This window comes from Antechinus flavipes, chromosome 1 (assembly GCF_016432865.1).
Source record: "Antechinus flavipes isolate AdamAnt ecotype Samford, QLD, Australia chromosome 1, AdamAnt_v2, whole genome shotgun sequence".
Lineage (NCBI taxonomy): Eukaryota > Metazoa > Chordata > Mammalia > Dasyuromorphia > Dasyuridae > Antechinus > Antechinus flavipes.
In genome coordinates this window covers 674,128,203-674,263,321 of record NC_067398.1, presented here as the reverse complement: position 1 = coordinate 674,263,321, position 135,119 = coordinate 674,128,203, and the positions used below count along the sequence as shown (strand labels likewise).

Below are 135,119 nucleotides of genomic sequence, written 5' to 3'. Positions count from 1 at the left end.
ATACAGAAATATCAATTGCTCTTAAGTAAGCCAAGCCAACAAGAAAAGTAGCAATACTACTTAAGTGATTTTACTTCTTCAGTGCCATATCAATCAAACTATCACAGAATTAATTTGTAGAGCAGGAAAAAAAACAAAACAGAATTCACATGGAGAAATAAAATGTCAAGACTATCAAAGGAATCAATAAAAATGAAGCAAGGGGTCCTGTCCAACTACATTCAGAGTCTATTAGTTCTTTATCTTTATATGGATAGTATAAGATGAATAGTTTTGATTATATTAAATTAATGTGATATGATACTACATAACAAAGTATTTTATAAAGTGATTTCCTTAGAATGATTCATATTAAATAAGAAATGGAGTGGTTGATCAAAAGATTAGATTAGGCATACGATATATATCTATACGATATATAGATTAGGCATATACGATATTATAAAATGCAAGGAGCACAACTAAATGCTTGATAAATCCAAAGATCCCAGCTACTAGGGCAAGAATGCACTAATTGATAAAAACTGCTGGAAAAACTGGAAAGTGAGGTATCAGAAACTAGGCATATACCAACATTTCACACTGTATATCAAGACAAGATCAAAAAGGGCCCATTTTTTAGGCAAAATAAATTAGGGACATAGAAAAAAATTACCTATTAGATTTATGGATAAGGAAGAGTTAATGACCAAGCAAGAGAAAGAAAGAAAGGTTCATGTCAGGTAAAATGGATATATATTTTTAAAATGATATTGGTATTTTTCTCAGTTATATGTAAAGACCATTTTTAGCATCCATTTTTAAAAGATTTTGATTTCCAAGTTTTTCTTCCTCCCTTTCTCTGCTTCCCTCTTCTTAAAATGGTATGCAATTTGATATAGGTTATACATAGATATAATCATGTAAAACATATTTCCATAGTAATCACAGTTGTGAAAGAAGAAACAAATCAAAAGGAAAAAAACAAAAAAAAAAAATAAAGTGCAAAAAGTATGCTTTGATCTACAGAGTCCATTAGTTCTTTATCTTTATATGGACAGCATAAGATGGATAGTTTTGATTTTATTAAATTAAATTGTTTTGATTACATTAACTTTTAACAATTAAATTAAAAAGGAATACAGTCAAAATTAGAAGAAAAGCAGGAAATTGGAAAGAAAATTTACAGCAAATTTTTCTGCTAAGGGTCTTATTTCTCAAATATATTGAGAACTGAGACAAATTTATAAAAATAGGAGCCATTATTCCACAATGAATAAATGGTTAAAGTTATAAACAGAATTTTTTTGTTAGTAAGGGGAGAATCCTCTGCCTATCTTCTCTTTGCTTCCTTGTAGGTTTTTTTTTCCTTTCTTTACTTATATTTTTTACTTTATTTTCCCCTTCTTTTCTTCCAACCCCACCCTAAAGAAGGTTACAATTAAACACAGACATATATTTCCATTTATGTGTGTTGTATGTGAATGCAAATATATATTGTCAACTGGATCAGAATCAGCCTCTAACCTGTGGGTGGCTGGAGCCAAAACAAAGCAGATTAGGGGCAGGTGAGTCACACAAATATAAGTTTAGTTAGTTCCAGAGTGAGGAAGATAACACCTGCAGCCCACCTCTTAAGGAAGAGGGTTTGATCTTCCTAAGGCTGGGACTACTTATATACATGAAAGGAGGTGGTCCACAACACAGTCACTCCTAGGTCTTGAGACAGTTCTCATGATTGGCATTTCCTGGGATAAGAGAGGCATTCTGGTTCCCATGGGAATAGCCATTGTTTCAATTCTTGGGAATCAGGACCACCCTGCCAGGTACAAAACCATAGTTGTGTCAGGGTCAGGAGTACAATACCTGTCAGTGACAAGGAACAGGGAGTATGAGCGTGTGAGGCACGACTCTGGGAAATGGGGGGAGCAGAATCCCTTAGTGAATAGTTGGTGCTGGCCCAAGCAATACACTTTGCACAGGGTGATATCATCCCCAGTGCAAAAGGATTAATGTTATGCTAAGCTCAGAGCCCAGCCTACTTGTGGGACCTTAGCTCTAGAAAACAGGATATTTTACTACCTTAGCCCTCATCTGCGTAGAAATCCATTGAATTTGTTATTTAATACATTTTGATAAGAAAAAAATTTCACTGGAATAAAAGGTGCTCAGCAGAAGGAGTAGGACCTGCAATGGTGGGAGTCAGGTGGTGGAAGTACTGGAGGCCTCCTGGCAGTCCCAGGCCCTGACCAGAGTCCTAGGCATCTGAGAAGGGCATGAGACCATAGCTTCTGTTTCTACATCCAGCCTCCTCAACTTCTCCCCCCCAAAAAAATGTCAAACAGGGAGAAGTCTAAGTGGGCTGAACTAGGCTGGCTTGTTTCTCTGCAGTTGAAAGGCCCACTTGGCTCTTGGGAAAGGGAAGTATGGTTAGGCTGCCTTCTGGAACCAATTAATAATGAGTACCAAGATATTATTGTATCTCCAAAATATTTTTACACATAGATATCTATAAATATACACATATATCCTCCTTACATATATATATGTATATATATATATATATATATATATATATATATATAAAACCATACTATGCTTATTTCTCCTTGTACTCTGTTTCTCTGAAGATAGATTGCATCTTCCTTCATAAGTCAAGTCTTTCAACATTTTGCTAAATGAACTGGCTCATCATTTCCTATACCAGAGCAATATTCCAATTCAATCACATCCTATCTCAGACTATCTATGGAAAATTTCCCCAAAATTTCTGCATTCCTTCTATTTTTGGTTGCATAAATTTTATTTATATGAAAAAATTTTAATTTAAAGTAATTAAAAAGATACATTTTAACTTCAACAATGCTTTCACCTTTTAACGTAGTTTAAGGTCTGATACTACTGAATCTGTTTCCTTTACTTTTTTTCCCTTCCTATCTCCCTGCCCCATTTCTGCAAAATCCTTGAATTTTTGTTCTTCCAAATGAACTTTGTTTTAGATTAAAAAAAAAATTTAATTGGGATAGCATTAAATAAAAGTTAGGTAAAAGTGTCTTTTTTTATGGCTTTACTTATCCATGAACAATAAATATTACTTCAATTATTTAGATCTGACTTTATTTGTATGTGTTTTTATGTTTATGTTATTCCTGTGTCTGTATTGGCAGGTATATAATCAGGTATTTAATACTGTCTGGTTATTTTAAATTGTCTAAAACTATACTGAATAATATTGCTGACAGTGCAGTTTTCCTATTTTTTCCTCTCTTGAGTAAATCTATTTTAGCTTTAACTTTGCCTAAGATCATGATTTCTACCCCTGCTTTTTTTTTTAACATATTAAATTTAAACTCCTGACCTTTATCTTTGTGTGTACCTCTCACTTTTATTGTGTTTCCTGAAAGCAATATATTGTTGAAGTCAAATTTTTATTCTATAAACCTTGAGTTCTCCTTTCCACTCCTAAACCTTGGCAAGGGTCTTGCAAACGATCTTGCTCCCTGTGATCTCTTAAGTGGTTGCTAACTACAGCTATCCTTTCTGCCCTGGAACTGAAACTAGGGACTCTGCTCTCCTGAAAGTGCCCACTGCCAGCAAGGTCCCCATCCTTCTGCCATTGCATTCACCAGGTGGGTGCTACTCCTTCTCCCCAACAGCTGCAGCCTATCCCAGGACTCCTCTGGTCAACACAGCTGTGCTTGGCATCCCTCAAAAAAAAATCCCTTCAATCTTCTACTCAGCTATCAGACCTTCCCCTCCCCAAGAAATGAAAGTTTTTAAGCCTGCCTCCTGAGCTTGTTGTTTTTTGATTCCACAGAGTTGATCAGGAGATGTCTGCCTTTCATTCAGGCTGAAATTCCACTCCTGGGAGATCCCATCTCTCCTTGGATTTTCTCAAGTAGTTTTAGGAGGACAACTGCTTTATTCAGACTTTTTGTTTAGTTCCTCTGTTCTATATTCCCTCTGAAGTTATATTCTGTCTTTTTTTTTTTTGGGGGGGGGAGACCTGGAAAACCAAAGGTTTTCTGACTTATTTTGCCATCTTTCCCAAATTTTCCACCCCCACTCCCCCAGCCCCAGACATTAGCTTCACACTAACACTTCATGCCATATACCAGGTTAAGTTCCATATTGATTCATGACATAGAATAAAAGGTCACATCATAAACAAATTAGAAAAATAAAGAACAAATTAACTTTTGGAACTATGGAGAAAAGTTCATGACTAAACAAGTGATAAAAAGGATTACACAAGATAAAGTGAACAGTAACTTTAAAGTTTGGCACAAATGTGATAAAGTAAAAATTAAAAGAGAAGTAAATTGAGAAAAATATTTGCACAAATTTATCTGATATAGGTCTCACATCTAAGATAATAAGGAACTGATTCAAATTTATAAAACTAAGAGCCATTTCCCAATAGATCAATAGTCAAAGGGCATAAATAAGTAAATGGACAATTTTTGAAGGAAAGAATCCAAGCTATTACTAATCACATAAAAAAATCTCCTAACTCGCTAACAGAGAAACTCAAAATACTTTAAAACTTTGATCAATGCAATGATAAACCAAGAATCCAAAAGAATAAAGATAAAACACATGGTTTACCTCCTGCCAGAGACATGATGAACTTAGAATACAAAGAGAAACATATATTTTTGACATGGCTAATGTGGAAATTTGTTGAACTATGAAGCTATGCACTCAACAGATTTTTTTTTAAGATTAAAAAAAATATGCTCAATGTAGGGGTGGCGTTAGGAGGAGGAAAAGAAAATTCAAAAAGTTTTTGAATTAAAAAAAGGGGAGTCCTTTACCCAATAGTTGATATCTTTAGATTTATTGAATATGTTGTGCTATATTGAGGCTGCTGGGTTACTTAGTGAATAGAATGATGACCTGGGATCAGCAAGATCTGAGTTTGACTCCAGCTTCAGACACTTAATACTGTGTGATCTATGCAACTTAATCTCTTGCCTGACTCAGTTTCTTAATCTAAAAAATTGGGATAATAATATCTTTCATCTCCTAGGGTTGTGAGGACAAAATAGATATTTGTAAAGTGGTTTTGCAAATCTTAAAGCACTATGTAAAAATTAAGTACTATATTATTAATGTTCAATTACTTCTGGTTCTTGTTATATAATCTGTTGTACTAAACAACTTTTCATTGACCATACCAAATCATTTTGATGGCTATTGCTTTATAATTTAGTTTGAGAACTGACTCTTGCAAGGCCTTTTCACTCTTGCTTTTCTTTTCTTTTTCTTTCTTTTTTTGTTGTTGAGGTAATTGGGGTTAAATGACTTGCCCAGGGCCACTTAGCCAGGAAGTGTTAAGTGTCTAAGGCCACATTTGAACTCAGGTCCTCCTGACTTCTGGGCTAGGGCTGTAATCCACTACACCAGCAAGCTGCTTCTCTTGCTTTTATTTTCAATATTTCCTTGAATATCTTGATCCATTTGTTCTTCCACATGAAATTTGTTTGTTATTTTGTCTAAAAAGCAATTCCTAGTGGTTGGTATGGCATTAAAATCTATAAATTAAATCTGGATAGGATCATTTTTATTAGGTTATTATGGTCCATCCATAAACCATCAATTCCCTCCCTCAAACTATCCTTCATAAACTATGTTTTAACTAAGCGGGCCTTCTTAGTATTCCTGAAATTGTACCCAAACACCCAACCTGTGCTTTGCACAGGCTGCATTACATGCCTAGAACATGCTCCCTCTTTATCTATGTCTCTTAGAATTCATAGCTTCTTCACAGCTTGACTCAGGTGCCACCTCCTACGGGAAACGTTTCTAATCTTCCTGGTAGTTAGTGCCTTCTTCTTCAAAGTAATTTTGTACTTCCTTTTCTGTGGTAACTGTTTGATCAATCAGCCTTTATTAAGTTTCAGGCATTAGGAAAGATGCTGAGAGAATACAAAAGTGAAGACAGTGCCTGCCCTCAAGGAGCTTACATTCTAGCCAAGAGAGACAACATGTGCAAATATTGGTAAATACAAAATAAGTATCCAGGGTGATGTTGAGAGAAACTGCAAAAAGAAGAGAAGGGATCCAAGAAGGAATTAGATTACACCTATGTTAGGGGATGAGTTCTAAATGATGGTCTAGCCAAGGAGCTGGCAGAGAGGTAAGAGAATGAAGAAAATGCCATAAAATTCCAAAGGGAAAAGAGTATTCAGAAGTGTGGAGGGTCACACCGGGTGAGGTATAAGGCCTTTTAGTCCAGTGATACTCTGCTGACATATCTGCTTTGGCTCCCCATCCCTCCCTAGAGGTGGCTTGACCTTCCTGAGAAGTCAGGGGGCATGACAACCTGTGTTGTAATTAAAGCAGAGTTATATTAAAGTGGCAAGAAGACATCTGCACACAATAGCAGGTTGTTTTTGTGGTCCCGCATGCATAGTATCCTAGTTAGTGCACACATTGTGTACTATAGTTATGTAAGTGTATTAAGGTATATAAGGCTGAGAAAAATTGAATAAACAGACTCCTGCCTGACCATCTTTGTGAGTTCTGTCCCTTCACTCTTCACCCATGATCAGGATTTGGGCAGGTAATCAAATCCTCTAGTGAGCAGATCCAGACACAGAAGAGAAGATGTTCATTTTAAACTATATCAGATTGCTTGCTGTCATGGAGAGGGAGGAAGGGATGGGAGAGGGAGAAAAATTTGAAATACATGATTTTACAAAGGTAAATCTTGAAAATTATCTTTGCATTTTTTTGAATAATAAAATACTATTGGGAGAAAGGAGGAAGAAGAAAAGGAGGAGGAGGAAAAAGAAGAAGAATGAGAAAAAGAGTTAGAAGAAGAAGGAAGGAAGGAAGAAGATGAAGATGAAGAAGAAGATGGAGAAGAAGAAGATGAAGACAAAGAAGAAGATGAAGGAGAAGAAGACGGAGGAGAAGGAAAAGGAGTTCAAACAATGGCAAAGGCTTGAGAGAAGTCAAGAAGGTTGAGGACAGAAGAGGCCATGACCTAGATCACAGGTAATCTTGGAAAGCATGGTATCAGTTAGGTGAAGAGCTTTGAATAAGCTGGTTGATGAGTGAGCAAAGGGGGATAAGACAAAACACAAATGAAAACACTACACAATATAACAGGATGTGTATACTGTAGAGTTGTGGGAGATTTGAAAGGCAAAATTTAAGGGAGATAAGGGAAGGCGTCCTGGAGGAGGAGGAGGAGACGCATCTGAGTAAGGCCTTTAAAGAGAAGAAAGAATGCAACTGACCCTAATTCCAGGCAGATAGGGACATGAGATTGCAATACACATAGAATCTGGGGAAAGAAGGGAGTCACGTCTTCTGGCTACATCAGAGGGAGTGATAAGAAAGATGAGACTGAGAAGTGTATGAGGATAGGGAGGGAGGGGGTGGGGGGAGGGGAGGGCAGAGTTGGTGGTTGGGGAGAGCCTTAAATGCAAGGCAGGTGTTTGAACTTTAGGCATAGGGAGAAACCTAAGACTTAGATTTTGGTGTTAGACCTGAAGAGCAGAACTTGTGCCATTTGTCATGATTAGTTTTCATCATGTTACTGGATTCAGCCCATTGTAGAATTAATTGGTTAGAGCCTGCCTAAAACAAGGTCTGAAAACTGGAAAAAACAAGAGCAGATGTCCTAATGTGACTAACATGGGAGAGAAATGGGGAGGATCCTGTTCTGATGAAATAAATTTAGATTAGGTTGGGAGGCAGAAGACTAAGAGAAGTAGTTCTGCTACTAACTTGCTGGATGACTTCAGGCAACTTATTTAACTTCTCTGGGACTAAGATTCTCATTTCTACAATAAAGAGATTTAGGGAGTGGACAAAATAGCCTCCTTGTTCTAAGGATATCTCCTGTATTGCCGTTCTGTGTGCTAAGGGCCTCTCAGAAGATTCTAGATTTGGAGCTAGAAGGAACCCAGGAAGCCACTGAGTCTAACTCCTTTTTACACAGGTGAAAACTGAGATAGAAAAAGGTTATATAACACACCCGGAGTCACACAATTTTAAGGATCTGAAACAAAATTCAAACTCAGCCTTCCCTATTCCAGGTCCAGCTCTATCCACTATGCTAGCCCTGATAATCCTGGTCCCAGCTCTGACATCTGTGTTCCAAGAGCCCTTCTAGCTCTGACACTGATGTTTCCATTTCAGAGATGAAATTCATTCCATGTTAGAGATGAGGAAACTGAACCTATAGAAGATGAAGTATTTGTCCAGCTCATATAGATGAGTGAGTGGGTAGTAGTTTTTGGAAATGAAATCCTTAATGTCTCAGCTCTGACATTTTATAGGCTATCTGAGTCTGAGGCTCCTTCTAGCTTTATATTGATGATCAAAGGTAGTAAATAAAAGATAAGAAATTTTCCCTTAGTTGACAAAAGGAGGGACTTCCTGAACCAAAAAGAGAGAGAGAGAGAGAGAGAGAGAGAGAGAGAGAGAGAGAGAGAGAGAGAGAGAGAGAGAGAGAGAGAGAAAGAGAGAGAGAGAGGAGGGAGGAGAAAGAGAGAGAGAGGATCCTTCTCAAGAATTTATTTCAAAGACTGCAACAAGGGGAGATGAACCACCCCTTCCCAGCACCTCCTTTGCTTTTACTTCCCCAGCAGCAGGCACTCTAGGGCACCACTCAATCAAGATCTGTTTTGAATAGTGTGAATATCAAGCCTTGGCATTGGCAGGAATAGGCAAACTGAAGCCCAAGCCAGAGGAGAAAAGGAAGGCAACAGGCTGCTCCTGACCTTTCCCTTAGTTGGCAACCTCCCTGGGAGCCTCCCTGAGCCCTGCCAGAATCCTTCTGCTTTCCTGATGAGGTTTTGGCTAAAAAGGTAAGGCAGCCTCCTTTAATGGTGGTAGTAATAAGATCAGAATCAAATCACTGTATGACTGGAATGTCTCTTTATCTAGCAGAGACTTAGTTGCCTTATCTAAGAAACCCAACTGTAAAGTACCTCATAAACAAAAGACTTTGTAAATTATAAAGTTTGGTGTGAATCTCAGGGTTTACAATATAGCCAAAGCCATACATAAAGCTATTGGGGACCCTAAAGATAGCCAGAAGTTCTTAAACTGGGATTCCATAGGATTTGATGGATTTCTGAGGCCTATGAATTTAAATGGAAAAAATTAAATCTTTATTTCTACCAACTGAATTTTTTCTAACTGAAATTTAGCATCTCCTTACATCATGTATTTTAAAAAATTCACATTATGCTGAAAAAGCATCAGTAGTCTTCATTAGCCTGATGTTTCCATTTCAGAGATGAAATTCATTCCGTTTTAGAGATGAGGAAACTGAACCTATAGAAGATGAAGTATTTGTCCAGCTCATACAGATGAGTGAGTGGGTAGTAGTTTTTGAAAATGAAATCCTTAATCCAAATCTCCACTAGACTTGGCTGCCCCATTTTTTGTTCCTTTGAGTAATTCAGTTTGCCAAATTGAAATATTCACAGAGTATCTATTATATGCCAGGTTCTGTGCTGGGTTCTCCTAGTTCAAGGTCTGAATTTGAATTCTGCCATATTATCTGAGGAAGGAGAATAGGACTGAGAAGCAGAAGATGCTAAGTGTGCCAGGACTGTTGGAGTTCTGTGCTGGTTCCTTCCCTGGAGCTAAGAAAGGAGGGGAGATGGAATAGAAAGACATATGGCTCTTGTTTAGATTCTCAGGCAAAACACTTAGCAAGGTGCTACAAGAGATATAAAACTGCTATTAAAAAATAAATAAATAAATTTTATTGTGCCATTGAAATCTAAAAAAAAGAGAGAGAGAGAGAGAGAGAGAGAGAGAGAAAATTGTGGTGAGATATTTCGCTCCCTTATAGAACTTAAATTCTAGTGGAAAGAAAAATCAGAGGTAACTATAATAAAAAAATATTATACTTCAGTGAACTGGCGAGGTTCAATATGCTATAAGGAAGAAGATCAATACTGTACACTGTGTTCTAGGCACAAGTCTTCCAGAAATGATTTTCATTAATTTATCATTATTCTGATAAATGATAGCCAGAGACAGACCAGACATAGAGACACAAAGAGGGACAGACAGACACAGAGAAACAGAGACAGGCAGAGAGAGGGACAGAGACCCAAAACACAAGGAGACAGAGACAGAGATAGACATTCCCTCACATCCCCATACACACACAGAGAGAAAGACAGAGAACTATCTGAGTCCCCTCATGCCTTCAGACAGGTATCTACCCTGTTACTGAACAAAAGCAACTTTCATAATTAGGCAATTTAGGGTTAACATTTTACATCCTTTAATAAAACAATAGACATTTAAAATTTTATGAATGTCCCAGAGAACCATCCTTCTAAAACTACTACGTACCTCTTTGACCACTTCCCTACTGGAAATATGCATCAGATAGAGCACTGAGTCTGAAGCCCTGAGTTCACTCAAGTAGTCACTTACCAGCTGGGTGACTTTGGGCAAGTCACTTAACCCTATTTGCCTCATCTGGATAAAGGAAATGATGAATCACTTCAGTATCTTTGTCGAGAAAACCCCAAATAGGTCACAGAAGCAAGCACGACTGAAATGACTGCACAATTTCTGGGTCTCTAGAGATATGTTGGCTTGAGCCCCCACTGGTATTCTTCTCTCAAAAAATTATCAGTTGAGAATGTAGCTTTTAGAAAAAGGGTATTTATTAAGACAGCCTAAGAAGAGCCTCAGCCTCAACTTCTTCCCCCTTGGACATTTTCTTCTCCCTAGAACACTATGCTTACTCCAACTTCTGCAATTCCATTTCTTCTCAACTCACTTGATAATGTATAATGAACCACGGGCCTAATTGGACATGATTCTTTTGCAAAGTCATCCTAATAGGAATGCACACTTAGTCTAGGATCCTTGGACTGACTAATTGTTCTCATCTAAAACTAAAGATGGGGTGCGGTGGTTTTCCAACCTTGGACCCAAATCTAGGTGAATCTTGTCCTTCCCTGATCACTTCCTTTATTTACTTCAGGGAGTACTTCTTCCTATCAGTGAGCTATTTTGAAGAGAGGGGAGTGAAGCACTGCTAGTTAAAGAACAACTGATAAGGTTTTCTCACCAAGGCTTCTGACTAGTCTCTTAATGCCAGGCTCTTCCCACAGTTGTTTATCTCTCAAGTATCCCTGTCTACATCTTATTTCTAGAGTTGTTTGCACGTTGTCTCTTCCTTTGTATCCCCAAGACTTAGACCAATGCCTGGCTTAGAACAAATTGAAAATACCTTCTTAATATTTCTAAAAGCCAAATTGGTTGCTTGCAGGGGACACAGGATCATCATAGATCTAGAGGTAGGTGGTATCTCAGAGGGCATCTAATCCAAACTCCTCATTTCTCAGAGAAGGACACTGAGGTTCAATAAGCTTTACTGGCAGGTCCACAATTACAATTGTGGCAATGGCAATGGCAAAGCTGTTATCTGAACCTGGGTTGTCTGGCTCAGCTCCAAATTCAGCTCTTTCCACTTAGCTGTGAGCTATGTGCACAACAACTATTCCCAATTAGCTGGAATATGTAGGCTCAGTGGAAGGGAGGAAGACCAGATAAGGCTGGAAAGGTTGAGTGTCAATAGGTTGTGGAGGGAATTAATCCATGCAACAAAGTTTTCATGTTTCAAGAAAGTTAAAAGGGAGTCATTGATAATTTTTGAACAGAAGAATGATGAATGATGTGACTTGATCAATTCATAAGAAAGATATTAGAAGGCCTGGAAAGGGAGACAGAGGAAAGATAAAAGAAAATCCTGACAAGGGCATATATTTCATGGGGGCAGTGATATTAGAGAACAATAATAATTATAATAATTGAATAAAGGCTTTTGAGAGATTTTCAGAGAGGTGGAAATGAAAGAACTTGGTAACTGAAGAATGAATGAAAAATATATACTCATCTCCTGCTATGTGAGGAGGATACAAATGTAAAATCAAGACCATCCCTATCTAGAGAGGGGTCAACTGTCATGTTATTTCCAACAGCAATGATAACAGGGCTTTGATTACTATTCCCAGAGGGAAAAGTCAGATGGAAGGGGGGTCAAGAGATATGGACTAGAGACAAGTAGCTAGATTTTCAAAATGAGGGTCTGCCCTAGTTGGCAGATTGGCAAATGAAGGAATGGGCCATCAAACAGTTGGTTTTCTTGCTGTGGTAAGAATGACAACAACAAAAACCCGCAACCCCAAAAGTCACCTGTTTCACTGGAGTCTCCCAGAAGAAAAATGGAAAGTGAGGCTAACCAGAGACTTCGCTGGCTGGAGGGACTCCTGGAAAGTCCTGCGAATTCTTCCAGCTGAATATTATGTCTCACAAAAAAAAAAAAAAAATACTCACTCGGTGTGAGTAGCTCATCTATGATCTAAGAGGTCAGATTTAGAGCAAGAATGGGCCTTGGTGATGTCCTAATTCTGTGCTTCTTAAACTTTTTCTACTCATGACTCACTTTTCACTGGAGAAAAGTTTACGTGACCCTGGGAATAGTTATATAAAACAGGCAGACAAATCAAATATTTACTAATAATAAATCATAATTTTGAGGCCCCCACCCTCAGTTACACGAACCTACATGGGGACGAGAACCCGAGTTTAAGAAACTCTGTTCTAGTTTGGTCTCCCCATTTTACTGATGAACCCCGAGAATTTGAGTGATCTGCAGGTCACACTGGGAGATGAGTGGCACAGGCCGGGGTCCCAAAAGTTTTGCTGCATTTTTAAGACTTTTGTAACACTCTGGTCAGAGCAAGAGAAAGGGGAAGGAAACAAGCAATTTATTAAACACCTACTATTCTTGGGCGCTGTCAAGTGCTTTACTCATTTCACCTCATTGGCTCCTCATAAAAACCGTAGGAAGTAGTTCTATCACCTCCACTTAGTATAGACGGGGAAACTGAGGCTGTCAGCGGTTAAGCTGCTTGCCCAGGATCCCCCAGCTATCAGCTCTCCCGAAGTCCGAGTCTAGCCCTCGAAGCGCCGAAGCACGCTGTTTTACACATATCTGCGTTCGCAGATCTGCGTAGTTACTTATCTGTCCCAGCTGTTCGCCGCTCGTAGAATGGAGGCGCTTGGAGGCCAAGGGCTGTTTCACTGGGGTCTCCACCATCTCAGAGCTTGGTGCGATGCAGGAACTGAATCAAAACCGCTCTCCGCCGGAGAAGAGGGACGCGATCCCCGGCGGGAGCGCAGAACGCGCAAAGAACCCGCACACGTGCGCCGCCCGGTACTACCTGCGGCCCCGCTAACCTTTTCCCCACTACCCCAGGCCCGCTCTGCTAGTAGCCCCGCCCGCGGCACGGCGATTGGTTAACGGCCTGCTGCTCGTCTGCACTTCTCTCACCAATGACTGCCCTCTTCCCCTGTGCCCGCCCCCGCAACCTAGGCGCTGCCGCCTCGAGCCCCACCTCGACACCCCACCCCGCGGATGCGGCATTCTCATTGGTTCATAGGTAGATTCGGCTGGGAAAGCCAACAAATAGGAAGGCCCGGCGGTGCGGCCCTTCCCCCTCTTCTTCCACCACTGCCCCCGGCGCAGGGTGCGTGAGGCGGGGCCGGGCTGGGCTGGGCTGGATGGCTGTGGCGGCGCGTCCCGGCCAGTGAGGCGGAGGGAGCGTCGGGCGACCTGAGGTGGGTGACAGGCCCAGCAGAGTCGAGGGGGCGGCGGGAGCAACGGCCACGGGGTGAGTGTGAGGGGCTGCGACGGGCCTGGGCCTCAGGCGGGAGGTGGGAGCCGCGGCGTCTCCTCTCCCTTCCGCCCCCGAGGCAGGTGGCGCGCGGCGCGTCCTCCTTGACAGGAGCGCGCGCTCCTCCCTCGGCGCGGGCCCGAGACGCCCCCCTTCCCCTCTTCTTCCTTGGAGCCAGCCCTGGGGAAGACCTCGGAGGGCAGTGACCCCTCCCTCCGCTCCACCCCTTCAATAATTAAGCCCGAACAGATGTCTGCACTCTCCGCCCCTTAATCTAGCTTCTTAGCCCCTCGTGCCCCTCCATCCAGATGTTGCCTCTTCACCGCCACTGCCTCCCGCAAACCCACGTCTCTCCTCTCCCTCCTTCCCCTAATTTTCGGATCTGTGGCCATATTCTCCTTTGGTTCCTCCAACTATGATTAACGTCAGCCCCACTTTCCTTCCTCCCCAACTTCTAGACCTTTTGTCTCCCATTGCCCCCCAAAATATCCACGTTTGTTATGCCTCACCCCACCCCCGATTTCTAGATTTGTCGCCTCTCACCACCCTCAAACCTCTCCTTCCCTATTAGGAAGGAAAGAAGCATTTTTAAAACACCTCTTATATGCCTGGCACTGTGCTAAGAGAGCAGGCTCCTCTCCCCCTATTCCTTAGCCCTTCCAAAAATGTCCTGGAAGTGAAGACAGCACTCTACATTCTCTATCTCCCTCTTCCCCCTGCCCTTGCACTCTAACCCATGCACTTTGCCAGTCATTCAGTAAAAGAGATTGGGCCAAACTACTAACGGCCACTGATAAAATCCCGGGGTGGGGGGCAGGGAGGAAAGCTTCAAAAATGATAGTGGGGGGGGGGGGCGCTAGGAGAGGAAAGAGATCATTTCACTGCTGCTGATTACAAGATTTGAATTTTGAAGGTGGGCTGGACTTTGTCGTTGTGACTCAAGGAAAGATAGGTGAGGGACATTTGTATTCCCAACCTTGATCTTTCAACTTTGCTTAACTGCTTTCCTGCTCCAAACTTGGGGTTTTGGTTCTTGGATCCCCGAATGCCAGTTGTGTTTCTCTAGCTAGCCGGCTTTTTCCCCTCTTGACTTTTCTTTTCCAGACTGCCTTTAACTTGCAGGTGCATATCGTTGAGGGTTCAGCAACATTTTCTGCAATTCCTTTTTTTTTTTTTTTTTTTTTTTTTTTTTAAAAAGCAAGAAGTGATTAAGTTTCTTTTCTTATACGGTGAAAGAAAGCCATTCCTTTTAATCTTTTTTTGGTCCCTTAAATAGTGTGGTGTAAGGGTATTCCTTTAGATCATGTCAGTGACTTTTCTGTCCAGCTGTGCGTCACATCACCTTGAAATATTTCCCCACTCACACTTTTTTCTTTTGATCTATCCTTCAAATTTATCGAAAAATTCAGTTATTAAATCGGCTTTTTTGCTTGCTCTGCCTTGTTTGCTGAGTTATACTTGTAAAGATTTGACTAAAGAACTTTTGCTGAGTTCTTTTAACTAGTACAAGAAGTACTGGGACAGAAATGAGGAAATTTCCTTTGTGCCATGAAGAAAAGCCCTTATGTTTTCCTCTCTAGACAATGTGGGTAATACTGTTTGCCCTACCTAATTCACCAAGTTATTCTGAGAACTCAAAGAGAAGTTTAGAGACAGACATTTCTAAAAATACTACACCAAGGTGAGGTCTTAGAAGCTAAAGGTGTAACATTCAGAATCATTAAGTAAATTGTGTTTTTAGATGTCTAGATTTTTTGAGGTTCACTTACTGTCAGGAGGTAAAGAAGACAAGTTCAAATCTCCTTTCTACTTTTTATTACCTGTATGATTTTGGCAAGTCATTTAATCTCTCCAACTCTAAATATGATTGGGTCATTATGTGATTTAGAGCTGAAAGAGACTTCAGAAATCATCTGGCCTAAATATTTCATTTTCTTTTGAGGAAACTGAGGCCCAGAGAAGGTGATTTGCCTAAGTACCTCTAATTAACAGAGCTAAGATTTGAACCTAGATTCTCTGGGCTTTAAACCTAAAGTCATTGTTCTTTCTACAATATTTCAAGAGTAGTCATCTTACATCCCGTTTTTCTTTTTCCTTAGTTTAATAAGGCAAGATTATCATACATTTATTAAGCAATTAGACCAGTTCAACTGCCCTCATACACTTCTTTGCTGTGTGACTCTGTACAAGCCACCTACTCCTATTTTCCTCAGTTTGCTCACCTATAAAATGAGCATAGTACTTCAGTATATTTGCTAGACAAACCCCAAATAGGTCATAAAGAGTTGGATACAACTAAACTGTATTTTTGGTTTTTTTGCACAATAACTGTAATAGGGACTCATTGAAACTACTCTGCAATCTTAAGTTTCCTAGGGTGCTGAGAGGTTAATTGTTTTGCTTATGGCCATATTTTAAGTTTTTTTTTATCAACCTGAAATTAATATTAATACCAAGTGAAATGGGAATTTCCATATACATAATGGGGAAAAAAGGAGGTGGGTTGTGCAAGACACTTTAGATCTCTGCTATGTATGGTTTTTCATCTAAAATACACAATAAATTCAACATGTAACTTTCAAAGATTTCCTACTGGTCTGATTCTTTCTGGTTTCTTCTGTTCTCTTCTGTGCATTAAAATATTATCTAATCTGTTACAGAGACTGGACCTATACCAATGTAGAGGAAAAAGAGGAATTATCTTAAAAAACCAACAAAAATGTGCACAGAACTTTCCAACTAATATAGATTTTTAACAATGTATATTCAGAAGGTAGAGCAAAAGCAGGTAATGGAAAGTGACTATAAAATTGTAGCTTCATATTGTAATGTCAAGATTGCTTTAGTTTATGATTATTACTGGATGTTGAAGAAAGCTGAGAGAAGAATATTTTTTTAAAAGCTGTATTAGGGAAAAGGAGAATCAAAGAAAGAATCAGATCACTGCTAGAGTTGGCTAGGAGGACAGCTGATAATAGAAAGTTGAGCTACTCAAGTTATTATTTTACTTCTGTTGACTTGCCTAAGAGAATAACCTTTGAACTGGAAAAACAGAACAAAAGATGTCTAATAGGGAGTTGACAACTAACATAAGTAAGGATATAATAGTAAAAGAGTTGTCCTTGATGAATTCAGGTCTCTTGTGCCAGATGAACAACATCCTTAGGAACTGAAAGAACTGGCTTCAGATATGCTGGTTTCCCAGTTCATTAACTTTTTCAACTTCCATGAATTGTACCTTTACTCTACCTCACCCACATCTGACACCTGATCTTATCACCCAAAAATGCTCCACCTCTAAAACTCAGTACTCTGACATTTCTTCCCTTTCTTCTTTTTGCTCATCCTTCAAACCTGTTTTTTGTCCTTACTACAGCTTCTGATCATCTTGTCTCCCTGCTTTTCTAGCCTGGCTTTGGCTTTCCTTTTCTCTATTTAACGTATTGGTGCTATCAATCTCAGCTTCTTAAACTATGGATTGTGACTCCATAGCAGGTCTTGTAACTGAATGTGGGTATCATGAAATTATGATTTATTATAGTAAATGTTTGATATGTATATCTTTTTTATATACCCAGGGTCATGTAAAAGTTTCTCTGGCGAAAAGGGGTCATAAGTGGAAAAAATTTAAGCCCTGCTATAAGAGGACCATTCCAACTTTACTCATCTTCCACCTTAAAGTCTCTCCTTATCATCAGTCCGGTCATTCAGTTCTTTCCAAATCCCATTCTGAAATTATTCCACTCACCATCCACCTTTGTTTCTACTGATATACTGCTGAATAATGTTGTAGAAAGTCATAGAATCATGCTACATTCAGTACAAAGTGATCTCATCTCAGCTGATCCCTCACCACTGCACGTTGCTCCTTTTACCTTTCCATGATTGTAACACACTCCCCAGATCAATTTTTCTAAACTTCTTTTTTTGCTCAAGCCACTTACCATATCTTTTCCACTCTTCATTCAGCAAAGGACCTTATTATATACTCTACCAAGAAAATCAAAGCCTCCTCTTGTGAATTCCTCTCTAGTTATCTGCCCAATGTCCCCATAGTATCATCTCCTATTCTCTTCTGGTTTAGTCCAGTATTGGGGGAAGAAGATAGCCCTTTCTTCCTCCTGCTTATTTCCTTGATCCTATTCCTTCCCATTTCCTTTGGGATCTTACCCTTTTAATCATCCACTTTCTGTTTTTAATCTTCAATCTTTCTTTATCCTGGTTTATTTCCTGCTTCCTACAAACATATCCAGGTCTCTTTCACCCTTAATAAACCTTCACTAGACTCTACCATTTCCTTAAGCCAAATTCCTAGAAAAAGCTAACTACATTCACAGATTGGAGTCCTTTTATCACATTTCTCAACCCTAGTCATTCCAGCATGGAGTGTTCTTTTTGGTTGAAACTGTTCTTTACAAGGTTGCCAGTGATTTCTTAATTAATAAATTCTATGGCTTTTATTAGTTTACCTCCTTGACATTTTTACAGCATTTGATACTATTAATCACCCCCTCCTAAATAATAACTCATCTGTGGGTTTTTGTGGCATTGCTCTCTCCTGAGCATAATTCTCCACTTTTTCCCACAATTCTCATTAATCCTCCTCAATCTTCTTTCTGACCAATCATCCTAAACATCTTTTACTAGATTTCTGTCTTTGTCCTTCCCTTATTGGTTGTTCCCTAATATTCTCTGTCCAGTGTCCTATATTTTTACCTTGGAAAGGTACACAGTGGGCCATCTAATTGACCTTTAACCTGAACAGGAACCCTTACCATAATATATTCAACAAGCAGTCATCTAGTATCTTTTCCCTTCTACTAAGCTTGAAAACTGTGTGAAAGAAAGTTCTATACTCTTGTTTTAGGTAGAAGCCTGCCAGAAAATTCTTATTAATTCAGATTATTCTAATCCAGGCATTTCTGCTTATGAGAGAGAACAGAGATGGAAAGAACTTGATTCTAAAAATCTCGTTCCCTCTTAGCCATTGCTGAGTGAACAGTTAGAGCATTCTTACACAATAGAAAAATGTCCAAATAAGATAAAACAGTTACAAAATTCAAAGAGAGTTTCAGTTTACATTTTGCTTCATCAAACAAAGCGTTAATCACTTAACTTTTAGGATACCCTTGGAGAATCATTTTTCTAAAATCGGCCTTTGAACATACTCTAGTTTTTCTTTTCAGGTGGCCAAAGGTGAAACTTCTTTTTTTCCTGATTCTATTAAAAATTAATATTTTATTTTTCTCAGTAGCATGTAAAACAATTTTCATATTTTTTTTTAAAGTTTTGAGTTCCTCAGAAGGTTTTGCAAGGGTCAATGTTGAAAAATTACCCATGTATATATTCTGTAAATAAAAAGCTTTGATAAATTTAAAAAATTTTTTTTGAGTTTCAGATTCTCTCCTTTCCTTCCATCTCTCCTCTTTGAGAAGGCAAGCAATTTGACGTAGGTTATACATGTGTGGTTATGTAAAACATATTTCCATGTAAGTTATTTTGTAAAAGAAAACACAGACAAAAAAACCACACAAAAATAAAGAAAACAAAAAATATTTTTGATTTGCATTCAGGTTCTTCCAGTTCTTTCTCTGGAAACGACAACACCTTTTACCATAAATCTTATAGATTTGTTGTGAATCATTGTTTTGCTGAGAATAGCTAAGTTATTCATGAGTAGGTCATCATATAACTTTGCAATTACTGTGTACCATATTCTCCTGATCCTGCTCATTTCACTTTGCATCATTTCATGTAAGCTTTTCCATATTTTTCTGAAAGTATCCTGCTCACCATTTTCTCTTTTTTTAGTTTACTTATTTTTAATACACATTGTTTTAATGAATTATGTTGCGAGAGAGAAATCAGAGCAAACAGAGAAAACCATGGGAATGATTTAAAAAAAAAAAGAATTGAACATAGCATATGTTGATTTACGTTCAGTCTCCTTAGTTCTTTCTCTCATTGCAGATGGCATTTTCTGTTCAAAGTCTGTTGGGATTCTTTTGGATCACTGAACTACTGAGAAGAACCAAGCCTTTCATAATTGATCATCGCACATTCTTGCTATTTTTGTGTATAGTGTATTCCTAGTTTTCTTGTTTCGGTCAGCATCAGTTCATGTAAATCTTTACAGGCCTTTCTATAATCAGCTTGTTCATCATTTTTTATATAACAATAATATTCCTTTACCTTCATGTACAACTTGGTCAGCCATTCCTCAACTGATTGTCATCCATTCCTTTTCCAGTTCTTTGCTACCACAAAAAGAGCTGCTATAAACATTTTTGCAAATATTTTGTCCTTTATAATTTCCTTGAGATACAGAAGCTCACCATTTCTTAAAGCATAATGGTATTCCATCACAATCATATGCAACAATTTGTTCAGCCATTCCCCAATTGATGGACATTCCCTCACTTTCCAATTTTTTGCTATCACTAAAAAAGCTACTATAAATATTTTTTGTGCACATTGGTCCTTTTCCTTTTTATTTTTTATTTCTTAGGAATACAGACATAGTGGTATTGTTGGCCAAAGGATACAATGATTTATAGCCCATTGGGCATAGTTTAAAATTATTCTCTAGAATGGTTGAATCAGCTACACCAATAGTGCCTTAGTGTTTTAATTTTCACGTTTTACAGGTAGTAACTCAAAGCTGTTTTAATTCTCATTTCTCTCATTAATAGAGATTTAGAATATTTTTCATAGGGTGCTCTAAATCACTATAGATCAAAGAAATGCAAATTAAGACAACTCTGAGGTACCACTACATACCTTTCAGATTAGCTAAGATGACAGGAAAAGATATGTCAGAGGGGATGTGGGAAAACTGGGACACTTAAGACATTGCTGATAAAGTTGTGAACTGATCCAACCATTCTAGAGAGCAATTTGGAACTATGACCAAAGGGCTATCAAACTGTGCATATCCTTTGACCCATAAGTGTTTCTATTGGGTTTATATCCCAAAAAAATCTTAAAGGAGGGAAAGGGATCCACATGTGCAAAAATGTTTGTAGCAGCCCTTTTCGTAGTGGCAAGAAACTGGAAACTGAATAGATGCCTATCAATTGGAGAATGGCTAAATAAGTTATGGTATATGAATATTATGCAATATTATTGTTTTATAAGAAACGATCAGGAGGATGATTTCAGAGAGGTCTGACAAGATTTACATGAACTGATGCTGAGTGAAATGAGCAGAGCCAGGAGATAATTGTATATGGCAACAATTATTGAATGATCAATTCTGATGTATGTGACCCTTTCCAACAATGAGGTGATTGATGCCAGTTCCAATGAGCTTGTGATGAAGAGAGCCGTCTACACTCAGAGAGAGGACTATGGGAACTGAATGTGGATCACTATATAACTTTCTCACTCTTTTTATTGTTGTTTGCTTGCATTTTGTTTTCTTACTCATTTTCTTTCATTTTTGATCTGATTTTTCTTATGTAGCAAGATTATTGTATAAATATGTTTATACAAATTGGATTTAACACATATAACATATATTGGATTGCTTGCCATCTAGGGTAGAAGATGGGAAGAAGGAAGGGAAAATCTGAAAGACAAGGCTATGCAAGGGTCAATGTTGAAAAATTATGTATATGTTTTGGAAATAAAAAGCTTAAAAAAGAATATTTTTATATGATTACAGATAGTTTTGATTATTTTATCTGAAAACTGCCTGTTCATATCATTTGGTCATTTATCAATTGAGGAATAGCTCTTTTTTCTATAAATTTGAGTTGGGTTTCTATCAGAGTTTTATCAGAGAAAGTTAATATCGATTTTTTTTTTCACAGTATAAATACCAACTTTGTATTTTCCTCCATCCTATACACCCATCCACCCCTTTATCCTGGTCTTTCTCTCCTTTTACCCTGTCCATTTTCAAAAATGTTTTGTTTCTGACTTTTACTTCCTCCAAACTGCCTCCCTTCTATCAGTTCTCTTTCCTCTTTCTCTTATTCCCTTCCCTTCCCACTTTCTTGTATGGTAAGATAGATTTCTATACCTGAGTGTGTACATTTTCCCTCTTTGAGCCAATTCCAATGAGAGTAATGTTAATATGTTCCTCCATTGTCAAATCTCTTTTAAGCCTCTTTTATGTCAAATAATTTATCCCCTTCTTCTACTTCTTCCTTTCCCTTTCTCCCAGGGCATTTTTTTTCATACTCTAATTTTATTTTTTTAGATAACCATACCTTCACATTCAATTCACACTTCAGCTTTCTATCTACTCCTTATATACTGCCCTAATAATGGGAAAGTTTTTAGGAGTCATAAATATCATTTTCCATGTAGGAATATAAATGGTTTATCAAATTTCTTATGATTTCTCTTTCCTGTTTTCCTTTTTAATGCTGCTTTTGAGTCTTGTATTTAGAATCAGATTTTCTATTCAGCTCTGGTTTTTTCATCAGGAATGCTTGAAAGTGCTCTATTTCACTGAATATTTATTTTTCCCTTTGAAAGATTGTATTCCTTTTTGCTGGGTAGGTGATTCTTGGTTACTGGTTAATTACTTGGTTACTTGGTTAATCATCCTAGCTCTTTGCTCTCTGGGGTATCATATTCCAAGCTCTCTGATTGTTTAATGTAAAAGCTGCTAAAAAATTGTTTGTTAATCCAACTGCAGCTCCACTATATTTGAATTGTTTTTTTTCTGGCCACTTGCAGTATTTTCTCCTTACCTGTGAAGTTCTGAAATTTGGCTTTAATATTCCTGAGAGTTTTCATTTGGAGAGCTCTTTTGGGAGATGACAGGTAAATTCTTTCAATTTCTTTTTTACCCTCTGCTTCTAGGATATTGGGACACTTTCCCTTGATCATTTCTTGAAAGAAGATGTTAGGCTCTTTCAGGAAGTCCAATAATTCTTAAATTAACTCTTCTGGATCTGTTTTCCAAGTCAGTTGTTTTTCCAATGAAATATTTTACATATTCTATTTTTTAAATTTTTAAATTGTTTCTTGATGTTCATAAAGACATTAATTTCCAATTGCTCAATTCTAACTTTTCAGAATTTATTTTCTTCAGTGAGCTTTTGTACTTCCTTTTCCATTTGGCCAGTTCTACTTTTTAAGGAGTTATTCTTTTTATTGAATTTTTGTGTATCTTTTTCCATTTGACCAGTTCTGCTTTTCACAGTAGTCTTTTCATTGTATTTTTGTGCCTTTTTTTCTATTTGGCCTATTCTGTTTTTTAAGGTGATATTTTCTTCAGTATTTTTTGTGTCTTCTTTACCAATCTTTTGACTCCCTTTTTTTCATGATTTTCTTCTATCACTCTCATTTCTCTTCCCATTTTTTCCTCTACCTCTCTTACTTGATTTAAAAAAAATCCTTTTTGACTTCCTCCATGGCCTGTGACCAACTCATTTTTTTTTTTTTTTTTTTTTTTTTGAGATTTTGGATGCAGGAATTTTGACTTTGTTGTCTTCTAAGTATGTGTGTTTTATAAACCATAACAACTTTATGTAATCAAAATTTTTTTCTGTTTGCCAATTTTCCAGAATGTTTTTTAACTTTTAACTTTATGCTAAAATGGGCCTCTTGTTTCCCAAGTGGAGGGGGTATTGACCCAAGCATTGGGTTTTTTGTGCAGTATTTTCAGAAGTAACCTATAAGTTTTTGACTCTTCCAAGGTGGTATGATCTAGGGGGAAGTGTGTTTATTACTTTTTTGTGTGGTGCGCTAGTTTGTAAGAGAAGACCATAAGCACTCTTTTCAACCCTGGAAATTCAACCATGCTCCTCTTCAGCTGCAAGCTTTGCTTTGATAGTTCTCCTTCTCATGCTGGGACAAAGATACAGGATCCAAGCATAGGCAATGCTGGTGCCAGCAAAGGAACCTCTATAAATTTCCTTCTGACCCATTTTCCAACCCTTGGACTGTCTGTGAGTTGGCTAAGAGATCTTAAAACCACTACTGCTGCCACTAGCAGTCACCACTGATTTAGTCAACCTGAGGCCTGCTCCTGGTTTTCTAGACCTGGACTATGCTCCTCTCTCACCCTGATGTAACAGACCTTTCCTTGCTGACCTTCTAAATTGTCTTAAGCCTAGGAAATTGTTTCACTCCATCTTTGTGGGTTCTGCCATTTTACAGCTTGTTTAGCGTCATTGGTTAAATGGATCTGGAGGGCTTTGGGGAAGAGCTAAGAAGAGTCCCTATCTTTACCCTGCCAACTTGGCTCTGCCTCCTACGTATGAGGAAGTATCTGACACTTCGTTATGATGATCATTACCTTAATCTGGTCTAGATGAATCATTCTAGGAATGCCCTTCTTTGGTTACTGCCTTAATTGTTTTTTGGGGGGTTTTGTTTGTGTGTTTTTGCCTTGTTTCATAGAAGAATCCCTTTTTGGCTGTTCTGGAAAGAAGAGAATAAAATATTGTTCTGAATTTGTAGAGAATTATAATTTTCTCTTTCAGACTTGGATAATTTTAAAATGCCTTCTTAATATTTCTAAGGAGGTGAGATAAATCTGCTTCTTTCATGGGAGATATTTTTAACTAATCACTGCAACTCTCCCTTTAATACAGTATTTGTGCACCATAGGTTTTTAATAAATGTTTGCTATCTGAGTAAATGAATGAATTTCCCCCACCTCTTACCTATCTATAGTCATTTATGGCCAGCCAATCAGCTGTTGCTTTTCCTCAGGCCAACCACTCCTTCTCACCCAGTAATCTCATAAATGGTATTCCCCAGGTTTTGCTGGCACTACTGTCTAGGCAGTATTTACCTCCAGTTCTAGAGGTACCTCTTATATAATTCTGTTTATTTAGAATAAAAGAAACCTGCTTGTTTAGAATAAAAAGAAACACAAATTGATTCAGAGTATCAACACACAGGCTGTTGTTGAATGAATGAATGAAAATGCCTAGTCCAGGCCCTCTTATTTCACTGATGTGGAACTTAAGGTTTCTAGAGAAAGGTATATGGCAAATGTCATACTGACAATTAATGGCAAAATCAGGACTAGAAGCCAGAGTTGCAGCCTCAGGGAAGAGTTTTAGCTGCTAAATTAGGAAGATTAGGAGCCACTACTAGTTTCTAAAGGAAGGAATGAGAGAATCAAATGGTTCAGAATGGATTAAAGGGAGAGGGACTACCATCTGGAGCTCATATTAGGAAGTGATTTTAATGATAACTGATATTTACTTAGCACTTTAAAATTTACAAAGCACTTTATAGACACAGTCTCAATTGAGTCTGGCAAGGAATATAAGTATTATCTCTTTTATAGATGAAGAATTATTAAACTCAGGGAGATTAATAGTAATTCATGTCATGATCATACAGTATCAGTTTGGAGAGAACGCACATCTTCATGGCCAGTACTTTTTCTATTTTCCTTTTTAATAAACAATTTCAAGCATTTTCCAGGTATTAAGGGCCCAGACTAGAGAGTTGCCAGTGAGATTCAATTAATAGAAAAGGATGGTAATTTTGTTATGAAAAAATAATTCGCATTGGTTTTTTAAAATATTTCTGTACATTTAGGGAGTGTAGAGGCTACTTTACCATTTATCAGATCAGAAAGTGAACCTTAAACATCCTTCGAACATTTGGTTCATGACTTCTTACCAAGATGATTTATATATAAAAGAGTAATAAGAAATGAGATTCAGACTAGTTAACATGTCACACAGATGCATAATAAATACTTGCTATTTGATAAGGTTAAGAAATCATGCTATGTGGATCCATAGTCTCCAGATTTTAAAATTAAAATATTTACCATTCATACTCAAAATATGTAGATGTCCTCATAAGTTAAATATGTACTGCTGTACTAAGAATTATGTATATTATAAAATGTAGACAAAGAAGGAAGAGATAAAAATGAAATAATAGCAAGCCACTAGAGAGCACAATAATTTAGGTGAAAGGTGATGAAGGCCTGAATTAGAGTGATAACTATGGGGATAAGGAGAGGGGAACAGATTTGAAAATGTGTAGGTAAAAATAATACCTGCAAATGAAATTTGACCATTGATTGGTTATGTGAAACGAGCGAAAGTAAGAAATAGAGGATAATATGGTTTTGAACCTGGATAATTGGAAAAAATAAAGGTGCTTTTGACAGAAATAGGGCCATATGGAAAAGATGTTTGTTTGTTTTTTAATTAAAGCTTTTTATTGTTCAAAACATGATAATTCTTCAACATTAACCCTTGAAAAACCTTGTGTTTCAATTTTTCCCTTCCTTCCCCCACCTCCTCTCTTAGATGACAAGTAGTCCAATATGTGTTAAACATGGCAGAAATATATGTTAAATCCAATATATGCTTATATATTTATACAGTTATCTTGCACGAGAAAAATCAAATCTAACTGGAAAAAATGAGAAACAAAATAAAATGCAAGCAAACAATAAAAAAGAGTGAAAATACTATGTTGTGAACCATACTCAATTCCCACAGTTCTCTCTCTAGGGTATAAATGGCTCTGTTCATCACAAGATCATTGGAACTGGTCTGAATCATGTCATTGTTGAGAAGAACCCCATCCATCAGAATTGATCATCATATAATTTTCTTGTTGCTGTACAATCATCAGTTCATGTAAGTCTCTCCAGGCCTCTCTGAAATTATGCTGTTGGTCATTTCTTACAGAACAATAATATTCCATAATATTCATATTACTATAACTTATTCAGCCCTTTTCCAACTGAAATTTTACCCCAGTCTTAATGCAAAATTATGAAGTTGGTGCTATTGTTATTCCATTCTACATAAGCAATATTGGGATATAGACCAGGGTAAAGTAGCATTACTAGGTTATGAGTTTCAAGATAGTTCTTGGAATGCCTGGTTTTCTTAAAGACTCACCTCAGAGGCTGCCTTCTTCACAGAGCCATAGATCCAGTATCCAGTGTACAATGTTCTTCTGGTTCTTCTCACTTCACTCAGCATCAGTTCATGTAAATCTTTCTAGGTATTTCTGAAATCTATCTGCTCATCATTTCTTATAGAACAATAGTACTCTATTACATTCATCTGCCACAATTTGTTCAGCCATTCCCTAATTAATGGACATTAGAGCTGCCACATATAATAGTATTCAGATAACATATATAGGACTGCTTGCCATCTGGGGGGAGGGAGGAGTGGAGGGAGGGAGGGAAAAAAAAAACAAAACATAAGCGAGTGCAAGGGATAATGTTGTAAAAAATTACCCTGGCATGGATTCTGTCAATACAAAGTTATTATTAAATAAAATTAAATTAAAATTAAAAAAAAAGATTAAATAAAATAAAAAAATAGTATTCAGAACTTTAAAAATCTATAGTTTTATTGATTATGGGTGCCAGTTTCCCTGAAGCTAGCTGCAAGTCATATATAGCTAAAAAAAGAAGTTTCATTGCTGCAATTGAAAAAAATTCATCACTTGATGACCAATGATCTGAACATAAACCTCTTTGAATTTAGGTAGAATTCTCTCTTGGGTGTCAAACAATTGCAAGTACTATGTAACTGACATTCTCCTGATAACATGGCCTTTCAAAGCTATATTAGTAGAGCATTATATCTAATTGGGTCCTACCTCTTGAAAATCCACACATTAAAATAAGCTACACATTTAGCTAGGGAAAATTTTTCTTAGTTCTTGAACCAGAAAGATTTGAATGAAGTATATTTTAACATGTATTGGAATACCTGCCATTTAGGGAATGGGGTGAGGGGAAGGAGGAGAAAATCTGGAACAAAAGATTTTGCAAGGGTCAGTGCTATAATAAAAAAGAATGATATTATAATTTGCTAAAATTAGAAAAACATAGGATAGTTTACCTCTCAGATCTGTGGAGGAGGAAGGAATTTGTGACCAAAAAAGAATTGGAGGTCATTATTTATCATAAAATAGATAATTTTTATTATATGAAATTAAAAAGGTTTTGTACAAACAAAATTAATGCAGACAAGATTAGAAGGGAAGCAATAAATTGGGAAAAGAAACATTTTTACATAAGATTTAAATGAAGACATTTGAGTATTTTGAATTTCTGAGTTTTGTTCCTAAAAAAAAAAAAAAAGAAAGAAAGAAAGAAAGAAAGAAATTATCAAAGAGAAAAGATATGAATTAGCTTCCTTTTATAGAATGGTTTCTGGATCAGTTTTACCACCAATCTATAAACCCTATCAACTATGAAATTGCTTTCCTGGTTCTAGAAACAGTTTTCTCTTTATTTTTTGTAAGTAGGAATGTTGATAGTGATAAGAGGCATTTGGATTTGAATTCTAGTTTTTGTTTACTAGTTCTGTGGCCTTGGGCAGGTCATTTATTCTAAAGTGAAAATAAGTTTTCTTATCTTTAGGTGATCATAACAATAAACACTACCTACTTCTTAGTGTCCTGAGGAAATAACTTTGTAAACTATAAAACTCCATATAAAATAACTGCTATCATATTCTGATGTACCTCCATAAGCATCATTCATATAACAGAGGCATGGTATTTCAGATAACCTGGCTTCCTGTACTTCTTGAGGAAACTGGAGATTTGTATGTACTGTGACATTGAATCCTTCAGCTTTTTGTTTGTAGTGTGTTTAGTTCAGATTGGTGTTGTTTTATTTGGGTAAGTTTTAAATTTTTATTCTTCTTTGATCTTTTCCCTAACAAGTTGATAGTCTGACTTTACCTAGATAGCTAATTTGGAAATAATTTGTAGCTAATTATTTCTTCCCTGATATTTTGTGTATATTACTACTTCATGCTTGCCATGTCTAGTGCCTTAAATTCTTTTTGAATATTTGTTACATGATAGTGTGAGGATTTCTTGCATAGTTTTAAAGCTTTTGGTCATTCTCATTTCTAAGTCTTAAATTGTATTTTCTAATGTATTTTGTACCATCCTTTTCTATCTTTGCATTGAAATTGCTAAATATTAAAATACATGTTGATTTAATAGGATTTTGCAAAGTTCTTTGGAGGCTTTCTCTACTTCATCCTCCACAACACATGTTGACATATAATTATTTCCATAGTGGTCTTTTTGCAAATGTTTATCATGAACACAAGAGGACCAGATGTCTTGTGAAATATTCTTTGGTGCTTTTGGACACATAATGGAAATCTTTTGTGTGTGTGTGTGTGTGTGTGTGTGTGTGTGTGTGTGTGTGTGTTGAAAGATCAGATTCTTACTTTCTTCTATTGAGAAAACAAGAATGACCAAAAAATGACAAAATGTGTAGTCAAGCAAAAAAGTCTTAATCTATTCTCTGAATCAATCATTTCCCTCTCAGGAGATACACAGCATGTTTCATCATGAGCCCTTTGGAATTCTGATCGGTCATTATGCTGCTAATGTTCAGCACAGTAGTATTCCATCACTTTTATATGCCATAATTTGTTCATGTGTTCCCTAATCAATAGACAATCTCTCAGATTCCCATTCTTTGTTACCTCAAAAAGAACTATAAATATTTTTGTACCGTCTTAGAACTTGTTTTCCTTAGGACTAATCCCTCCTTTTATCTACTCTCCAATTCCCAGTCCCTCTTCCTTTTTCCCTTCTATTTCACTGTATGAAATGTTCTTCTGTATCCAACTGTGTGTGTATATATATTCTTTTTTTGACCAGTTAAAAGAAGTAAGGTTTAAGTGTCAGCCATTCCCCTCACTCCTTGTTGGTATAAGTGTTTACTTGTGAACCCTTTTTATGCAAGATTATTTTCCTTAGTCTTCCTTCCCCCTCTTATTCACACCTTCCATTTTTCATCTCCTCTCTTTTAATTTTTATCATTATCAAACCAGGCCTTGTCTGATTGGACTTATCTATAACTCCTGATGATTCGGAAGGATACAGGTGTCATTTTCTCACATAATGTCTCTTTATCATTGTTCTTTTATGATTACCTTTTTTGTTGTTGTTGTTCTTTTCTTCATTCCTGTATTTGTACTTGAGTTTCTTCACAGTTCTACTCTTTTAATCAGAAATTCATGGAAGTCCTCTATAATTATTAAAGGTGAATTCTTTTCTCTATTCTTCCCCTTCTCATTCTTTCTCTTTTCAGGCAGGGTCTGTCTATAAGCGAGTCTTCTATCTAATTGCAATCTCATTTTAATTTATAGCATGAATAACAACATTTCACACGTATACCAAGATGAGGTCAAAATGGGCAGATGATTTAGAAATTATTTCATAAGCAAATTTGGAGAGTTCCTGTTACATCTATGAGTAAGGAAAAGAGCAAATTTTAAAAACCCCAATCAAATACTAAACTTGAAATTCTAAAAATAAAGGAGAGATTAATAAAATTGAAAATAAAAAAACTATTGAATTAATAAATAAAACTAATAGTTGGTTTTATGAAAAAACCAACAAAATAGATAAACCCTTAGTTAATTTGATTAGAAAAGGAAAGAGGAAAATCAAATTGAAGTCTCAAAAATGAAAAGGGAGAAGTTTCCACCAATGAAGAGGAAATTAGAGCAATAATTAGGAATTACTTTGCCCAACTTTCTGCCAATGAATTTGGTAAACTAAGTGAAATGAAGGAATATGTACAAAAATATAGATTGCCCAGATTAACAGAAGAAGAAATAAATTACTTAAATAGTCCCATTTTAGAAAAAGAATTAGAACAAGCTATTAATCAACTCCCTAAGGAAAAAATCCCAGGGTCAGATGGATTTACATATGAATTCTACCAAATATTTAAAGAACAATTAACTCCAGTAATATATAAACTATTTGGAAAAATAGGGAATGAAGAACTCCTATCAAATTCCTTTTATGACATAGACATGGTACTGATACCTAAACCAGCTAGGACGAAAACAGAGAAAGAAAATTATAGACCAATCTCCATAATGAATATTGATGCAAAAATCTTAAATAAAATATTAGCAAAGAGATTACAGAAAATCATCCCCCGGATAATACACCATGACCAAGTAGGATTTATACCAGGAATGCAAGGCTGGTCCAATATTAGGAAAACTATTGGCCTAATTGACTATATCAATAACCAAATTAACAAAAAAAATATGATTATCTCTATAGATGCAGAAAAAAGATTTGATAAAATCCAACATCCATTCCTATTAAAAACACTAGAGAGTATAGGAATAAATGGACTTTTCCTTAAAATAGTCAGTAGCATCTATTTAAAACCATTTAAAACCAACTATCATATGTAATGGGGATAAACTGGAACTATTCCCGTAAAATCAGGAATGAAACAAGGTTGCCCACTATCACCATTACTATTCAATATTGTATTAGAAATGCTAGCTTTGGCAATAAGAGAAGAAAAAGAGATTAAAGGAATTAGAGTAGATAATGAGAAAACCAAATCATCATTCTTTACAAATATGATAGTATACTTGGAGAACTCTAGAGAAGCAACCAGAAAGAAAACTATTAGAAATAATCCACAATTTTAGCAAAGTTTTAGGATACAAAATAAATCCACATAAATCATCAGCATTTTTGTACATCACTAACAAATTCAGCAGCAAGTATAAAATATTTGGTAATCTGTCTGCCAAGGGAAAGTCAGGAACTATCTGAGCAAAACTACAAACCATTTTACTCACAAAAAAAGTCAGATCTAAACAATTGGAAAAATATCAAGTACTCTTGGATAGGTCGAGCAAACATAATAAAGGTGACAATACTACCTAAACTAATCTATTTATTTAATGCTATATCAACCAGACTGCCAAAAAACTATTTTACTGACCTAGAAAAAATAACAACAAAATTCATCTGGAAGAACAAAAGGTCAAGAATTTCAAGGGAATTAATAAAAAGCAAAACAAATGAAGGTGGCCTAGCTATACCAGGTTTAAAACTGTATTATAAAGCAGCGGCCATCAAAACCATTTGATACTGGCTAAGAAATAGACTAGTTGATCAGTGGAATAAGTTAGATGTACAGGACAAAATAGTCAATAGCCATAGCAATCTAGTGTTTGACAAACCCAAAGACTCCAGCTTTTGGGATAAGAACTCGCTATTTGAGAAAAACTGCTGGGAAAATTGCTTACAAGTATGGCAGAAACTAGGCATTAATCCACACTTAACACTGTACACCAAGATAAGGTCAAAATGGGTTCATGACCTAGGCATAAAGAATGAGATTATAAATAAATTAGAAGAACATAGGATAGTTTACCTCTCAGACCTGTGGAAGAGGAAGGAATTTATGACCAAAGAAGAAATAGAAATCAAAGGTCAAACTGGGTTCATGATCTAGACATAAAGAATGATATTATAAACAGATTAGAAGAACATAAGATAATTTACCTCTCAGATCTGTAGAGGAAGAAGGAATTTGTGACCAAAGAAGAACTAGAGATCATTATAGATCACAAAATAGATAACTTTGATTATATTAAGTTAAAAAGTTTTTGTACAAACAAAACTAATGCAGACAAGATTAGAAAGAGAAGCAATAAACTGGGGAAACATTTTTACATTCAAAAGTTCTGATAAAGGTCTTATTTCTAAAATATATAGAGAATTGATTCAAATTTATAAGAAATCAAGCCATTCTCCAACTGATAAATGGTCAAAGGATATGAACAGACAATTTTCAGAAAAAGAATTTGAAACTATTTCTAGTCATATGAAAAGGTGGTCCAAATCACTATTGATCAGAGAAATGCAAATTAAGATAACTTTGAGATATCATGCTCAAAAAATTATCAAACTGTGCATTCTCTTTGATCCAGCAGTGTTTCTACTGAGCTTATATCCCAAAAAGATCTTAAAGGAGGGAAAGGGCCCCACATGTGCAAAAATGTTTGTAGCAGCCCTTTTTTTGTAGTGGCAAGAAACTGGAAACTGAATGGAAGCCCATCATTTGGAGAATGGCTGAATAAATTATGGTATATGAATGTTATTGAATATTATTCTGTAAAAAATGACCAACAGGATGATTTCAGAGAGGCCTGGAGAGACTTACATGAACTGATTGATGCTAAGTGAAATGAACAGAACCAGGAGATCATTATATACGACAACAACAAGACTATACAATGATCAATTCTGATGGACATGGCTCTCTTTTGATCTAGTCATATCAATACTACATCTGTATCCAAAAGAGGTACAATAATATTTATAGCAGCTCTTTTTATATAGTGGCAAAGAATTGGAAATTGAAGAGATGCACATTAGTTGGGGAATAGCTAAACAAATTGTGTTATGTGATTGTAATGGAATACTATTGTACTATAAGAAATGGTGAGCAAGATGGTTTCAGAAAAACTCGGAAAGATTTATATGAAGTCATGTAAATTGAAGAGAGTTGTGCCTGGAAAACATTGTACATAGTAACAGCAATATTATACAATGATCAACTATGCTATGAGTCATTTAGATATTCTCAACAACATAATGATCCAAGACAGTTCCAAAAGACTTAAGATGAAAAACATTATTGACCTCCAAAGAAAGAACTGGTGGGAATCTAAATGCAGATCCAAGAATATTTTTCTTACTTTATTTTGGTCTGTGTCTCTTTTGCAACATGGCTTATATGGAAAAATATTTTGCATGACCCCATACATATAATCTATATCAAAATGTTTACTTTCTCAAAAAATATGGTGAAAAAGAGGAACAGGAATTTGGAATTAAAAAATTATAGAAAAGAGTGATGAAAATGGACTTGTAATTGAAAAAATTAAAAACCACTGGACAGGGATTTCATGTTTAGGATAACAATAGCTAAGATAATGTTTACAGATTTTCTGAAAACTGCATGATTCTTTAAAATTCTGTTTACCTTTTCTGCTTGTACAGAAGCATAAGGAGACTTTTAGAAATTGAAGGATAGGGGTTGTCTTAGTTGAAGAATTCATCATCAAATAAAGTTTGGGCCTCCTGGTAATCTTCTTTTCAGTCTTTTTTTTTTTCCTTATAGGAAATAATGGTTAAAAAAGCTTGACTTATTAAAAAGTAGTTTTGTATTCTTTGTTAATGTAAATCCTGTTTGAATGTAAAATCAAAGTATTTTGCTAGGTTTTCCTTTTATTAAATATTTACTGACTACAGATTTCTAGTCATATCATCAATTCAACAAGTATTGGCTGAACATTTTTAGGACACTCACACTCTCTCAGCACCTATCTTAGTCACTGAAGGGAATGTCAAAGAAGTACAGGACATGCCTTTAGTGAACTAAAATCTTTTTGGAAAAACATGTGACATTTTTAGAATAACAAGAATCCATTTAATCAAGTGCTAAAATTGAAATTAATAAGTGTACAAAGTAGTATAATATCAGAAGGAAGGAAACAAGCCTTATTAAGTCCATATTATGTTCTAGGCACTATGCTAAGCACTTTATAAATTATAGATAGATAGATAGAATAATACTGGAAGGAAGGAAACAAGCCTTATTAAGTCCATACTATGTTCTGGGCACTATGCTAAGCACTCTATAAATATTATCTCATTTGAGCATTGCAACAGTCCTGGGATATAGGTGCTGTTATTATCCCCATTTTACATTGGGGAAACTGAAGCAGACATCAGTTATCTGATTTTACCAGAGTCATACAACTACAAAGTGTCTGAGGCTACATTTGAATTTGGGTTTTCTGACTCTTTGCCCAGCTCTTTGTTTAATTATATGTACTGTCTAATTATAGTATTACAGGTGTTTATAAAGACAAATATGATCACTTTGAGCTGGAACTATGTGGGGAAAAACTTTAAAAAGGCTCCTTAAATACCAAATTGCAGAGTTTCGTTTTTATTTAGTAATGGTAGTAATAATAATAGTAATGGCATTTATGTAATACTTTAAGGTTTGCAAATATCTCATTTATCAACCACACTTGAAGGTAAGCAATATCATCCCTGTTTTACAGATGAGAAAACCAAAATAGACAGCAGTTCAAGTGATTTGCCCAGGGTCACACAGTCAGTCAACCAGCATTTACTAAATATTATGTATCCGGCTCCATGCTAAACAAGGGCAGTATGTAGAAAGACAGACAAAAACCAGATCCTATTTAAAAGAAGTTCAGTCTAATAAGGGAGACAACTTGCAAACAACTATGTACAAGCAAGATAAATACAGAATAAATCTGGGATAGCCTCAGAGGAAAGGCCCTATATTTGAGGAGGAGGAGAAAAGGCTTTTTTGCAGAAGTTAAGAATTAAGCTAAGACTTGAAGATGAAGGGAGATGAAGAAACTGCCAGGCATGAGGAACAGCCAAAAATACCTGCAATGGTGCAGTGGAATGGCAAGCACAAAGAGTATTTGGGAATCCCCAGTCACTGGAGAGTAGTGTTGGAACAAAAGGGGTCAGATAATGAAGGGCTTTAAAAGTTAGCTAGGATTTGATATTTATCCCAGAGGTAATAACCACTAGAGGTAATTTGCTCAGACTTAGGCTTTTTCGGAAGATTAATTTGACAGTTGAGAATGGATTGGAGTGGGGAGAATTTCAAGGCAAGGAGAACAACCAGCAGATCGTGATCATGTTTGAACTCAGCTCTTTGTGACTCCCAAGTTCAACGCTCTGCCTACTACACCACCTAGCTGCACCTATGAAGCAATGGACTGCCAGTTAAGATTTTTTGAATGGGAAACAGACATAATGAAAGTAATGTTTTAAGAAGATTGATTTCCAGGAACTGGGCAGGATGGAAGTACAAGTGACAGGAGGCAAGCATTTGGTCAACAAAAATCCAGAAATTAGTAAGTGCCTCCTCTGTGTCAGGCAGGCATTGTGCTAAGCTCAGGGACACTAATTAGGAAGTAGAATGATGAGAGATAGAGATGGGAGGCTGGATTGGGGAAGTGGCTCAGGGAGAGACTCATAAGAAAGAATGCAGAGAAGTATTGACACAATCTGATAACAAGTTAGATGTTAGAGCTGAGAGGAAGCAATCACTGAGAAACTAAGTCACATTTAAGAAAATTTTTCCAGTTCAGGAATCTTTGAGGTAACAGGATTGTCATACATTTGTCATTCTTGTGTCCTGTCTTATTTGTGGCTTCATACTTTGAAAAGTCACTTTGGGGAATGTCAAGAGATTTTGTCTCATCTCAAAACAAGCCTGATAACTTTTCTTTCACCTCACTGCTAGAATGACTGTGATAGGCCACTATTTAGTCTACACTCTTTCTTCAGTGCAATTGACTGCCCAACATTCTAGTAGTTTCTTTCCTTTGTTCTTTACTTATATGATAAGGGGGAAAGAGCAGCCAATCAACAAGCATTTGTTAAGCTCTTACTAGGTGTCAGGCATTGCTAAGCACTGAGGATACTAAGAAAAGTGAAAGGTAGCCTCTGTCCTCAAGCAGCTCATATTTTAATGAGAGAGATAACACAACCATGTGATATACAAGGGAGTCATTTTTTTTATTAAAACTTTTTATTTTCAAAACATATGCATGGATAATTCTTCAACATTAACCCTTGTAAAATGCTATGTTCCAATTTTATCCCCTTTCCCCATTTCCTCCCCTAGATGACAAGTAATCCAATATTTGTTAAACATGGTAATATTTATATGTGTGTGTGTGTGTGTATAGTGTGTGTATATATATATATAAAACAGGCATACATATTTATACAATTATCTTACTGCACAAGAAAAATGTGATCAAAAAGGAAGAGAAATGAGAAGGAAAATAAAAATCAAAAAAACAACAACAAAGGAAGTGAAAATGTTATGTTGTGAATCACACTCAGTTCCCACGGACTTCTCTCTAGGTATAGATGGCTCTCATCATCACAAGATTGTTGGAACTGGCCTGAATCACCTTATTGTTGAAAAGAGCCACATTCGGGGCAGCTAGGTGGCACAGTGGATAGAGCACCAGCTCTGAAGTCAGGAGGATCTGAATTCAAATCTGGTTTCAGACACTTAACATTTCCTAGCTGTGTGACCCTGGGCAAGTCACTTAACCCCAATTGCTTCAGCAAAACAAAAAACAAACAAAAAAGAAACGAGACATATGCAAATATAATAAATATCAGGAGAAGAGCCATGTCCATCAGAATTGATCATCATATGATTTTGATGTTGCCATGTACAATGATCTTCTGGTTCCGTTCATTTCACTTTTTACTTACAATTAGTCTCTCCAGGCCTCTCTGAAATCATCCTGCTAATCGTTTCTTTTTTTTTTTTTTTTTTTAAATTTTTTATTTAATAATTACATTATGTTGACACTCATTTCTGTTCCGATTTTTTTTTCCCCTCCCTCCCTCCACCCCCTCCCCTAGATGGCAAGCAGTCCTTTATATGTTGGATATGTTGCAGTATATCCTAGATACAATATATGTTTGCAGAACCGAACAGTTCTCTTGTTGCGTAGGGAGAATTGGATTCAGAAGGTATACATAATCCGGGAAGAAAAACAAAAATGCAGATAGTTCACATTCGTTTCCCAGTGTTCTTTCTTTGGGTGTAGCTGCTTTTGTCCGTCATTTATCAATTGAAACTCAGGTCTCTTTGTCAAAGAAATCCACTTCCATCAAAATATGTCCTCATACAATATCGTTGTCGAAGTGTATAATGATCTCCTGGTTCTGCTCATTTCACTTAGCATCAGTTCATGTAGGTCTCTCCAAGCCTCTCTGTATTCATCCTGCTGGTCATTTCTTACAGAACAATAATATTCCATAACATTCATATACCACAATTTACCCAGCCATTCTCCAATTGATGGGCATCCATTCATTTTCCAGTTTCTAGCCACTACAAACAGGGCTGCTACAAACATTTTGGCGCATACAGGTCCCTTTCCCTTCTTTAGTATTTCTTTGGGATATAAGCCCAATAGAAACACTGCTGGATCAAAGGATATGCACATTTTGATAATTTTTTGGGCATAATTCCAGATTGCTCTCCAGAATGGTTGGATTCGTTCACAACTCCACCAACAATGCATTAGTGTCCCAGTTTTCCCGCATCCCCTCCAACATTCATCATTATTTTTTCCTGTCATCTTAGCCAATCTGACAGGTGTGTAGTGGTATCTCAGAGTTGTCTTAATTTGCATTTCTCTGATCAATAATGATTTGGAACACTCTTTCGTATGAGTGGTAATAGTTTCAATCTCATCCTCTGAAAATTGTCTGTTCATATCCTTTGACCATTTATCAATTGGAGAATGGCTTGATTTCTTATAAATTTGAGTCAGTTCTCTATATGTTTTGGAAATGAGGCCTTTATCAGAACCTTTAACTGTGAAAATGTTTTCCCAGTTTGTTGCTTCCCTTCTAATCTTGTTTGCATTAGTTTTATTTGTACAAAGGCTTTTTAATTTGATGTAATCGAAATTTTCTATTCTGTGATCAGTAATAGTCTCTAGTTCATCTTTGGTCACAAATTTCTTTCTCCTCCACAAGTCTGAGAGATAAACTATTCTATGTTCTCTAATTTATTTATAGTCTCGTTCTTTATGCCTAGGTCATAGACCCATTTTGATCTTATCTTGGTATATGGTGTTAAGTGTGGGTCCGTGCCTAATTTCTGCCATACTAATTTCCAATTATCCCAGCAGTTTTTATCAAATAATGAATTCTTTTCCCAGAAGTTAGGGGCTTTGGGTTTGTCAAACACTAGATTGCTATAATTGACTATTCTGTCTTGTGAGCCTAGCCTTTTCCACTGATCCACTAATCTATTTCTTCTGCTAATCGTTTCTTAGAGAACAATAACATTCCATAACATTCATATGCCATAACTTATTCAGCCATCCTCCAACTGATGTATCTTCAAAATCTTAATGCAGTTTTTAGCCTTAATAGTTTAAGAGACACTTTGTATATCTTGTTTTCATATAGCTATCTGCATGTTTTCTCTCCCCTTAGATTGTGAATGCCTTGAGAGTAGGGGCTGCCTTTTTCCTTTCTTTATACCCTAGCATTAAGCACCCAGGTTCTGCATAATAAATGCTAGTTTACTGACTGACTTTAGGAAGATCACTAGCCACTGAGTGGAAAAGATAGATTGGAAACAGAAGACATTTAAGAAGATTTGGCAACTGATTAGTTATAAGAAAGACTGCAGAGCTGAAGGTAACATCAAGATTGTGAACTTAGGTGATTTTAAAGATGGGACTTTAAGGGGCAAGTAGGTGAATAGAGCACCAGCCCTGAAGTCAGGAGGACCTGAGTTCAAATGTGACTTAACACTTCCTAGCTGTGTGACCCTGGGCAAGTCACTTAACCCCAATTGCCTCAGCAGCCAAAAAAAAAATGGGGACTCTTGACATGATTGGGGAAGTTCAAAAGAGGATGAGGGTGGGGGAGGAGAGAGGAGGAGTTATTGAGTACTTCCTTGGACCAAAGGCAGTTGGAAACATGAAGTTGAATGCAGGAAGACAAGTAAAGAGAAGACAGTTACTATGAGATTGAGAATTTGAGGTTTCTTAGGCTGGGACATTTGTCATAGCCAATATATTATCAATAGTTATACATATATATTCTTATGTTTATTATTGTTTCCATCTATTTGTAAATTGCCCAAATTCTCTCATTTTATATTTAAACATAGAGAAATAAGGATAAGGCTTTTTTCCCCCAGTTCATTAAATTGCTAATATTTATTGAACTAAAATAGGAGTTTGTACTGATTCATGCTAATGAGATTAGAAATTTATTCACAAGAAATAAAATATCTAAGCATAGAGAATGAGTCAAATAATAAGATGAGGTTAGGTTACCTACAAGTGGATGTGGGCGGACCCCCATCTAATGTTGCTACAGATGAAAAGGGCATGTCTTTTTGTACTTGCTGCATGTTTTATCAGTCTTCTGCAAGCAGATTATTGTACACAATTACACACATATAATTATTAGAATAGAGTGTGATAAATGCATCAGAGAGGTCAAACATGGAAGGAAAAGGAAAGAGGCAGGTATTGCTTCTAACTGAAGACATCAGGAAAGGCTTTGATAAGGAAGTGGTAGGGCTAGGCCTTGATCAAGAAGAATTTCAGTTGCTGAAATGAGAAGAGTATGTGCTAGGCGTGGGGGAAATAATATACTAATGCATGGGAGCAGGAGGCTATAAGACAAGCTCAAGGAACAAGGAGTCCCAATACAATGTTCAAGAAGGAACATTATGAAATGATAAACAGGTAGTTTGGAATAAGGTAGAAGAGAACTATTATCAACAAAAGCAAGAGTTTTATATTTTATATTGTGGACTGTGAGGAGCTTCTAAGCGTCTTTTAACTAGTGAATAATGTGATCAGACCTAGTTCTAGTATTAGGAAATAATCATAAATATATTTTGTTGGTGGTAATTTAAAAGTGATTTGACAGTGTTATATTTAAGAATTGAAGAATCCGAGATTGAACTATAAGATGCCTTTGCTTTGATTATGTAAGGAGTTATTAGATGATATCTACATATTTTTATTTCAGTTATATTAACAAAGATAAAGAGAGGTAGATAGAATTTTCATTTGATATGTTAACAAGGAACAAGTATGCTAACAAGGAATTTAGTCAAAACTTTTTCTCTCAGAGAATATAGGTAAAATATAAAAAACTAACTGGCTTAAGCAGTTTGAGGTTAGGACCCATGAACACACAATTGAGGAGAAATAGTGTCTGTTACAGGAGCTAAGGAATTCTAAGAGTATAGAGCAGAGAGGAGCTGCCCAAGAAGATGTCCAGAAATGAAGGCTGTCTAAATGGAGAGCCTAAAAGGATTCAGATGGTTGTAGTAAGGATGTGCTTATGACAGGTGACTTTATTTATACATATGTAGAAAGATATAGTTTATATAATACAAATACTACATTTACAATTTATTATTAATTTGTACAGAAAATCCACTATTACAAATTAATCTCTGTCAGTTCAATTTGATTTTATAAAACTTTTTCCAGTCATTGTTGAACATTGATCTGGGAATGCCATGATCAGTGGCACAGTTTGTACTCTGCTTTATTTTTTTTTTTACTTTTTATTTTTTTTAATAACTTTTTATTGATAGAACCCATGGCAGGGTAATTTTTTACAGCATTATTCCTTGCACTCACTTCTGTTCCAGTTTTTCCCCTCCCTCCCTCCACCCCCTTCCCCAGATGGCAAACAGTCCTTTACATGTTGAATAGGTTACAGTATATCCTAGATACAATATATGTGTGTAAAACCGAACAGTTCTCTTGTTGCACAGGGAGAATTGGATTCAGAAGGTATAAATAACCCGGGAAGAAAAACAAAAATGCAAGCAGTTTATATTCATTTCCCAGTGTTCTTTCTTTGGGTGTAGTTGCTTCTGTCCATCCTTGATCAATTGAAACTGAATTAGCTCTCTTTAACAAAGAGATCCACTTCCATCAGAATACATCCTCAAACGGTATCGTTGTTGAGTGTACTCTGCTATATTAAAAACTTGTGAATTTATCTTTGTTGAAGAAATTAATGATGTGAAGAAATAAATACAACTTTTGTTTTGGTCTTTTATTTTTTAAGCTTCAGGAAATATGTGGAAATGAAATGTAAGTCATTTGCATTTTTAACAATGGTACTTTGAAATTCATTTTGGGAAGTGCTTTAGGATTTTAAAACACACAAAAAAAGGAAAACATAGAGTATTATAAATTTGTAAGGCGTTAAGGGGGAGGTGCATGATAATATGAAAGTTAGAGACCTTTCAACAAATTGCTTTGATATTTTCCAAAGGACTTTTTGTTCAGAGGAAAAAGTTGCCATTGACTAATTTATCCCACTTAATAACTTATCCATGTGACTTTTTTTTTAACTTTTTTTTTTAATTTTTATTTAATGATTACTTTATATTGACAACATTATCCCTTGCACTCGTTTCTTTTCCGATTTTTTTTCCCCTCCCTCCCTCCACCTCCTCCCCTAGATGGCAAGCAGTCCTTTATATGTTGTTATCCATGTGACTTTGAAAGTGAGGGGAAATTTTAACACAAAAGTATAGGTTGGTAAACAAATGAAGTAGTTATTATAAAGTCTACCTACTTGGGCTTTGACATCCTAACAGATGATCAAGAAACAAGTAAACTAAAATAACTGATATAAACTGTGCTTGTCATATATATTATTTTGGAAAGGTGGATCATAGCACTAGAACACATGCAAGAAAGTACCTAAACTGCTGAGCCATGTTTATGAGACAGTAACTAGGGAAATGGATCAGTATTTGGTTAACTTGTTTTCGTTGGCTGGCCTCTGTAACACTTGTCAGGTGGCTTGTAAAAGGCATGTGGGAAAGGGCCAAACTTTGATGGTATGAATGAAGCACGCAGATTTCTAGTAGCTCTTATGGGTTATATAAATTACTTCAGTAAATTCATTTTAGGAAACATTGGTTAAGCACCTTGTAAATTCAGGGCATTGTAAGAAATGTAAGATAAAAGTGCTAACCGTAGATTTTATAGTAGATAATAAAGAACAATAGAAATAGATGTCATACAGAGTAATCATAGGTATCCAAGACAGGGACATGGTGTTATATCTGAGGAAAAAGAAGTTTGGAGGGTCCCCAAGATCATACCATTTAATATTGTGTGAAGGGTTTTAAGTATGTTTCAACTAGAGAAAAAAAAAAAAAGGAGTGTGGGAGGTTAAGAAAGGCCAATATCACATGCTATGACTGGCTTGTTTTGGGATGGGAAGCAATTAAAAGTAGATGGAAAAAATGTTTCCATCTACATTCTGAAGCCATCAGTCTCATTTTAGAGATGGATAACACGTTTCTTCATCAGCCCTCCGGAATTGTGATGAATTATTTTGTTGATCAGTGTTATTAAATCATTCCTAGTTGATTATCTTTACAATATTACTATTACTGTGTAGATTATTCTCCTGGTTTTAATCACTTCACTTTGTATCAGATCATGTAAGTTTTCTATAGGCAAACCTTTCTGAGCTTTATTTCATAATATCCACAGTACTTTCCTCACAGGCTTAAAAACATACTTAGAAAGCATTTTATAAATTTTATAGTGTTGTATAAATGTCAGCAATTACTCAGTGTGGTTTGTATTGGATGACCTTCAAGGTCTCTTCCAGCTTGGATTCTCTGATTTCCGTAATTAGTAAGAGATAACCAGAAAAAGACCTATGAGATAGGAGACCTTTGAGTTGCATTATAAAGAATGGGTAATTTATTGTTATTTTATAGGATAGAATGATAAATGATTCAGGAGAATATGCCATTGAACAAACCTTTCCTTCTTAGATGAAGCCACCAAAAACCCCACTAAATCCACAGTCCAATTAATTAGCTATATATCTATTACCTCAGATTCCAGAATACTAGGGGTATAGATAAAGCAGGCTAGACCATTATCTTTCTGTTAAATGATTTTGCATCCCAAAGGAGTACTGAATAAAAAAAATGCTGATGGTACCATTATGACTTCTTCCTGGCGAGTCATGAGCAAGGCACCTGGGGCTAAGTGAAGACATTAAGCTAAGATAATACTGACTTATTTCTTGGAACCGGACTGTGGAAGCCAAAAGAACGTATTCCTGGTAAACAGAAACTTAAATAGACTAAATTTAGAGCAAGCGTAAGTATAAGCTTTAAGACAGCTAGGTGGCATTGTAGATAGAACATTGAACTTGGAGAAAGGAAGATCTGAGTTCAAATCCCACCTCAGAAACATTTGTCTGTTTCAGTTCCCCCATCTATAAAAAGGGGATAATTGCATCTACCTCCTAGGGTTATTGTGAAGTTCAAATGAGATAATATTTGCTTGAGGTTTTGGGGAGGCTATTTTCTTTATTTGGAGAGTAGGAGTTTAGCTCCACAAAACAATTAGAATTGAGAAATCTGAGTATGAAAACTTCCTTCACTATACAATAAAAATTTTTTGCTTCAACTTAAAAAAAAAAAAACCTGTTAAATCTTTTTTACATGTGTAATCATGTTAAACATATTGCCATATTATATTTTGAAAGAAAAATCAGAACAAAAGAGAAAAACCATGAGAAAGAAAAAAAATAAAAATAATATGCTTCAGTCTTTCAGTCTCCATAGTTCTCTTTCTGCATGTGGATGACATTTTCCATCCCAAGTCTACTTCAACTGTCTTGGATCACTGTATTGCTAAGTCTGTCATAAACTGATCATCACATAATCTTGCTCTTACAATGTTCTCCTGGTTCTGCTCACTTCACTCAATATCAGTTCATGTAACTCTTTCCAAGTTTTTCTGAAATCTACCTGCTCATTTTTAATAGAACAATATTTTCCATTATATTCATATACAACAACTTGTTCAGCCATTCCCCAGTCGATGGACATCCTCTCAATTTCCAATTCTTTGCCATCACAAAAAGAACTGCTACAAATGTTTTTGTACATGTGGGACCTTTTCCCTTTTTTATGATAAGATAATATTTGTAAAGTAAAGCTTTAAAGTGCTTTATAAATGCTAGCTTTGAAAGCCATTATTCTTATTATATTATTAAGTTTTTTATTAAATTATCATGTAGGTATTTATATATAACTCTTGTTCTCTATACAATTTTTATATAAAATCTGAATAGGATGGGATATCATATTCAAGGATAAGTATTCTTAGCCTTGCCTAAAACATTTATTCCCTGTAAAAATATTTGCCCCAAAGTAGTCATGCAGTCCCTGATTGAAGACTTCCAGAGAAGGGAAACTCACTACCTACTTTTTTCCTTGCCATCACTAATTTAGGACCTCACTACTTTTCTTTTTAAAAATTGTTTTATTGCCTGTTGTTTTTATACTATAATCTTAGCTTTTTATTCTTACCCTCTGCCTCATTTCTTGTTAATATGAAAATAGCAAAATTCAGCTAAAGCTAGTAGGACAGAATATTCTTTTGTAGACTCTAAATTATATATTCATAGCTTCCAACGCACTACTAAGAAGAAGATAGATCTTAGTAAGAAATTCTCTAAAATTTTAGATTATTCATTATAATTTTACTGATTCTATACATTGTAGTTATAATTTGATTGCTTTTCATACATTGTTGAAGTCAAGTAAATTTTTTTTTGTTTTGCTTTCTTCACACTATGTCATTTTGTATAAGTTCTCCCAGGTTTCTGTGTATTATTCATTCATTATTACAGTATAATACTATTCCATTATATTCTTATTCAGTGGATTTAGATATTTAATTTAACATACATTCAGTAAGCATTTGTTAAGTAAAAAAGTTTTTTAAAAGTATAGCAGCCCTTTTTGTAGTAGCAAAGAACTGGAAACAAAGGAGATGCCCATTGATTTGTGAATTGTTAAGTACATTATGGTACAGAAATGTAATATCCTCTAGGAAGCCACATGGCACAATGGAAAGAGTCTTGGCTCCAAAGTCAGAGGATCTGGCTTCTGACACTTTGTATCTGTGTAACTGGGCTAAGTCATAAAACTGCCTTGCACCTTAGTTTCCTCATTTGTAAACTGAGGAAATTGGACCAGGTGGCTTCTGAGTTTTCTTTCAGCTCTATATCTGTATTACTCTGGTAACTGTGCTGCAGGAAATTATGTAGGAGATAAATGCTGTTCATCTTTCATTTTGAAGAGGACCAATGACATCATGAGGTGATGTCTTGACTCATATATAAATTAGATTTATGTGAAGCACAGTTGCACAAAGTTGTCAACTTCACTTTGTCTTCCATTATCATTAAAGTTCAGTGGCAAAATAAGAGAAAGAACAGCTGGCAATGACCTTGTAACCAGTGGATCAGTGACCAGTGACTGACCTTGGAGTTTTTGATGTCTTCTTGACTATTGGAATAATTTGTTCTCATTCACCCATTCCTCCGGAGAAATTCTTCATATACTATTGGTAGAAAGCCCCCTAAGTCAGCAACAGATTTGAGGCCTGTGAGTTACCCTCAACCTACTCTAACCCTTCTGCTGAGATGGTTTTACCTAGGTTGTGATTGCTTTGTACACTATAGCTTAGCATTACATGGTAAATGCAGAGAATATCCAGAGCCATCCCCAGTCCTCCTGATCTATATCTGGTCACTGGACCCAGATGGCTCTGAAGAGGAAAGTGAAGCAGGTGACCTTACACTGCTCTCCCTCACTCAAATCCAATTCCCTTGCAAGCCACGGCTTCATTTTACTGATGTCTTGGTCCTTTCTGAGAACAAAGGACAAAGAACAAAAAGCAACAATAACAAATGTAGAGAAACACAGGAAGATTTAGATGAAACCTGAAATAGTTAAGTGAAAAAGAAGGGAAAATCCAGCAAAGTAATTGAAAAAGAATGTTATGGGATCATAATGGCTGTGTTTGAACCTGAGAAAAGATGAGAATGTTCTTCCTTGCTTTATTTACAGAGGAAAGAAATCATTGCTGTAGAGCACATGAGAGGTATTAAAAACTAATTTTTCTGGCACAAAGTTCCTTGTTAAGATGGTGGACTAGATTCCCTTCAAACTTCCTCCCAATCTCGTGTTAATAATTCTTTGATTTAATTTATTTCTATTATGAATTTGATAGACTAAAACATAAAACATTTCAATATACAAAGAACTGGGGGGAAAAAAGAGTTGCATATGTAACTAACTATATATGTAAGGTTTTGTTTTTTTAATAAAAGTATAGATTAAACTTAACATGATAGTAACTCAAACTCTGCCCTATTTGTACAACTTCATCCCTCCTGAATTTCCTTTTGCTTTCTTATGTGTATTTTGAAATGTCTCATGAATTTTTTTTTCTTCATCACTGTCATCTCTCATCAACTCCTGCCATCCTTTGTAATAAATATAGACAAGCAAAAAATTCACATATAGGCTTTGTCTGTCTCCTTTCTGTCAGAAGGAAAATTTTCTCATTTAGGAGTTTCTCATACCCACAAAATTACTAGTGTAGTCCTCATCCCCTTCATTCACATACCACATTCATATTCTTATGTCTCCATTTATTTACCATCATTTGTTCAGCTATTCCCTAACTGATTGGTACCCACTTTGTTTCTCTTTTTTTTTACTGCTATAAAAATTTTGGTGCATATGAATTCTTTCTGCCTATCTTTGATCTCCTTGAAGTGTATAGTATATAATTTAGAAATGATAATAACTTAGGTTAAAGTCACAAACTTAGCGACACTGTAATTATAGTTCCAAATTACTTTCCAGAAGGCAATTAGACCAGTTCATAATTCCATCAACAATATTTTACTGTGCCTTTCCATAGCCCCTGGAACAGCCACCATTTTCCTTTTGTAACATTTTTGCCAAGTTGTTTTCATTTATATTTTTCTTATTCGTGATTTTGGAGCATTTTTTCCATCTGGTTGGTAACTTCATTATGATTTCTATAGGGTATTAAGAGTTTACAAATTATTTATAGAAATCTTGTGAAGTGAAAAGTTATTTTTATTGTGATTTTATTGATAAGGAAACTGAAACAAAAAGAAGTTCAATAATTTGCTTACAGTCTCCTTTGGTAAGTAGCAGTGCTAGTACTTGTCCCTTGGGTTCCTGATCTGAAGTCCTAGGCTCTTGTCACAGCACCACTCTACCTTAGAAGAATTCCTGTTGTCCATTTGAGATGGAAAAGGCCATCCTTTAGTCTGCTTTGATTTCAGCCTTGGGATCATAGAACTGAAAGTGATCCTAAGAAATTATACTTCCATACTTTTCCTTGAGGTAGATGAGTTCTGTGTTTCTTATTAAACATTTTTGTTTTAACCTAGGAATACCATCTTCTTTTATCAACAAGACTGGTATGGGTAATGGTGTGAAAGAAGCTTCTGTGGGTATAAAAGAGAAGGATGTGAAGACCATTCTACCGGTTACTGGTGGGGTAAGTACAACAAATGCTTTCTTTCCTGGTGACCTTATTTAATTTGTAGATCTGTTCGGGAAAATATGCTTTTCCTCAAAGATACTTCTATGAAGAAATGATATAGTAATTGGAAACAGCGTGTACTTTCCATGGTTGTCAGTACAGATGTGTGTGTATGATGCATATATATACACACACATATGTGTGTGTATAGTATATATAAATGTAATTATGTATATATATGTATACACATGTATGTATATATACCTCTGGGCATGTGTATGTATTGGTTTGCTTATCTGTTTTTGTTTAGGTTAATAGGGCTTATTTTAATAATAATACTTCAAAGGTCAATGATTTGGTTGGTGTGGGTCTTTCCTCCACCAGTACTGATAACAGCCTCTTTTATAACGGTTCAGTAGCTTGTGTTAAAGAACTGGTTTAATTGAAAAATTCATACTCTTCTGACCAAGTTGGTGATTAACCTTTTTCTGGTTGTTTCTTGGCCAGCAGACATAATTTCCATCATCAGGCCTTTTATCTAAGCTTTTCCTGATATAACATGCAAGAATTTACTCTTCCCTGGGACAGCTTTCAAGTACTAAGGATTACTTCTAGGCCATGATGAGGCCATGTTTTTAGAGAAGAACATTAGCAGATGTTTAATAATAATAATACACCTTATATTTTACTTAATGATATAATTTTTATTTGCTTTATTTACTTTACTGAAAAGCATAAGAGAATCTGTTTTTATATATATAGTGTTTTGTGCACATTTGTCTCATTTGGGCTTACCAGAACACCAAGGGAAAGTGGAAAAAAATTTTGCAAATTAGGTAATAACCAAAACAAGGCTGAACCTTGGTCTTTTGGTGCTAAGATCAGTGTCTTTCCCCTTTAAGTAAATGCTTTATTGTTGTTTTGGGAGGTTTGTATCATTTCTTAAAACACCTGTGCCAAAGAAAAACAGATCAGCACATTCACTATGTGGGGTAGTCTAGGTGTGGCCATCCACACTGCCCATTTGTCATTTTTTTCTATTCCAAAAGTAAAGAAGTATGTTTCTACTCCTCTGAAATTAAGGTTCATCATTATTGATCTGAATTTTAATGTTTCTTAGAGCTGTTTTCTTTTACTTTGGTGTCACCATTTTGTATCATGGTTCTGCCTTCACTATCTATTAGTTTGTTCAAGTCTCCCAATGTTTTTCTAAAATACTCATATTTATCATTTCTTATGGTTCAAAAAACATTCTGGTACATTAATTCCCGTATTCTGCCCTTTGTATATTCTGTCAGTTCCCCATCATTTGGGTATATATTGTTTCCTGTTTTTCTGCTACCACTAGGCCACTAGGGGGTGCCATAGTGCACCGAGTCCCGGGACTGAAGACTAGAAGACCTGAATTTGAATCCCACCTCAGGATCCCTGAGCAGGTCACTTCACAATTCTGTCTGCCCAGTTTCCTTATCCATAAAACAGGGAAAATGCTAACACCCACCCACCCCAGGATTGTTGTGGGAGTGAGAGGAGATCATATTTGTAAACAGCTTTGCCCGCTTTTAAGATATCAGTGCTCCTGTTTTAGCCTTCTTGGGCCAACTCATTGCAGTGCTCTCCTTTTACATCACAGCATAAAGCCTCTTAGCCTTTTGGTTAATGATTATTGGAAACAACCCACCTGAATAGTGGAGGAAGACATTTTAGCCACTAGAAACAGACCAAAAGGGAAAAAAACCACAAAAAGAAAAGAAAATGAAAATAGTATGCTTTGATCTGCGTTCAGACTCCATAGTTCTTTCTCTGGATGAGTTCTTTGGATTGTCTTAGATCATTGTATTACTGAGTTTTAAGACAAATTATAGAATAGTCGATAGTTATCATTAGTCTAGTGTCTAAACAAACCAAATCCTTTAACCCATAGATCTTGCAAGAATCTTCCAAATAAAGATATATATATATATACACACACACATGTCATTGCAGCATTTGTATAATTGTGAAAAACTAAAAACAGAAGTAGGTAATCATCTGAGAAAAAGCTAAGCTAATTGTAATCAGTGACTATAATGGAGAAATCATGTGGCCAATGATATATGTGAAAAGTTCAGAGAAGACTAAAGAAGACTTATGTCGTAAAATTATGGATTGAGAGAGAGAAGGGACTTTTGAAGGCATTTAGTCCAACACTTTCATTTTAAACTTAAGGACAATGAAGTTTAAAATGATAAAGTAACTTGTTCAAGATAGTAAGGTACTAAGTCTAGGCATGTCCTAAGTATGATTAAGGTCACATAGGTACTAAGTGACAGTCAGGAAGTGAAGCCAGGTGTTCTGGCTTCATAAACAGAGAACAGAGGGAGGTTAGCAAAATCAGCAAAGTAATATGCACAATGACTCCAACAATGTAAAATGGAAGAACAGGGACTAAGATTGGCCCCTGAGAAAGATTAAAGAAAATGAGCTCTTCTTTATTTCCAATGTGGGAGACTATGTTTATGAAATACAGTGCATACTGTCCAACTGAGTCAATGTGTTGCTTTATTTTGCTGAACTGTGTTTTGTTTTTGTTTCTCAGTCTTTAGCACAAGGGAAGGCTTCTTGGGAAAAGGAGGAAAGAAAGTTATAATTGAAAAATCAATGTGATACAATAAAAAGGTTTCAACCTTTTTATTTAAAAATGAAGGTTTAGCCTTGATCTCTGAGGCCTTTCCAACACCAAAAGTCTGTGAATCTACTTTTGGAAGTTTCCAAATGTGCTTCCATTTAATATTTTAGTTCCTGTCCCTTTTTTTTTTTTTAACCTAGGATGTACTCATTGAGTTGTTTTTCTACCTGCTCTAATGTATGACATCCCAGTTTTAGAATCATTTTTGAACTTTTGAGTTTTTTTTATTTTATTGATACTACACACATACCTTGACCAACATTGTTTTATATAACATCATACTACATTATAACCAAAATGTTTCAAAATTCTACTGTGATTGTTATTTCATGTCAGTGGAGAAGCATGATGCTCAGAGATAATCTAAGCCTAGTGGCATTAACTGCTCTGATTTTGAGTAATGATCCATTGTATTGGTATAACTGACAGCTCACTGTTGCTGATTATTCTTTAGTTTTCCCAGAGCCGTTAACCACTGTAGGTTGAATATGTGTATTTTTGCTAGTGTATTAATGATATTTGAGAACTATTTACAGTATAGCATGTTTTGAGAGTTCAGTCATTTCAGAAGTGGTGATGGATTTTTGCTTTCAAATGAACTTTTTGTGCCAAAGGCTGTCTATAGATAAAGATGCAAACTGTAGCCATTGAACAGTAAGAAGGCTAACTGGGCCTTATAAAAAGAAAACTTGTGGCCAAAGGTAGAAACATGATGATGATAGTGGTAGTGGTGAACTCTGTGTGCGGGGAAGAGGGGAGGTGTGGGTGGTGAAAAAATTAAAAGAAAGAAGATTCTTTGTTTTGTCTTTTAAGCATTTGGTTCAAAATAATTTTTAAATAGAAAGGGTCAAGGTTTACTTCTTTATTTAGTATGAGTGAGTCAAAAAAAAAAAAAGACTAGGGCCTTGTCTGTTCACAAGTCAGTGATCTGAGAACTTTGTACCTCATAGGTCTAGTCATCTCTGTTTTGCAGGGTCTTGCCAGATACTTTCTTCCTTTTATTAGGACAATTGAGGTAATTAATGTTGCCCAGAAAAACTTTGAGTTTAATTTCACTTGACCTTAATTGGTAGTAGGCCAATAGAAGTTATAGAATCTAAGTTTAATGTCTAGAAACTTCTAGTCTAGGAGTTCTTAATCTTTTTTGTGTCTGAAATATTATAATGTTTCTCAGGATATTATATTTAAAAAAATAAAGTATATGGGATTAAAAAGAAAATTATTTTGAAATTATCTTATAATTTTTCCTCTCCAAATTCATAGACCTTCTGAAATCTATCCACAGATTTATGTTAAGACCCCCAACCTGTTTATTTTATAGCAAAAGAAACTGAAACCTAGAGAAGTTACTTAATTGAAATTGTATAGTTATTGAAGCTATGGTTGAAACAAATTGGTAGAATTCAACCGATTTTTACATGATTATTTGAAAATAAAAGGTTTTGCATCTCAACTTATTGGATAATTTTATTTGATTGTGGCAAAATAAACTTCTTTTGTTACTGATTGTTCAGTGTTTGTCTTTTTTTTTTTTTTTTTGTAGGATGATAAAAAAAAAGTTCTCAATTCTCTATTATCCGGGGCATTGGCAGGAGCTCTTGCTAAAACTGCAGTAGCTCCCTTGGACAGAACCAAAATCATCTTTCAAGGTAATTGTTCTTGGCCATTAGTGTGGGGGGAATGTTTAACTTAATGAAGAAAAAAATTTAGGGAGAACATATTCCTCATCTTCAAGTATTTGAAGGGCTGTCATATGGAAGAGAGATTACTCTGGTTCTGCTTAACCCCAGAGGCAGAACTGAAGGAAATAGAAGGAAATCACAGTGGGACAGATTTCACCTGGATGACAAGGAAAACAAACAATTGGAATTCTGAAAATGGAGTTTGTGTTTTTAGGAAGTAGTTGATTCTCCCTTACCAGATGTGTCCAGGGAGTAACTCCCTTAGGAATATTTTAGAGAAGATTCCTTTTTAGTTTCTGGGTGGATCTCTGAGGCCCTTCCAAGCTCTAAAATTTTCTAGGAAAAAGAAACAACTCTTTCCTCAACCACTTTCTTTCCTATCCCTGTCCCAAAGGGGAAAGACAAGATCTAAAAGAAAATGGATAAAGTTTCCCTCTTGAGGGTGTTCCTCTCTTAGAAATGAGATTTTTCTCACAAAAACCTCACTCGAAATTATCCTGCATAGTCCTTAACAGAATAATTTAATCATGATTATATAAAGAGTTATGGTTTTCTAGTAAGAAATGATGGTTCAGATAGACAAATACTGTTTCACTTTTTATCTTTGTTTTCTTTGATTACATCGCTGGAGTGACAGAACTGTCTTGTGCAGAACAGTTTTATTAATTTTAATTTTTTGGAATGATTAGAGCAAACTGACCACCAACGCAGATGTGCCTGACCGTGTTCTTCTCTTTATGAAAAGAGAGCTCAGCAGCTTTGGTGGACCTCACTTCGGAGACGTGAGGAAGTAGCACCATAGATAGGAAAGAGAACTAGTTATTCTTGTAGACTCCTCAGAGTTTGAATCACTTTTTTTTTTTTTTTTTGGCCAATGGCTTATTCAATACTCTGCTTGTAGGCATCCCTAGAGAGCACATATAATGTTTATCTTGAATTATTTCTGGTTTCTTTTTTACATGACTTTTTTTTTGTTTGTTTGCTAAGGCAATTGGGGTTAAATGACTTGCCCAGGATCACACAGCTAGGAAGGGCTTTTTTTTTTTTTACTGTAACAAAAACATAGTACAATTTTTATGATCTTGATCTTTCCTTCTTGCCTTTGCAAAAGGCCAGAAGAGAAACATTCGCAACTTTTACAAACTTGAAACACAATTTAGAAATATTATGACTTTTTTGAACAAATCCAGCAACCAAAACTATGTCACTTTCCTCAATAAAATTCAGACAGCCAATATTGGGAACAAAGGCAGTGATTTTTTTTTTTTTTGTCATTCTTAATCAGCTAGACCAGTGGTCCTCAAATTTTTATTCTCAATATCTTTATCCTATTAAAAATGATTGAGGATCTGTCCAAAGAGTTTTTGTTTATGTGGTTTATAGTTATAGATATTGATCACATTAAAAATAAAAACTGATTATGAATTTGTAGACTCTCTGAAAGGATTTCAGAGATTCCCAGGATGCTCTGGACCAGACTTTGAGAACCACTGAGCTAGATTCTCATATACTTCCTGATGGCAGAATTGGGCTGCTTGGCTTCCACACCAACTCTTTCTAAGACAATCCCTTTCGTATGAGATGCTTCTCCACATAGGTTGACTTTCAAGACAGTACCTGCATGAGCTTTCTTCTATCATTTATTATGCTACTTTTGGTCTCTTCTGTGGCTTTGGAGTGTTTTAGCTATATAAAAACCATGACATTTGCCCATACTGCCACTATCTAGGCTGAAAGGAAAGAGAGAAGAAAAGGATTTCCCAATTTTTTTCTGTGGTTCAGTTCTCTCTTACTCACCAAATTTGCTGCTCAAAGTCTTTTCATGTGAGCTTATCTTCTGAAAGTTCTAGTTTCCTATCAAAATTTTTTCTTCTTCCTATCAAAATTTATGTTCCCTTAATTTTCCCGAGATAAGAATAGATTATTGTTATTAATTATAATTAAGCAATTCATATTAAGGTATGTAATGACTGATTTCTCTTTTAACCCTCCCAAAAGATGTCAGTATTTTAAAAGAATTATTGACCAAATTAGATGTCAAATATTTTTGAATCTCTTGCCAAATCTGGCTACTTTTGCTTCAGTCACCTTTTTTCCCCTGCCTACTCATTCTATATATGCCTCATCCCACATATGCCCCTTTTTGTTTCCTTAATTCTCCAAAAAAAAAAAAGTTCATTTTCAAAAGTACTTTGCTGGAATTAAGGAGGAAAAGACAAAACCACTTGCAGAGCTCAGAATTGTTGTTTCAGAGCAAAAGGAGTCTTCTCCTGAGGTAGCCTCTGCCTGGCCCTAGAGACTGACAATAAAGTTTCAGGTTAACTAGCATCTGGCCTGGCCTTCTCCTCTACCCTGATGCCAACTTGGCCTCTCAGCCTGCTCTGATGACAGTTTCTCTGTGATGGAATTGGAAACAAATTTTGCAGCTCTCAGGGGCCGCCTCCTAGGGAAGCTGGTTTCCTGTCTCTGCCTTTACTTCCCAAACTCTGATCAGCCTTGGGATATTGCTGCTCCCGCTTTATTCTCTCTTCCTTTAGTCAGATTTTTGGCTGTCACCTTTAAAGTCTCCTAGGATGACATTTTCCCATGTCTTCCTGCTTAATTAGAAACATAGTTGAGGAGAGAATCAATTTACAAAAGAAGAATAAAAGATTAAAAATACAAACAAAATAAAGACATAATAAATTAAGGTTCTAAAAGTTCCCTGACCAGTATTTTTATACAAGTTTTCTAATTAAACTAGTTTCATCCTAAACACAGGGTGGGTGGGGGACCTTTTTTCTGCCAAGAACCATTTGAATATTTATAACATCATTCGTGGACCATACAAAATTAACAACTTATAGAATTCAAGCAGTGGGTTGTTGTACCTAGCTTTTTCTCATTATCACCTGTCATTGCCTTAGCAAATGACTTCACATTTAAACATTCCCAATTTCTGCCTAAACTCTGTTGAGAAGTAGATGCAACCCTGTAAGATGAGTCTGCCTTTTTTGGTGTGAAAAAATGTGGCATGTATATCTCCTATTCTGGGCCTCCCAAAGAATTCCTCTATATGATTAGTTTGGAAATAATTGTATTAAGTTGATTTGAATGAGAAAGTTTTCTAATTGTATATAGAAAGAATATCCAGGAGAAAAGGAAAAGATAATCAAGAACTTGGTTTTGATTTAAAGAAAACCTCATAGATTTCATAGATCTGCAGTTTGATTTTTCTGGTATTAAAAGTGCCATCCTTGGGCAGAGACTTAAGGGACACCTGACTTACTGATCTTCATTTAAAGTGCTGTGACTTTGTCTGCTTGGCACCAGAGGGCAGAATAGGGCTCTTGGATGAAGGTATAAAGAGTAATTTCTACTAAATAGAACAAAGAATTTCATGATGTAAACTGTCTAATAATGGAAATACCTCCCTGAGGAGGAATTGAGGTCTTTGTCACTAGAGGTCATTTCAGGGTATTGGAGAAGAATTGGATTGGAGAAGGACGTTGTGTTTCAGGTAGGATTAGCCTTAGTGATCCCCAAAGTGCCTTCCAAGTGTTTTTCACTGTCATTACATCATCATCACATTAGTTCAGACTGTATGAGGGGTTAATAAATGTCACTTCTCTCATTCTCTGCTGCAGTTACCTGTGACAGACATTCTCAATATTCCAGAAAAACTATTCCTTCATACTGTCCAGATCCTACTGCAGTGGTTTTTGTCACATTTCCCTTGGATTGTGGGATTAAGTTCCTAATGTGTTTCCAATTCTTCTTTAATCCTTCCTTGACAAAGCTCCTTCCAATGTAATCTTTATAAACTATAATTCTGCTTGCATTGTTCCCCAACTCATAAATACAAGCTCTTTTTCTGGCATTTAAGACTTCGCATTTTGGCTTCAACATCACTTAAAAAACTTTATTTCACATTATTCTGTTTCACCTCTTAGTTCCAATCAAACTGAAGAGAACTATTACTTCTTCCTCTAATTCATTATATTTCCTGCCTCCTATCAGCATTCACATAAATCATCCTCTATTCCTTGAATGTCCTCTCTTTTTCTTACCTCAGGGCCTAGTTCATGTTTGCCATGAAGTCTACCATCAGAAAAGTGTCTTCTCTTCTACACGTCCCTTTGGTCCTCTTCTCTCATTATGTTTCATCTTACTTCTGTATTCTCCTTCTCTAGAATCTTACACAGTTTGAATGTTCACTTGTGTGTCCTTCTACAACTAAGCTTGAATATAATTTTAAAGGTTCTGCTCAGCATCCTCTTTGGTCCTGCACATCCATTTTCCAAGCTTTTTTAAAGAGCTAGAAGCAGCCTTACACATGATTAATCCTTTTACTTGGAGGCTAAATCAGAAAATGGAAACCCAGAGAAGTTAAGGGGTTTTTCTAAGGTTACATAGGTCATAAGAACTAGACCCAAGATTCTAGCTTTCTGACTTCACCCTCGCATATGCTTAATTCACCCCAATTTTATCTCCCTGATAATGCACCTTGAGTTCTGCACAGGAGAATATTGAGATCTTCATAGTTTCTCCTGTCTTCCACATATTACACAGTTACAGGACATCTTGCCCCATCCTCAGTAAAAAATGTATTCTTTATATCCCCTGATTAAAATATCAGTAGGGAACGGTGTCTCTTTCTAATAAAGTGGTGTTTGACCCATTTTCCTAATTTGTTTCCTCTTTCCCCAATTCATCCATGACATAGCTCCTAGCAAAGTAGTATTTATAAGCCGTATTTTTGACTATATCATCTCCCTACTCAAGAATCTTCAATGGCTCCCTGTTGCTTCTAGGATAAAATACAAACTCTTTTGTCTGGCTTTTAAGATTTCACATTTTGATTTCTATTCACTTTTAAACTATTTCACATTATTTCATTTCAGTTTGTCTTAGTTCCAGTATAACTCTTTGCATTTTAAGAATGAGTAAAATAAAGCTTAGAAAGCGTAAATGACTGACTTGCTAGAAATTACGATCACCCTCTGACTTTTAGACTAGTGCTATGCTGCCTTTTTATTTGCATTATTACTTTCCCTGCCTATTCTCCACTCCATCTTCCATATTACCATAGAGCTTTTTTGGTTAGAATCAGTGAGTTGGAAGAGACTTCAATGACCATAGAGTCCAAGCCTCACATGAAAGAAATCCCTCATAAAACATATCCACCAAGTAAGTACTCGACCACCTTCTTGAAGATTTCCAAAGCAGAAGAGCTTATCCCGCTCTCAAATGCTGCTCATTCAACTTTAGCTCACTGAGAATTGTTAGGATTTCTTTTTTGTTGTTGGGTTTTTTTGTTTGTTTGTTTTCTTTTAAGGGTTGGGAGTAGGGGCAAACATTAGAATGCAAACTCGTTGCAAGTAGGGAATATTTCATCCTTTGTATTTGTGTCCTCAGTGACTAGCATAATAAGTGCTTAATATTTGATTTAAACAGAACAAATTTAATATTTCCTCCAGTGACAATTCTTCATATACTTGAAGATAGCCATCAACAACATAATGAGCAAATTCCTGTTGAGGTTTGTAGTTTGGCAGTCAGAGTCTTATAAAGCTAGAGCTTTTTAAACTTAGCTAAGTTATATTTTATAACCAAACAGTGAAACTCTAGCTCAAAATATTTAGGATTCATGTTTAGGAGACCTTGTTATTCAGTGGAAGCTGAATCATAGAGTCATCAAATAGACAATGTTTAATTAAGTTCAGCAAATTTAGTAGAGCTGGAAAGATCTCAAGCATAGAAATCATATAGTACCAGAATGGGGGAAAAAAACTTAAAAGATAGAATACAGAGAAATTTACAACTGTGAAAGTTCTATTAGAGATCTTCGGCTCAGTGGTGTCAAATGAGGTCCTACTGAACTCCCCAGTGTGACCCAAACCAGATTCAGATGTAACTGGATATGTTTAACAAAATAAGTAAAAATATAATACAACATAAATAATGTTAATTTGAGTTTTTCTAAGTTGATGTGTATCTGGCTCTAATTGAGTTTGACACTACTGAGCTAGTCCATTTCCTTCATTTTACAGATCAGAAAACCAAAGCACAGAACAGTTAAGTGATTTACCCAAGATCATATAGCCAATTATTGGTGGAACTTGAGCCTGCTTCTACTGTTCCATATTGCCTCTGCCTTCTGACTCAGTGCTTCATGGAATCCCTTATTCCTTTGAAGGGGCTGGTTTTTCATTATCAAGTTTAATAATTATAATTGTTTCTCATCACTAACCAGCAGTTCTCTCTGTTCAAACATTTGGCTATGCAATAAGTAGAAAGCTTTTCATTGTTATACTAGTTTGGAGCCATAAAGTAATCTTTGCTTTTATAGCATTTTTCTTCTTAAACGAATTTCTAAGTGGGAATGGTTTAATGGATAGAGTGCCAGAGCTTGAGTCAGGAAGACTTGAGTTCAAATGTGATTTCAGACACTTATTAGATATGTAAAACTGAACAAATCACTTTGCCCTATTTGTCTTAGTTTCCTTATCTATAAAATGAAGATAATTATAGCACCTACCTCCCAAGGCTGTGAGGATCAAATGAGATAATAACTGTAAAGAGCTTATCACAGCATCTGGCACAGAATAAGTACTGTAGAAATGTTAGCTACTGTTGTTATTGCTATTATTGTTATTATTATTATGGTTTCCTTAAAGTTTAAGCAGCACCTCTTTAAGGAAGGCATAGCATAAACATCTAGACTGGGAGACTGACTTATTCATAGAGATATTTGAATGAAAGCCCAATACAACCTGTCCATTGGAACTGTTAAGAGGCCAGAGATTGGACCAAGTGAAATCTTAGATACCTTATCACTGCTAAGATTGTCAAACCCAAGGTTTCTGTAGAAAACTATGGTGATTGAGTGACTCTTGGGTCCAAGATTGCAGGGAAGCTTGTACTTGTCACCTAAGCCCTTTTCCCTCTTGGTGACTGGTCAGTAACCTAGAGAAGGTGGATGGAGGGACCGGCTCATGCTAAAAAAGTTCTGATCATATGTGAATATCATCAGTTTAATTTATCATTCCTCAGGGTCAAAAAGTTAGGACTCTTCCACCTTGATTTCAAAACATACATGCTCTTGAGTCAAGCTTCTTCTTTTCAGTCAACAAATTTCTATGAACTTTCCTTTAAGACTGACTTGTTTATTTTACATCTGATGTAAGGATAATGATGATGAAAACCAGCTCAGTGTGATTTGTCCTGAATTCTGCATGCCCCCAAGGGGCATAACCCTGGTGCATATGTTCTCAGCGAGGATGGGCCCAACTTAGGTGATTAGAACCTTTTATGGCTTCCTGTTGTTGTTTGGTTGTGTCTGACTCTTAGTAACCCTGTGGGCTGACCATGTTGTCCATGGAATCCTCTTGGCACAGATGCTGGACTGCTTGGCTGGCCATTTCCTTTTCCAGTGGATTAAGGCAGACAGAGGCAAAGTAACTTGACCAGGCCACACAGCCAGGAAGTGTCTGAAGTTGAATTTGAACTCAGGTTGTCCAGATTCCAGTCCATGAATCTATCTAGCCACTTCTTTATAGCTTCATAGTAAACTATCATGTTGCTTCTGAATAATCAGTTTTCAGCCAGAGCGTTTTGTCTTGGTACTTTTCCATGAGGCCTTGACAGTTCTTATCATCTAAGCAGGATCAATCCAGAGCCCCTCAGAATGGTGGGAAGTTTTATTGGTCCTTCAGTGAAGATCAAGGATTTTCCCTCAGCATGAAACTTTCCAGAATTAGTCTCTTGTAAGAGAGTTGAATTTTTTTTTACTTCTGTCTTATCTTTTGCTTGACTCTGTTTCTTCAGATGTTTTATTTGAATAAAGGGATTCTTGTTCAGTTTATAGACTCTCAGCACCAGTCATTTGTTCTACTCTGTTTGGCATTGTTTCAGAATTTGTAGTTTACCTCTCTGACCAAATTGTAAGCTGTATGGGGACGGGAATTTTATCTTGTATATATGTGCTGACCACGTAGTAAGCACTCAAATAAATGCTTTGATAGAGAATTCATTGCCTTATCTGGCCACCTTTGTACCAGATTGGCTTGAGCAAAAGAGAAAGTTGAAGAAAGTACAAGATTTACCTGGAAGAGGAGCCAAGGATGCTGTCTCAGGACCAGACCTCTTAAGGGGCTCCCAAGTTTGGGATGGCCATATTTTCAGGGCTACTGAGCCATCAGGGATAATGTAGAGATGTAAGGGATGCCATGTGGGGTCCCAGCTTCATGTAGCTTCCCTGTCACCTAGAAGAGGCAAGATTAGGGAGTTGTAGAGAGGAGGAGGGAAGGCTTTGCTGATGCCTGGGCAGAAAGGACTACATCCTTTCCCTGAAGCAGCCCTGTTCTTTAATAAGTAATGGCTTTCTAAGGTGTGTGAATCACTGCCCATCCTTTAATTGGGAGCCTTCAGCTGTCCTTCAGGGGACAGAATCTTGTGAAGGCAGCCTGGAAGGAGAAAATTGAACAGAGAGGGAGGGCCCTCATTTTTAATGAGTGGCAGAGCTTGGGAATTTTTAGTTTTTGATTTTAAGAATGTCAAATAAAATTCTGATTCCAGTCATAAAAGGAGTTTAGTCCTATACTTATAGTTCATCAGTAATACTGCACATTTTTCAAACTTTGATTCAGTCAGTGATAGAAATGATTTGTGTTGGTGTTACATGGAACTTCGATCTTGCTCCTGACAAGTCCTGCGAGTCCTAACAGTCTCTTATTCTTGTGTTTTTTCCAGTGTCTTCAAAAAGATTTTCTGCCAAGGTGAGGCAAAGTGCGTAACCCATGCTGACCTAAAGGATTTGCTTCCCAGCTCTCTCAAAGCCTTCCACTTTGGGGTGGTTAACAGCTATCATGCTTGCATTTTGTTTGCAGAACATGTTCTTATAAAATGTTGCAGGAAAGAAAACTCTTTGAAAGATGCAGTTTTCCCTTTATTCTTCCTTCCCAAACCAAATTTCAGGGACTGAACAGGGACCTGATAATAAACCCCTAGGCCTAAGGTAGAGGGTGTGACTACCTTGCATGGTGTGATTGGTGCCACCACTGCTTGGACTGAGAAGTGACGGTGTGGAGCTTTCAAGGGACACTGTCTCTCGGTACAGGTCTTGGGAATCTCTTTGCAGCTCGGGCTTTCTTTGCGTGTCTGAATATGTGCAGCAACACAGTGGGCTAGCCTACTCTCCAGAGTGCTAGGGCCATAAGGGAAGAGTGTCAGTGGCTAATGACTTCCGGTTTGTTCAGGTTTTCAGCCCAGGAATCCCACCCTGCAGGGACTTGCTCTACCCCAAGTGAATGTTTGAAAGGCAAAGCAAGAAAAAAAACAAAGCAAGACCTGGTGCTTTTTCTTCAACCCACTAACTCCTTGTTCTCATTTTCTTTTGTATGTAGGAAGCCTTTAAGCTCATCTACTTCACCTACCTCAATGAAGGTTTCTTCAGCTTGTGGAGAGGCAACTCTGCCACCATGGTCCGGGTGATCCCCTATGCTGCCATCCAGTTTAGTGCCCATGAGGAGTACAAATTGATCCTGGGCCGTTACTATGGCTTCGAGGGAGAGTAAGGCAGAAGGGGCTTCCTTCTTCATTTCACGGCTCCCTGAAAATGGGATGGGGCTGACTTGGAAGGGTAGCAGCCTTAGTTCTTGCTGATTTTAGGCAAGCACTGACAGCATTGTCTCCAGTGTAAATAGACCTGGAGCTGCTTCACAGAGATTGGGCTTTTCCAGGGAGGGCAGTGAGATTAGCTGACCTGATGTCTTTAATGCTGTTCTTATCAGCCCAATTCAAGAGTCAATTGTTGAGCTGGCCTGGGGAGACGTTCTATTGCTTTTCTCTTGTGGGTATGGGGAGGGGAAAAGCAAAACTCGGGAATGAACTGGGAAAGACAGTGGGCCTTTATCAACTAGTACAAAATACTGCTGCTGTCAGGGAAAGTTCAGATGCCAGAAGAATCCCTGAAAGGTACAGACCTGAAAAGTGACCCCTGCAGCGAGCATGGCTGCAGAGCAGAAGCTGTTCCCTGGGAATACAGAGTCCAAAAGGGAGTATCCCTACTGCAACATATGTAACATATATAGGACTGCTTGCCATCTAGGGGAGAGGGTGGAGGGAGAGAGGGGAAAAATCGGAACATAAGCGAGTGCAAGGGATAATGTAAAAAAATTACCCTGGCATGGATTCTGTCAATATAAAGTTATTATAAAATAAAATAAAATATATTTTAAAAAAGGGGGAGTATCCCATTTTTCAGATGAGGACACTGAGGCTCAGATTAAGTGACTTGCCCTCAGCTCACACAGGTAGCACTTTAATTCTGATGCTCATTCGAGTGTGCTTTCTATTATTCTCACTGCCACAAGATCCAGGCAGGGCCAGCTCTGACCAGGACTGCTGCCAAGAGGTTATGCACAGAATAACTCAGGTTCTAGGCTGTAAGTTATCAAGACAACTTATTGCTCCTTATATTCCCCTCTCGTTTGTCTTCCTCACTTCAATTCAGAGCTTTGCCCCCTTGGCCAAGACTTGTTGCCGGTGCACTGGCTGGTATGACGGCTGCTTCCGTAACCTACCCACTGGATTTGGTGAGAGCCCGGATGGCTGTCACACATAAGGAAATGTGAGTTTGAACACATGATAACTAACATTTTACAGAATCACTTTTGAGGTTGCAAAGCATTTTACTTAAGTTCTTATTTGAACCTCACAGTCACCTTGTAAGGTAATTACTCAAGCAGTTTTCATCCCCTAATTACAGAGGAGGAAACTGATGTTCAGCAGTACAATGGTGTGCCCTTATTCACACGGCTATTAAATATCTGAAAGCAGGATCTAAACCAAGTCTTCAAGGCTGGATCCATCCCTCTTTTTTTTTTTTTTTTTTTTTTAGAGTCCCAGATCTGAGTTGGATTTCCTTGATCTCAGTGACCAGGAACCTAGCAATGATTCTGTATCTTGAACATCAGCTCCTAATTATAAACTAAATTAGTTTGAAGATCTCTTTCCCTAACCTCCCTACCCATTGGGGCATGATGCTTAGGTGTGGCACAGGGCACAGCAGGTGGTGGAAGAAAGTAAGAAAAACAGTAATTGCTTTTTCATGCTGGTTGGCACACTATCCTTGAATCGGATGTTTTAAGTATAATCCTGTGTTGAACAGAGATAGAAAACTTTCAAACCAAATATTTTGTCTCTTTAGTCCCAGATACTGAAGTTTTATTCTAATACTTGGGTATACTTTCCATGACATTCTTTTCATAGTACAAATCTCGCTTTATGTAAATTTACGTTATGGAAATTTGAACTACACTGGCCTGGGCTGCACACCGGCTTCTAGCAGTCAGCAGCCACAGCCGCAGTGCAGCCCTTCACCAGAGGTCATTCTCAAGCCACTCTGGCGGGGAGGGAGGGGGGTCCTGAACCTTCTCCAGCTGGGGCGGGGGCACAGAGCTGTGGAGCAGAACCCTTCGAGACGAAGAGAAGATCTGTGGAATGGTCTGTTTATGTTAAGAACTGGCTCAGTATTGTTTAGGCATTTAACCAGATTACTCTATAATGTCATAAATCTGTTATAAAATTCATCTGCCTAAGACACCAATTATATGGACAGTTTCAAAAAAAAAAAAAAAAAAGGAAAGCAAGTTGTACAGTTGCTTGAACATGGCAGAAAGTCTCTTTATACTTGGTACATGAGGGCAGATTTTGACAGGGTCAGAGGGATGTCTGTCCTAGTGCATCCATCTGGGAAGTTGGCCATCTTGGAGGACCTTCCCCTATGTCTGGCATGGTGCAGCCACCCATCATTCCTTCTGTAGTCCACTGCTCTTGGCTGTCAAGCTTCCCTTCCTGACAAGACAGAGGGATGATTGATGGTCCATAGAACCCAAAATGCAGCCATTTCTTGTTTTTGCTGGCCCTGACTCCCCTTTATTGGTGACAGCAAGAGTCTTAGCACCCGTCTTTCCTTTAATTCCTTTGATTCTACTCAACTCTGGGAATTCAGAATTATTTCAGGTATCTGGAAAGACCTATTTTTAAAGTTTTCGTAGTCTGAATGTTTCCCATTCAGGAACCTCTTTTTTGTTTATAATGTTGTTCTGTGGAACTAACTATTTCTTATAATGTTTTACCTAACATATTTTGATGGAAGTTGGTGGAAGCAATTAGTAAACCTTAATTATTGGAAGTAATACATTGACTCCAAAGGACTATATTTGTTTGGACTATTTGAATCTCATTGTAGAGAAATGTGAGTTGTAATTAAATTAAAATATGATCATTTTGTACTTTGCAAAATGTTTTATGAAGTAGATAGTACAAATATGATTATTTCCATTTTTCAGTGACTCACCTATGGTCATTTGAAACCTGGTCTTAGAACTTCAAACCCTGTGGGGTTTTTTGGGTTTTTTGTTTCTACTATATTCCAATAATTCTGATAATTGAGCAGGTGACCCATGAGGGCCATTATTAAGGTTTTTGAAAATATAAGGCACTAATGGGTTTTGTTGTTTGGCAGGTACAGTAATATCTTTCATGTCTTCATTCGGATGTCTCGTGAAGAAGGTCTAAAATCTTTGTACAGGGGCTTTATGCCAACAATTCTTGGAGTCATTCCTTATGCTGGGCTGAGTTTCTTCACCTATGAAACACTAAAGAAATTTCACCATGGTAAAGAGGGCCTTGAGAAAATGGTGTGGGACTGTTTCTTCTGGGGGCAAAGGGGTTAGTTAAAGAAAAATACTAAACTCAGAATAGGGAATGGATTTGTTTTTGTTTTTTTTAAAAAACAGAAATATTCATCATTGATTTTGATGCTCACTTGAAATGGTATGTCTGGACTAAGTTTGGAAGCTTTTTTTCCCAGACCTGGAATAGCACTTTTCCCCTGAAGATACCTTTTTTATATGCTGCTTGGTCCCTATGCAATAAGATGTGGGTTTTTTTTTTTTAATACTTTAGTTTTTTTCCAATTACATGTTAAAAAACATTTTTACATTCATTTTTAAAATTTTCAGTTCCAAATTCTCTCCATCCTTCCTTCTTCTCCCTTCCTCTCCTGTCTCATTGAGAAAAGCAATTTGATATAGGTTATATATTTGCAATCCTGCAAAACATATTTCCCTATTAGTCATGTTGTGAAAGAAGAGAGACAAAAAATCAAATCACAGTTCTACCAGTATTGCATTAGTGTCCAAATTTTTCTACATCCCCTCCAACATTTGTCATTTTCTTTTTATGTGTGAGATGGTGCTTAGAGTTATTTGAATTTGCATCAGTTTTTCTGGGTAGGTGATTCTCAGTTGTTAATTCTAGCATCTTTGCCCTATAGAAAATCATATTCTAAACCCTCCAATCCTTTAACACAGAATCTGCTAAATCTTGCATGATTCTGACTGTGGCTCCTTGACATTGGAATTGTTTCTTTCTGAGAGCTTACAATATTTTTTCCTTGACCTGAAATTTGGCTATAATGTTCCTGCAAGTTTTTGATTGAGGATCTTTGTTTGAGGAGAAGGGTGATAGGTGGAGTTTTCCAATTTTATATTTTACCTTCAGGTTTTAGGATATCAGGGCAGTTTTCCTGGGTGATTTTTTGAAATATGATGTTTAGGTTCTTTTATTTGTGCATAGCTTTCAGATACTTTAGTAATTCTTAAATTCTTTCTTTGCTCAATCTATTTTCCAGGTCAATTGTTTTTTTCAGTGAGATAGTTTTCTTCTTCTTTTTCATTCTTTTAATTTTGTCTTATTATTTCTCGATGTCTCATGGAGTTCTTATCTTCAGTTACCCAGTACTGATTTTAGGGAATTATATTCTTCAGTGGGCTTTTCTTCAGTGGATTTTCGTGCTGTTTTGCCATTTGGACTATTCTGTTTGTTTGTTTGGGAGGGGTGTTATTTTCTTCAGTATTTTTTTTTTTTATGTTTTTTTAAACCAAACTGTTAACTCGTTTTTCATGACTTTCTTGTATTATTCTTATATCTTTTCCTAATTTTTTTCTACCTATCAGATTTTTAAAATCCATTTTGGCTCTTCCAGGAATTTTTTTGGGAGGGTGGGGCTGACACCAGTTCACATTTTTCTTTGAGACTTTGCCTGTAACTGTTTTGACATTGTTGTCTTCTGAATTTATATTTTTATCTTTCCTGTTACCATAATAACTTTCTATGGTCAGTCTCTTTCTTTGTTGTTATTTGCTCATTTTCCAGCCTATTTCTTGTCTTTTAACTTTGTTAAAGTTGGACTTTACTCCCCAGATGGAGGGAATACCTCCAAGTTTTACATTTTTTGTGCTACTGTTTTCTGTTAGCTCTATGAGTCTGTAGTTTTTTTTTTGTTTTGTTTTTTTGTTTTTTTTAGTTCTTCCAAAGTGGGATCATCTAAGGAGAGGTTTGGTTATTGCTCTCCTGGTCTGTGCTATGGTTTGTGAGTTAACCTATACACTCTTTTTTGCCCTGAGACTTTATCCAGGGTATGCTCCTATTAGTGTTCCTGCTCATCCAGGAACTGTAATGCACAATTACACATTTTATAGAGCAGAATCGTGCTGAGATCTCTGCTAAACTGTTTAACTTATGAGTCTATAATTTATTCAGAGCCTATTGAGCCTTTTTAAATACTTAAAATGTACCCTGGTATGATGATAGCAGGAACTGGAATGGCACCAGTCACATTTTTGGTGGCTAGATCTCTGCCTAGAGATGCATTTCAACAAGCATTTATTAAGCATACATGATGTGTCTTGAGTGGGCAATTTTGTTTATTTTTCTTATTTCATTTCTTTTAGAACACAGTGGACGATCACAGCCATATCCTGTTGAGCGAATGATTTTTGGTGCATGTGCCGGTCTCATTGGCCAGTCAGCCTCCTACCCCCTAGATGTGGTACGGCGACGGATGCAGACAGCAGGAGTAAAGGGGCAGACTTATGATAGCATCTTATGTACTTTGCAAGACATTGTCAGGGAAGAGGGAGTCATCCAAGGGTTATATAAGGGATTGAGCATGAACTGGCTTAAAGGCCCAATAGCAGTGGGAATCAGTTTTACCACTTTTGACCTAATGCAGATTCTTCTTCGTAAATTAGATGACAGAAGTTGTAATCGGAGTTAATGTTCTAATGCTCACTTACCCAAAATACTTACTGAAGCACATGTGTATATGTAGAAAATGCTAGTGCTATCCCCTACATTATTGTGAAATGTGATTTGAAATTTTACTTTATTTTTTTAAATAATTGAGTTTGCAGTTCTGAAAATATGCACTTAAGATTAATCTTCTCTAACACCGAGTTCTCTTAGAGCAGCAAGTAATCTGCGCAGAGGGCAGCATTTGCCCTCTGAATTCTTTCCTTGAAACTGTCTAATCCTCAAATTAGTCAAGAAGATGATGCTTCTGAACTGGACCCAGAGCACATCCAGGGATTAGGAGATCCTAAAATGTTCACTGTCTAAAGGGTGTTTAGGGAATGCAACTTAGTATTTGGTTTTAAATATCCTACAAAGTGCAGTATTTCACTTTTCAAAGTTTGGTTGTCTACTAGATACCTGAATTGAGATTAATATTCTTTTGAAAAAAGAAAAAATTCAAGAGTTCTAATATTCATTTTTTAAAAATTGGTCCCCAGAAGGGAAATGGATTCATCAAAATCAAGAATCCCAAATTCTTTCTTATCCAGGGTCTAGGACTTGTTGCATTTAATCTGTCCGTGGCTGTGAAAAAAGTCAATGGGATTAAAGGGTCTGTGGGACCATCTTAAATTTCTGCTCATGAGCTGTTGGAAGTAGGTAAATTTTATCCCAATGGCATGTGATGAATATACTTTGAACCCTCCTAAGTCTTACAAAACTGTTATAGAAAGTAAGTGTAGATTCCTATCACTACCATATCCCTCCTCAAATGCTTTCATTCTTTGTATAGCATTCATTGTCTGATGTGTGAGTACCACGAACTTCCTTATTTCCCTGGAAATGTCAAATATTTTGAGATTTTAAACAGGGAATTTTGTAAACTTGAAAATCATAGGTCATTTCCTTCATTGAATATAATTGCTGCTAAGTGACCAGCTTAAAGAAGAATTCAGTCTCTCACCAGATATAGCAGATCAAGGAATGTAAATCCTTGTTTTCTTAGGAGTTTACTCATCAATATGCTTTTTTTTACAGCTGGTGGGTAGATCAGCCTCTGTGCTTAAAATAGAGCAGGCTCATCTTGGATTTGCTCATAGAAAATGGTACCCTCCAATAGGTCCCTCCCACAGTGACTCATAGTCATGTAACTGCCACCTGATCTCATTCTCGGGTGCCATAGTTCCCCAGTTCTCCATGGACCATGGATCCTGAAGAACAAGGCCTCGCTCGGGGCCACTTTGAGGAGTTGGCACACAGCCTGGCACTTTGAAGTGTCCATTATGGTATTTCCTGGAGAGGTTTTGCACCTCTGGCTTAGCACCTCCCCACCCACCCATACTTTTAAAGGGATGGGGAACATATCAAATTATCCTAAGCGACATCTTGGAGCACAAGAAACACAAGAGAGGGTCCCACATCCTGGAGGGTCCCGGGGTTCTACAATGAGGAGGCCCAGCACACACCAGAAGCAGGAAGGGGCATGGAAAGAGATTTTCTTTTCTCAGAGGGTTGCTGCTCAGATGGAAAGGACTGCATGTGATAAATCACAGGGTGCAGAGAAAGTCCTTTTCCAATGTTGGTATTTTTAACTATGATTTTTTAAAGGTCAAAATCTGTATCATGACTTCATTAGTGTAGAATGAAGATCATTGCACAGTCAGTGAAATTTGAATGCCCTTGTGTTTGGTTCTGATTTTGCACTCTGGACAGAGATTGCTTTAAAGCCAAATAGCTAACGGGATGAGCTCCCATTTTGCAATCAAGTCCCACTCAGCTAAGGACAATCAACTTGGATATTTAAGTATTTCTCTATCATCACAAGGTCCTGTAGCTGTACTTTCAGAATCTGGATTGTTAAGCTTCCTGTTACTAGGAAGGTATCCCTGGTGAAGCATTAACTCTAGGTAGTGGTATAGGAATAGTGAGGGTCTCCTTCTAAATGGTATGGAAAGTGCCATTCCCAGACCCTTGAGGAAAATAAGCTGTACTTTCCTAAAAGGCAGGGCAGGAGGAAGGGGATGACAGTCGTCTATCCCCACTGAGCCCCCTCCAGCCCAGCACGATCTCATATGGTTTTAGGCACCTGGGAAGCCAAGACTTGCTTTGAGTGGCCCTTTTAAGTCTTGTGCTGTGTTCGTTTCTGAGTGCTGTGTTTTGACACCCCCTTCCAGTAACACTTCCCAAATCCGTCTTTAGGGAAACTAGCATCCACAGGATTTTGTGTCATGTTTTAAAATAGAGGTAGAAAAGACAGGAGCTTAAATTTGGCTATGTCACCATTTGTTGGCCTGAAATGAGATCACATTTGGGCAATCTCCAACAAGTCCTTATGGTGTCCTTCAGAAGTTTAAACTGGAATTGAAAAAAAAAAAAAAAAGGACTTTGGAGATAGCCCAATGTACTGAACAATACATTTGAAAATCCTCCTGTGATGTAATAGCAGTTATAGTGGGCCTTAGAAATTCATTTTTTCAAATTTTATTTCCAGCAAAATATTTCCCTGATCCTCATGTTTATTCACATGACAGAGTTAATCATTTTAGTTCCATTTCCTAAAGTAGTTTTGGTTGGGGGTTGAAGGAAACTTTGCAACTTTCTTTGTGTATGAAAGTAGCTGCAGGTGTGTGTGTGTGTGTGTGTGTGTGTGTGTGTGTGTAAAATCTGTTTGTCTTACATGCATTTTAAATAGAGATTTTTTTTTTCCTTGTCTAGTGCTTGGCTTATGGGTGTGAAGAGCCTTCTCTGTTCACATTTTGCACATGGCATACCTATCCTGTAATTTTAATCCTGCCTGAACAGAGGAGTCAGAAATGGGTCATGATTCTAAGGGGAAGTCTTCCCACTCCCCCCAGGCTGCAAGCTTTTTGTGGGAAGGCAAGGGCTCTGATCTTCACACCACTCTCTCCCCACTGTTTTCTGAGCTCAGCTCATTCTCCTCTACTGGCCCAGCATCTCTTTCTTTCTCCATGGGTTTGTTGTTGGAGATTGTGCTGTATTCTGGCCTTTTGTACATTCTCTGCCAAGCACATCATGTTACATTATCCTGTTATTCCTCCCTCTGACCTCAGTGCTCTCGGGGATTTTGTTACCCAGGAGGCATTTTGGCCAAGCTGCATGTTTCCGAGGGAGAACAGTTTGAAATTGTTGTCTGCCCCTGTTCCATGTAAGCAAATGCTATCAGGAAAGGCCTGTCTTTTAAGGAGTTTGCCATAATGATCCTGTGCACATTCTGAGTCTGAATGGCAGAAATCCAATGCAGGGTCCTTCCTTTGATGGAAATGGAGCATTCAAGAATGAGGGTCATTTTTTTCTTGTCCATAGCTCCCCCATCCATCTTCCAGATGAAGCATCTTCTTGGTCAGAGATCGCAAATCAGGGAACAGATTTAAGAAAGAAAAATCCAGGAACACCAGCACCCCAGTATCTTTGCCCTGCTATGGCAGCTGCTTCCCTTTGGGCCTTTTTAGTCTCCAGGGCGATACATGAATTTAACAGTTGCTGAAGCCCAGCCAGACCACAGAAATGTGATGCTGGATATTTGAAGCCAGGTTACCTTCCATTTCCTCATACTCTGGTTGAGCTAAGCTTTAGTAGAAACTATCAACATTGCTGGAAGGGAAAGTACAGCCAGGGGAGACCTTTTCTTCATTGGAGAATTTTGGGGTATTTTGCTGAGCCATTTGACAGGAAGGTTAAATGAACCCTGTTGGTTTAGCCTGTTTTAAAAGCAGCAATCTACCCCAGACTTCCCTAGAGGAAGTACAGGAAGACATGGACCTGATGCAGGGGTGGGGGGTAGTGGAGAGAAGGGGGGAGTGGGTCATTTTTTGGGTGGACAAGCCCAGAGTTCACATCAGCTGTGATGTGGTCTCAGAACCAGTAGATCTAATAGTGGGAGTGTATGAACAAGCGAGTGAGCAAGAGGTGCTTTGTGTGCATGTGTGAGTGGCCTTTGTGAGTGAGAAGTTCTTGGAAAAAGTGCAATTTTCCGAATTGGATCAGACAGAAAGATTTTGGTCCCGAAACCTTTCAAGAGCTTTAGAATCAGGTACTCTTGGGCCTTTTGGCCTCCCTATGCTGCGTTTCTGAATAACCAACTCCCTAATGCCTGGTTCTCCCCAAATGCTGTGTTTTGCAGGGACTTGACACTGTTGTCCACCTAGCTTGCCTATGCACATAACACATGACACTGTTAAATGCCTTTTGTAAAGATGTGTTATTGCTGTCCATGTGTCAATTTCGATTGCTTTTATTGGTCTGGAGTTATATTTTGATGCAGTGAAAATACTTTGTTTATATATATATATATATAATGTTTATATTTTAAGATTTGTGCCAAGAGAATATATTTAATAAAAATAAAAATTTGATTTCTTTTCTTTCCTCCTCCATTCCCACTCTTCTTGCATATAATTGACCATAACCTGAATCTGAAGTTTCTCTTAAAATATTTGTTGAATAAAAATTTATCATCTGTTGCTAATTTTAAAAATAGGATGAACTGAAACTATTTTCTCTTCCCATTAAGGAAAAAGGAAAAGCACTAAATTAATTTGCTTTTTACTCATGTGGAATTCAGTAAGATCTTTTATCAACAAAGGTTAGTGGATGACTGGTAGATGACTCCATGTTGTCAGAGTAGCCTTGTAAATTGATGCCTGTTCATTGGCAAGGCTAGCAGCAATCAAGACAACTCTCCTTCATAAGTTTCTCATCTGTCAGTTAGTCTAGACTTGGATTTAAAAGGCCACCCGTTTGTCTTGCAGAATCAGTAGTCTTGACTATTGCAATGTAGAATAAAGACCTAAGTTTATACTATCCTGCCTACCATGGGCATCCATCAACAAAGGCCAGGATTTCAAGGAACTTTATTTTCCTTACTGTGGAGTTTATTTATAGCATTCAAATCAATCTCGTGGACAAAAGATGCTGAGGAGGTAGATTCCCTGACTGCCATAGCAACTCCCTGGGTCTGAATGTTGGCTCTGTCTCTGAGAAATGAAGCTACACACATATTAGAAATCAGTCCTACCCAGAATTGCAGGCTCATTCTGAATGGCTTCAGAACAACAGATAAGGTGTGAAGTTTCAGGACTAAGGGAGATATAGAAGGAATTGAAATCTTTTATACATCTACCAGTCAAGAGTAATGAAGCTCAAAGTACGTTTTAAAATTAGGCACTTCGTTTTTTATTTTTATCTCCTAAAAACAGTGGAAAAAAGAAAGAAAAAACTCATGTAACAAATTTGCATAGTCGATAAAAACAAGCTCCCATATTAGCTATGTCCAAAAATCTAATTCTGCACATTTAGTCTGTCACCTCTGCCAAGAGATGGTTAAGCGTGCCATCTTCAGGCCATGGCTGGTCAGAGTTCTTACCTCTTTCAGAAATCATTTTTACAATGTTATAACACAAATTGTACAAGGACAAATTGTAGTCCTTGTTCTACTCCATTTAGTTTGCATCACTTCATACAAGTTTTTCCATATTTTTCTGAAACTAGTCCATCCATTACCTTCATATATCATAATTTGCCCAGCCATTCCCCAATTGATGTGCATTCTCTTAGGTTCCAGTTCCTTGCCACCACAAATATCATTGTACAAGTAGGACCTTTTCCTTCCTTTGGTTTTTGGAGTAATAGTGGTGGTGGAATGGGGTAGGATGCAACAGGTATAAAAGTAGTATTGATGGGTTAAAGTCCATGTGCAATTCAGTACATAGTTTGAGGCATGGTTCCAAATGGCTTTCCAGAATAATTGGATCAATTTGCAGCTCCAGGTATATCAGTGTGCCTTTTTATGCAGCTCCTCCAGCATTTGTCATTTACCTCTATTGTCAATTCTGCCCAAATTCAGTTGCTTTCATTTGCATTTCTCATTATTTGTGACTCGAAGCATTTTTTTCATAAAGCCATAGATGCCTTGGCTTTCTTCCCTTGAGAATTTACCTGTTCATATCCGTTGATCTTTTATCAATTGGACAATGCCCCTAGGACACTTTTGAATGAACTGGAATTGGTAGAATTCCTTTATTGGGTAGCCCCAGATTTACTTAATGGATTCTGTTTTTACAGCTGTTTCTGCCTACATGTACTCCTTCCTCTTGAGGGAGAGCCTGATCTAACCAGAATAAACAAGTCAAGTGAACAAGTCATACAATCTCACTGGGATCTCATCTTTTACCTTTTCTTTAACTGAAAAATGAAGTAGTGAACTAAACAATCACTAGGAGCCCTTTGAGCACTAACTTAATTTAAAATCCATCCTCACAAAACATAATTTATAATCTGGAAATGAGATGTACATAAACCTAAAGGTCAATTCTAGAAATCTGCACAAAAGATTTAAAATGCAATGGGGAGTGGTGTCTGAGAGCAATTTTACTCTGAAGGATCAGCAAAGAATTTTAGAACTGCAGGAGACTTACAAGATTCTAGTCCAGCACCTTTCTGGAAATAATAGAGCTAGAAAAGCATCTTGCCTGAGGTCAGAATGGCAGAAGTAGTTTTCAAACCTGAGTTTTCTGTTAACAAATTTAGCATTTTCCCAGTGTATCACACATGGAAGAAGTCATTAAAGCTTGCATTGTCTCCGCTATTTGGTTCCCATATTGACAATATGCTTCGTAAGCCCCAGTACCTGAAGCCATTAGTTTAGTAAGTACGGTTTCGCCCAATAAAGATTTGTAACTATTCCATAGGCATTTATTAAGCACTTCTGTGTAAGGTGATGGGCTAGTTATTAAGCTTTTTTTGTCCTGCATCTCTTCAGCTCTGAACAATAGGAAATCTATGAGACTTTAAAATATAATTAAAGAAGGCTCTATTTCAGTTACAGATGAGTGACAATAAAAATGTGATTTCCCATCCAAGTTAACAGCTTGGAAATCTAATCATGGAACCCTGGAAATTTTTGGACAGCAGATTAAGAACAGTTCTTGGACTGCAGATCATTCCGAGCCTAGGAATAGATGCAAATACAAAAATAAAAAGAGTAATATGAAATAGGATAATTATCTATGTCTTTAGTCAGGGATAGTGTAACACTGGGGAAAGAGCAATGGTCTTTATGGTCAAAGGTGGCCCAAAGACTCAGACCAGCTTTCCCACTAGCTTCGAGTATCCTTACCTTTAAAATGTGGAAATTTCCAAAGTCAATTCTAAGACTCCTTTTAACCTATGATTTTTAAGTCATTTTAGTTTAGGGGGCACTACCATTTACTGATCATTACGTCATGAAAAGCATCTGTTCTAATCCCATTTTACGGAGGAAGAAATCTACCTGCTATGTCTCTGGCCAAATCATCTGCCTTCTCTGAGTTCCTATTTCCTTTTCTTTAAAACAGAGATAATAATACTTCAACTATCCAAAGACATATGAGAATCCCACTTTGTAAACTTTAACATGTATTAAAAAAAAGTTGTTCAACATCAGGAGCCTGTGCAGTCAGCTCCGGGGCTCCCGTGCAGCTTTGCGGGAGGTCGGGCCCTTGGCCGCCAGAGGGCGATGCTTCTGCTTGGCAGGGGATGCTATTCATGGCAACCAGGAAGCGTTGGCGCCCTGCTGAGCCCGACGCGTAGGTGAGCCCCTGGGCCACCTCCGCGGAGGCCCCTCTTGTCTATCAGGGATGGTCCTGGGATGAGAGAAAAGTCCAAGAACTCCACACAACCTCCTAAAACTTGTGCTTACACACAATGTCCATTCAAACAACTCCCCATCCCCACACTCCTGCTGCCAAAGTGGGGGGCAAACCTCTCAGAATTCCTCCTTTCCTAAAAGACTTCAGCTGGGGCAGCATCTCCCATACAGCCCTTTCTTAATTCCCACTCCCTTCTACCTTTATTTACTTATCTGTGTGTATATTGTTTCTACCGTGCCCTAATTGGGGAAGGCGCCCAAAATAGCTTGGATTCAGGACACCCGGACTCGGCCTTTTGCTTCCTCTCTTTTCCTCCCCCCAAATCAGGAAGCTCCTTGAGGTAGTAGCCAGAACTGGTGAACAGCAGGCACCTGTTGAATCCAATTTCAAATGTTGTATCTCTTCCATCTTTGTATGTCCAGCACCTAGCCCAGTGCCTTGTAAAGAGTAACTTATTAAATGTGTGATTTGAAAACTATCTCCACATGTATTTGGAAAATAAAACACGATTGAAAATTTAGAGGAAAAAAAGAACAAATGTATGACTGATGAATCGGATGTCATAGAGCCATAGTTTTAAAGCTGGAAGATGGAGTTTAATTGCTTTCATTTTATATATAAAGGAAGGGAAGGGAAGGACTTCCTAAAACAAACCAAGCTGAGCCAAGAAGTTAGTAGCAAAGTCAGGCTCTGCTCCCCATCTCTCTGTGCTCAGTTCTGTCCTTGTGCCCAGTAAGTCATGTTATTTGTTCATCACTGCACTGACTGAGTTTAGGAATGTTATCGGATGTTAGTTCTCCTTCCCACACTAGCCTTAGAAATGGGTTGTCTCTCCATCCCTCTCACCAAACAAGGGAAAGCAGCCAGGCGTGTGGGGGCTGCTGAGTCTGTCATCTGACCAAAGAAATGGGCCTCCAAATATCTAAGGGATGCTTGAGCCAGGGGAGTCCTAGACAGTAGCTGATGGAGCATTGCCGGACTACTTTTGGGATTCCTCCTGTCCCCTATTTTCCAAGGTAGATCCCAGGCTGAGCAGAAGTCCATCCCACTCTGGGAGTTTTTTAGAACCAAAAAATGTACCTCCCAGAGGCAGCTAGGTGTCTTGGAGGGGAGGCTGAGTCTTGACTTGAGTTTAAATCCAGTCTCAGAGCCTTATTAGCTGTGTATCTCTGTGTAACCAGTCTGCCTCATTCTCCCCTATTATAAAATGGAGATCATAATAGCAGAACCTGGATTCTACCCCTAAAGTTCCCTCCAGGTTTAAACCTATGATTCCATGAACCCAATTTGACAACAAACACTATTAAGTGTACCATGGACAAGGCGTTGTTCTAGGTGGTGGGTATAGTCATTCACTGCGTGCTTTGCAGATGTTCATATCCAGTCTATAAAGTGTTTAGTACAGTGCCCACCACTCCAGGCATCCACCTTAAAGATCCCCACAGACCAGAAAAAGACCCCGTGATCCTGAAGCTAGGGTTTCAACACAGGTCCTCTGGTTGCTAATCTAATGTTCTTTCCAGCAAGTCAGAGGGGGGAAAGGTAGTCTTCTTCCAGCCCTTCTTTATAGATGGTAAAACAGACTGGGGGGTGGGTGGGTCTCAGAAGCCAAAATGATTTCAGGATAAAACTGGAAATTTTAAGCTAGAAGAGGAAGTCAGCAAAGGGTACTCTAGTTTGAGAATCTTTTTAGAAACTGGTCCTGAGAAGAATACACATCATTCCCGAATTGATAAATGGTCAAAGAATATGAATAGATCATTTTTAGATAATGAAATTAAAGCCATTGTGTGTGTGTGTGTGTGTAGTCTCTAAATCACTATTGATTAGAGAAATATAAATTAAAACAACTCTGAGGTACCACCTCACACCTCTCAGATTGGCTAAGATAACAGGAAAAGATAATGATAAATGTTGGAAGGGATGTGGGAAAACTGGGACATTGATGTATTGTTGGTGAAGTTATGAACTGATCCAACCACTCTGGAGAACAATTTGGAGCTATGCCCAAAGAATTATAAAACTGTCCATGCCCTCTGACCTAGGAGTGTCATTACTAGGTCTGTTTCCCAAAGAAATCATAGGACCTACATGAGCAAAAATATTTGTAGCAGATCTTTTTGTGTTTGCAAAGAATTGGAAAAGGAGTGGATGTCCATCAATTTGGGGACTGTCCAAACAAGCTGTGGCATATTAAGATAATGGAATATTATTATTATAGAAAAAATGAAGAAGTTGATTTTAGAAAGGCCTGGAACTTGAACTGATGCTGAGCAAAACAAGCAGAACCAGGAGAACATTGTACACAGTAATGGCAAGAATGTTGCGATGAGCAACTGTGAAAGGCTCTTAGTGGTTCAGTGATCCAAAGGAATCCCAGTTAGACTTTGGACAGAAAATACCTTCTGCAAACCAAAGAACAAAGGAGACTGAATGGAAATCAGCACAAGCTGTTTCCACTTCTTTTTTCTGTTTGTTTGTTTTTTTATTCTCTCATGGATTCTCCCTTTTGCTCTGATTTTTTTCTCCCACAATTCATAAAACAATGTGTATTAAAAATAAACAGAAACTGGTCCTAAGACAGTTGAATTTCAGGGGTCTGAGTTTCCTCTATTGTATAGAATGAGAGAGTTTGTACCATTTATAGTCACAGAGGAAAGGAAGTGAGAGACATGCTCCTAAAACCTGAAAGCCCTGAAAAAAATGGTAATGACACGTTGATATGGGGGACAAAGCGATGAAGTTGGCCAGACACCTGGGTACTGAATCTCCCTTGGTTTCCTGGCAGCAGAGACAGTTTTGCATCCTCTAGTTGTCTTTGTCTGGAGCCAGGGAGTTCCCAGCTCTCAGCCGGGGTGACGTTAGCAGCAAATGACAGGGGGCAGCTGGGTGGGGGTGGTGCCGGGCCAGCTGCCGGCAGGTTTGTCCCAGGGCTGAGCTCAGGAGGCCCCGGAATGGGCAGCCCCTGGCTCCAGCCCCCTGCTCTCTCTCTTCCCTCCTCTGTCCCTTTCCCCATCCCCACCCCATTGTCTTTGTCCATCCTCATGGTCTAATTACAGTCTGAGTGAAATTTTCTTCCCCCATTCTCTATCCAGGCACTGTGTGGGCCCCCGAGGTCATGTCTGGGCAGCCCCAGGAGAACAGTTGTCTGCATAGCTGGGCAGTGGAGACAAGGCTCCTGGCAACGGGGCTGGCCCCTGGCCTTGTCTGTCCTCCCAGGGCCGTGGGTAACGAGGGGAATTAGATAGAGAAGCCATCAGGCCTGTCCCTTCCCAGGGAGGTGGAGGGAAGGGACCTCCGAGGGCATCTGGTCTGACCCACCCTGAAAGGGATGCTCCTTTTTCAACCTCTCTGACAGTGACGGGAACTCACCAGCTCCTGAGGCAGCCCAGCCCGCTCCCCAGAGCTCCAGTCAGTCGCCCTTCACTGTTCCTAGGGCAGCCTTCTGGGGCCAAAAGTGACGCCTCCGGCCCCTCTGCCCCTCCCCCAGCTGATCCCCACGTGGCCTGCCTCCAGCCCCTTCTCCAGCCAGTTTGCCTGAGTTCCCCTGAAGGGATGCTCCAAGAGGCACTGATGATGCTGGACTCCGAGTCGTTTAGCCCTTCCTCCTTGGGGAGTCCAAAGGCCCTTTCCTTTGGTACCTGTGTGATCTTTAAGCTCTGTGGGCCTGTTTCCTGCTCTGTAAAATGGGTTACTAGATGATCCCACAGTTTCTTCCAGTCCCACAGATCCATGGCAGCCAGGCCATGAGAGCACAGGGTACTCTGGGTTTAGGGACAAGTGGGGAGCAAATCTTTCCTCCTGCTCCAGGGGCGCCACCAACAAAAGATGGCCTGCCCACTAGAGTGGTCCGTTGGTGGTGGAAGACCCCTGAGGTTGCAGAGCTGTAGGTGAGAGTGCAGAGCTCTCAGGGGCAGTGAGGGCTAAGGAGGGGATCCCTAGCCCGAGGTGGCAGGTGCCAAGCAGGTTCATGGGTGGATCAAACCAAAGTATCCCCAAAGAGAGGCACAGAAAGGGGGACCTGCAGAGGTGATAGGGGGGAGGTCAGGATAACCTCGCCCCCGCCCCTTCCAGCCCTTCTGACCCTATCCACTCAAAAGTCATGATGGATGGGATTCAGCCCTACGAGGCTTGAACCAGGCCAAAGGGGTGAAGGACCTTCTTGCCTCAGAAGAATCAGCCCCCAAACCTCTCCTTTAAACCCCATCTTCCAGCTCTTAAATCTTAAGTTCCAGATGGCCTAAGTTGGAGGAACCAGGAGAGGTGAGCAGGCTACAGGAAGGGAGAGAATTGCTGTAAAAGGACAACAATAAGCCTACTTATTATTAGATATATAAATTATAATATATAATATATAAATAATATTATTGCAATAAGCCTCAGACTCACTGCACTCCCAGAGGCAGAGCAGACCCTCCTGACCCAAGCAATGATGGCCTTGACAGCCTTCTACACAGTAACCTTTATCCTCCTTTCTTGAATTAAATGGGCCCATAACCAAAGGTTCGTGAATTAAAAAAAAATTCTGATAACTGTATTTCAATATAATTGATTTCCTTTGTAATCTTATATATTTTATTTTATGCATTTAAAAATTTTATTCTGAGAAAGGGGTGCATAGATTTCACCAGAATGCCAAATGGGTCTGGGATACAATAAAAGGTTGCAAACCCCTGAATTAAAATAAGGAGCAAATTCAGCCGAGGAAGGAGAACACTTCGGCAACCCTCCATGGGCCAAGGAGACTCTTCTGTCTGTCGGTCAGTCTTTCCCTCCTTCCCTCCTTTCTGAGTCAGAAATGGGGTTTCCCGCCACCCCCAGCTCTAACCCCGATTCTAACGGTCCCTCTCCTGGAAAGGCGAATTCATCATGACCCCTTTTCTCACCACCCTGGTCAAAGATCCAAGAGACCAGCCCAGCTCCCAGGAGTCAGCAGAGGTCAAAGGAGGGAGGAGAGGCGGGGTCCGAGCCAGGGCAGAGCTCCGGGGGCCGTGGTCTCAGGCACTGTGGGTGAAACTGGTGGCCGCGCAGGGGAGGAGTCCTGAGCAGAGGCAGCGGCCGCCCTCCCCCTCAGCCCCGCTCGGCGCCGAAAGGCCGAGGCTCCCTGTGGGCCCTGGCGCACACCGGGCCAAGGGGCAGGGCCGGCAGACCTGGCGAGGAAGGCTGGACAGGCACAGGAGCCCAGCCCTCCCCGAGGGAGCCTAGGAAGACGCCAGGCGCTGGTGGAAGTAGAGGCCGAAGAGGCTGGTGAGCAGCTGGCAGGCGGCCGCCCACCAGGTGAGGAAGGCCAGGAGGCCCCGACAGAAGGCGGGGCAGAAGAGCCCACTCAGGGCACCCAGGATCTGGGAGACCGTGGCTTGCACCTCGTCGTCTCCGGCGGGGGCGGCCGGGGCCGGCGCAGGGGCCGGCCTGGGGGGGCGGCTGGAGGGCCCCAGGCCCCAGGAGTAGCCACCTGTGGAGACAGGTAGTGGGCGGTGAGGGCACGGAGCCGGGGCCGGTCCGCTCCGGCCCCCAGGCAGCCCCAGCCTTACCTAGAGTCTTCAGCAACAGCGTGAGGTGCAGCGTGAGGATGATGGGGGCCAGGTACTGCAGGCTCACCACCGAGACGTAGCAGTAAATCCGGGTGATCTGGGGGGAGGGGGAGGCAAGGGTCAGGGCGGAGCCGCTGGTCCCAGACTGCTGCTGGCCAGACTTCCAGGGGGGCCCCCCACAGGCAGAGGGGCGAGAGGAAAGCCTCGGAGATCATGGCTCCTACTTTTCAGTCTGACAAAGCACGGCAGCCCCCTGAAGTAAGGAGGACATTTCTGGACCACATCCCCATTTGACAGATGGAAAAACTAAGGTTTGGACATCCATGACTTGTTCAAGGTCCCAAAGCCACTCAGTGATGGAGCCAGGGTTTGAACCCAAGTTTCTGATTCCAAATACAGCTTTCTCTATGCTACACACAATGCTGCCTCAAGGTCCCCAAAATGGGGAAATGAACCAGACTCCCAAGTCCTGGATTGGAATCCCACCCTCACTAAACGGCCTCCCTACTCACATCCCTTCCCAGCTCAGCCCTCCTCCCCAGAGCTCCCAAAGTACAAGTCAGAGTGGGCTTCTCCCTATTACCTTGAAGGCCAAATTCTAATTCCTCAGGCTCTTCACAGTCTGGATCCAGCCCTCCAGCCTCCCTACCCTTCCCGGCGGGCCTTTTTCCTACATCTCCTCCCATCTGTCCATCCCCTGGGCCTGGAGTGCACGCTCTCCCCTCCGCTGAGAAACACTCACTGCTTTCCAAGCTCGCTTGAAATCCTTCTTTGTAGGAGGATCCTGATCTCCCCAGTGCTAATTACTTTGTGATATGTGTGTTAGCATGTATATTTATAAATATGTACATGTAACTACTTGATGTATATCACATCAACATATATAAACATATATGTATTATACAGGTGTATACATGTATGTATGTGTGTATAATCTACTCCATATTCCATTAGGGGAGCCTATATAAGTATATACTTGTACTATATCCTTATACAGGCCCAGAATGTATCACATATATGTATATGCACGTGTATGTACATTGCATGTTCATGCACATCATGTATATGTACGTTGCACGTTCATGCACATCATGTATATGTACGTTGCACGTTCATGCACATCATGTATATACATATATGTATCTAGGTTCCCTGATGGAATCTAATTCCTATATGTTTATGTGTGTATCTTTGGAAATATATGTATACTTTCCTAATGGAACAGAAGCTAATAAGCATGTGTAAGCATGAATGTATGTATATAAATGTGTGTGCATGTACACATAGATCTATGGAGGCTCCCCTAATAAAAAGAAGTCTAACCAACATGCATGTGCATTGCATGTACACGTATGTATGCACACGTGTGTAAGAAAGCTCCCTTGATGGAATGGAATCTAACATATACACATGTGTGTGTGTTTATATGTAGTCACACACACATGTATGTCTCCCCTAATAGAAGGGCATGTAGGCTCCCAGAAGACAGGGGTTTAAATTTTGAGTCTGCATTGCCAGCCCCTCCCCCAGACCTGGCGCACAGTAGGTGTGGAGGCCCGATCAACGGATTGATGGGTATGTGACCAAGAATGCCCTTTCAAGCCAGTCCACTTCAGTTTCCTCTGCTACAAAGTGGAGAAGGTCCTTTTTCCCAGGGAAATCAAACATTTAGGGGATTCCCCACAAGGGAATAGAATCAAAAGGCACACAGGAAGATCCCTGGTACAGGTTTGTACAGAGTCTACTCTATAAGCTGGAGACCGGGGTAAATGGAGTAAAATGAACTAGCTTCCCCCAAAGGAGCTGACCTTCTAATGGGGGAGACGCCCAGTATCTGCATAAATGTTTCTAGAACAAAATCTAAAGTGGTTCAATGCAAGAGAGCTTGGGGTGGGCAGGAGAAGGGGACAAGAAAGGCATTGGGGAGACAGTGAAGACTCGGGTCTTCCAGCTCGGGGGCCCACCCTGCGGAGGTGGGAGAGGCCGTTGTGGGGGAGGAGCAGAGAGGAGTCGCGTCTGGTTGGGTCACTAAGGCAGGAAGGGAAGCAACACCCAGAAACCGGGCCCCGCGATGAAGGCCTTTCGAAGCTAAACAAGGCGGCTGACGTTTGGTCCTAGGGACAAGAGGAAGTCGCTTAGAGTGTTTGGGCAGATCTGCCCTTCAGAGGAGTTCCTTTGGCAGAAGCAGGGAATGGGAAGAGAGGCGAGGCAGAAGATCGAGTAGGAAGCTGCTGCAATCATCGGGTGAGAGGTGGGGAGGGTCTGGACTCCGGTGGATAGGAGGGGTGGGAGAGCAGCAGATACGGATCGACTCCAGAGAGTGAGGAGTCAGGGCAGCGGAGAGGTGGCGGGCTGGTGACCACTTGGGCTGGAAGGAAGGGAGCCGGCAAAGAGGGGAGCTTGGGAGTCCTCGGGGACATCCAGGAGGCCACTGGAGACGCAAAATCGTAGGTGAGCAGAGACTGAGGCTGCGAGTTATCTACAGGCTAACCCCACAGGAGCTGGGGAGATAACGGAGGGAAAAGGAGGGGCCGGGGATAAAATCTGGGGGGCTGGGAGGCCTGAAGAGGCAGCAAAGAGAATGAGGAGGGGCTCAGCAGCTAGGAGGGGATCAGGAAAGGACAATGGGAAAAACCAGAGACCAGAGAGACTCCGGGGGTGGGGCGCTCGACCACCCAGCTGCAGCAGACAGTGGAGCAGCAGGAGGGCTGAGAAAAGAAAACAAGATTTGGCAATGAAGGCACAGTTGGGTTCCTCGTGGTGGCACCCGCCCATTGTTTCTGGAGGAGGCGAAGGCTGAGGGGTCAACTGGACTCAGGAGTTCTGAGCTGCTAAATTATCCGTGCTAAGTCTAGGCCAATGTGAAGAGCTCCCGGGAGGAGAGAGCCACCAGGCTGCCTGAGAAAGATAAAAGGAGGGAGGGAAGGAGGAAGGAAGGAAAGGAGAAAAGTAAATCGCTAGATCATTTGTAACTTTGGAGAGAGCTATTTTAGGTGAATGATAAAGAAGGGATATTGAATAAGATATAGACAAAAACAGACCGGACAAAATAAGTGGGAATAAGTAAAAACGGCAAATGGGACTTTTTTCCCCTAGAAAGCAAGACTAAACAGTTGACAAAGGGAAGAGATACAGGACAACAGCTCCAGGATGGCCCAAGTGGCAAAGGCCATTAGGGGCGTGATTTAGGCATATTTAAAAAGGGTTGGGGTAGGGGAACGTAACCTAAGAAAGACAGGAGGGAATGAGATCAGAAGTGGGGGGCGGCCTGGATGAGGGGAAGGGTAATTTCTCTGATAGTGTGAGGGAAAGGAGACAAGAACAGGAGCTGGTGGCTTTGTGGTGAAAAGACTGGGAGAAAAGTAAGCTCTAGCCTGAATCTTCTCAGAGACCGGGTCTCGAGGTGAGAGGGCAGGAGGAGGTGGGAGAGAAGTTTTGGAGCAGTGAGATGAGGATCAATCAGGAGCAGCCAAAGGACTGTCAGCTGCAGCGGGGCCCGGCGGGAGTTGGGGAACACAGATGATCGCCAGTCAGCAAGTTCTGCCACGTTCTCCAGTTCTGCTCAGAGCCCGTGAGGAGAGGAGGAGGCAGATGGCGGGAGGAACCCAGAACCCAGATTTGGCAAGAGGTGATGGAGCAAGGAGTTGAGGGATTCCAGAGCAGAAAACAAATATGACTGAAGGATGAAAGGGCCGACTAGAAGAAAGTAAGGGAGCTTGAAATGATATGGAAGTGATAGCTATCACTGCACCCCACTATGTCCTTGCCAAATCTTTTCCATCTCCATGAACCCCAAGACCCAACTCCAGCCTTGGTCTCTCACCAGGACTACTGCTGGATCCTAAACAGCCTCCCCACTTCCACACTCTTGCCCACGCTCCCAGGGGCATTTTCCCAAACTCCTCTGTTCCCAGATTCCTCTCCCCTGCTCACACATCTGCTAGGGCTCCCCTGGACTCCAAGGAGAAAGTCTGCATCCCTCAGCTGGCCCTTTAACACCCTGCAATGGCTGTGAAAGCCCGGACCCCCCGCCCTGTCACACACCCTCTGCCCAGCAGGCAGAATTGCTTCACTCCATACCAAGAACACCCACGTCTCCCCTTCATTCTCCCCGATTCTACTCCCACCTTCCCCAAGAAGCTCTCCATCACCACCCAGATCCAACCTGGGCCAAACCCAAATCCTCCCCCGAACCCCCCGGGGACTCGCATGTGAATCATTTGCTCAACATTTCCCATTCTCAACCACGCCAAGGGAATCCTTCCCATGCCGACAGAGAGCTGGACTTGGGGCCAGAGAAGAGCTGAGTTCCAATCCTGCCTCAGACGAAGCCCATCTAAGGGACTCCAGCGCACTAAGGGGCTGACGATGATCAAAACCTCCGTCGCGGGGCTCTCGGGAGCATCAGACGAGGTCGTGGCAAGCTTTCCGACGCTACATTAAAGCAACCGAGTCTCCAAAGTTCTGAACAATTATTCCATCGTTTGTTTCCCTGGGATTGCTCCAACTTTACAGATGGAGAAACTGAGGCAGACAGGGGTTAAGTAACTTGTCCAGGATCACACAGCTACTGAGACAGCTTGTGAACTCAGATCTTCCTGGTGTTGAGTCCAGCTTTCTACATCCCTGAGACCCCGAACTACCCGAATAAATGCCAGTTACTGTAAATCACACTCGATAGACAGGCTGTAACACGGCTGGAAGGGCCTGCACTCAGCGGGCCTGTCCCCCAGCTCTCTCCCGGACCGGGCCTGCATTCGGACGCCCCACGCGGCCGCCCCAGGGCCCCCCTACCCTGCGCTGGATCTCCAGGGCACCGATGCGCCCGGCCTCCTTCCTCATCTGTTCTACCCAGCGCTGCGCCAGGCACAGGTAGGCCTGCAGGTGGGGCCTGGTCACGGCCAGGCGCAGCAGGCACAGGGCCAGCACCAGCCACAGGCGCACCGAGTCAAAGGCAGAGTCGGACAGTCTGCAAGAGCGGGGAGAAGGAGGGGTCAGGGGGCCCAGAGCCAGCCCGGCCACCTGGGCTCCAGCCGGAGGTCCCCAGCCCGGCCCACCCTGACGAGGGCAAAGCCCCCAGCGTCTGCTCCCCTCAGGAGAGGCTCGGCCCCGTTACACAGAACCGGACGGGAGACCCAAACCTAGAGAATAAAAGTGACACAAAGTCACCCAAGCACCGGGCGGCGGCCCCGGGGGCTCTGGCACCAGAGCGCACTGTGGTTGTGCCCCGAAGTCCCTGAGGAGACCCTGCCAGCCCTCCGCCCTCCCGTGGTCCCCGGCCCGGGATACACACAGCTGGACGGGGGCCGTCTTTCCCACGGGGGCTTGCAGGAGGAAGTCCCGGGCAATGGGTTTGATCCACAGACACAAAATCAGCACTGGAGCCAGGAAACTCGTATGGAGCGCGAGCCTGCAGTTCCAGGGAGAGGCAGGAAAGGTAAGCAGGGGGGAACCTCCCTAGCCCCCAAAGCGTTGGGGGACCTGCCCTCCTGGGGCCGCTCTTCCCATGCGCCCCTAGACCCCGCCAAGCCCCATCCTCCCCCAAGCCACATAACTGGAGCAGGGGTCGATCGGCTGCCAGGTGCAGCGCGTCCAGGTGGGTCTGAGCCAGGCGCAGGCCGGGGAACGTGAGGCAGGCCCCCAGGACAGAGCACACGGCGACCAGGGCCAGGCGGAAGGTCAGCTTGGTCAGGGGGATCCTGCAGGAAGAATACAGCGCGCAGTGGGCAAAGGACACGGGGAGGGGAAAGAGCCCCGAGCCTGAGCCCTGCCAGCCGCGGACTGCGGCTGTGCAAGCCACTCCACACCCCCAGCCTCAAGTACAAGGAGGGAGGGCGAGGTGATTCCCTAGCTCCCTTTTAGCTTCCACATTTTATGGGATAAGAGCTGTTTCAGCTCTGACATCCTGTTCTAAGGGTCCTCCCAGCCCTGACCTCCCGGGTTCTAAGGGCCCTCCCAGCTCTGACCTCCTGGGTTCTAAGGGCCCTCCCAGCTCTGACCTCCTGAGTTCTAAGGGCCCTCCCAGCTCTGACCTCCTGGGTTCTAAGGGCCCTCCCAGCCCTGATCTCCTGAGTTCTAAGGGCCCTCCTAGCTCTGACCTCCTGGGTTCTAAGGGCCCTCCCAGCTCTGACCTCCTGGGTTCTAAGGGCCCTCCTTCTATCCCATTCCTTCAAGTTTCTCAATATTACTTCTCTCTCCTCCTTCCCCCTGGCCACAGAAGACATCCCTAGGCTTGCATTCAATCCCTCTACCTGTGCTCTTGACCCTGCACCCTCCAAGGCCTTGCCCCGGCCATCATCCCCTCTCTCTTGTGCCTCTTCAGTCTCTCCCTTGCCACCAACCTGAGCTGCTCCTTGTCTTCTCCATGACTCCGAGGGAGAGCCGCCCCAGGGTCTGTCCTGAGCCCCCTCCCCCTCCCAGCCATTCTCAGGCCCAGATCCAATCATGCTGTTCCTCTGCTTAAATTATCTTCAGAGGATCCTGACTCCCTAGAAACAATTTCATACTCCTCTGCCTAGCATTCAAGGCCTGGTACTCCTGGTACTTTCTAGTCTTGCCTCATTTTACTTCCCCGGCCACACTGCAAACTCTCTCTGCTCCCAAAACCTCCCACCTCCATTCCTTGACCCATACTGTTTCCTATGCTAGGGAAGCCCTCCCCCCTCCATTCTTCACTTACAGAATTCCAAACCATGTCCTAAATGCCACCTCCAGGAGGCCTTCCTTGATCTTCCCCAGTTGGAAGCAAGGTTCCCCATCAGACCTCACAAAGCTCTGTGTTCACACCTCTTGAATTCAGTGAGGTTGGTCTTTTTTAAGTGCTTACTGTGTGCTAAGCATTTAACATGTAACCCAGTCTATTAGAATCGGCTGTGTCTGAGGGATCCGCTGAGCCTGGCACTGTGTCTACTTTTCTATTCTTTCAAGTCCACTGGACCTTTCACCTTCCCTTCCAGATCCTAGCACTGTTCAGTTTATTTTTCTATTTACATCCCCGGAACTTAACCTAACAAATAATTTTTCCTTCACTCATTAATGAATACTTTTTTCCCCCCTGGGGCAATTGGGGGTGACTTGCTCAGGGTCACACAGACAGGAAGTGTGATGTGTCTGAGGCCAGATTTGAACTCAGGTCCTCCTGACTTTAGGACTGGTTCTCTATCCACTGTTCCATCTAGCTCCCAGTGAATGCTTACTGAATTAAACCAGCCCCTCCCAGCTCTGGCATTCTAGAACACCTGTTCCTTGAGCCTTCTGGAAGGGACCGGAAGTGTCAGGAAATCCCAACATGCGAGGTTCCCCTAACCCAGCCTCCCCCCCAGCTCACCTACTTACCACCAGTCCCAGCCGTGTTTCTTCAGCACGGGCTCTAGCTTTTGGGTGATGCTGGCCAGTCCTGTCACAGAACGGGAAAGAGCTAACATCGGCAACTGCCAGCAGGAGGGACCGGGCTGAGCCGGGGCAGGGTCCCCACGTCCCGCATCCCTGAAAGGCCCTTCCTCTCTGACCCTCTGACGCTCCCCCCAGGGACCACCTTCTCTTTGAAGCCTTTCCTGGCTCTGCAGCCTTAACACACAAAATGCTTCCTCTTAATCTTTCATGGCGCACGTGCCCATCGTGGGGCATCTCCCCACCAACCCAGACTCGCGGGACCCCAACCGAAGCCCAGGGAAAGGCAGCGGGAGCCTCTGGCGGGAGAGCCACCTTAGTGATGGGCAGGCGCTCTCTCAGGTTCGGGGGCCAGAAGCAGGAAGAATGGAGCAGGGGCACGTGGGGGGAACATGACATGTTAGCTTCCTAGTGTAGCCATCCTGAAGGGGAAAGGCTGCTCTGTGAATGATCTCTGTGGAGGGCTCCAAGCAATGGCAGGATGACCCCTCCTCAGGGACGCGGATGGCACCTGAGGCCTTTGGAAGTCCTTCCACCTCAGATTCAGGAACTGTCCATCTCAAACCCCAAGCCCCTGGCCCAGCCCCACGGCCCCCACGGACCTGGCTCCAGTCCAAACTCCAGGATGTCCTCCCGGACCACCAGCACCAGCATGGCCAGAAGCAGGAAGATGAAGGCAAAGGCAAGGCAAACGGAACGCTCCCCCCCCTCCTCCGAGGAGAAGTACAGGCGCATCACGGTCAGGAACACCTTGCTGGGGGGAACAGCTAAGGATTTACTCAGGCTGTTTGATGGGCAGTGGGGTGGGAGAACACAGGGAGCAGGTCTGGAGATGGGGGAGGAACAGGGATCGGGAAGCTACCTGAGGGAGACTCCTCCTTTACTCTACCTGGTCCCCAGTGAGATATCGGTGCACCCCTCAAGAAGCCAAGGAAAAGCCTGGACGTGACACTCAGGAAACCTGGGTACAAGTGTCTGATGCTTATGCCCTCCCAGCTCTGCCATCCTGGGCTTTAAGGGCCCTCCCAGCTCTGACCTCCTGGGTTCTAAGGGCCCTCCCAGCCCTCACCTCCTGGGTTCTAAGGGCCCTCCCAGCTCTGACCTCCTGGGTTCTAAGGGCCCTCCCAGCTCTGACCTCCTGGGTTCTAAGGGCCCTCCCAGTTCTAACCTCCTGGGCTCTAAGGGCCCTCCCAGCTCGAACATCCCAGGTTCTAGGAGCCATCCCAGCTCTGACATCCCAGGTTCTAGGAGCCATCCCAGCTCTGACATCCTGGGCTCTAAGGGCCCTTCTACTGACACTCTCCCTGCTCCGAGGTTCTGTGCTTCTGGCTTTACCTGCCACGCTCCCTCCCCAGCTTCCTCTCTGCCCCTGCCCAGGCCAAGCCGGGGGACACAGGCCCCCTCCCCGGGCCGTAGGATACACAGAGAAGACGATAGTGAGAAGACACCAGAGCACCCCGATGTTGGCCTCCTTGGCAGGGTCCACCACGCAGTAGTAGGCCTCGGTGAAGAGGTAGACGCCACAGGCATAGAGCGCGAAGTCCACGAACCACTGATACTCAGAAAAGTACCTCAGCACTGGGGCAGGAGTCAGGAGGGAGGCTGTCTGATGGCTGGCCGAGGGGTCCAGGCCAGCCAGGCTCCCCATCCTCCCATTCATCCCAAACCCCGTGGAAAGAACAGGAAGGGGGGGAAAACAGGCTCTGTTGCTGGCAGAAACTCGAGGGATCACTGGGGGCAGCACTGTCCAATACAGAGATCCCTGGCTCCAGAGTCCCAGGAGCTGGGTTCAAATCCTGCTTATCAATCAGGCACTAAATGGTCTCCCTGACTCTCAATTTCACCAACTGTAAAAATTAGGGGGTTGGGCCTTGGTCTCTGAGGCCCCTTCTTGCTTTAGATCTGGAACATAAGCTCTAGCACTCACGGCAGTTTGGGCACACAATGAGCACTCAGTAGATGCTCATGCATTCATCCCATCATTTAGTGAGTCCACCTCCCTCAAAGGTTAGAAGGGAATCCATAAAGGGGGAGTCCCCTCCCACACTCAGGGGTTGGGGGCAGGTGAGGCTGTGAGTACCAAGTGCATCGATGGCTGTGATGGGGCTCGTCTCCAGCTGAAGGTTGATGTCTCGGGGCACAGACAGAGGCTTTTCCTCATTGAGGCCATTGGCCCTCCTGAGCCAGAGAGGAGGATGGGTCAGGCCCCCCAGATGCCCCCCGCAGATTACTGACCCTCCTCCCAGCACAAGGTGTGCTGCTTCCTCAGGCCACAACCCTGAGAGGGGCTGGGGCCCCTGGACGGCTGACCCGGAGGCTGACTGGGGCCAGGGTGGCAGAGAAAAGCCGCTCACCTTTCCTTCTTGCTTTTTGGCTTCGGTTTCCCCGCCAGAGCCCGAAGCTCCTCATCAGTCGGGTGTTTGTAGCGGAACAGGCTAGAGATGGGCAGGGGATGGAGAGACGCTGAGAGGAGTGAACTGGGATGGGGCAGCGGGCACCACATCCGGAAGGGTTTGGAGAGACAGGCTCAGAACCCAAAGGAGGGCTAGCAGGAGGGCTGGGCACCCAACGGGGAGGGAGGCAGGGTCCAGAAGCCTTAGCGGCCAGGAGGGAATGTCAGATATGGGGGAGACCTCGGGAAAGCGAAGGAAGGAGGAAAGGAAGCAGGGGTCTCACCTCCCATTGCAGAGCAGCCATCGGGCAAAGGAGAAATGCGGGGCCATTCTGTGCATGAGGCTAGCTGTGAGAAGACTCACAACCAGCTGGACGCCCATGACCGCCTGGGGAGGGAAGCCCTATGTTAGTAGGGAAACAAAAGCCACGCTGCAGGACTGACCGCCCAAGAAACCCGATCCACCTGCCCTGGCTGCTCCTGCTTTGAGCCTTGGGGTGGACTATTAATAGAGGCTCTGGGCCTAGGGAAGCCTGGGCCAGATTAAGGCCTCAGAGAACCCAAGCTACAAACAGTCCCAGCCATAGCAGAGCTAGAGATGGCCCCCGATGGTAAAAAGATGGAGGAGGAGGAAGTTACCTTTGGGCTACGAGCCAGGACCCCCAGAAGTGAGATGTTTGAACAGGGCCAGACCCCCACCCTGAGCCATTGCACCCCAATGAGCTGAAGACAAAGGAGGCATGATGACTGTATAGCTGGGCCAGGGGGCCAGATGAATCCCACCTTGTTCCCTCCTGGCCTGGCCTTTTTGTCTTGAAAACCTGCAGCCCAACAGATATGAGTGTGATGACTTGTGACTCCAGCAGGAGTCCAGTTTTGGGAAAAGCCACGGGAAGGGGCGTAGGAATCTCCAGCCTCCTGGTCAAAGGGCTCCTTACTCCTTTCCTCTCACCTCCAAGTTCAGCTCAGTCTAGGCAACAGGGTGATTGAGTTTCCAATTCCATTTTATAATATTTTTTCAACCAAAGTTAACAAACAAGAAGTTTGTACTGGTCTTTTGGGCAACCATGGTCTAGGAACACTGCTTCAATTTCTGGCCCCAAATCTGCTCTAAACCCTTTCTCCATTCTATAAAGCTAACCTCTATTCATTTTTAATAAATCCTTCCTCTTGCCTAAAACCCTTCCTTTCCTCCTTCTTTCCCTTCTCTTCCTCCCTCCCTTCCTTCTTCTTTCCTTCCTTCCTCCCTTCCTTCTTCCCTCCCTTTCTCTTTCCTTCCTCCCTCTCTTTTCTCTTCTTCCTTGCTTCCTTCTTTCCTTCCTTCCTCCCTTCCTTCTTCTTTCCTTCCTTCCTCCCTTCCTTCCTCCTTCTATTCCTTCTTTCCTTCCTCCCTCTCTTTTCTCTTCTTCCTTTCTTCTTTCCTTCCTTCCTTCTTCCATCCCTCCTTCCTTCCTCCTTCTATTCCTTCTTTCCTTCCTTCTTCCCTCCCTCCCTCCCTTTCTTCCTTCCTTATCTGTAATGTCATTGATATTTGTGAATTCACGAAGAATAAAGAGAGATTAGGTGACTTTTCCAGGAGCACTCAACCAAGACCATCCAGGCAGAACTTGAAAATGCTCTCCTGGACTCTGAGGCTGGCTCCCTAGATTATGGTCTGGGGGACACCTGGTCTCTAACCTAGAATCCTTTCAGAGGGTCCCTAAGGTAAAAACTTTTCATTATAATATTAAGTGGTTTTAACTCCTAATAAAGTAATTATCAATAGATGAAATACATAAACAAAATCTCTTGGGGGGGTCCTCAGTTTTTAAGAGTGAAAAAGAGTCTTGAGAACAGAGTTTGAAAATCGCTGGCCTAGGTGGCAAAATTAATAATAATAATAATACCCCACGTGGTCCTCACAACCACCTCCTGAGGTGGGTACTCCAGGGAGATACTACTTTTCTTGGGTCACTCAGCTCCTACGTGCTAGAAGCCAGTCCTCCTGACTCCAAGTCCAGCCTCTCTCTTGGTGGGGACCCTCTAACTGGAGGCGGGGAAGGGGGAAGCTGAGAGGTAGTTTGGGGTTAGTGCAGAGAGCCTCGGAGGAGCCCTTCTCCTAAACTTGGGTTCAGAGATTTGCCAGCTGCTGTGTGACCCAAGGAAGATACCTCTAACCTCTCGGAACTTGCGTTTCCTCATCTGTAAAATGGGACTAATCATCATCACCCTCCTCCCGACAGCGCCCTCCTACGTATGGAGTGGTTGAGAGCTAGTGGAGAGAAGCGCTCAGCCAGTTTAAAGCGTTATGTAAATGTCAGCGATTATCAGATGGTTATTAATATTAATTATCATAATTATCATCAACCGGAGGTCTCCCTCCTCCCCTCCTCGCCTTCGGGAGTAGGGGTGTCCCGCTTTTATCCCTCCCCCGAGCCCCAACCTCACCATCTTGGCGGCGAAAGCAGCCCCTCGACAAGCCGGACCGGACCCTAGGACAGGACGGACCCCGAACCCCACGGGGACCTTTAAATGACTCTCCGGCTCCAGCGAGGTCTCCGCGCCATAGACCGGACTCCTGGGCCAATCCTGACCAGTTTCGTCACCGACGGACAGTCCTTAGAACCAATCATCGAGTGTAAAAGGTCCCAAAGAGGAAGCGGCCCGGGGAGAAGGCGGGTGAAATCGTTCTCCACACCTGCATTCCTTGGCATGCCGGGAGTTATAGTTTTCCGAGTGTTGAGCCTCTGGCTGGACACGAGGGTGAGCAGTTTACCTTGCAGCTGCTGGAGCACGCCTAGAGAAAGAAGACTTATCTAAAGTATTACAGACAGAGTAAATGGATTTACTATCAAATACAATATCAATCAATCAATCAACCAATCAAATATCAAATATAAAAGCTTTTTATAAAACCTTTTGGCTATATTATGTTATTATAAAGATAATCAACTTTGAATGGCTTAGGAATCCCGATCCAAACAATAATCAACTACACTTTACTGGAGGATTCCTGATGAAACAAGCTACCCACCTCCAGAAAGAGAAGTGATGGATTTATAAGGGGTCAGCAGATATCTGGATCTTATCTTGGGTCACTTAATTAGATGATGCAAATGAGCCATTGATGAGTAGTTGTCAGCTAGCTCTTAGAGAATTCTTCAATGACCCTGTTAAATATTTCCTATCCATCCTGCTTCTTTATATATATTTGTTGCTATCTTATTTCCTCCATTAGTGTATAAACTTCTAAGGACCGGGCTTTCCTATCCATCCTGCTTCTTTGTATATATTTGTTGCCATCTTATTTCCTCCATTAGTGTATAAACTTCTAAGGACCTTATCCATCCTGCTTCTTTGTATATATTTGTTGCCATCTTATTTCCTCCATTAGTGTATAAACTTCTAAGGACCTTATCCATCTTGCTTCTTTGTATATATTTGTTGCCATCTTATTTCCTCCATTAGTGTATAAACTTCTAAGGACGGCTTTCCTATCCATCCTGCTTCTTTGTATATATTTGTTGCCATCTTATTTCCTCCATTAGTGTATAAACTTCTAAGGACTAGGCTATCTTTTACCTCTTTGTATCCCCAGATTTACCACAGTGCCTAGTAAGTAGGCACTTAATCATGTTTATTGATTGCTTGTATGACCTCTCTTGAAAAAGCCTGGAGGCCACGAAGTGGATTCTTTCATTCTTCTAAGGCATTGCTTCTTAGTCCATTCCCACAATCTCACTTGGGTAGCTTATGTAGAGAACATACTTTGGTCATTTCCCCCAGCTGCTTCCTTCATATCATTCTTTAGGCTTGGCTAGTCCTCAGTGGAAATTGCTAAGATTCTATTCTGGCACTGGAGAAATCAGGGACCATTTGCTCTCACCACCTGCTTCTATATTCCTTTACACATTTTGCACAAGTGTAATGGTCAAAATATTCAAACACTGAGTCCATTCTTGCTAGTCTTCCCTTTTAACTGTGAATTCCTTGAGAACAGGGACTCATCTCCTTTTTTTTTTTTTTTTTTTTTTGGTATCCCCAGACTTAACACAATGTCTGGAACATAGTAGGTGCTTAATAAATGCTTGTGGACTTGACTGTTTATAATATATTGCCAATATCTTGAGTGAACTGGAGCTGGTCTTAATCAGTGTTGATACAGAGATGACCTCTGGGTATGGACATGCCAACGTGTCCACTTCCTGCTTAATACCTACAACTTCCTTAGTAAACTTCAGGCTTACTCTACTTCAGTTCAGATACAGATACAGATATCACTTAGTCCAAGTCTTTTTATGAGCTGCAATGGAATTTTTCTCAAATGTCTCTCATAGAAAAAAGTCTTTCCATTTTTACCTTCACCTCTAGACAGGGTCCCATGAGTCCTGGGAACAGCAAGCTACATGCACCTGGTGTTGAGCTCAAGCTTTTATTGTATGCAAACTTTCAGTTTTTGCTGAAATTTCACTTCATTTAGGATATACCCTTGTGGATACCCTTAGGATATCAAAAATAGCATTACCTCTCAAAAATAAATTTTCATATAAGATGATTAAATATATGACAAGAATCTGACAAGAATCAAGGCAAGAAGAAGAACTAAAGAAGAACTAGGCAAGGGGGGATCATGGAAGTCTGGAAAGTAGTGTCCAGAAGAGGGTGGCCAATGGTGTAGGAGGCTACAAAGAAATCAAGAAGGATGAAAGAATTGAGAAAAGGCCATAAAATCATGAAACTAGTCTTATAATAAAGCTTAAGTTTGAAATCAGGTCTTCTAAGTAACTGACCCACTCTGTCTAGCACATTTTCCTTTTTCTACACATTTCAGACATCCTAGACTCTGCCCTCACCTTGAGAGGCTTGCAGAGAGGAACTGTCTTTTCATTATGCAAGCTGACAAAGGGTTCCAGTGGGCCAGAACTCATCATCACTTCTGAGTTTTGGCAACCTTTTACAGTCACCCTGTGTCTGCCTGGTAGTAGGATGCTTCCCATAATTCAGTTAGGAACTCTGGAACCATTAACCTGATAAATAAAACCAGCAAACATTTACTATGCTGAGTGGGGTAGGAAAAATAAATTTGGAGAAAAAAAATCATGCTTGGTTTTGTGGTACAAGGAACTGGAAATTGAGTGGATGTCCATCATCTGGAGAATGGCTGAATAAATTATGGTATAGGAAGGTAATGGAATATTATTGTTTTATGAGAAATGATGAGCAGGCAGATTTCAGAAAAGCCTGGAAAAATTTATATGAACTGATGCTGATTGAAGTGAGCAGAACCAGGAGATCATTGTATACAGTAACAGCAAGATTGTGTGATGATCCAAAATAATTCCAATGAAAAATGCCATCCGCATCCAGAGAGAGAATTATGGAGCTTGAATGTGGATTGTAACATATTATTTTCACACAGACATCTTTTTTATTTACTTTTTCTTTCTCTTGATTTTCCCCTTTTGTTCTGATTTTCTTTTACAACATGACTAATATAGAAATATATTTAAAGTAATTGCACATGCATAACCTCTGTAAGATTGCTTGCTGTCTTAAGAAGGTAAGAGAGGAAGAGAGAAAAAAATTTGGAACTCAAAAACTTACAAAAATGAATGATGAAGGATAGCTAAATGGAACCGTCATCTTGGAGTCAGCAGAACTTGGGTTCAAATTTGGCTTCAGACATTTAACACTTACTAGTTGTGTGACTTTGGGCAAGTCACTTCACTCCAATTGCCCTGCCCCTCCCCCAAATTTTATTTTTATTTTAAAAAGTGAATGTTGAAAACTATTTTTACATGTAGTTGGGAAAATAAAATACTACTGAGAGAGAGAGAAAAAATTCTGCCCCCAGGTCTGAGTGTGAGGCTAGGCTCTGTCACTAAGTGTGATTGTGTGATTTGGGATAAATCAGGAACATTCCACAGGCTTCAGTTTACTCCTCTATGAAATGAGGGGGGCTGGGGTTACTATATATAGAACTTCTCAAGATTTCTGCCCAGCCCTATTTACTGCAGGGAGGGAATGTGGTATGATGGTAAAGATCTGAGAAGATATAATCCAAAGAGATTTTAGAGATCAACATGTCCAATCATTTAATTTTACAGATGAGACAGGAAGAGATACAGACCAATAACTCTAGAGCTGGAAGAAATCTTGGAATTCATTTATTTAAACTTACCTATTTAATAGATGAAAGGAATGAGGTATAGAGAGGACAAAAAATTAACTTGTCCAGTTCTTTCTGGCAGTAGGGAATGGATCTGGGGCTTGGATTCCAAATCCTGACTTCAAAGTTCTTTGACCTAGAGCAAGGCTTCTCAAACCTCAGTTTCCTTATCTGTAAAACAATGCTGTACTACCACAGAGCTTTGCAAACTTTAATTACTATTTAAGTGGCAAATATGATGAGTAGCCAAGGAAATTCTGCATCCCGATGGGTTTCTTCACGTGATTGCTAATCTCTGTGTGTGTGAGTGTGTGTGTGTATGCGCGCGCCCGCGTGTCTCTGTGAGTGCATGACCATATATGTCTTGGAGTCTGCTCTCTCTGTGAGTGATAGGTGGGTATCAGTTCACTCTTGAGTTTGCCCTCCCCAGGTCAGCTATTCTTAGATCAATGGAATCCTGTCTCCAACATCCATCCCTTTTCAGTTTCTCCCATCATTCCTCAGCTAAGAGAGAGGAAGACAGGCTGTAAATGGCCCATGAGCCAGACAGGGCATCCCAAATGCTTTGTGTTGTCCTCACTCCAGCTGGGTACTTGCCCCAGGGACTGTCCCTGAATCCCAGAGAGGAACCCATACCATTGCCAGAAGGAGGCAGCTGCTCTCCCCTCCCCTCCACAGTTTGGGCAGTCCAGGCTCTCCCTTCAGGGCCATCTGGCTTGGTCATTTTTCATTGGGGGATGGGGTAACTGACAGCTGTTTGGGCTTCCCACTGCAAGGAGTGGGGGGTAGTAACCAACTAATTCTGAATGCTGGCAAGGGCAGGATCATAGAACATGGTTATCAAATGGAAAGAGATCTCAGAAATCATCCAGTCTGAACTTCCATCAAAGATAAGGAAACTGAGGCTAAGGGAGATTAAGTGAGAAAACATCTGAAGGAAGTTTCAAATTAAGTTATTCTGACTGTTACTTGGTATGTGCATGAGCATGGAGCTGTAGATATGCTTAGCTGTGAGGTTGCTTTTGTTTGTTTGTAACTGAACATGATAGTGAAGGAGAAACCCCTGGGTGACTCTACAAGGCTCTGGACTATAATCTGTTTGCCTGAACAACTAATGGGATAGAATACTGAAACTAGAGTTAAGAAGACCTGAGTTCAAACCTAGACTCAGCCATTTACCTGCTGTATGTCACTAGGCAAGCTACCCTGTTTGCCTCAGTTCCCTCATTTGTAAAATTTGTAAAAGTAACAGTATCAACATCCCAGGGTTGTGGAGAGGATCAAATGAGATGATATTTTCAATATGCTTAGCATAGTGCCTGACATATTAAATCCTAAAGAAATGTTAATTCACCTTGTTCTCTACTTTGTGTATGAGACTAACCTTATGTGAGACTGGTCTCACAATATATGGTGTGTATGTGTCACAGCAGTTAATAGTCATCTTTGGAAGGGCCCTTGGAGGCTTTCTAGTCCAACCCCCTCATTTTTCAGTTGAAGAAGCTGAGTCCCAGAGAGACTATGATTTGTCAAGGTTATATGTTTAGTAAGTGGCAGTCAGGATTTGAACTTCAACCCCTGACTTCAAGTCTTCTTTCATTCTGCACACCGCAATGTACTGTTCACTCACATTCACAGAGTGCTGTAAGATTTGCAACATTTTTATCTCATTTTCTCAATGGATTCTCTCAACAATCCTTTAAACTGAGTACAATGACTATCTCCATTTTACAGATGGGAAAACTAAGGCTCAAGGAGGCCTATAGTCACAAAATTAATGTGTCCCTGGTTCTACATCCAAGACTTTTAATTACTACCTGATTCTTCCTCTCAAGACTGAAATCTGGAAGGAACCTTAGAGATCACATAGTACCATAGTTCCAGAGCTGGAAGAGACTTCAGAGGCCATCTAGTCTGACTCATGTTTGAGAATTCCTTTCAAGACACCATTGATAAGTGATCCTCCAGCCTTCCATTTTAGATCACCAGGTAAGGTAGATCATGGTCTTATGAGACCTCTCATTCCACTTTTGGTCAGATCTCAGTGTTGGGAAGTTTCAACTCAGGTCAAGCTTTGCAGCTTCCTCACTTCTCCCCAGGTTATCAAAATATAACTAAAGCCTTTTCCAGATCAGGACTTTCCCCCAATATTTGAACAGTTGTCATATTGGGAGTTGAATCCAGGTATTTATTCTGAGGACTTTGAGTACATTTATTAAGGGTAGGGGGTGGGTGAGAGATATCTGAGGTCTGATCACTCCTATGTGTGTTCCCTCCCAGAAATAAAGTATTTTATTTACCAGTGGGTTGTTTTTTTTTAATACCAGAATGACATAAAAATAGTGGCTCCTCTCAATGTTCCTTAAACTTTATGTCATTAGCACTCCCTTTTTTCACCTAGGAAGGGAATTCTTCCAACATGGACATGGAAGGATTCAGACTTGAGAAGCAGCTTGGGGGTGATTTAAAAAAATGAGGGTCTAGGGAAGGGTAATGGCAATGAATAGAGGAAATGGAAGATTTGGGAGGCAGTCATGGCTGGGAAGTGAGGGTGGGATATCTAGGACAGAGAAGCCTAAGAGGATATAAAAAAAGTTTGGGCTGAGCAATGACTGGTCACGAGGGCCTCTGGACGGTGGGGTCGAGACTTGCCTCATTAAGGACACTGGGGGAACTGCAGCTCATTCTTTGTGTCTGAAGTTATAAAATATTTTAGCATTTAGGAAGAACTTTCTGCCAGTCACACATCCTTTGTTATGCAGAAGCCACACTTAAAACAAGCCCATTGAAGTTACTTTGTATCATTAGAGCAATTTCTCCCTGTATTCGAGGACAGATATCCCCGTCTCCTAATTTGTGAGGTGCAGTGGAAGGAGCCCAGGATTTGGAATCAGGGGACCTGTGTCAAATGCCAGTTGTTGATTACTACAGAGCTGACCTTGGGCTAGTCACTTTTCTGATATGGAATATCAGGTTGGAAGGGACTTCTGATGAGGGATCCTGAGGAGGATGAGGAGGGACCCTGACACAGAATATCAGGGTCGGAAGGGGAGAGACCCTAGAACGTGGTATTAACTTCCGTTAGCGATCATCTGCTACGACCCCACTCCCCACTTTTTCACAGATGGAGAAAGTAAGGCTCCGAGGTAAGGGGAGTTCCCATGGTCCCATAGACAGTCAATGGCAAAAGCAGAACGAGAGGTCAGGAGTCCTGCCTCCCAGTCCAAGTGTCTTTCCACACTCCACCCACCCAAGTTGGCGAAGGTCTGCTGCCTCGGCTCCCGGGCCCCTTCTCGCTGTGTCGCAGAAGTTCCTCTTCTTCCAGGCTCCACCCCGCCCCGCCCCGCCCCTCCCCCCTTATTATGCCGCCAGACTCGCGCCCGACGGGTCGGGTGATGGAAGCCCCACCTGCTTGACTTATGCAAATATGGGTGGCCTGCTCCCCTGCCAAGCCCCCTGGGACTGTCTGGGGCAGCCTGTGCAGGAGGCTGAGACTCAGCTGCTGGGAGGGGGGAGAGGGGAGAAGGGAGGGGTACCGACCCAGACTGTCCTGGGGGAGGAGAAAGGGGCCCCTTCCCTCCTGGCCTCCTAGCCAGTCCGCTCGCTCTCTCATCCTTTAGGAAGTGGGGGCAGGGAAGGATTTCTGCGCCCCGCCCCCCGCCCAGTAGGCTAGCGCACGCGACTTTCCGCAGAGCGCTTGAAGGAGGGGCGGTCCGCCAGTCGGCCGGACCCAGAGCAGCCGAGGTCTCGGGGGCATCCTTCAGCGCTCTCCCTCTGCAGTTCCCATCTCCTGTCCTCCAGCACCCAGGACAGAGGGCAGGCTGCTTCCTAAGGTGGCTGCTGTTACTCTCAACTCCGTGCGTACCACAGGAAGGTCCCAGGACACAACGCCCGAGGCCTCAGAGGGATAAAGCTGCGCGAGGTCACATATAGCTATTAAACGACAGGAACGGAGCCTTGCTCTTCAGTGCCCAGCCCAGGTGCCGTCCGATCTTAACACAGTGCCCAGCACCGAGTGTTTATCACGCTTCTCAATCGTTTGCCTACCCCTAAACCGCCTCAGTCTTAATATTTGTACCTAAACATTTGTTTTGTCCTTCCCTGGTCTGGATATGTCTCCTGCCTGCTAGGGAAGAGCTCTGACTTATGCCAGGGGCACTGGCTCCCTGCCATCTGGAAGGCCCTGAGGAGGTGGGTCACTCCTGCTGTGTGCCAGGCTGAGTGGGTTGGAGAAAGCCACACTGACTCTCCACTTGCCATCTGCCCTGCCCAAAGCTCTCCCATCTCGGCACCTGTGCCAGGCTCCTGGGAAACGCTGAGGGTACATCCCCCAACTGGGGCCCTGGGAGAATTTAATAGGGAGGTACCCTTGCCTTCCCTCCCTTTAATGGTCTTGAAAGGCTTCGGGTGCTTCCTTAGGCAAAGGCTCTCAGGCAAATACATTCGCAGAGAACCCTCATGGGATGCCCAAAACACAACTGGCACTGACCCTGGGAAAAAGAGGTTCAGTGAGTGAAATAAAGAGGAAGCAGCCAGCTGCTCCATGGCTGTAGGCCATTCCCTCCCCCCCCCCCTTCCCAGAGATGTGCCAAGTATTCTGAAGGACACAGCACATGTTGTTGGGGGAGGGAGATAGGGGACAGTGCCCAGCCTAAGAATGATTCACTGGGGGACACCTCTCTCTTACCACTTGATCCAGTGGCCAGGCTGAGGGGCGCTCAGGTCCTTCTGTCCCTCAACCTCACCCAGTGCCCTCCCAAAGAGAAAGGAGGGGAAAGAGAGAATGAGTAGAAGTCTATTAGCATGTCCTTTTCCTAGGCCACCTGAAAAACAAAGGAGAGGGTAGGTCCCCTAAACCTAAAGTCCTTTCCAGTCCTAATATTCTATATTCTGCACTAAGTGTTCTGTGCTCTAAAGTCCCTTACACTTCTGAGATTCCATATTCTGAGGTTCTTTCCATCCTGGGTTTTGCATCCTCAAGTCCCTTTTGTTCCTAACATCCAATGTTGAGTACCAAGATCTTATTAGATATAGTACAGTTGAACTTCCCTTGGGAGCATGGGTTGAACTAGATCACCATAGAGCTTTTTTCCAACTCTGAAATTCTGGGTTTCTGTAAAGAGCTTACTATGTGCTAGGAGTTTGTGCTAAGTGCTAGGGAAACAGACTTCTGGCTGGCACATAGTAGGCCCTTCCTGGAGCCACAAAATTCTGAACCTGAAAGTGACCCTAGTGAACATCTAGTGCTAATATTTATCTAGTGCCTTAGAATTTGTAATGCATTTAATTTCATCATCTCATATAATAATAGCAGTATTGGTTTGAATTTGTATAATTTTTTAAAGTTGCAATTGACTTTATGTTAATCCTCACAACGACTCTCTGAAGTAGACATTCTGCAGATGAACAAACTGCCTATCAGAAGTAAAATGGCTAGTCCAGGATCACATAATTAGCAAAAATTGCTAAGGAAGACTCTAAATAGACCTTTCTGACTCCAAGTCCCTGCTGAGCCAGTTAGCTATGCAAAAGATTTTTTCTTGCTATGATTATTTTCCTTTTATAGATGAGGAAACGGAAGTCTTCAAAGATTAAATAAATGGCTTGCTCAGAGTCACTCAGTAAATGTCTGAGAGAAGATTTGAACCCGGTCCTCTACACTCCAAAGTCAGTGTCCTTGCTGCTATATTACATTGCCTTGCAGAAAGGATTCCTTCTTATAACTTATACAGGTCATCATCCTATCATTGTATGAAGAGCTCCGAGAAGGTTCACATTCCTGGGAGGCAGCCCATATTTCTTTGGGACAGTTCTGCTTGGTAGAAAGCTGCTCTTCACATAGAGTCTAAACCAGTCTCTGCAGCTCAGAATTGGACAGTGGGAAAGGGTGTTTCTCTCTGTGTGTTAGTGTCTCTGGGAGTATGTTGTGTGCATGTGGGTTCATGTCTAAACTGATTCTAGGGTGGGGACTCAGCTCCTATCTGGTGTAGGGAAAGGGACCGTTAGGGCAAAAGTTCAAGTGGATGCCTTGCCCATGGGGCCATTGCTCTCAGTTCCCAAGCCCCATTTCTGCTCTCTGAGCCCTCACTATGAGGAGAAAAGGGGATGTTCATTGAGGGAATCACCTGCTGTGGAAAGAAACAGAAGGGGGAGGTCAGATGAAAGCTTACAGTAATGTTCTATCTCCTCCTTCCCCCTCCCCATTCTTACGGACATTTCTCTGAAGCCACAGTAACTCTCAACTATCTAATCATCCCCCCACCTCAAACTCCTTGCCCAGGATTCTCAGAAAGACCTCTACAGAGACTTGAAGATGTTCTCATTGTCATGTTGGAAAGGGTACCTGGAACAAAGAGTGAAAACTGTTATCTGGAAGAATTCTTAGAACACAGGATCACAGAACGGGAAGGAATCTTAGGACCCAGAATATGAGCTGGGAGGACTCTTAGAGATCACAATGTCAGAGTTGGAAGGATCCTTAGAATACAGAATGACAGAGATGGGAGGGCCCTTAGAACACAGGATGTTTTAGCTGAAGGGGCCTTAGAACCCAGGATGTCAGAGCTGGGAGGGCCCCAAGAACTCATTCGGTCAAAATGGGTAGAAAAGAAACCTTAATTGAGAGAAAAAATGTGTTCATTTTGGCCCTGTCACTTCCAAAGCCATGAGACCTTTTGAACAAGTCACTTCTTCGTGTCTTATTTTCCACATTTATAAAATGGGGATAAAGAGACATGCTCTCAACACTATCAAAATAGGAACAGTAGATGTCAGCTGTTTGGCAGAAGTTGAAGCCTGAATTGGGAAAAGGATAGCAAGCTAGTGTCAGAACCAAGATTCAAACCTGGGTTTCCTAATTCTCAGGTTTGATTTATAATCAGGAAATCTGGGATTAGATCTAGCTCAGAACTTATTAGCCACCTGATCATGTAAACTCTCAGAACCTCTGTTTCTCCCTCTATGGAAGGAGGCTTTGTAAAATGTTTACAATATCAACCAGAAGTTGTTGTTTGTCCTTTGTTCCTGAAGAGGACAATGACATCAGTGAGGTGACACCATGACTTGCAAGTGAATTGGGTTGAAGTGAGGGAGGGGATGTGAAGGCCACCTGCCTCACTTTACCCTCCAGAGCCATCTGGGTCCAGTAGCCAGATATAGATCGAGATTATTAGCAAACCCTAAATGTTAGGTACAATAGGGCAGTTGAATGGTTCAGTAGATAAAGCACTGGACCTGGATTCAGGAGAGGAGTACAAATCCATTGTCAGAAACTTACAAGTTATATGAATCACTTAACCCTATTTGCCTCAATTTCCTCATCTGTAAAATATCTGGAGAAGAAAATAACAAACCGCTCTCATACCTTTGCCAAGAAAACTTCAAATGGGGTCTCACAGAGTCAGAGACAACTGAAAAATGACAATAACTAAGAGCTACATAGAAAGGCAAGCTATTAACATATATATGTGTGTGAGTATATATATATGCATTTCCAAAGATACCCTGTGTTAGTGCCATAAGCAGCCTCTCTTTATCTTCATCATTTCTGGAGAGAGATAGAACTTCAAGCTTCTTAATCCTTTACATAGACGAACAGACATATTCCCAGCGACACCATCACACAGAAAAGCACCCTTCTCACCTTCCAAATATACATACACTAAGACTTTGGGTTACCCCCCCCAAAAAAAAAAAACAAACACACTTAAATATGTCCCTTCCCAATGCCCAGCCACGTAGACACACACACACACACACACACACAGAGAGAGAGAGAGAGAGAGAGAGAGCGAGAGAAAGAGAGAGAGAGAAAGAGAGACAAAGACACAGAGAGAGACATAGAGACACAGAGAGAAACACAGAGAGAGAGATCTAGGCTGAGGCACAACCCTGAACACATACAGAGTAGAGTACACTTAGAGTCAACATTCCCCAGTACCTAACTATACATGAAGAAACACACACAGATATAAAGACATGCAAGAGCAGGACTCACAGAGTTTGATGCTCAGAGCTGGCCGGGCTGTGCAGGAGCAGCTGGTTTCCACATTCGGTTCTCCAGCTTTATGATTCAGAGACACTCACACAGCTAGGAAACCAAAGATCAAAACCAGCTCACGGCAGCCGGCTCCCTTCATGACCCTGACACATCTTCCTGCCTCCTCACTCCCCATACTACTCATAGCCCTGTCTTGCTTTTTCTCACTTTCTTCAGATTGACTGCTGTGTAGGGGGTGGGGTGAAGAGGGGTCAGTTCCAAGGATTGGGTGGGAGAGAGCCTGCCAGTTCCTCTCCAACCCCTTCCCAGGTTCTCCCAATCCAACATTCCCTGCTTGGTTCCCCATATGGAAAGAATAGGCAAACAAGATTCTTCATTGGTTGCTTCTCTCCCAGGACTGGCTTAGCCAACAGTGGGAATAGATGAGGAAAGGATGAGGAAAGGGTGGCTGAGGGATGGGTGTAGTGGGACAGATCTGGGGGCCTGGTTTCAGCTATTGCCCATGCAGGGGCAAGGGAATGCAGTTGGGGACCTGTGAGAATACGTACATGAAGGTTTAGGCCCTCTGCTTAGACATATAACCCTGCACAGTCAGAGTCACAGTCAAATACAAGTTACATGCAGTTATCACCACTGTACATGGAAAACCACAAAATCCCATGTGTCCACAATTCACAGTCACCATCACACAACCCATAACCATCACCAGATTGAACAGTTATATGTACACATGACTCATACCATTATTAACACATATCCACACTACCACCTACATAAATTCCAAGGCCAGACACAACATCCTCAGGCACAATCACATTAGACACAATTCCCACCCACACACTCATTGGACTCACACAGTTACAGTTATGTGACACACAACTCTCACAAAAGCACACATCATTATCAATTCACTTAGTTATAGTCCTATACATAAAACTAGCGGTCAGACTGAAGGATCAACACAGCTATGACCTAGGCAGTAGTTTATACACTGTCAAGTGATCACACACTCAAGAGACAGTCTTACACACAAATTGTGGCACAGAGATTTCAACACCGAATCCTCTATAGCCCAAAATGTGATTGGAACCCTCTACCTTTCCTGGGGATGGCGGTGAAGATAGGAATCCATTGTGAACTTGAAACTCCCCAGTGAGAGGTTTCTGTAACTTTCCTTAAAGAAGGTATTCACCAGATTCTAGCCCATGACTCTAGTACCCAGATCTTTCACAGGGTTCTAGAACCCAGCTCCCTGGTGCTGGAGTCAGGAAATCTGGAGTTCTAGTCCATATTCTGCCATAACTCACCCTGTGATGTTAGGTATGTATATATCATAACCCTCTCTGGGCTTGTTTCCTCACCTGTTTTGTGAACAAGGAGGTTAGGCTGGATGTCTGTAGGATTCCTCACCACTTTGGAGCTTTTCAACTTAGAGACCCACAATTCTGCCCTTCTTTCTCACATTCCCAAATCTGTGGACACCCTATACTTGTAGAAAGAGCAGAAAGTAAAGAATCCCGCAGAAACCCATTCAGCACCAGCCTCCTCAGTATCTCTCACATCCCATCACTGTCTGCCTTGTGTGTGTCCAGGAAGGAGAGGTGGGAATGTGATCTGTGATCTCTCACTAATCTCAAATACAGGCTGCAATACACCAGAGTTAGACAATGACTAGGACAGAGGCAGAGATGCAGAAATGGAGATATGGAGGGAGGAAGAAAGAGAAAGAGAGAGAGAGACAGACAGAGAGACAGCTAAAGAGACACAGAGGCAGAGAGACTGAGAGACAGAAAGAGAAACAGATGCAGATAGACATAGACAGAGGCAGAGAGGTAGAGAGACTAAGAAAGACAGAGAGACAGAATGACAGAGAAAGACAGACAGAGACATACCAACTGAGAAAGACAGAGACAGACAGAAAGCAATGGAAAGAGAGACAGAGACAGAAATGAGGGAGGAAGGGAGGGAGGGAAAGAAGGAGAAAGGGCCTGCGAGAAATACGAGAAATAGACTGGCAAAACTGGAGCTACCTCGCTCTGCTCCTGTCTGTGTGGACTGAGCCCAATGGGTCCCTGGCTCCCTGTGCTTCCCCACACATCCCTTGAACCAAGTCTCTCCTTGTTCCCTCCTCCATAGTCCTTGTCTCCAAGGCCTCCGAACCTTGTTTAGTGTCTACACAGATACAGAGGAGGTGAGCAAATACCCGATATGTTACACCCAAGTTGAAGTACCTCGGCATCACTGGCTCCAAGGATCCACTTCCACGCAATAACCAAACAAAACTAACCAACCAAACAAACAAAAAACCCCTATCATGTATTCCTCCTAAGTTGCGACTTATTAGAAATATCCGAATAATTTCCTTCTTTCCAGCGCCACTGTCCAAGACAACTGAGCTTGGGGATGAACTTGAACTTGGACAGTTCCTAGGAGCTTCTACAGGTTTCTCAGGGAGGTCTGGAAGCGGGCTCAGAGGGCGCGAAGATTTCTCCCGCTGCCTGGGAAAAGAGGATGGGCTGGGGCGGGGAGGGGGTTAAGGAAGGCCGGGCAAAGTTCCAGAGCACACAGGCACCCACCTCCTCCCACTCCGCTACCCCCTGTCCCTGTCCGTGAGAGAACCCCTCGCTCACAGCGCTGGGATGCAGCGACCCCGATGCTAGTGCAGTAGCTGGCTCCCACTTCGGGGAAGCCTTCTCTATGAAGCACTTTCACGAGACTCAAGCAATGCCTCCATACATACATTTGTAAAGGGCACCAGCCCCATCGACCCACAGATGCACGTACCGTGGTGTGGACCTCGCATACACGCGTGTGCACACCCAAAACCATCTCCTCTGTCCCGCGGCGCGGTGCTGCTCCCGGCCCCATCGGGCTCCCTGCCCGGGGCTGCCCGGGAGAGACGCACGATTTCTCTCGTATTCTCCCCACCCCCACCCGCGCCGGACAGCCCCTTTGCACCGGGCCACACACAGACGCTGCCCCTGTCTCTGTGTGCTCTTGTCCCTGACTCTTGAGCTCCCCCCTCCCTCCCCGTTTCTGCGCACTGGCTCCTTGCGCACACGCAGACAGATGCACAAATGTAGACGCGCACACACAGGGATGCACAAATGTATGGGGGTAGCTAAATGGGCACACACACTGAGAGCCGGAAGTGAAGACCTTGGGTGGGGGACGATGCTAGCGGTTCTTTCCTGGGTCCGAGGAATTTTCTTTCCTTACAACTTGCTCAACTTCTCTCCAACCTCTCTCCTCTCCAAGACAACCTCCATTGAGGTGCTCAGTCCCATTCCTATAGCACCATTCTTGACCATGGCGCTTCCTTGCTCAGGAAGCCCTTTATGGTCCAGGGCTAGAGCTTTTCCCACTAGGAATACTCTCAGGGATCCTCAGCTTCACACAGAGAATATATGTGAGTCTCTGAAAATATCCAAATTCACCACTGCCAAACTAGGCATTGACCCACACTTAACACTGTTCACCAAGATAAGGTCAAAATGGGTTCATGACATAGGCATAAAGAATGAGATTATAAATAAAATGGAAGAGCATAGGATAGTTTACCTCGCAGACCTGTGGAAGAGGAAGGAATTTATGACCAAAGAAGAACTAGAGATCACTATTGACCACAAAATAGAAAATTTTGATTATATCAAATTGAAAAGTTTTTGTACAAACAAAACAAATGCAGACAAGATTAGAAGGGAAACAATAAACTGGGAAAACATTTTTACAATCAAAGGTTCTGATAAAGGCCTCATTTCCAAAATATATAGAGAATTGACTCTAAGTTATAAGAAATCAAACCATTCTCCAATCGATAAATGGTCAAAGGATATGAACAGACAATTCTCAGATGAAGAAATTGAAACTATTTATAGACATATGGAAATATGCTCCAAATCATTATTAATCAGAGAAATGCAAATTAAGACAACTCTGAGATACCACTACACACCTGTCAGATTGGCTAGAATGACAGGGAAAGATAATGTGGAATGTTGGAGGGGATGTGGGAAAACAGGGACACTGATACATTGTTGGTGGAATTGTGAACACATCCAGCCATTCTGGAGAGCAATTTGGAACTATGCTCAAAAACTGTGCATACCCTTTGATCCAGCAGTGTTTCTACTGGGCTTATACCCCAAAAAGATACTAAAGAAGGGAAAGGGACCTGTATGTACCAAAATGTTTGTGGCAGCCCTGTTTGTAGTGGCTAGAAGCTGGAAAATGAATGGATACCCATCAATGGTGAGTAAATTATGGTATATGAACATTATGGAATATTATTGTTCTGTAAGGAATACCAGTGGGATGAATACAGAGAGGACTGCCTAGACTTACATAAACTGATGTTAAGTGAAATGAGCCAGGAGATCATTATATACCTCAACAATGATACTGTTTGAGGATGTATTCTGATGGAAGTGGATCTCTTCGATAAAGAGAGCTAATTCCGTTTCAATAGATCAAGAATGGACAGAAGCAGCTATACCCAAAGAAAGAACACTGGGAAATGAATATAAACTGCTTGCATTTTTGTTTTTCTTCCCGGGTTATTTTTACCTTCTGAATCCAATTCTCCCTGTGCAACAAGAGAACTGTTCGGTTCTGCACACATATATCGTATCTAGGATATAGTGTAACCTATTCAACATGTAAAGGACTGCTTGCCATCTGGGGGAGGGGGTGGAAGGAGGGAGGGGAAAAATCGGAACAGAAGTGAGTGCAAGGGATAATGCTGTAAAAAATTACCCTGGCATGGATTCTGTCAATAAAAAGTTATTTAAAGAAAAAAAAATTCACCACTGCCTACCAGTCTCCAGGGAGGTTCATTCCCAGCTCAGTCTTCCTTCAGTCTTTCCTGGCTCTCCACACCTTCACCATCCTGGCTTTGGGGCTGTTACACAAAGAAAATATGTGCATTTTCGATGCCTCCACTTCCCTGGAATCTTCTCCCTCCTTCCTTAGGTGCCTTTGGAAACATTCAGCTTCTGGGAAATCTTTCCCCTTGTCAGGTTATTGGAGAGATCACCCTTCCCATCAACTCATTCCTAGTCTGACTTCCCAGAGCTATCAGGATCAGCCTGGAGGGAAGAAAAAACCATGGAAGACTGAGGTTCTACTATTGGCTCTTATATTGACTGCCTGTGAAAACTTGGACAAGTTATTTCCTTTTTCTGGTCCTCAGTTTTCTCATCTGTCAAAAAAGGAGACAAGTTCCCATTCTGCCTCCAATGCAGAGCCTCCATGAAGATCAGATATGATTTTTATATATAAAACATAATATATATATACAATTATATATGTGCATTAACTATTATTTTTTGTGACTATCTACACACCCAGTATTTCATTAGTCTATAGGTATGAGTGACAAAAGATGCACTATTCCTAGTCACACAACAGGGAATGTAGCCCTTAGTTTACTTTTATCAATTTAATTCCTTTCCACCAGATACTGATTACATTAAAAAAAAAATCACAAATAGTGAATAATGAAGAAATCCATTTATCCAAGCAAACATAAATTGGACAAGTTATACAGATTAGATTATACTAAAAAAAATACACATATGGAAATGAGCTCTTTAGCTGGAAGTGAAAAGAGATCTCAGCTCAGATCAGAAAAGAGAAGGAACGTTCTCACCTAAAAGATGTTCATTATAGTATCTCTAGAATTTCAAGTAATTCTTGATACATGAGGGAACTGGTTTCCTATACATGTCTATTATATTAAAATCATTTTCTTTCTTCCCTGGAACATCCTCTGTCCACATATATTTTCCCCAAGATACTCTAAAGTCAGTTCATTAAATTCCTTATGCGGGTACAAAGTAGAGTTCAGCATCCTCTCTAGTGATCAAGAATCTAATCACTCTATATACAGCACCAGACCTCCCCTCCTCCATTCCATATGAATGGGAACCTGGTTGTAAATAGAATGTAAGCTCTTTGAGCAATATTTCTACTTTGTATTTGTATCTCTAGTACCTAGATTAGTACCTGTTATTTTTGTTATTGTTGAGTTATTTTTCAGTTATGTCTAATTCTTGTGACTCCATTTGTGTTTTTCTTGGCAAAAATACTGAGTTAATTTACCATTTTTTTTTTATCCAGCTCATTTTTTAGGTGAGGAAGCTGAGGCAAACAGGGTTAAGTGACTTGCCCAGGGTCACACAGTTAGTTGGTATTTGGCAGATTTGAACTGAGAAATAAATATGAGTTTGGCATTTAGCTGTTTAATAAAAATGTACTTAATAAAAATTTACAGACTGATTGATTAGTAACTCATGTCTCTATCATTTTAATAAGTTATCTTATTGACCATCACACCAACTCTAAAACACTGGAAACATGAAGACTGTTACTTCCCTATTACAAATAGGGAAATAGAGAGGAATGGATTTCTTAGTGTCACAAAAGTGTGGTTTGTAGTTCTTTCTTCATATAGGGTGATGTTTTAACTTCTGAACTAATTGTATTTCAGTGAGTCACATAAAGTCATCAGCTTCACTCTCTCTACCAGAGTCATCAGAGTCTGGAAGTCTGGAAGTCAGGATAACTGTAATAGCCCAAAATGCAGTGGATGACCTTGCTATATTTGATATTTGACCAAAATCTAAGGATTCCTCAGAACCTGCCTCAACAGCTTTTGGCCTTTGGAACAAATTGTTCTCATCTGGCTATTACACCAGAGAAAACCTTCATATGTTTGAGGCAGACACCCCACCCCAAACTCACTGGTGCCTGGGGCTGTCAGTTAGTTATCCTCAACCAGGTTTACCTCTTCCATGAGGGTTTTAGTGACCACTGTACCACTGCAGCTTCTTAGAGCTGCAGTTGGTGATGGTTGGGTGAAGTTGGACACCAAGGGTGGATGAACAGCAATCTTTACATCAGTGGTTCTATGTCCTCTCTGAACATCTTGTACTTATAACTATCCTATGAACAGAAAGATGAAGTTATTACCCCCATTTTACAGATCAGGAAACTGAAACTCAGAAATTAATGTCTGAGGCAGGATTAAAATTCAGGTGCTCCTTACGTAGCTGCCTAGTCCTGCCTAGCAGCATGTCCAGCAAACTAGAATCTGTAATTCTTTATACACAGAAGCATAGCCAGTATCCATACATATTTCACTCCAACTCTTCATTGCCATGGACCTCAGTCCTTTTCCCACCTGATCAGCACCATGGCTAGAAGGTCCCTACTATATAGTTCATTATCTTATTTGGGGCTGTGGTCTTTGACCACCATTTAGTGCCATCCCCCTGTTCAGCACCATGGTCAGAGGTTCTTCAAACTTCTTCTCTATTCTACACCATTTGAAGCAGCTTCCAACTCATAGCCCCATCTTCCTGTTCTTCCAACATGCCCAGGGAACGCTAACCCATTGTGCCCCAGGCATATTCAGCACCATAGCCAGCAGTTAGATTTCTTTATTCCTTTTGTAAGGATCCTGCTCCTGTCCTCTTTATCTTAATTGAGACTTGGAAGAAGCCTCAGAAATCTAGTCTAACCTTCACTTCTCACAAATGAGGAAATTTAAGTTGAGATTCGGTAAGAGAACACAGGACATTTTCTATTTCCTTTTCCCTCTCTCTGTTCCTTCTGCTCTTGCTGCCCCCTATTTCTTTTCTTTCTTCCCTTTCCCACATCTATCTCTGACTCCATCTCTGCCTTTCTCTGTGTGTATATGTATCTGTCTCTGATCCCCTACTATTTCCATCCTTCTTTTCAAGAGAGGAAGTACTTCCACAAAGGCCATCCCTCTTCCCTGGAGTCAGAAAGAGGATTTCAAGTTCAAGTTTGATATTGAGACTCACCATCACCATAAAAACTAGTATCTGAGCTGCTTTTCTAGGCTCTGAGAATGTCTGGCTCCTTAAGACTAAGACATGGTGGCTGCCTTTGGAGGGAGTGCAAGGGATGTCAGGATCGACAGGAAGGTCCTAGCAAGAAGATAGGTCACAGCAGTCAAAAAAGCTACACACTCCATTCAATCCAATTAAGTCCCTATTAGGTGCTGTGCTAATTCATGTATATCCAAAGACAAAAAAGAAATGATCTCTCTTTGTCCTGAATGGACAGCTTTTTGTTTTGTTTTGTTTTGTTTTGTTTACATATAACCAAATGTGAAATATACATAAAGTAAATAGAAAGGAATTTGGAGACATTGTGAGAATGGGGGTCAGGAAAGGCTTCAAACAGGAGATGGCAGCTGAACTGGGCATAAAAGGGAACAAAGGATTCCTGAGAGGCAGAAATGAAAAGGAAGAGTTTTCCCTGGGAGGATGTGAGGCAGCTTGTACAGAAGCACCCGTGGAGGTGTTGAAATGACAAGTGCAGGAAGTATAAAGCAGGTCAGTTTTGCTGGAATAGAATTTATGAGAAGGAGTAGGAGTATGAGCAGGAAGACAAGCATGAAAGAAGTCTAAATAGATCTATTGGAGCCAAATTGGGAAAGCATGAAACACCAAGCAAAGGAGTTTGTATTTTATCTTAGCATCAATAGGAAGTTTTGAATTTCTTGTGGAGGAGAATAGCAGGATCAGATTTAGAAATCACGATTCCACAGCTGATGGACTGACAGGAGAGTGACTGGACACAGGGAGACCAATTAGGAGGTCACTGCAATAGTCCAGGTGAGCAGAGAAGAGGGTCTGAACTCAGAAATGGGGAAGAGGGGATGAACAGGGAAGAAGCTTTTCCATAGCTACCATCCTAGCAGTACATATACTATCTTTTGTTTCTTTTTCTATCACCAATACTTAGTATAGTATCTGGTACATAGTAGGGATTGACTGACATTGACATGATGTACTTAACCTCTTTCACTTTTTCCTCATTTACCCCCTCCCCAAGTAGTTGTAAAAATAAAATGAGATAGGGACAGCTAGCTAGCACAATGGGTAGAGCACTGGCCTTGAAGTTAGGTGGCCCTGAGTTCAAATCTTATCTCAGACATTTAATACTTACTAATTGTGCAACCCTGGGCAAGTCCCTTAAACCCCATTGCCTCACCAAAAAAAAAAAAAAGAATAAGATGGAAATAACATTTGTAAGGCATTTTATAAAACTTAAGCTCCATATAAATACCAGATATCATGATCATGATCATGATACATCAAGAGCTTGAGGTCCTTCATCATCCTAATCACTCTTCTTTGAACATTCTTCACTTTATCAACATCCTTCCTCAATGCAGTACTCAGAACTGAACTCAATATTCCAGATCTGATGTGACCAAAACATAGGGTAGAGGAATTATCTTTTCCCTATTCTCAACACTCTGTCTTTCTGAAAGCAGCCTAAGATTGCATTTGATTTACCAACTGCTATAGCATACTATTAGGTAAAGTTTTTATTTAGAAAAAAAGTACTTACTATGTAACAAAAACTGTGCTAAATGCTGGGAATGCAAATACAAACAAAGTCCCTACTCTCAGAGAGCTTACAATTGAGTGGGGGAAAAGAGTACTCATAGGGGAGTTGGAAAACTGAGGAGGCAGTGTTTCCATGGGAAAAAGAAAAGAAAGATGATTGGAGTAGGGGCCATATGGTAGGAAGAGGGCTGGAAAGAAACATAAAGGGACATTGAGGTGGTACAGTGGCTAGAGCACCAGCCCTGAAGTCAGGAGGACTGAGTTCAAATCTATCCTCAGACATTTAACACTTCCTAGCTGTGTGACCCTGGGCAAGTCACTTAACCCCAATTGTCTCAGCAAAAAAGAAAGAAAGAAACACAGAGATCTGATTTTGGGAAATAAAAACAAAAACTCATCTCTCAGAACCCAGGATGGTTCCAAGCAGAGTTCAGGATTCCAGTGAGAAGGTGAGGATGATGATCAAGGATAAAAGCTGTTGACTCACAATACAATCTAAACTTTGTGAAGAATGGTTTGGAGAGAAGAGAGACTAGAAGTCAACTGAGTCCAGTTGAGATGTGATGAAGGTCCAGACCAGAGTGATAGTCATGTGAGTTAAGAGAAAGGGACAAAATTGAGAGATGCTCTAGAAATAAACATTACAGGACTGTGAGCAGCTGATTGGAGGTGGTGAGTGAGGAGGAAGTTATCCAGAGTGACACTAGGGTTATGAACTGAGATGAAGTTTGGAAGAATAGTAATGTCCTTGACAGAAATATGGAAGTTTAGGAGATAACTAGATTTAGAATAAAATGTTGAATTTAAGATGACTAAAATATATCCCCTTAGAGATGGTCAATTAGCTGCTGGAAATGCATGGCTACAGCTCAAGAAAGAGACTGGCTAGATATAAAGATCTGAGACTTTTCTGCATAGCGACATTGAAACCATGGGAGCTGTTGAAATTACTTCGAGAGAACATAAAGGGGGAATCAGAGGGGACCCAAGGCAGACTCTTGGGGGACAACCAGGCAAGGAATAGAATGTGAATGATAATGTCAAAAAAAGAGTAGACAAATCAACAAGCATTTCTTAAGCACCTAGTATGTGCAGGCATTGTGCTGAGTTCTGGGAATTCAAAGAAAGGCAAAAGCAGATGGATAATCCCATCCTCCAATCTAGGTGCTGATGGTGGAGGTCTGAAGTTGTGTCATGAACCCATCAGGTTAAGCATCTAGTTCAAGTCCTCAGGACAAGAGAACTTTGGGGAAATCAAGTGGGGTGGGGCTGGACTGTATGCAAATGTGTGTGTGTGTGTGTGTGTGTGTGTGTGTGTGTGTGTGTGTGTGTGAAAGAGACAGAGACAGAGACAGAGACAGAGAGACAGAGAAACCAGAGCCCCTCCCTACAAAATCAATCTTGCCTCCTACAGAATATCCCATATATCCCATAGGAAAGAACTTCCTAAAAGTATAAATACCAGCTTTTCTAGTGGTTTATACCCAGCCATCAGTTGTCTGGTTCCAATCCAACAAGCAGAACTTCAGAAACTCCCTTTCTAACCATGTCAGACTGAGGGCCTGATACCATGGCCTCTTCCAGCCTCATGGGGCTATTTCTATCCCCTGTACTGTCTCTGTAAAGTCTGCTTCCCTGACTTCTCAGTACCCAGGACACTCTAAAACTCACAAAGGGTTTGGAGTGATCCACCTCCAAGATCAGCAAACCTGGAGATAAACAAGGATGTTCCCAGGCATGTGATCTTGGGGGCTCTACAAGCTCTGAAGAGACCAAAAGGTGGTAGCTGAAGTGACCTGCTTGACCCAGCCCACCTGAACAGAGTCCAGTGGACTTTGCTATAACTCTAGTTGCCTCTGATAGGATCTAAGGATCTTCCAAAGTTGCCTGGATGATGGAGTGCAGATTCGACAGGAGTTGTAGCAATAACCCTAAAGTCTCCTGGCCTTGGGAGTGCTATAGTTTTATTGCTGGCTGTCAGATAACAATCTGTTGGTTAATAACTCTAAGGTCCTTTGGCCTTGGGAGTGCTGTAGTTCTATAAACATTGCTGGCTGTCAGATAACCATCTGTCAGTCAGTGATAACAAAGTTTCTGAGGCAATAATGAGGCACATACCAGACACTCCTCAAATCCACCTGTAAATCATAAAATGAGTATATAAATAACATGAAGCACTTGGTCTCACTATTTTTTTTCTATAAATGTATCTTCTTGCTCCTGGTTCTTTGCTAAATTCTTTTGGAACTTAGCCTGCTATAATTGGCCTGCAAATTCTTTTGCGACATCTTGTGAAACTGTCTGGAACCCCAATATTTTGGGGTCTCCTTTGATCCCTGACATTGGCACTCTCATCTCAAGAATATATTCACCCTAGATCAAAAAAGAATAAGCATAAGAGGAGCAGTTACTTGGCACAGTGTATAGAGTCAGGAGAACCCGAGTTCAAATCCAGCCTCAGATATTTAACACTTACTACCTGTGGGACCCTGAGCAAGTCAGTAAATACCAATTGCTTAAAAAAAAAAAGAATCAACAAGAAATATAAGAGGTATCATGCATTCAGAGACATATCAACTCCCTGAGCCAGCAGCTCCAAGTAGTCTCCTCACTCAGAACCTCCCATTTAAAGAACCTCTGAATCCGTTTTCTCATCTGTAATATAACTTTCAATTACATATATTTTCATTTGAGCTCACAATAACCAGGTGAAGTGAAGAATAATTGTCCTAATTTACAGCTGAGGAAACTGAAATTCAGGGAGGTTAAGCGATTTGCTGGTAAATGTTGAAGGCAGGATTTGAATTCAGGTCTTCTGAGCCCAAATCTAACTATGCTTATCCACTACATTTTGCTCCATCTCTGTAGAATAGGATCCTTAACTCTGGTTCCCACTCTACAAATTGAACTATTGTAAGGAAAACATTTTGTAAATCTATAGTAGCAGAGTGATGAAAGCTATTTTTTTGTCCTTTGTTCTCAAAGAGAACCATGATGTCACAGCATGCAAGTGAATTGAATTTATTTGTTTGTTTGTTTTTGCTGAAGCAATTGGGGTTAAGTGACTTGCCCAGGGTCACACAGCGAGGAAGTGTTAAGTGTCTGAGGTCGGATTTGAACTCAGGTCCTCCTGACTTCAGGGCTGGTGTTCAAGTGAATTGAATTTAAGTGAGGAAGGGCTGGGCAAGGTCACCTGCCTCACTTTCCCTTCCAGTCATCTGGGTTCAGTGGCCAGATAGCGCAGAATGTCTGGAGATGGCTCTGGATGCAGTGGGAGACGTTGGCCTTTTTAAAACAAAATTCTTTAGTACGAGAACAGCTACATACTGACCAAGGAGGACAGGAGTTAAAGCCCTGCCACAAAGAGGATGGTTTTGCGCCAGTTATTAAACTTCTCAGGGTCACAGGCAACTCTAGAACAGTCATTGTGTGACCTGGCAACAAAAACCGGGCTCTGTGGAGTGTGCCGGAGTAAGAAGCCAGGCTGCGCATCAGGAAAGCGGACGGAATGATTAAGTGCAAGGTGCTGGGGGTGGGAAGAGTAGGGGACGGAGCAGAGAGCCGCAGAAAGGGGCTGCCCCTCTAAGGGAAAGGGACAATATTAAAGACAGAAAAAAGCAACAGAGACTGACACCCAGCGGCCAGATCTGGGAACTCAGTGTCCTCTTCAGCTCTCTTTTGGGAATGGGGGAAATCAGAGGATTTAAAGCTGTCCCACAGAAGGAAGCAGCCCAGCGGATGAAGTCACCTGCCCAAAGTGACTCGGGTAAAATGCATTCGAACGTAGGTTCTCAGATTCCAAATACACGAGTTCCTACGCTCACATCAGTCTCATTCAATTTAAGCCAAACTGATACACATTCATTATAACTACCTACTTTGAAAAAAAAATCAAGCAAGAGACTATTTTCTGCAAAGACTAACTAAACAGACAAGCAAAAACCCCAGTCCTTAAGGAGCCTATATTATATTGGATGATTATATTTATATATTATTATTAATTTTGTATTATAGTATATTATGTTAATATATTCTATCTGGGGTAAAGATGCAAAAAACTAGAGAATACTATATAATATGACAATTTAAGTTAGATCAAGACAACACTACAATATTTATAAAGCATTTATTATGTGTCAAGCACTGTGTTAAGTGCAGGGATGATTGTCTTCACTCTCAAAGAACTTCCATTCCAAAGGGGGAACTAGAAAGTGAAGGGGACAGTATGATGGAAGTCTCACCAATCTGAGCCCAGGTTGGTTCTGGGGTTGGAGGCCAAGGTTTTTACAGAGGAGAACTTGAAAAAGAGGGTCTTTATGGAGAGGAATGCCAGGGAGATTGAGAATTACTATAGTGCAGAAAGGGATTTCAGAGAACATCTAATTCAATGATTTCATTTTGCAGATGAGTAAACTGAGTCCCAGGGGAGTTAAGTGACTTGCCTGAGATTACACCGGGAGCAACAGAAGTGAGATTTGGAAACAGGTGGTTTGACTCCAGATCCAGTTCTCTTTCTGTATCATACTGGAATACCTTCCCATAGGAAGTGGCACCTGAGCTGAGTCCTGGGGTAAGCTGGGGATTCTTAGGTGGCACTGGGGAGTTCCAGGGGAACAGCCTGCATAAAGTTACAGAGGTAGGAGATGGAATATTGCATTTAGGGAATAGCAGTTAGGCCATTTGGGCATTGAGGGGAAAGCAAGTGAGAGGCACAAATCCTGGAAAGGTACTTTGTACATTGCCCAGTAAAAGTGTCAATGAGTGTGGATCACAACATTTTCACCTTTTTTGTTGCATTTGCTTGCTTGTGTTTTTTTTTCCCATTTTCCCCCTTGGATCTAATTTTTCTCATGCAGCATGATAAATGTGGAAATATGTTTAGAAGAATTGCATTTTAACCTATATTGGATTTTTTGCTGTCTAGTGGAGGGGAAGGTGAGGAAGGCAGGAGAAAATTTTGAAACACAAAGTTTTGCAATAGTGAGTATTGAAAACTCTCTTTGCATGTATTCTGAAACATAAAAGACTATTATTATAAAAATATTTAGGAGCTCTTTTGCCCAGATATAGGCCAATCAATCTGACAACCAAAATAGATAAGTATATAAATAAGAAATGTTTTTTTAAAAAGTGGTCAAAAGATATGAATAGGCAGTTTCCAAAAGAAGAAATGAAAGCTATTCCAACCATGTAAAAGAATGTTCCAAATCCTAATAATAAAAGGTATGCAAATTAAACCAACTCTGAGATTTTATTTCATGCTTATTAGTTTGGTGAAGATGACTAAGGGTAAAAATACAGTGGAGGAACTATGGGAAGATAGGCACACTAGTACATTGTTAGCTGAGTTGTGGATTGCTACAAGTGTTCTGGAAAACAATCTGGAAATTATACACAAAAAGTTACTAAACTTTTGACTCAGCACTATCAGTACTAAGCACACAATTTAGAGAGTCAAAGACAGAGGGGAAGGCCTCATAGGTACAAAAATATTCATAGCAATATTTTTTATATTAGCAAAGAATTGGAAAGAAAGTAAATGTTTAACTGTTGGGGAGTGTTTGATGAGTGTGTTGGGGAGTGTGTGATGGGGAGTGATTCTAATAGAAATGGGAAGACATATAAATAGAGAGCAAAATAAGAAAATAAACAGAATAATTTATACAACCCCACAATCATTTTAAGGAAAACAATATTGGATGAATTTGGAAGTCTGATCTTGGTAGAGAGGTGATATTCTGGGGTGATGGATGAGATGTACATTTTCAGATTATGAGTGTCTAATGTGTTACTTTGTTTTGTTTTATTATACTTATTGTTACAAGGGAGAGCTCCATGGTGGAGAGTGGTGAGTGTAAATAAAAAAAGGAAAAGAACATGAATAAAATATTTTTAAAAAATAGAATGGCAAAGCATTTTGAATGTCAGGCAGCAGAGTATTTTAACCTAGGGGTAATTGGGAGCCTTGAAAGTTTTTTGAACAGGAGAGGGGCATGAATTTTAGGAATATTAATTTGGCAGCTATGTGGAAAATGAGCTGGAGAAGGGAGAAACAAGAGGAAGGGAGACTAATTAGGTAGTTTTTGTAATATTCTGGGTAAGATGAGGGTCCAAACTAAGTGATAAGTAGCTGTGTGAGAAATATTGTTCACCAGCCCTGGAGTCAAGAGGACTTGAGTTCAAAACCAGCCTCAGACATTTACTAGCTGTGTAATTCTGGCAAGTCACTTAATTCAATTCCTGGAAGGAAGGAAGGAAGAGGGAGGGAGGGAGGAAAGGAGGAAGGAAGGAAAGAAAGATGGAAGAAAGGAAGAAAAAGAAATGAAAAAGAGAAAAAGAAAAAAGAAAGAATTGGCAAAATTTGACATTTGATTGGGTATGAGGATAGGAAATATGGTGAAAGAGAAGGAAGAATCAAGAATGACTCCATTTTCCAGCTTGGAGGTGCTCTCAGTGGAAGTAGATGAGTGGGTGGGCTTAGAACAGAAGATAAGAGTATTCAGTTCAATTTTGGAACATGCTATGTTGAAGATGCCTACAGGACACTCAGAAGAAAAAATCCAAAAGTCAATTCAGATGCATTTTAAGAGGGAGACTCAGGGTTGGACATAGAAATGTAGGAGTCATCTACATAGAAACAATAATTGAATCCAGGATGGGGTTGATCAAATCACGGAGGAAGCACATAGGGAGAAAAAAAGGTCCCAGATCAGAGCCTTGAGGAACCCTCAAACTTTAAAGGAGGGACACAGATGATGCTGTGGAAAAAGAAGACTGGAATGGAATGATTTGGCAGATACAAGAGAACCAAAAGAACACGACGCAACATCCCAGTAAAGGGAAAGGATTATCAATAGAACCAAATATTACAGGGAAATTAAAAAAAAAATAAATGAGAAAAGACTCATTGGATTTAGTAGTTTTATAACCACGGAAAGAATGGTTTTGGTTGAGTGACAAGAAAGAATACAGACCCCAAAAGGCTGAAGAGAAGATGAGGAAGTAAAAGTAATAAGTGTTTATGCTCTTTTAGGAGTCTGGCTGTGAAAGGGAAGACAATAGGTGGCTGGGATCAGGGGAGAGATTTTTAAGGATTATGGAAATGTGGACATGTTTGTAGGTAGCAGAGAATGAGATATAGGGAAAGAGTAAAGATGAGAGGGACAGAGGGTATAATTGAAGGGGTAATTGGCTGAAATAAAATTGAGAGAATGGGATGGAGTATACAAACAGAGGGATTGGGCTTGCTGAGGGAAAGGGCAGCAGAGCAAAGAAAATTAGGGATGATGTGAAGGGGGTTTTAGGTATAGAATAATGAAGAAAAGAAAATGGCTTTATTCTTCCCAGGGAAGTATAGTTGGAGGCAAGGAAGCATTGAGGAAAGTTTGGTTGATAGCTGTGGAGAGTAGAGATAAGAATCAATTAAGGAGAGAGTGATAAGTTTTCAGCACTGAGGTTTCCATTGAGATTAAATAAAATAATTCATGGTTTAGTAATATGACTTTTTTCAGTTACATTCAATGGCATGGAGGAGAAGTAACAGTGAATGGTGGGGCTTTGGGATTTGATGAGACATGAACAGGGAAAGGACAAATAAGTTGGGGATTCAAGAGTTAAGGGCAGTACATAGCTGAATTGTTTAACAATAGAGTTCTTGACCTGAAGATTTATGAAGTTTCAAAAATATTTTGATAACTGTATTCCAGTATAACTGCATTTCAATATTTTCCTTTGTAATCCTATATATTTATTTATTATTCTGAGAAGAGTCCACAGGCTTCCCCGGACTGCCTACTAAAGAGTCCAGAACACACAAAAAAGGTTAAAAACTCTTGGGCTAAGGTCAAATACCTAGGAATAGAAGGACGGTAGGGTACAGTGAAGATGAAGTTTAGGATCAAGGCACAGGAAATGATGGAAAGTTAAATTATGGCCAGATTGAGGAATTAGGCTTCTTGATCAAGGAACCATATCTAAGAGTGGTGGAGAGATTAAGGAAGTAACTTCATGACTGGAGTGGAATCAAGGTTTGGATTCAGGGAGCATTGGAGGTAGGCAAACTGAGAAGCCAGAGTGCTTGGGGAGCCATGGACTCAGTATATTTAAGCCAGGAAGTTTAAGGGCAGAGATGAAAATGAAGAGGAAGACTGAGTTGGGAGGGAAAACAAAAAGAAAAGGATTATTGGATAGCCGGCAACTGACAACAGATTCGGGATAGAGCAACATATTTGGATGGTGACAGTTTCAATGGAGGGAAGTGTGGGGAGTGATGGAATCAGTGTTTGGAAGTGGTAGTGAGTGAGTGCTTCTCTTCTTGATCCAATGTGTTATGGAGCATGAAATAAGGTTTATTTAATTTCTGGAGAGTGATGCAATGTCTTCTGCTGGTGGGGGAGCCAGGCTTCTGAAGACACAAAGAGATAAAAGGAGGAAGAGAAGACCTTTAAGGGAAATGTGTTGTCCGCTGTGATCTGTGAGAGTGGAAGTTGATTTCTTGAATCTTGAGGTCTTCACTGGACCCAAGTCCTTAGACTGGATCTCAGTCTAAGGTTCATAAAATGCCAATCAAATTCTTTTGGTTGGATCTATTTCAACCTCCCCCTCTCCATGTCCCATCTCCCAGGAGTCCTTTCTCCAACCCACTCCCTATTAGAGGTGAGATGGATCATAGGCTCAAAGAGTCAGAGCTGGAAAGGACCCTGGAACCAGAATCCAACCTCCTCTGCTACAAGAATGGTTTTCACTTTTCAGGGCAGCTAGTGATGCTGATCTCTCAAGAGGTAGTTCAATGGTTAGAGCTCTCCTAACCATCTTCCTAAATTCAAATCTGGCCTCAGACATTTATTGTGTGACCTCAGACAAACCATTTCATCCTGTTTGCCTCAGTTTCCTCATCTGTAAAATGAGCTGGAGAAGGAAATGGCAACCCTCAAGTAACTTTGCCAAGAAAACCCCAAATGGGGTGATGAAAAGTTGGACAAGACAACAACTACCAACCTTCTCATTTTACAAATGAGGAAACTGAGGCCTGGAGAAATTCAAGTTGATTAGCCCAGAGTCACACAGTTCTATCCACTGTGCTACCTACTAAGAGATGAAATTGATGGGTTTCCCTAATTTCCCTCTTAATTCTAAGGCTTTGGCCATTTCTCCTTGATTTCTGCATCTGATTCAGTTCCCCCATGATAGGCAGGTGATCTGAGTTGTAAGTCTAATCATGATAATAACTTGCAATATGATTTTGGGAAATCACTTTTTCTGCCCCTCAGTTTTCCTTTCGGGCTGGTTCAGTGAACAAAGTCATCCGTTGTAGGGTACATGAAGAAGAGCACTGAGAGAGAAATCTGGAGAGGGAAGCTAGGGTCAGATGGAGAAAAGCTTTTGATGTCAAGGTGAGAAGGTTGTTCTTTTTTCTGTGGACAACAGGGAGCCACGGGAAGTGGGGTAAGGGAATTTATCAGGATTGGGCTTTGGGACAGTGTCTCTGGAGCAGGGATCTTTATGTGAAGTCCAAGAGTTTGAGATTTTAAAATGTATTTTGATAACTAATTTAAATGTAATCAGTTTCCTTTGTAACACTATGTATCTATGTTTTGGAGTTTAAAACCTTCTGAGAAGGGTTCCATAGACTTCAGAGGGGTGCCAGGGGAGTCTGAGACAAAATGAGATAGAGAAATCTTTCTCCAGAAGGAGATAGAGGGGAGACACTGGAAGTGCCAGTGAGGGAGTTGGTTCTTGTTCCTTGGAGGGCTCTGGCCTTGAAATGTCCTTTCTCTCCCAGTAGAGTGTGCTGCAAAGCCTCGGAAGAGTATACCCTCAATTGGAAAAAGATTTTCTGGAGAACTCCACTCTCTCCCAGTAAACAGTCCAGCCCTGGGTCCCGACATGCTTGTTCTCTCCTGATGGATTATAGAAGGAAACTACTTCACATTCCACTCACCATCCCCAGATTTCCTGAGAATTGGACTTTCTTTCCTGCTCAAGCAGGACCTGGTGTGAAGGATCAATATCTCTTCTCTGAATCTCAATGTACCAGTCTCCTCATTAGATCAAGTTGAATCCACTGAGTTCATGAGTTATTTCCTCTCCCCTCCTTTTCCCCTGAAGGCCATTGTGGGTAGTAAATTTGCCCCCTTTAAAATCAGTGTCTTGGACAAGGCTTTAATGATCCTCCTCTCGTTACACCTCTGCTCACAATCTCTCTTGCATGCTTCCCCTCTTCTCTATTCCTACTTCCACCATCCTAACACAGGGTGCTCTGGGAACATCTACAGATGATGAGACCCTTTCAAGGAGTGCACAAGGTCCAAGCTATGTTCATAATAATACTGAGATATCTTCATTTCTATATTGATTCTACTCTAAGTTGAATCTATAATTCACATAAAAACTCTTTGAGGTGGTACTCAATAATGCTTAATATAAAAGAAATTATTCAAACAAACCCTCATCAACACTCTGCTAGACTATTCTGCTATTTTCCTATTTTCTGCCTCCATGCTCACTCCCCCTCTCAATCCATCTTTCATGTTGTTGCCAAAATAATTGTCCTTAGGCAAAGATCTGGTTGTTCTACTGCTCTGGTCAAAAAATCTTCTGGAACTCTTTTGTTTCATGAATAAAAAAAAATTCAAACTATTGTGTCTGGCATTCCAGGATCTCTCTAATCTCTTGTCACTCTCAATTTCTAATCTTATCTCACTGTTGCCCTCATTTTTTAACTCCCAGTGGGAGTCAGACCGGATGACCCTCTATCGCCCAATTATGCCCTGCCCTTCCTGCCTCTGTGTCTTGGTATATGTTGTTAATCTGCTGAATTCTTCCTTGCTATCCTTTAGTATTTAGTTCAAACGCCACCTCCTACTGAAAGCCTTCCCTGATTCCTCTATGGGAAATATGAGACTATTTCTCACACCTCGCATGTTCTGTACCTCTCCACTGCACTTCTCATGGAGGCTCATGGATTATATAATTACCCTCTTTATTAGTCTCCTGTGAGCTCTGGGGGCCAAAGGACGAATCTTTTTAAAACTGGAGCCTCCCTAAATGTATTTTCCAGCACGGGGCCCTGTGCACACATTTAAAGATGTCTAATAGATATGGACTTGAAGGTGAGGGTCATCAATCACAGGAACAGGTGGGGACCCTGAGATGAGTTTCTGAGGGGGTTGAAATGAGTGAGGATTGAGAGATATGGGTCTGGGGGTTTGAGTAGCCTAGAGTAGGGACAATCCAGTACTCCGTAACCCCGCCCCCATTTCGTAGAGGAAGACATTTCAGCCTAAAGAGAAATGACATCACCAGGGTCTTGGTTAATGGGTAGCAGAGTCGGGAGTCTACTCCAGAGAGGAGAGGTTTGGGGTTTAATGGGCCCTCCGCTGAGAGCGGCTCCCAGAAGTCCCTGTTCCCTGGGGGCTCTTTGATGCCGAACTGGCCACCTCCAAGAGATCTGGTCTCCCAGAGGAGCCTGGGAACAGGGGGTTGGGACAGCCTCTGTGCCCAAGCATTTTTTTATTGGTTACAAGAGGGGAGCTCCATCAGCCCCAGGAAGGAACAGGGGATGGGGCCCCCGGCTAGTGGGACACCGGCAGGGGTCCAGCCGACAGTAAGGATAGAGGGGACAGTTTGGGACTTCCCCTGGCAGTCCACAAATTATGAGGAACACAGGGATGCCATCAAGCTGAGTTCCAATTCCGGATCCCCCGTTTCCCATCAGCCCTGCCCTGAATTTCCACGGGGGAATCAGTGAAACGCCCGAGGGATTCCCCCGACCGACCTTCACCGCCTGCCCTTCCCCCCTGCTTCCTTTTTGCCTAGGACTGTGCTGGAAAGGACCAAGCCTTTCCACGCGGGAGGGGGGAGGGGTCCCCGAAGCAAGTTTTCTCCGCGTTGCCCCTTCCGGTAGAGACAGACGCACAGAGAGGCAGGAGTCCCGAGGGTGGAGGGGCACACGAAGAGGTGGCGGGGAGGGGGGGGTGTCGCCCTGGGCCGGAGGGGCCGGCCCGGTTCCTATCTGGGCCAGCCGTCGGCCACGTGGAGCCGTCGGAGGGGCTGGCCGGGCCGGGCCAGCCCCGCGGCGGGGTAGGGGTAGCTCTTGGTGAAGTCGTCCCGGGACGGTGGGCGCTCCGAGGGGGGCGCAACTCCCGGGGACACGCGCTCGGACTTGATGCTGAGCGCCGGCGGAGAGCTTCCCGGGGCCGCTGGAGTCTCCTCGCCCGGCCCGGGGGCGGAGCCGGGGCGGACGCTGCGGAGCCGAGAGAGAAAAAAGGGCGTGAGCCCCGGCCTGGACCCCGGGGCGTCCCGGGCCGGAGGCCTCCCCTCCCAGCCCCCGGCGTCTCTGCGGAGCCCGAGAGCGGGAGAGCACCTCGGCGGCGGCCAGACCCGCTCGCCCAGGGTCCCGCAGGTGACCCGCAGGTCACCGAAGTTCCTGCCGGCTCCGGGGGGAGGGGGCTGGGCGGGGCTGAGGGCGCCACACCCCCCGTTTGGGAAGAAGTTTTCACCCTCGCTCAGAGCGCGGGGCAGAGGGCAGTACCGGCAGGGGGCAGCAGGCGCCCTGCAGAGTAAAGTCTGGGGGCGGGCGGGGCGGCGTGTGCGGGGGGGGGGGGGGAAGGGAGAGGGGAGGGGGGAGGGGAGGAGGAGGAGAAGAGGGAGGGGAGGGGGGGAGGGGAAGGGGGAGGGGAGGAGGGAGGGGAAGGGGGAGGGGAGGGGCCGCGGGGAGGGGAGGGGAAGGGCGCGGGGAGGGGAGGGGAAGGGCCGCGGGGAGGGGCCGCGGGGAGCTTACGATGAAGAGACCTTGTAGCGACAGGTTAGGAGGGGCTGAGGATGAAGTGTGAGGAGGATAGGAAAATGAGGTGGGTGAGGGTGAGTCATGGGCCCGAGATACTCACCTAAGGTGTGACTGGGAGCCGGGGGACCTGTCCCCCCTTGGGGGCTGCCAGGGGACCAGGGCCATGGGCTGGAGGAGGCCCGGGTGAGGAGAAGGGTCTCCAGGACCATAGTCTGTAGGGAGTGGGGATAAAATCAGCTGCAACTGTGTGTTCTAGGGGGAGGCTCTGGACTGAGGGAAGGAAGACAGGAGGAGGAAGGTAAGCCCGGCACAAACCGATTCCCGTCCAACTCTAATCTCAGTCCCTGGGAACCCGAGGTCATGCAGGGATTCGTCCCCCCCCCCCCTCCGCGCGTCCTTTCCGTGCTTCCCTCCCCGCCCCCGCCCCTCGGCTGGGCGCCGAGCCCCCGGGGAAACCGTGCTTTTGGACACATGGTTCGGTAAATGGCGGGACTGATTGGAAGTGTGGGTGATGCTGTGGCCAGTTCCCAGGTGGGTGCTCAGGAGAGAGAGAGTGTGTGTGAGTGTGTGTGTGTGTGAGTGTGTGTGTGTCTGTGTGTGTGTGTGTGTGTGTGAGTGTGTGTGAGTGTGTGAGTGTGTGTGTGTGTCTGTGTGTGTGTCTGTGTGTGTGTGTGTGTGTGTCTGTGTGAGTGTGTGTGTGTCTGTGTGTGTGTGTGTGTGTGTGTGTGTGTGTGAGTGTGTGAGTGTGTGTGTGTGTCTGTGTGTGTGAGTGTGTGTGTGAGTGTGTGTCTGTGTGAGTGTGTGTGTGTGTGTGTGTGAGTGTGTGTGTGTGTGTGAGTGTGTCTGAGTGTGTGTGTGTGTGTGTGAGTGTGTGTGAGTGTGTCTGTGTGAGTGTGTGTGTGTGAGTGTGTGTGTGTGTGTGAGTGTGTGTGAGTGTGTGTGTGTGTGTGTGAGTGTGTGTGTGTGAGTGTGTGTGTGTCTGTGTGTGTGTGTGTGTGTGTGTGTGTGTGTGAGTGTGTGTGTGTGAGTGTGTGTGTGTGAGTGTGTGAGTGTGTGTGTCTGTGTGTGTGTGAGTGTGTGTGTGTGTCTGTGTGTGTGTGTGTCTGTGTGTGTGTGTGTGTGTCTGTGTGTGTGAGTGTGTGTGTGTGAGTGTGTGTGTGTGTGTGTGAGAGTGTGTCTGTGTGTGTGTGAGTGTGTGTGAGTGTGTGTGTGTGTGTCTGTGTGTGTGAGTGTGTGTGTGTGTCTGTGTGTGTGTGTCTGTGTGTGTGTGTGTCTGTGTGTGTGAGTGTGTGTGTGTGAGTGTGTGTGTGTCTGTGTGTGTGTGTGTGTCTGTGTGTGTGTGTGTGTCTGTGTGTGTGTGTTTGTGTGCGTGTAAGGAGGGTCTTACCTGCCTGGCTTGAGGAAAGGAAGGGGAAAGCCCCCAGTCCGTGACTGGAGAGACCACCACTGCCAGGGGCTGAGATGGGGCTGGGATTCTGGAGGCTTCCGTAGAGAGTTCTCTGGGGGAAGGAGGGAGGAATCGTTGCATCCCCTGGTGGCTCCCACCACCCCTCCCTCCTCCCTTCCCGCTGGAGCTCCCATCCCCCCACTCACCGTGGCACTCAGGCCTGCCCTGGGCCCTGTCAGGTTACTAGGCAGATCTGGCCTCCGTCCATCAGCTGCCAGATATAGAGGGGGAGGGGTCTTGTTGGCCAGAGCCCGAGGAAGGCCGCCTGGGGAGAAAAGTGGGGGGCCTAGACCTGCTGAGAGGCGAGAAAAGCAGAGGAGGGAATATACGAGAGGGAGCATTAGCTACCTTCCTACTCTCACACCCTGAGAGGGCTGGGAACCCCAGGCCCGTCCCCACGGGAGCCCAACCCTCTGCCCACTCCTAATGCCCACTCCCACCCCTTTGCTGGGGGAGCCCGCCCACCTATGATTCTCACCTGGGGGCAGCGGCCCCGGGGAACGGCCCGCTGGGGGACCAGCCTTGGACGCAGCAGGCCGGAAGGGGGACGGACGGCCCTGGCCGGGGGTAGCCTCACCTAGCCCACATGGCTCAGGCCCAGACCCTGGGGGAGGCACTGCCCCATATGCCAGGTCAGGGCTAGGCAGAGCAGGAGTCGCCGACTGCAGGGCAAAGGGAAGAGAGGAATCACTGGTCACATTAAAGTGTGAGAACCTGCTCTACAGTTATGAGGCATAAAATGACTTGCCCAAACTCACACAGCTAGGAAGGGGGTAACCCTGCCATTTGAACCCCGTTTTCCATATTCCGAGCCATCGTTCTTTTCCCCCTTACTCACTTGTAGGAATGAGCGAGAAGGGGAATCTAGACAGAAGGAAGGGGAGCAGGGTTTAGAGGAAGTGGGAGAAGACACTCACATAAAACTTGGGTCGAACCAGGGCTATATCAGCTCCATCCCCCCCAAGACGCCGGAGCTTCTCTCCAGGCTCCACCAGGCCCTCATCCAGCTCCAGCTCCTGGCTCTCCAAGCCAAGCCCCTTCCGCTTCAGTGTCTGGGGAGAGAAGATTCAATGGGATATGTCCCCGTTGGTAAGGGAGACCCCCGTCCTCCAGTCCGGGGCTCTCCTGGACTTCACCAGATCCTATCTCCCCCTTAAGAGAGGGCCCCTGACTGGGAAAATGGGTCTGGGAGCTTTGGGATGGAAGGGGAAGGCGCAGCTCCTGCCTGAGGTATCCTGGTCTGCAGGAAGAGTTCGGGGTCAATAGGAGAAACCTGCATGGACAGTAAATAGCCCGGATGACTCAAAAATCCTAGAACTAGAGCTTGGAAGGGGCCTTAGATCACAGAATGTCAGAGCTGGGGGAGATCTTAGAATGGAGAGTATCAGAGCGGGGAGAGACTTCGGATGTAGAAGGTCACAGAAGAACAGAAATTGTCCAAGCTGCAGGACTCGGGAGGGATCCGAGCATGGGGCATGGTGGCTGGGCCCAGAATGCTGCACGTGGCCTTAGGATGACGGCCCTCAGCGCGGAGGAACCTCAGAACCGCGTCAGCGCCGAGAAGGGGCTCGGGGCTCCCCAGGGCGGGGGCTCTCACCTCGAGGATGTCCGTGTTGGTGCGGCTCTCGTGGGGCTCGCTGTACTCCGTGTACTTGAGCAGCACCCGGTCCATGTCGGTGCTGGCGTACTGAAACAGGCGGTTGGCGCTGTTGAAGATGATGAGGGCAATCTCGCAGTCGCAGAGAACACTCAGCTCATAGGCCTTCTTCATCAGCCCAAACTTCCGCTTGGTGAAAGTGACCTGGGACCCAAGGCACGGATGAGGAAGGAAGGCAGGGAGAGTGGGAGGGGCGCCCCTCCCCGCCCCGGCTCATCCTGGGTGGCTCAGTGGGGTCCCTCCTGTATCTGGAAGCTCAGAGTCCCCCTCACTTTCTAGACTGTTTTACTCTACTAGGGCTGGGAGAAGGACTTGTCATAGAGGCTCTCATCTTAATGGAATAAAAAGCTTGTGCCAGCTTTTTTTTCCCCGGTGGCTAAGAACTAGAAATTGAAGGGCTATCTAATGGCTAAACCAGCTGGGATATATGATTGTGATTTCATATGATTGTGTTATAAGAAACGACAAGCAGGGTGACTTCAGAAAAACCTGGAAAGACTTCTATGAATTGATACGTAGTGAAACGAGCAGAAACAGGAGAATGTTGTACACAACAGAAAGAACCGTGACTGATTTAGCTATTCTCAGCAATACAAGACAAACTCAAAGGACTAATTATCCACCTCCAGAGAAAGAAGGGATAGTGTTTGAATCCAGACTGAAACATGCTATTTTTCCCTTTTTTTCTTTTATCTGTCTTCTTGTTCAAAATGGCTAATATTGACGTGTTTTACATAATTATACATATATAACATATCTAATTTCTTACCCTCTCAGGGAAGATGGAGGGAAGGGATGTTATCTTGGATCTCCTTAAAAAGCCCCAGCACCTAAGTGCCATTTTTGTGTCTCCATGAGACCGAGACTGCTTTGAAAGGCAGGACAGGCTGGGTTGTAACAGGGAGGCAGGCTGGCCCAGGAGTAATAAATGAGATCTAGATTTTAATGATTTGCATCAAAGTCTTAGAAAATCCCTTTCCTTTTCTACTTAGCATCCTTCCCCTGTCTCCCTCCCAGGGCTAGTGTATAGTGAACAAGCCCTCCCTGTAATGGGGAGGCTGAGAACTCCGGCCTTCCTTCCACCATCTCACCTGACGGTTCCGTTGATCTAGAATTCTGGAGATCTGGATTTTTTTTCTTCCCATGGTGTGAACTGGGCACAGGCTGCAAGGGGGGGAAAGAGAAGACTCAGTAAACTGGCCATTCAATCCATTCACTACCATATAATGTGGCTGTCTGCTAAGCAAAACTGAAAGGTAACTTCCTTCTCTTTTCCTCTATTAAAAATATGACATGACTTTATATTCAGGTTATGTGTCCATTTTGAACTTTTTAGGTGATGTATGGTATAAGTTGTTGGTCTCAATGTATTTCCAGAAACTATACTAATCTACTTAGGATCCATCCCTGCCTCCAATTTTTTCTTGTTATCTGCTTAGCAAGGTCATCCAAAAAACTTGTCTGTCTGTCTGTCTCACACACACACACACACACACACACACACACACACACACACACACCTCTAAAGAAAAAAAATGGAACAAAGAATGTCACCCAAGAGAGCTCTCAGAGCGTGGAACATAGAATATCAGAGAAGGGAAGGATTTTCAAACTCAGAGTCCAACCCTTTGATTTTAAATGATGAAATCAGCCTGTTCTTGTGATAAAAAGGCTTGCAGGTTTTGGCAGATGGCCAGCTTGATGTGAGTCTAAAGTGTGCCATATCCATACTAAGCTGCATTTAGAAAAGCCCAGAGCCCAGAAGGAGAGGGGTGAGATCTGCTGCCTTCTATCCTGGCCAGTCCTTATCTGGAATATTGTGTTCAGCTCAGGGAGTGACAACTTAGGAAGGCTATTGTCGAACTGGTGAATACTGGGGAAAGGGGCAATCAGAAACCTTGTTATAGGGTAATTAGTGAAAGGAACTAAGGATGCTTTGGAAAAAGAAAAACTTAGAGGGGTGGGGAATGATAATTTTTAAAAATGAAAGCTTTTTATTTTCAAAACATATGCATAATTTTCAACATTCACTCTTGCAAAACAATGTGTTCCAAATTTTTTTCTCCCTTCCTTCCTTTCATCCTCTCCCCTAGATGGCAAGTAATCCAATATATGTTAAACTTGTGCAATTCTTCTATACATATTTCCACAATTATCATGTTGCACAAGAAAAATCAGGTTAAAGAAAAAAACAAATAGCAAAAAAGTGAAAATGCTATGTTGTGATCCACACTCAGTTCCCACAGTTCTCTCTCTGGGTGCAGATGGCTCTCTCCATCACAAGACCATTGCAACTGGAATGAATCACCTCAATGTTGAAAAGAGCCACGTCCATCAGAATCAGAATGATGAATGATGATTGTTTTTAAGTATTTGCAGGATTGTTGTTTGAAGAGGTAGTTAGCCTTAACCCCACAAGGCAGAACTTAAAATTACATACAAGTGACATTCTACTCATGGAGAGCTAGCTAGATAGCACCGTGCATGGATCCCTGGGTTGGAATCAGGAAGACCTGAGTTCCAATGTGACCACAGCAATGCGACTGCAGCAAATCACTTAATCCTCAGTTTGCCTCAGTTTCCTCCTCTATAAAGTGACTTGGAGAAGGAAATGACAGACCACTGCAGTATCTTTGCTAAGATTCCCCAAATAGAATGGACTGCTTTGGTAGATGAAGGCTGGTTGTCTGTATTCTGGCTCAGATTGGGACTGAATTTTGAGGCACCCTCCAGTTTCAGTATCCTGAATGTGTGGAAGTGACTTACCTAAGATTACATACCCAATAAAATAGGGCAAAATTCTTGAGGATGTTTGGGTTGGAGGGCCAATATTTTTTACTTCCTTTCCCGCCTCAACTCCCACGCACGGAAGCTAAATCTATGGGCAGACTCCGGAAACAGAACCAGGCCCAGGCCCCACAGTATCTAAATGGAGTCATTTGGTAGCGTGAGAGAAGCAGTGGGGGTGGCAGGAGAGGGCATCTCCTCACCAAGCATTAGCCACCTTGGGAATCAGCTGGCTGGGGTATATCTGGGTATTGTGGGAAAGAAGGGCTGCCTCAGATAGGATTTGTAGGCCCTTTGCTTAGGAGAAGGCTAGAGGCCTTGAAGAATGGGAAAGGGCTTCTGGGGGGCATAGACCTAGGGGGCTCCTTAGGCTCCAGCATGTCCCATCCACCTGCTTGAGAGCTGTAAAACACCAGAGTTGGGGAGAACTTTGGGGTCATCTGGTCCAAACCCCCTCATTTTAAAGATAGAAAACAAGTTCATAGACCCTTCTTAAGGTTACTCAGGGGTCCCAAAGTTGGAAGGTACCTGAGACCGTCTTGTGGAATGACCTGAAACAGAAGCGTGAGCTGCCCATCGCCAAAAGTCTCTAGTTGGAGCTAAGAGTACAACATGAACGAGGAAATAAGTAACGGAGCTGTGATTTGAACCCGGATCTCCTGTTCCCAAGCCCAAGTCTCTTCAAACTATGCCTGGGGAGCCAAGGGCCCGAAGGGGGGAGGGACAAGGCTGGAGTCCAGTCTCAATTCTGGGGCTGGGGCTAAATTTAACATCAGGGCTAATTTTAATTCTGGACGGAAACCGCAGTGTTCCCACGGCCCGGGCCTCATCCCTCCACCCCCGCCTAGCCCCCAGGGGCGCCTGGTGACATGGGGAGCTGTGCCCCCTGCCTTCCCAAGGGAAAGTGCCAGTCCTGCTTCCCAGCTGGACCCCATCCTCCATGAGGGCCCATCACCCCCAGTCATGGAGAGGAGCTCTAGCAAAGGGGGATGGGGCCCTCTGTTCACCCTTGTTTTCAGGGAAGACCAATGTCATCGCAGGGTGATATGTTGATGTACCAGTAAATTAGATTTACGTGAGGCAGAGTTGCACAAAGTTGTCAGCCTCCACGCTCTCTTCCCAAGTCATGGAAGTCCAGGGGCAAGACAAGAGTGAATGGGCTTGGTGATGGCTCAGGATCTGGTGAATGGCTTTGCTCCTTGAGGTGTTCAGGGAGGACTAGCACGCTGGCAGGAGGGCTTGTTGAGCCATTTTCAGGGCTGCTTAGCTAGTTTCATAAATGGAAGGGGGGAGGTTGGAGGCAACTTGTTCAAGCTGGATCTCTTCCAAGAAATCTGCCACAAGTGGTTATCTTGCCTTCCCAGGTAGACCATTCCCCTTCCGAGATAAGTGCTATTATTATCAGCCCCATTTTACAGATGAGAAAACTGAGGTAGACAGAGGCTAGAGTTATACAGCTAGTAACTATCAGAGGCCAGACTGGAACTTGGCCTTCCTGGCTCTAGGGCCAGTGTTCTGTCCAATGGGGCATCTAGGTCCATCTCTCATAGTGAAGAGGGGCATTCACTGGCTCTGACATTTTCTTCCCTCATGCCCTTGGGCAAATGGCTTCCCTTCCTAAATACCTCAGTTTCCCCATGTATAAACTGAGGGGGTGGCTTAGTTCACTTGGATGATCCCTTCCAGTTTTAGATCTGTGACTTGCTAAAGATTTTCCTTGATGTGAAATCTTCTGTGATTTGTCCTAGGGCCCTTGTCCTTTGCCCTGATCTCTGGGTCCAAGCAGAATACAAAGGCCCTTTCCCTCAGCCTTAACTTATCCTGGTTCCACATCCTGAGCTTCTTTTGGTCATCAGTGAATGGCCTGCTCTTTGGTCCACTCACCAGCCTCCAGGACTGGAAAGGCCTCCAGAGGTCACCTGAACCATCCCCTCATTTTACAGGTAGATGAGGAGGAAGCTATGGTACCTACGCAAGAGGTGACATGATTCCCTTACTAGGGATCCTGCTCTTCTGACTTTAGGATTCTGGTTCTCCAAGGGGAGAGAGACCAGGAAGGGAGGTAGTGGGGCTTTCAGGTCCAATGGCACCAAATCTTCTCACCTTAGCGCTCTGGCTGCTGCTGAGGGAGAAAACCAGTGTCAGAGAACCATCGTGTTTCAAGAACTGAGGCTCACAAGGGGAGACCTGAGGATGGGGCCTGATCTTGGAATCTTTCTCATCTATTAGGATCCAGAAGGGAAGTCTAAGGCTCTGGCCAAAAATGCTGAGGCAGGGGCTCTGGGTTGGACTTCTCACTCCTGACACAATCCCAGCCCACCCACTAATGCAGCATCACACACACACACACACACACACACACACACACACACACACACACACACAAACACCAGCCCCAGGATCCCAAAGGAAGCTTCAGGCTTTGAAACTCAGGATTATTCTTTAGTATTCCACCATTTCAGTTCATCAAGAAGAACCTAAGTAGCACACTGGATAGAATACTGGCTCTAGAACCAACAAGATCTGAGTTCCAGTCTGGTCTTGGATAGTTACTAGCCATATAGCCTTAGCTTCTGTCTGCCTCAGTTTCCTCATCTGTAAAATGGGCATAGTATTAGCACTTATCTCGAAATACTTCTGAGGATCAAATGAGATAATATTTGTAAAGTGCTTTACAAATCTTAAAATTCCATATAAATGCTCATTGTTATTATGAAGGAAGAAAGGAAACAAGCATTTATTAAATGCCAACTATGTGCTGATTAAGAGGCAGCATGGAGTAACAGAGAGAGAGAGAGAGAGTTGGTTTCAAAGCTAAGCTAAGGAAATCTATGTTTAAATTCTGTCATGAGCAAGTTATTCTTAATGCTCTAGACTCCCAGCTACAGAGAAGGTGCTCACTTATAGGGATAGAAGTCTCCTTATCTTTGAGTAAACTGGTAAACTAAACCAGTAAAATCACAATCTGATCCTTATTCCCTTATTCCTATATACTAGGCATGGGAAATACAGGTACAAAAGTGGAAGTAAGCCTATCCTCAGGGATGTCTTTATCATATCTACCTGTGTGTATATATAC

General features: G+C 41.6%; 3 protein-coding genes, 1 long non-coding RNA gene and 1 pseudogene across 7 annotated transcripts in view; 1 reads left to right on the top strand and 4 right to left on the bottom strand.

Moving 5' to 3' along the window:
- The first annotated feature begins 13,486 nt into the window (after positions 1–13,486).
- Positions 13,487–66,968, top strand: SLC25A42 (solute carrier family 25 member 42). The gene is made up of 8 exons (XM_051972308.1): positions 13,487–13,655; positions 47,301–47,410; positions 51,607–51,712; positions 60,479–60,504; positions 61,132–61,298; positions 62,241–62,357; positions 64,257–64,408; positions 66,529–66,968. Exons 2-8 carry the CDS (start codon positions 47,333–47,335, stop codon positions 66,852–66,854), a joined length of 972 nt encoding a protein of 323 aa, XP_051828268.1. The 5' UTR covers positions 13,487–13,655; positions 47,301–47,332; the 3' UTR covers positions 66,855–66,968.
- LOC127545193 (40S ribosomal protein S23-like) lies at positions 52,300–54,797 on the bottom strand (annotated as a pseudogene).
- A 254-nt stretch (positions 66,969–67,222) lies between the features above and the next one.
- LOC127545195 (uncharacterized) lies at positions 67,223–71,377 on the bottom strand. Its single transcript, XR_007949609.1, has 2 exons — positions 70,709–71,377; positions 67,223–70,648 (listed from the first exon to the last, which is right to left on the bottom strand). It is a non-coding gene; the product is annotated as an uncharacterized LOC127545195 (long non-coding RNA).
- Positions 71,378–79,051: 7,674 nt separating this feature from the next.
- TMEM161A (transmembrane protein 161A) lies at positions 79,052–92,403 on the bottom strand. Its single transcript, XM_051972307.1, has 12 exons — positions 92,254–92,403; positions 90,111–90,214; positions 89,789–89,869; positions 89,515–89,612; positions 88,856–89,012; positions 88,037–88,188; positions 87,381–87,441; positions 85,601–85,744; positions 85,339–85,455; positions 84,840–85,014; positions 80,046–80,142; positions 79,052–79,966 (listed from the first exon to the last, which is right to left on the bottom strand). Exons 1-12 carry the CDS (start codon positions 92,254–92,256, stop codon positions 79,716–79,718), a joined length of 1,440 nt encoding a protein of 479 aa, XP_051828267.1. The 5' UTR covers positions 92,257–92,403; the 3' UTR covers positions 79,052–79,715.
- A 32,453-nt stretch (positions 92,404–124,856) lies between these two features.
- Positions 124,857–135,119, bottom strand: part of MEF2B (myocyte enhancer factor 2B) — a 23,897-nt gene continuing 13,634 nt past the window's right edge. Inside the window, exons 2-9 of one of the 4 annotated variants that reach the window (XM_051972299.1) lie at positions 130,345–130,417; positions 129,194–129,397; positions 128,514–128,648; positions 128,075–128,258; positions 127,743–127,891; positions 127,537–127,648; positions 126,250–126,361; positions 124,857–125,606 (exon numbers count right to left, since the gene is read on the bottom strand). In XM_051972299.1, the coding sequence (XP_051828259.1) occupies positions 125,372–125,606; positions 126,250–126,361; positions 127,537–127,648; positions 127,743–127,891; positions 128,075–128,258; positions 128,514–128,648; positions 129,194–129,397; positions 130,345–130,398 (1,185 nt within the window). In that variant the 5' untranslated portion in view covers positions 130,399–130,417 and the 3' untranslated portion in view covers positions 124,857–125,371. Of the gene's footprint in view, positions 125,607–126,249; positions 126,420–127,536; positions 127,649–127,742; positions 127,892–128,074; positions 128,259–128,513; positions 128,649–129,193; positions 129,398–130,344; positions 130,497–135,119 lie in introns of those variants that run through there. The other 3 variants (XM_051972298.1, XM_051972297.1, XM_051972300.1) reach the window with 3 other exon arrangements.

What these genes read in the sequence shown, in the direction of transcription:
- SLC25A42 (XM_051972308.1), top strand. Translation starts at nt 47,333, where the DNA reads ATGGGTAATGGTGTGAAAGAAGCTTCTGTGGGTATAAAAGAGAAGGAT. An exon ending in TTCTACCGGTTACTGGTGGG is followed by an intron (nt 47,411 to 51,606) that starts GTAAGTACAACA and finishes TTTTTTTTGTAG; the next exon opens with GATGATAAAAAAAAAGTTCT. An exon ending in CAAAAAGATTTTCTGCCAAG is followed by an intron (nt 60,505 to 61,131) that starts GTGAGGCAAAGT and finishes TTTTGTATGTAG; the next exon opens with GAAGCCTTTAAGCTCATCTA.
- TMEM161A (XM_051972307.1), bottom strand. An exon ending in GGAGTTTGGACTGGAGCCAG is followed by an intron (nt 87,442 to 88,036) that starts GTCCGTGGGGGC and finishes GTTCTGTGACAG; the next exon opens with GACTGGCCAGCATCACCCAA. An exon ending in GCCGATCGACCCCTGCTCCA is followed by an intron (nt 85,456 to 85,600) that starts GTTATGTGGCTT and finishes CTGGAACTGCAG; the next exon opens with GCTCGCGCTCCATACGAGTT.